We start from the raw sequence: 144,179 nt of genomic DNA, 5'->3' as shown, positions 1-144,179 counted from the left end.
ATTGGCTGCTATCAAAAAAATTGACCCTAGTGTGTGTCTGTGTGTGTGAGTGTGTGTCTATATTAGGGAATTTAGACTGTAAGCTCCAATGGGGAAGGGACTGATGTCAATGGGTTCTCTGTACAGCGCTGTGGAATCAGTGGCGCTATATAAATAAATGGTGATGATGATGATTAAGCCCCCATAGTGCAACGCCACTTATCGTATTTGGGGCAGGACTATGGTATCGCAATGGCATCACTAGGCCTCCTGACCTCCCTGCAGCTAAAGTTGGCAAGTATGTCTTAAAGATTCAACAAATAAATGTTGTTAATATTACACAAAAAAGGTACAGTAAAAGTAGTCAAAAAAATCTGTTGTGACCTCCTCTGTCATGCTTGCTTCCTAAATTTGGGAACTGGTATTAACCAGTGAAGTAGTTGGGATAATAACAGTTGTAACAAGTGACAATGAGACTTCTCAGTTGGCTAATTGTAAAATGATGCTGATGGAAGATTTAATTTTCAATATTCCTGCCAGTAAAATATTTACTGATTTTGCTATTATTTACTTTAACACAAACTCGAGCAGAAAGCTCTAAAAAAAAAAAGGATAAAATTAGTTTTAGATAGTTAGACTCAAAACTGTCAAAAATGACAATTGGAACAAATCATTTACTTATGTATAAAACTGCACAAACATATTGCAGACTCCCTCACTGAGAGGTGATCAAGCTTAATCCAAAAGGAGGAAGAAATAAAGATGGGTTTAATACCTATTATGCCTTAAAGCTCTATTAACGGACCACATACATGAGCAGGTTTTATTATTATTACCATTTATTTATATAGCGCAACTAATTCCGCAGCACTGTACAGAGAACTCACTCACATCAGTCCCTGCCCTATTGGGGCTTACAGTCTAAATTCCCTAACACATATACACACACACACAGACTAGGGTCAATTTGTTAGCAGCCAAATAACCTACCAGTATGTTTTTGGAGTGTGGGAGGAAACCAGAGCACCCAGAGGAAACCCACGCAGACACAGGGAGAACATACAAACTCCTCACAGATAAGGCCATGGTTGGGAATTGAACTCATAACCCCAGTGCTGTAAGGCAGAAGTGCTAATCACTTAGCCACTGTGCTCCAGGTTATATGTGGAAACTAATGAAGGGCAGTTGTTGAGTGTTTGCTCACTGGAATTGGAAACCCGGACAGATTCTGTTAAAAAAAAAAAAATTAAAGTTAAAAAAGAAAAATAATATACAACCCCCCTCCTCCCCAATACAATGCTTTATTTTAATAACAACATATTTTTCCTTGTAGGCACCCCCAGCTAACGTCATCCTGAGATGGCATTACCAATCGGAGGCCAACGCCGGTACTTGTTGTACCTTGGTAAACAGGGTACCGCCAACAGGTATTGAAGTTTAGGGTGATCCACTGGGGCTCATAACAGAACAGTGAAGGTTAAAGGGATGAATTGAGGTTTGGAAGGATTATGGCTGAATTAGAGCTGAGAGGTTTATTGAAAATTGGGGAAAGAGCTGGGGCTGTAAGGATGGTTGGGAAAAAAATTACAGCTGAAAAGGGTTAATGACGTTTGGAGAAAAACTGGTAGGTGAGTGACAGTAAGATTATGGTGCAGTTATTAGTAGAGATGGGCGGGTCCGGTTCTCCGAGAACCGAACCCACCCGAACTTTGGGTATCCGAGTACCGAGCTGAGCAGCTCGGTACTCTCCCGCCCATTCCGAATCCAAATCGAGGCCGAACGTCATTGTGACGTCGTCGGATCTCGGGACTCGGTTCTCGCGATACTTCAACTTTATAAATACACGCCTCCACAGCAATCCATCGCCATTTGACAGAGGGAGAGAGCAGGGTGTAGTCATAGGCTAATTAGAGCAGGGACAGAGAATACCATATTGTTCTTGCAATTGCTCTAACCAAAATCGCTAGTGCAGAGAGGAGGATAGAGGTTTATTATTTTTTCTTCATATTTGGCACTCCCCAGCGCTTTTGGGGTGTCCCCCATAATTGTGCATTAATATTTCTGGCTGTCAAAAGTCATATCTGTCAGCAGTATCTACTCAATAATTTGTAGCACACCTCAGTGTTTTTGGGGTGTCCCCCATAATTGTGCATTAATATTTCTGGCTGTCAAAAGTCATATCTGTCAGCAGTATCTACTCAATAATTTTTAGCACTCCTCAGTGTTTTTGGGGTGTCCTCCCTAATTGTGCATTAATATTTCTGGCTGTCAAAAGTCATATCTGTCAGCAGTATCTACTCAATAATTTGTAGCACACCTCAGTGTTTTTGGGGTGTCCCCCATAATTGTGCATTAATATTTCTGGCTGTCAAAAGTCATATCTGTCAGCACAGTATCTACTCAATAATTTGTAGCACTCCTCAGTGTTTTTGGGGTGTCCTCCCTAATTGTGCATTAATATTTCTGGCTGTCAAAAGTCATATCTGTCAGCAGTATCTACTCAATAATTTGTAGCACACCTCAGTGTTTTTGGGGTGTCCCCCATAATTGTGCATTAATATTTCTGGCTGTCAAAAGTCATATCTGTCAGCAGTATCTACTCAATAATTTGTAGCACTCCTCAGTGTTTTTGGGGTGTCCTCCCTAATTGTGCATTAATATTTCTGGCTGTCAAAAGTCATATCTGTCAGCAGTATCTACTCAATAATTTGTAGCACACCTCAGTGTTTTTGGGGTGTCCCCCATAATTGTGCATTAATATTTCTGGCTGTCAAAAGTCATATCTGTCAGCAGTATCTACTCAATAATTTGTAGCACACCTCAGTGTTTTTGGGGTGTCCCCCATAATTGTGCATTAATATTTCTGGCTGTCAAAAGTCATATCTGTCAGCAGTATCTACTCAATAATTTTTAGCACTCCTCAGTGTTTTTGGGGTGTCCTCCCTAATTGTGCATTAATATTTCTGGCTGTCAAAAGTCATATCTGTCAGCAGTATCTACTCAATAATTTGTAGCACACCTCAGTGTTTTTGGGGTGTCCCCCATAATTGTGCATTAATATTTCTGGCTGTCAAAAGTCATATCTGTCAGCAGTATCTACTCAATAATTTGTAGCACTCCTCAGTGTTTTTGGGGTGTCCTCCCTAATTGTGCATTAATATCATACTTACCTACTTTCTTCAGCTCCCTTCCGGGAGCCAGCCAGTGGAGGGGGGCGTGAAGGGGCGGGGTGGCCGAAATCGCGTCATTTCGGCCCCGCCCCCTGTGACGTCATGACGCAAATTGCGTCATTTGACAGCGGGGGCGGGGCCAAACGCCGCGATTCACCGGGAATCGCGGCGTTTGGGATCTAATTCTGCCCACTTCACTAGGAAGTGGGGCACTTCCTAGTGAAGTGGGCAGAATTCGGGAGATTGCCACACTCGCCCGGGAGTCCGGGAGACTCTCACAAAATGCGGGAGTCTCCCGGACATTCCGGGAGAGTTGGCAAGTATGATTAATATTTCTGGCTGTCAAAAGTCATATCTGTCAGCAGTATCTACTCAATAATTTGTAGCACACCTCAGTGTTTTTGGGGTGTCCCCCATAATTGTGCATTAATATTTCTGGCTGTCAAAAGTCATATCTGTCAGCAGTATCTACTCAATAATTTGTAGCACACCTCAGTGTTTTTGGGGTGTCCCCCATAATTGTGCATTAATATTTCTGGCTGTCAAAAGTCATATCTGTCAGCAGTATCTACTCAATAATTTTTAGCACTCCTCAGTGTTTTTGGGGTGTCCTCCCTAATTGTGCATTAATATTTCTGGCTGTCAAAAGTCATATCTGTCAGCAGTATCTACTCAATAATTTTTAGCACTCCCCAGTGGTTTGCGCTCAGAATGGATTCAAAGCAGTCCACATATGATCTAAATGAGCAACCAGGTTCTGTCACCAGTCCTGATGTTAGTGTTCCCAGTACGTCATCTGGCCAAGGCGATGTCAAACAACAGAGTGTTTTCAAATTAGTGCAAAAAACAAAAACCCAAAAAAATTTTACTGTATTGAAGCGAAAAAGAAGTGTAACTGAGCAAAAGTTAAGTGACGATAAAAAAAAAATTGCAAGCATGCCATTCTACACACGCAGTGGCAAAGAGAGAATGAGGCCTTCACCTTTGGCTATTAGTGGCAGATCCCAAAAAGTTACCCAGCCTACAATTGGTGCACAACTACTGTTACGCGTCAAAGCCGAGCTGCAAGATAACAGTGAGGCATTACAGGAGAATATTTGCTCTGATTCACAAATGACAACAATCCCTGTGGAGAGTCCATCCAACAGTGGGATGTCTAATCGTGACCATTCTGTTAGTCTACCCATAAAGAAGGGCCCTTTCAGCAGTTCTGCTGATGTGTGCCTGAACAGCCCGAGTGTAGCCGGTGATACACCAAGTGAGGATGACACTTTGTCTTTAGAAGAGGATGTGGGGGAGATTTGGGTATCCGACGATGAGGATGCGGTTGATTGTGTAAGTCCTGCAGCAGTGTGGCACCAGTGGGAGCAGTTCTGGCATGTGAGGTTCTGGCACCAATATGCACTTTCCAAACACAAGCAGGGATGACGCAGGGGGCAGACCACAACAGTTTGACATCTGGGCTGGTTTGAAGGATTTGTCAAAAAAATGTGTGACCTTGACCATAATTCCAACCAATCCTACTATTAACATGCAAAGGATGGTGGAGGGCCTATCAGGGATTAAACTGTATTTTTCATAATTTTCACTAATAATGTTTGGGTGTAATATACACCCAAAGACGAGTGCTCAATTGCTAAGAGTCATTGATGGAGAGGAAGACAAGCAGGCTTGTCTGTAGAATTTGCAGGCAAATTGTGCTGCGTTATATAGGTAACACCCAAAGAGAAGAGCTCCATTGCTCCATTGCTAATTGTAATTGCTGAAATAGAAATAATAGGGCTGACAGTCTTGGTCTAAATCTGCAGTTACATTTTATTGTACCATAGCTCATTGCGAAACTGGAGAGGTGGCAGGGTTTAGTGATAATCTTCCTCCAACAATACTAATTCATCCCAATATCCCAATATCATAGAAGTCTGTGTAGTATGATGTAATTGCTGATAATGGCCTTCCAAAGGGAATGACTAGTTGATTTTAGGGCAGAGCTGTCACGGTTTTTGGGCAATTCTTTTACAGCACAGCAAATATCAAAATGTTTAGCGGACTCATCTGCATCATCACTGGGTGTCTTGGGAAAGCAATTTCTTTTATTACAAGCAGTTGCCAGAGAAACTGATGGAGAAGACGTCCCAACAAGATGTTGATAAGTCTGGGATCCTTGCAAAGAAAATTAAGTATTTCATCTACAATTAAAATATAGTTAGCACATTTACTTTGTTTTATTGCACACTATAATTTTATGTAGCACCTTTTCAAAATCTATTATTAAGGCAATCACTTGACTCAAGCTAACTGTGTCTGCACTTTCTTCACAGGTAACTACTTCGCTGGACTAAAGTATATTCCCCTCAAATGCTAGTCTTCTTGCAGCTGCTGTATTCTCCTACATGCTGTTGCAGAAACCACAAATTGACCCTAAATGTTTATGGACACAAACAGCATCTCCTGCATGTCATTTTTCAAAAGTTCTGTAACACCAAGTTGATAGTGTGTGCAAAACAGGAAATGTGATGGAATTCAGCCCCGCTGTAATGCTGGACCAATATTGGGGTCGTAATCAGAAATGACATATCCTCAGGAGACTCCAAGCAGGATTAGCCATCTTTCAATGACATCCCTTAGTTTTTGGAACAGTTTGTCAGCTGTATGCCTCTTAGTGAAGCTGCTGATACACAGAGTAGCCTACTTCTCAAAAATGTGATGCACCTGGGTACATGCTGCTGCTGTCCATGCTGGGGAAGGCGAAAGACCAACCCAGTGGGCTTTCACAGTCATATAATCTTTTGTTTGCCCAGTTCCGCTTGTACACATATCTGTGGTTAAGTGTACAGTGGGTAGAATACCATTTTGTCACCCAATAATGACATTTTTAGGAACTTTCCGGTACAGGAGAGAATAAACTTTTCTAGTAAAATGGTATAGTGATGACATTTGCTAACAGGGACATAACACCTCAATTAAATGTCTTAAACCAACTGTATTAATAGTGGACATTGGACACAGATCTAACGCTAGCATAGTACCCAGGGCGTCTGTGATCCGCTTTGCGACTGGGTGACAGGTTTCATTCTTGCTTCCTCTTGCAGAGGATTGTTTACTTGCCAATTGTTGGGGGGGAAGATTGCAGGTGCTGGGATGTAGATGAGAGAAGGGAGGTAGATTATGCTGGAATGCTTGTTGTTAATTTTTTTTTAACCAAAGTTTCTGATTTTCCCAACAGTTTGCCAATAACTCGCTGAAAAATGACGAAACATGGATGAGGATCCCAGATGGTTAAGGTCCCTACCTCTACTGAGTGTGGCTTTCAAAATGTTACAAATGGATCGACAACTCTTGCCAGGATTCGTGTAAAAATAATTCCACACTTAAGAGGTGGATTTTTGGTCTTATGCCCAGGCATGACAATGGCCTTTTTGTTATCACTGGCAAGAACTGCAGCAATTTTTCTTTTCAAGTGTATGAAAATCATATTGTGACATAGGAGGTGTTCAAAATTGAATAAAAAATGACTGGAAATTAGTGTTACTGAGGTTAATAATAATGTAGCTACAAAATAATACCTAAATTATGTTATTTTAGCACCAATAAATGTAATTTTTATAACAAATTGCAAAACAAAACCAAACAAAACCAAAACCAAAACCAAAACACGCAATGGCGGTTTTGCAAAACCAAAACCAAAACCAAAACACGACGGTAATCCAGATCCAAAACCGAATCCAAAACCAAAACACGGGGGTCAGTGACCATCTCTAGTTATTAGTAAAGTGACTACATGTTGCTAGGTTAGATAACTACAGAGGTTCCTTCATCATAAAATCGTGGGTTGTTCCAGAGAACTTGTAGTGGTAAACCAGATGATATAATGCTCCTCCTCTACACAGCATATATAACATTTTATGACCTTATCTGTGTGGAGTTTGTATGTTCTCCCTGTGTTTGCGTGGGTTTCCTCCAGGTGCTCCGGTTTCCTCCCACACACCAAAAACATACTGGTAGGTTAATTGGCTGCTATCAAAATTGACCCTAGTGTCTGTGTGTGTGTATGTTAGGGAATTTAGACTGTAAGCTCCAATGGGGCAGGGACTGATGTAAGTGAGATCTCTGTATAGCGCTGCGGAATCATTGGCGCTATATAAATAAATGGTGATGATGATGATGATACAACTAGGCTGGCTTCAGGCGCTGATCCACCAATTTAATGAAAAATTGGGAAGGAGATGAATCAAGTGTAACAACCACACACACATTCACCTCGCCCAATCCCATTTACAACAAAAATCTTTATGGGAGAAACGTTTTTCCTAAGAAATTTCATTCTCTTATCTTTATCTTGCAATAGTGCAAGAGCTGATTGTACTGGAACACACACAGACACACAGATACACACTAGGGGTGTGCACCGGCCACTTTTCGTGTTTTGGGTTTTGGGTTCTGATTACCTTGAGGTTTTGGGTTCGAATGGGTTTTGCCAAAACACCCCACTTAAGGTTTTGGTTCTGATTCTGGGTTTTGGGTTCTGATTTTTTTTAAAAAAAGCATAAAAAGTGCTAAAATCCAGTTTTTGGGATTTTTTTTTCACTCCTACGCTATTATTAACCTCAGTAACATTCATTTCCACTAATTTCCAGTCTATTCTGAACACCTCACAATATTGTTTTTAGGCAAAAAGGTTGCACCGAGGTAGCTGGATGACTAAGCTAAGCGACACAAGTGGGCGGCACAAATACGTGGCCCATCTAGGAGTGGCACTGCAGTGGCAGACAGGATGGCAGTTTGAAAAACTAGGCCCCAAAGAGCACATAATGCCAAAAAAAGAGGTGCAAGATGGAATTGTCCTTGGGCCCTCCCACCCACCCTTATGTTGGTGAAATAGGACTTGCGCACTTTAACAAACCAATCATTTCAGCGACAGGGCCTACAAAACTGTGGCTGAAATGATTGGTTCGTTTGGACCCCCACAAAACGAGCTGCCAAAGAAAAAAAAGAGGTGCAAGATGGAATTGTCTTTGGGCCCTCCCACCCACCCTTATGTTGCGGAAAAAGGACATGCACACTTTAACAAACCAATCATTTCAGCGACAGGGCCTACCAAACTACTTTGGCTGAAATGATTGGTTTGTTTGGGCCCTCACACAAAAAAATCTATTCATCTCTCCCTGTACAAAGTAAACTGGCTCTACTGAGGCAAGATGTCGTCCTCGTCCTCATCCTCTGATTCCTCGCCCCCTTCAGTGTGTACTTACTCCTCCTCACACATTATCAATTCGTCCCCGCTGGACTCCACAATCACCGGTCCCTCTGTAGTCTCTGTAGGCCATTGCTGGTCTTGATTGAAGAATTGATAATTCATTTTTATGAACATCATCTTCTCAACATTTTGCGGAAGCAACCTCCTTCGCTGCTCACTGACCAGGTTCCTCGCTGCACTAAAAACTCTTTCGGAGTATACACTGGAGGGGGGACAACTCAGGTAAAATAGAGCCAGTTTGTACAGGGGCTTCCAAACTGCCTTTTTTTCCTGCCAGTAAAAGTAAGGACTGTCTGACATGTCTACTTGGATGGTGTCAGCAAAGTAATCCTCCACCAATTTTTCAATGGTGACAGCATCCAATGCAGCAACAGTAGACATGTCTGCAATGGTTGGCAGGTCCTTCAGTCCGGACCAGATGTTCTCTGCATCCCCACCAGCGGGTCGTTTATGAAATCTCAGCTGTTTCCTCGCAGCCACATGTGTGGAAGAAAATGAAGGAGGAGCTGTTGGCATGTCACGGTCCTCTTCAGATGACAATCTCCTGACCAGTAGCTCTTTGCACCGCTGTAGACTTGTGTCCGCCGGAAACAGAGACACAACATACGCTTTAAACCGAGGATCGAGCACGGTGGCCAGAATGTATTTCTCTGACTTTAAAAGAGTGACCACCCTCGGATCCTGGCAAAGCGTACGAAGGGCTTCATCCACAAGAGCTACATGCTTTGTGGAATCGCAATGGTTTACCAGCTCCTCCCTCACTTTCTCCAGCTGCTTCTGCAACAGCCTGATCAGGGGAATCACCTGACTCAAGCTGGCAGTGTCGGAACTGACTTCTCGTGTGGAAAGTTTAAACGGCTGGAGAACCTTGCACAACACGGAAATCAGTCTCCACTGCGCTTGACTCAGGCGCATCCCCACTCCTTTGTCTATGTCGTAGGTGGCTGTGTAGGCTTGAATGGCCTTTTGCTGCTCCTCCATCCTCTGCAGCATATAGAGGGTGGAGTTCCAGCGCGTCACAACCTCTTGTTTGAGGTGATGGCAGGGCAGGTTCAGGCTTTTCTGATGTTGCTCGAGTCTGCGGTAGGCAGTGGCAGAATGCCGAAAGTGACCAGCAATTTTGCGGGCCACCGCAAGCATATCCTGCACACCCCTGTCACTTTTCAGGTAATGCTGCACCACCAAATTAATTGTGTGGGCAAAACATGGCACGTGCTGGAAATTGCCTATATGTAATGCCCGCACAATGTTACTGGCGTTGTCCGACACCACAAATCCCCAGGAGAGTGTAAGTGGGGTAAGCCAATGCGAAATGATTTCCCTCAGTTTCTCTAAGAGGTTGTCAGCGTTGTGCCTCTTACTGTAATCGGTGATAAACAAAGTTGCCTGCCTTGGAACGAGCAGGCGTTTCGGAGATGCTGCTGCTGTTGCTGCGGAAGGCGATGCATCTAACCAGTGGGCTGTCACAGTCATATAGTCCTTAGTTTGCCCTGAACCACTTGTCCACATGTCAGTGGTTAAGTGGACAGTGGGTACAACCGCATTTTTCAGAGCACTGAGGATACTTTTTCGTACTTCTCTGTACATCCCGGGTATCGCCTGCCTAGTGAAGTGGAATCTCGACGGGATTTGGTACCGGGGACACAATACCTCCATCAACCGTCTAAATCCCACTCCACTGATGGCGGACACCGGACGCACGTCTAACACCAACATAGCTGTTAAGGACGCAGTTATCCGCTTTGCCAAAGGATGACTACTGTCGTACTTCATGCTCATGGCAAACGACTGTTGTACGGTCAATTGTTTAGTGAAAGACGTAGCGGTCTTACGACTTCCCCTCTGGGAAGATGACCAACAGCAACAGCAGCAGCGGCAGTAGTAGGCGTAGCGCTGCAGGATCCTCCGGAAGAATCCCAGATTTAAGAGGACTCAGTCATGCCGGTGACATGGCCTGCAGGACTATCTCCAATCGAGATCGAGGAGGAAATTGACGAGGAGGGTGTTGCTGGTGTGGATACAACAGGACCAAGGGATTTAGGTGTCCCTGGACTGCTGACGGTCCTAGCCACAGTTCCTGAACTAAACACTGAATTATGAAGGTTCTTCAGGTGACGTATAAGGGACGATGTCCCTAGGTGGCCAAGATCCTTACCCCTGCTCATTTGAGCTTTACATAAGGTACATATGGCAATACATTTGTTGTCCGGATTGGGATAGAAATAATTCCAGACCAAAGAGGTGGATTTCTTGGTCTTCTGGCCACACATGACGATGTGCTTTTTCATCCCATGGACAACAACTCTTTCCCCCCCCTGGTGCCTCATTTAAGATAACCACATCAGCATCCTTCTCGTCAAGTTCCTCCTCAGCGCCAGCTACATCAATATCCTCCTCCTGGTGTACAACATAGACACCTTCATTATCCAAATCTGTAACTGCACTGTGGGTGATCCTTCCAGCATATGCAGAAGGCGTGCTGCAAATGGTGGAAGGAGCCACCTATTCCCGTACAGTGATAGGAAGGTCAGGCTTCGCAACCACCAACACCCTTGGACTCGCCTTGGGGATTTGTGATGCCATCTCTTTAGAAGGCAGAGTTGTTTGCTGTGTTGTTGATGACAGCTTAACTCTTAAATTTTTTAGAGGGGGGGGGGAGGAGGAGGGCTTAGATCCTTGGGTGAAGCTGAACCATTAGTCATGAACACGGGCCAGGGCCTAAGCCGTTCCTTGCCACTCCGTGTTGTAAATGGCATATTGACAAGTTTACGTTTCTCCTCAGATGATTTTAATTTTCTTTTTTTGCTAATTTTAGTGAACTTTGGCTTTTTGGATTTCACATGCCCTCTACTAGGAGATTGGGCATCGGCCTTGGCAGACGTCGTTGATGGCATTTCATCATCTATGTCATGACTAGTGGCAGCAGCTTCAGCATTAGGAGGAAGTGGTTCTTGATCTTTCCCTACTTTATCCTCCAAATTGTTGTACTCCATTATATGCAGCACAAGAGAGCATACCCCTAAACCACACACACACCCGCCAAAGGCTTTAAAAATTATATGCGGCACAGGACAGTACCACTGGACTGGAGTTATACAGCAGTACCAATGGACTTATATACTGCAGGAACAGTGAACGTAGTTATATTGCAGTACCACTGGACTTATATACTGCAGGAACAGTGAACGTAGTTATATTGCAGTACCACTGGACTTATATACTGCAGGAACAGTGAACGTAGTTATATTGCAGTACCAATGGACTTATATACTGCAGGAACAGTGAACGTAGTTATATTGCAGTACCAATGGACTTATATACTGCAGGAACAGTGAACGTAGTTATATTGCAGTACCACTGGACTTATATACTGCAGGAACAGTGAACGTAGTTATATTGCAGTACCACTGGACTTATATACTGCAGGAACAGTGAACGTAGTTATATTGCAGTACCAATGGACTTATATACTGCAGGAACAGTGAACGTAGTTATATTGCAGTACCAATGGACTTATATACTGCAGGAACAGTGAACGTAGTTATATTGCAGTACCAATGGACTTATATACTGCAGGAACAGTGAACGTAGTTAAATTGCAGTACCAATGGACTTATATACTGCAGGAACAGTGAACGTAGTTATATTGCAGTACCAACGGACTTATATACTGCAGGAACAGTGAACGTAGTTATATTGCAGTATCACTGGACTTAGCAGGACAGAGCACAGGACACAGCACCAATGGACTGAGCAGGACAGAGCATAGGACACAGCACCACTGGACTCAGCAGGACAGAGCACTGGACACAGCACCACTGGACTCAGCAGGACAGAGCACAGGACACAGCACCACTGGACTCAGCAGGACAGAGCACAGGACACAGCACCACTGAACTCAGCAGGACAGAGCACAGGACACAGCACCACTGGACTAAGCAGGACACAGCACAGCACAGCACCACGAGAAAGAGCAGGACAGAGGACACCTAACACACCCTCCCTCTTCCCTGATCAATGCCCGAGTGAAGATGGCGGCGGCAAGCGGGGAATATAAAGAATCCGGATCTCGCAAGATCCGACGGCGCGATCCTGACGTTAAGCCTCGTTTTCAGTTCTAAGATCGGCGGGAATACCCGAACAGTGCTCGGATCGGGCTCGTATCCGCACTGTTCGGGGGGTTCGAAATGCGAGAATCCGAGCCCGCTCATCCCTAATACACACACATACACAGATACACAGACACACACAGATACACACACATACACAGATACACAGATACACACACAGACACACACACACTTCCCCCTGAACAATACAGAAAATCCATCAGATCCAAGGGAAATGATGGGAACAATTTTCAACCTGTTACTACTTAAGCAATGGAAGGGTAATTGAAACCAGTTGGAGGATAGCCTAATAGATTCTCGTCTTGAATAATTTTCCACCTACTGATGCTAGTGATCAGAGAGAGGTTTTTTCTGCTCTTGTTTTTTTGAACACTCTTTTAAGTGTAGTCAACACATGGACTAGAGCGGATAAAGAAAAGAATGAAGTTGCTGCAGAATTTTGGATGTATTGCATTTTGCGGAGGAACAGACCATTTGACAGTGGTGTGAAGTTCTGACAATACAATCTCTGAGTTCTGCTTTTGCTTTTCATTCCAATGTATTCCAATCCGCACTGTACTTTAAAATTCCCCATTTCCCGGATGGACAGTGATGACAAGTGCAATGCTGGTTAACATGCTTAATGCAGATATAATAATAGACTATAGGTATTATTACATTTTTATATATTTTATTTTAGTATTGTTTCACTCATTTTTCTCATGCTGTTTACATTATTGTATTATATGTTCCTTCTAATCACGCTCATCCAATTTATGTGACACTGCTTTTTAATTATCTGATATAGCTTTTTCTTCTATAGTCCAAAAAGCCTATATCCTATTGTTTATCTATAGTCCTTGGAAAAGTTTTCGCTCAACTCTGCGTGGAACATATAGTACCACATACCTCCACCAGTCAACGTGAAGAATTTGTAGGAGAATACAAAAAGGCAGAAATATAGTAGAAATTTGGAGAGATCAAGATTTTTCCAGGCCCAGGGAGAGTTTCTAATATCTGTTCATCGCCATGTAGTACTGTGTGTGTTGTTCTGAAGTCTTGTAACTGGATTGCAGTTTTGATATGCGTTACGCGCCGGACCCTACATCTCACATACCAGGGTCTGGCTGCACTCCTTTTTGCAGACAGTGCATGGAATCTTTTTACCTTCGGCGGCAGTGGCACTGATATTATGATTCTGGCAGGTGCCATCATGGATTTCTTGGGCATTGGCAGTAGTAAACATATATATAATATTGGGACCTGTCACGTCGGATGCTGTCTCCCTGTCACCTATTGCCTCCATAATATTTCATGACTTTTTGACTCCTGGCTCCCTCCAGTGCTTCCCTGGATACTCTATCTCTGTGTGTGTGTTCCTGGTCATTCCACTCTCACCAGTGTATTTACCATTTTTTCCATCCACACCAGTGTGTTCCTGGTGATTCCCTCCATGCCAGTATGTTCCTGGTCTTTGCCCCCATGCCAGTAAGTTCTGGACTAGTCGCTGTCTTGTGTATTCCACATCATTAACGATTGATTCCTTCCATGGTACATCAGTTACTTGTTTGGAGGGCAACGACAATACCCTACGACATGTGGGGTGAATACCTACCCCTCGTTAGACTCTGCTCCTCTGCTGCAGGTATTGTCAAACGGGTCTTGCTGTTTGAATTCAGAGTGTTCCTGTGTGATCCTTGACAATGTAGAGCTGCTGCTAGGGGTTGCTCTAGGGCGAGCTGAAATGAAGATAAGGCGAATCAATATGACAGGGAGGGCTGAGAAAAGATATTAAAATGAAGTGCAGTGCAGATAACATTTATGGGTTGGTGAAATTCAAGAAAAGGTCATGGAAAGCAAAGGCTAGAGTCAGGATTAAAATAGAGTAGAGAGTAAGGTGCAAGGTGTGGAGGACCAATGAGAGAAAGGATAGATGGTTGGGGAAGTAGAAAAGCAGAATGGGAGGAAAAACAGGGTTACTATAGGTGGAAAAATAGCCAGGATGTGATGATGATAATAGACCATAGAACATAGAGATCAGGGCTGGAAAAAGGATGGTGATAGTATAGCAATGAGAGGAGTAAATAAGTGTAGGATGAGCAAATCTGGGTCAGATACAGGGCCGGATTAAGGGAATGGAGGCCCCTGGGCTAAGGGGGCCTCCATTCCCCCGTGAGGGCCCCCCACCCATGATCCGAGCCACCCCCAAGGCACTTACCTCCTTCTCCTGGCATTGCAGTCCTTCCCCGGCGCGCTATATGCTCTTTACTGAGGAGATTTCGTGAGAGTGAGACTCACGAGATCTCCTCAGTAAGGAGACTGCAGTGAGAGTGCTCAGCAGCATTGATCGGGCCGGGGGCGCACCCGCCCCCGACCGATCAATAATGCTGTTGAGCACTTTCAAGGGCCCCCTGGATGCCCGAGGCCCCTGGGCTGTAGCCCAGTTAGCCCTAGGGTTAATCCGGCCCTGGTCAGATATAGGATGGATAACATTAATGATTTACTAAAATATACTTCTAGGACCAGGGACGGTGCTAGGGTCCTCGGCGCCCTAGGCACAATGTAAAAATGTGCCCCCCCCCACCCCCCACAATGTAACAAAACCCCCCCCCCCCCCGGGAACAATGTAAAAAAAACCTGCCCCCCCAGCACAATGTAAATGACTCCCCCTCCCCCCCCCCACACAATGTAAAAAACTCCCCCCCCCCCCGTCTTTACTTACCTTGGCGCTGGTCCTCTCTTCCGGGTGCCGTCCCTCAGTCAGTGAGTGGGGGGGAGGAGACAGAGCGCCCCATCAGCTGTTGGAGGGGAGGGCGGTGGTGGTGATCCATAGCCCATCCCCCTCCCCATGGAACGATCTTAAGCTGTGCGACGGCCGTTTAAGTTATGCTCAGCGGTCACCGCACAGTTTTAAACTAGAATAGCCATTGTTTTTAGGCGCCCTGCAGAGCCCGGCGCCCTAGGCAATTGCCTAACCTTGCCTAATGGGAGCTCCGGGCCTGTCTAGGACAGTGAATAACCAGAGAATAGGGTATAGTATGGATATGAATTATAGGGCAGATAAAGTGTAATTAGTGAATAGAAAAGTGAGCAGATGGTGGAATGGGAAGGAATAAGAGTTGCAGAAAGAAGTGTGGGATAACCGTATGGTGGAATAAGCTTAAAGAGGTGTTTGGTGGAAATCTAGTATTATTATAATTAATATAGCACCAATATTATGCAGTGCTGTAGAGAGAATATGTAATCAATGACATCAGTCCCTGCCCTATAAGAGCTTACATTCTAAATTTCCTACCACACACATACTAAGGTCCTTTTTGGCAGAAGCCAATTAACCTACTAGTAGGATGAATATTGGTGGATAGCGTAGTCAATGGACAAGGTAATGATGGAGAATAGTTTGAGGGATAAAAGGAGAATTACAGTCCATAGGAGAATAATGAAATATAGAGAACAGATACAGATAAGGTATCTATTTGAGCACAGTTAAAATTAAATAATTAATATAAAGTAAGATTCAAAAATAATATAAAATTATAAAATGCTGAAAATAAATATGTAGTAGGCAGAAAAAAATACAAACGGCAATAATTCTAAATGAATAAATAAATAACTATACAAGAACAATGAGTAAATAAGTGGTGATAAGTATGATAGCTCAATCTTGTTTCTGAGTCTTCTGTATGTAGTGAGCGTTCAAACCCATTTTGCCACCAGACTGTGACTTCTCAGCGGCTTCTCTTTCAGGAATCAAGGAGGGTGTAGACCATACTTGCCAACTTTTGGCAAGCTAATTCCGGGAGATCCCAGGCAGGGGGACGTGGTTGGAGGGCGGGAGGGGTGGGGCGCGGTAATGTGCATCATTTTGCCTCCGCTCCCCACGACAAAATGCCGTTTTTTCGTGGGGGGGGGGGGCAAAAATGACGCGATTCATTGCAAATCACGTCATTTGGAGGAGCATGTTGCCATATGCGAGATATTTGCCTGCTCTCCCAGGAGCCCGGGAGACCTACCCGAATTTCAGGAGTCTCCCGGACGGAATGTAGAGTTGGCAAGTATGGTTTAGACGTCTGTAGTCCAGCAAGTTTTTGTTCCCTGCAGGTGTTTCACCAGAGGACTGTTGCTTTATGACTGGGGTTCAGATATTTCCATAGAGTTGCATGCAGTTGATTTTCTCCCAAACTACAGCCCACAGCGCAATACATCTGATATAGACACTATTAACAGTTGTATGGTTTTGTTTAATGGTTATATTGTCCAACCAGCCAACAGTGCAAGGGAATCACCACCACCACTATTTATATATATAGCGCCACTGATTCCGCAGCGCTGTACAGAGAACTCATTCACATCAGTCCCTGCCCCATTGGAGCTCACAGTCTAAATTCCCTAACACACACACACACAGACAGAGACTAGGGTCAATTTTGATAACAGCCAATTAACTTACATGGGGAGAACATAAAAACTCCACACAGATACGGCCATGGTCGGGAATTGAACTCATGACCCCAGCGCTGTGAGGCAGAAGTGCTAACCACTAGGCCGCCATGCTGCCCAATACACAAAAGAATATTACAGCTAGTCAAAATATCCTATATCAATACATACAGTATAGAGAAAAACATAATGTCTAAGATTGACAAACATACCAAACCAGAGAGGAAAAAAAATCTTGAAGTGCGGGAGGGCTCCCTAAATATAGTGCAAAATCTTTATCATTGTCCTTTACTTTAATGTACAGAACACAGTGCAATTATCTTGTTACAGACATTATTAATAGTTACACAGTGATGAAAGTTGGCATTCGTAGGACACAGAAATAGATGTGAATCCCACACAGAGCACTGTAGCTGGGATATATATTCCTGGCAGTCAGACATGAGTGAGTAACAGATCAATAAAGCCACACCTAGCTGTCACCAATCCAATTTTTAGATATACAGAAGTGGTCCCTGCCTTAGTAATACCCCAACAACTAGGTATATAGCTGTTCTGGCAGCCACTCCGTGCAGTAAATAGTTCTCAGCTGTGGTTGCATGTAACCCCTTCAGTGCTGCAGAGAGCTCTGCACTGATGAGAGGGGTCTGTGTGTGGCACTGACAGGCGTCCAATATCTACAACCATAATTGGTAATTTCCTCACTTCCTATTCTGGAGCTGGAAGAGATAGATATAATTATAATGCTGCTTTTGGAAAAAACATAAATAAATATGGATGTTGCAACAGTGTGGAATATTTAAGCTGGAAATGCTACTGGGTTGAGATAATAACAAGCTTTCTTCTTAGTGTGCTTGTTAGAATATAATATAATCCTGAAATTTCATGTATACTATGCATGTATACTGGCTGCCTGCATGTTCTATCCGTGGTATTCTAGACACGCCAAGGTTCCATACTGCTTGCAGACATGGACTGGGCCTTACACGTATAGAGGTCACATTCAAAATGTGGATTTTTTTTTTTGGGCATAGCACATTAATGTTGTTAGAAATCATATATAAATTATTCTCCTAAGCATGTTTGCTGCTACGAACAGGCGACATGATTTAATAATAATTAACAAATGCTAATACTTAAAACCAGTCTGCTTACTTGTATATTATACAAAGACAAAGAGCAGGTAGTCTAAAAGTGCTCAGGTTTCTTTAGCATTGAAACCTTTCTTTTCCTGACACAAAGCAGTATGACCTCTGACACTCAGGTCAGAAATGCATTTATTCTGATTTTTAAACCATAGGCCTGTTCAGTCTCCTCCTCCTACTGCTGCTATCTCTGCCAATCTTTCTCCTTCCTTTTACACCCAGAGCCAACAGGAGAGGGCCTCTAAATGTGAGCGAGCCAAGGAAGGAGAATTCCTTTCTTCCTGGGTTATTATCAATGGACCCTATTCTTTTCCCTCTTTCTTTGCAGCAATGATAGATCCTGACAAATAAAGACTATGACTGTGCAAACAGAGGGAGCTACGGGGGGAGGGGAGTGAAAGGAGAATTTGCTTCCTATCTGCTAGCGTTCATCTGAGGTTTCAGAAACAAAAAAAAGTGTTTGTGGGGGGGTTTGGATTTTCGGGAAGAGGTTGTTAGCTCAGAAGCTGGCACTTCCACACTCAGACAGGCCTGCTGAGGCTGCAGGATGGCACAGCCACAGAACAAAGACCTTATTGAGCGGCCTTTCTGTAGCAGAGAGGGAAGGGAGCACTAGGCCTGCTCCGGCAGGGTGAGACTGCAAGGCAGCAGGATCCATGTGGGACACATATTCACTGACCCCAGCGATTCGGCAGATGGGCCCCACATTTCAGGATAATTCAACCTCCAGCACACAAGGAACCCATTACTTTTCTAAGCGAGTATGTTAACCCCCACAGTGCTTGGGGGTCTGGCGCAGAATTACACTGTTTCCAGATGAGTAGTAACTGCTGGATTTTAAGACATACAATTAGCAGAGGAGCAGTAAAAACAACCCTTACCCAAGATAACATATACAAAAGTCTGTATATCTTAAACATTCGTACAGAGGAATTATTTTGGGGGAATGCTGCCTATAAGGAAAAAAATATCAGCCCACACTCACAGGATAAACTCTGAAATGAGTCGATTCTATCGAATGTCACAGAATTTCTCGCGTGTATAAATAATAGACCCACAACTTTTATTGTATCTAGAAATGTTAAAGGTCAGTGGCTATAACAAAAAGCCATTTAAAATGACACAATTCTCTGAAAGGTTTTTCTCCTCTTTTGATCACTATCTATTTAGAGTTTAATAGACAACAAACCTCATTCACCATCATATAAATTGGTGGTGTGCTGAGTCTTCAAAGGCACACTATCAGGGAAAGAACAAACCAGACCTGGGGACACAGTGGATCACAGATAGTTACAAGACCCTGGTCAATCTGAAGTCTTCCTCCTGAATCAGGAGTCGGCTCACATGACAAATAATGGCTCTAGGCTATTGTGAGTGATGACACAAAATGTACCATAAATTCATAGGTTCCGTCCATATGGGGGCATTTTCCACCTTGTGTGCATTATTATGTCTCTGGAATTAATTGCTGTCAGCTATTTAACATTTCTCCAAATTTTAGTCAACCTCACAGTTCGGGTAAAGATGTCCAGATGAGCTCAGTACATAATGGTACAGAGTTCTTAAGTCCCCCTGATCAATATCCGCCATTCTTAGGGATTTATAGACTTCCACCTTCCAAACTATATTTCCTGGCATGCGCACTAGAAATAAAAGCCTCCATTTGAGCTTCTAGATCCAGAATCACTAAAAAAAAAAAAATTACATTTAAAAAGAATTAGAAAGAAAAAAACCTTAATTAAAAAAAGAGAAATTGCTTTATTTTAACAGTAAATCTTTTTTTTGACAATAAAATAAGCAATTGCCATCCTGTGATAGCGGAAGCAAGCGGAGGACAGTATCAGTCCTAGGTAAATAGGCTTCCCCATGCATCACCGGAGGCTATAGCCAGTGACAGATATCACTGGGCGGGGTCTTTGGTAAATACAGAGGAGCCCTGAATCTGTCAAAAACTCCCATTTGCGCCAGATTTAAGGCTTTTCGCCCATCTGTCTGTGTGCGTATTAGGGAATTTAGACTGTAAGCTCCAATGGGGCAGGGACTGATGTGAGTGAGTTCTCTGTACAGCGCTGCGGAATTATTGGCGCTATATAAATAAATGATGATGATTGATAAAAAGACCCCCTTGTTTTGTTCCTAGTTCAAAATAATCAACATCAGTTTGATAATCCAGCACAGGTACTGTAATTGAAATATACTGGGAGAAAAAGGGTTGAAACGGTTCATATTACAGATATGTTTTATAAAACGTGTTTAAAGGTAGGAGGTCACAAAGAGTTGCATTTCATACATGTGTCACTAGAAGCGTGAGGTTCATTCATTACCTCCCCTGTTCATGCTGGTGGTTTCATACAACCCCCATTGTTTGTTCCTATATGCATTCATGGAATTCTTTGTAAGCAAATTATCTGTACCCATTGACTCTCATGGGATCCATATGTGCTTCATTAATCTAACACAAGCATTCACACAGCTTGTTAGCATTTGAAACCTTAATGTGTTTACATTTTTGTAAGCTTTTTCGTTATTCTGAATCGTGTGTTACAAACTGACAGTGAGAATAATAATACATTATTTAAGTATTCATATATGAAATATAAAGATTTATAAAATGTCAAATACTGGAATGGTAAACTATAAATCCTTTGGTTATGATCATATCTTTCACAATATACCTAAATTAATCCATTTTAGAATGAAACACTTTTCACATGAATTATTTCCGACAAGTTCACTGTGATAGGAAAATAAACAGGAAGAATGGAAACAGAACATTGTGTAACAGGTGTCATGGGTCTGGTGGAAAAGTGAATAGTATGATGAGATTACTTTTGGACATGGCAGTGCAAGGGTTATCACTGCAGAATTCACAGCCCTTTGTAATTAGCCTTCTTATTTAATGACATTCTACTACAAATGTAACTCATTTCCTCTTCCTTAAACTTGACACCAGGCTCTAGCAGAGCTATTCAGGAACACTGGGCCATTGTAAACAGCTAGATTTAGATTCCAAGAGAGAAGTGGGCTCTACATTCTACTTTAGTTCGTTTAATTGAGCATTTTGTCATTCCACATGGTAAGTGTAACATATTATGATGTTACTGCAGAATCTGTAGTAAACATACTTTTTCATTGAATGTAAATGTCTATATATTTCATAACCTACATACATGTTTATCCCCCAGATGGTAACAGACTATCCTTTTGTTACCAAATAGGCCATATGGAGCCTGCAGCTAATTCTAGAGTTTCTTCTGGAAATGAATCTGAACTTTTCTATAGAGCTACTAGGCTGTACCATCCCCCCTTCTAGCTTACTCTGCATTTTTTCTGATGAATTTAATGTGTGATATATTGCAACGTTTCTCAAATTTCAACTATTGAGCCAACCGTGGCAACATGCTACCCTATCTTGTGAGAGCTGGGAGAGTCACAAGAGCCCAGATGCAGCTGCATAACTTGTAGTCTGATTGTTACACTTTGTGGTGTATAGATGCACTATTTTGCATACTAGTCTCCTCCAGCCTAGAGGTTGCAGTGGACTGAGAGGTAAGGATCCACTTGAATGGACATACAAATGTATGTCCCTGCGCTGAGGTCATACCTGTGAACACTAGTTGTCCCATCTGTACTTGGTGACACTATGTGAAGAGGATTCCTGGAACAATGAAGCTACAGAAGGTTTAAGATTCTGATGTGTTTAAGGTTGTTTCCAAACATTCCATTTGGCTTGTTGCAAAACGTAACTTGTTAATTATAGTTAGAAGAGTCCCACAGCACTCAAAATACGGAACTTGGCCTACCCTTCAATGTGCATGCCACCATAGAGATCGCCTCCAAAGCTTCTAGTAGAAAATCCAAAAGGAATAGCATCAACACCAAAGGGATATTAGTAAATTGTGGTCTATTCGCCTACTTGCAAACAGTTTGTTGATTATAGTTGTTATGCAGAGCAAGTTCTGTTTGAAATTGTAAAACATTGCTGTCAATTAAATTTGGACCTCCGCTTGAGAAGAGCACCAAGGATTTCTGAAATTGTTTTTTAAGCATGTACCTCTTTCCCCCTGTTGTTAAGCCATATTGAAAGATCTTGCCTACCCTGGATTGCAGGGGGTAGGAACTGAAATATGTCAGGGGTATTTGTAACTAAACTACCCTCTGAGAAATGTCAAGAAGAGCCTACTTACCTACATTGTAGTAAGAGAAGGATTATAGCAACTGTATAAATTACAATGACACGTCAGGGTGTCACTTCCTTCAAACAAATCTCCTGAATTTGCCATTAACCAGTCAACTAGTTTTCCTCTTTACAGCTGTATGCAGTGGTCGATGTGGGAATATATAAATGGCGGTATGGAAAATGTAAGTGAATGGGATTTTCTAATCTTACAATGGAGGCAGTAGGAGAAGTGGCGGTATGGCATATCCCTGTATACCAGCCCACTGAGACGACTGGCTGAATGGGAATAGCCATTGACAATAAAAATGTACAATCTTATGGATTGCTCACTAAAGCAATCTGCAGCACCTATAACTCTGGTGACAGGTTAAAAAAATGTGTTCAGTTAAGTTCTGTGGCTTTTGCTGTTCTTGGTTTTAATATGCATAGGAAATGGCAGTAGAGTGGAAGATTGAACAGTGGTGGTGCTGATGAGGAGCATTGACAAAGGAATTAAGAGGAATGTTTGGTATCCACTCTGATTATCCTGGCTGAAATGTTGAAGAAATGAGACGTATTACACTTGCTGTCTATTTTTTATTTTGGTTTCTGCCACACAAAGGAACTGTATTCCATTTCCTAGTACTGCTAAGAGGGGCCATCTACACTGAGCACCTCCAAATTGTAATGCACTTTCAGCTACTAGAGCTTCACAAATCACAGGGAACTGTGTTGATATCCCAGGCATTTTATGCCTATAAAAGCTCTTTTTACCTTATGAAAACAGGTGGAATATTTCCTTGGAAAGTAATAAAAAAGGTAGGAGCACAAATATAGTAATTCAGGTCAGAACCATTTGGTCAGGTAAGGTACAGCTGGTACAAATGTAGAGAGTGGTTAAAAATAAGCCTTTTGTCATAGGCATGCAGTGCTCAGCCATACAACCAGAAAAGTGGCCTTGGGGAGCAATAAATGTAAATTTGGGTCTGATCATTAACAATGTCGCTGAAGGTGGACATACATTAAAACATCCAACAGACATGACCAGATTTTCATAACAAGAGTCTTCTATTTATAGCCCTGTCTAAAATCATCTTGCATGGTCCTTAAGGTCTAGTTTAGTACAGATCTCCAGTGATCAATATAAGGACGTAATTCAACATTTTGTTTCTAAGAAAAAAAAATGAAGTCCCATCCATTGAAATGGAGGGCCAAATAAACCCTCAGGCCAAAGGTGCCAATATATATCCCCTCACAGCCATTCGAGTTCAGGCAGAGGATAAATGTTACCCATAAGGAGCAGTTCGCTATGTCTGTCATACAACCTTTATTTGCAAACCAGAAAATACAATATGTGCAGGTGATAAACCTTTGAGAATAGTTGTGGCTAGGTAAACAGATTGTTAGCACACCAATAGTAACTGGAATATATAATTTGTGCCAACATACCAAAGTAAGTCATCAGAGATAAATATATAATCAGTAAGAACTTGCCTCAGGGTCCCAGGTGCTCTTTTTAAAATCCACAGCAAAGAAAGAAAATCCAAGGGCACTTAATCAATATATTGTCTTATTAATACAGTGTTTAAAGCACATGATTGTAAATGATGAAGATGCAGGGCTTAAACTAGGGCGGAGCGCCATGCGCCCCTGTCCATGATGTATAGCTCTGAGATGGCTGACTCAGATGTGAGTGAGGATTGAGAATGACAGTCAGAGCAGCTTTGAGGCACTACTCACTCAGATGATCAAGGTTCTCCAAGTGCCAAAATACAAGGGGAGCCATTAGGCAGCCATTTGAGTCATTCTTTTCACTCTTTTTATTTTCATAGCCATTGCTGTGCTTCTGATGGCTGTCCCCTCCCCCAGGACCAGCCACCTCATGGTATGTGTTGCAGATTAATTTCTCTCCCACTTTCTCTCTCCTCCCCTACCCCCCCTACCTCTTTCGTTTCCCCTACCCTTCCCTCTCTCGTCTCAGTTTCCCTCTCCCTTTTTCTCCTTTTCTCTCCTTCCCTCCCACTTTAGAGACCCAAGTGAGCTGGTGGGCAAATGGCTTGTGCTTGAATAGATGTACCCTCCAAACTGGAGAGTAGGTAAGTGGTTTTTTTTTTGGGGGGGGGGTATTAATGTTTTGTGGATTCTGCTGAAGGGTATTAATGTTATATGGGGACTGGTGAGGGTATTATAATAGGGGCTTATGTGGGCAGTGGGGTTACTAATATTATGCAGAGGCTGGTGGTGGGTATTAATATAATGTGGAGATTACTAATGTAATGTGTGGTTGGTTCGGGATTAACATAATATAGGGACTATTAATGCAATGTGGATTCTCTTACATGTGGAGGCTAATAAGTTCATGTCAGGGCTCATTGGTGGATATTTGGATGTCATTAAATTAATCTTTGGGCTGGTTAGGGGAAAAAGGTCTATTTATGAAAAGGAAATGCTATTAAATTAATATTGGGTCGGTTGGGGCCAACTAGGTGTATGTATTGCATGTGAATGCTATCAATTTAATATTTAGGTTGGTTGGTGGTAAGGAGGTATTTTTATTATTAATACAAACTATTAATTTACTATCAGGGAAAGTGATAGCTGACACAAAGAACAATAAGAAGCAATAACTGAAAAAATGGATGGGGTTTGGGGAGGAAAGGGGTTGAAGGGCAAGTCACAAGCCGGAAAACGATCCAATGGTCATGGTCAGTAGAAATCAATAATCAATCAATGGCAATGGATTCTAGAGTGCAAAGATAGTTTAACACACCTGTGAAATATCTCAGTAGCAACACGTAACATTTCTTATAACTCTCACCCATTCTGAAATCACTCAAGGTGATGCAGGACCCCAGGAGTCAAGAAGAGGGGCACGAGAACTATAGTTCAATCGAGTGGCAGAGACAGAAGGGAGGTAAGGTGAAATCCAAAGTCAGGTGGCAGCACAGAAGCAGAATGATCAGGCAGAGAGGTCAGGGAAATCGGCAAAATAATGCAGTCCAAGTCAGTACCAAGGCTAAACCAGCAATCCCATGAAAAAAATGAGGTGTATTTTTTAATACAAATCACTGTGTCAGGCTATAAGAAGAATGTTGGTATTTCCCATTTTCCCTTGGTTTGTTTCTTCAGGCTGATATTAATGATGTATAACTCCGCAGAGGGTCATGGGCTACCATGGCAACCAAAGTCACATGGCACATGATGTGGTGAGCAGAAAGTCTTTGGAATGCCCCTCTATGCTCTGTCTGTTCTGTGTAGTCTAAAATCATACCACACCTGCTCCTCCCTCTGCCTTCACATGTCATGCTGAGATCAGTGAGCCTATGTCTACAGAGCAGACTGATTATGCCTGTGTCTGGCAGACATATTTTGTAACCTCCAGAGAGATTTTAAAAGAAAATAATGATTTATTGAGGGACAGCTAATAAAAATGAGATCAGATGCATGTTTAACAGGTGCCTAATTTGCTATTTAAAGTAAAGAAATCTTTTATGTGGGATTTGCTTTAATAACCAGGAAATCCAAACACTGGAAAGCAGTTCAAGGAGCCAGGACCAAGGAGTAAAAATGTTCAATCAACTTGTACAGTTTAGAAATGTGATTGACTTTGGCTATTTCGAAGGTGTCAAACTCTTTTTTCAGTGTAATATAAAATGTTGCCTGCTTGATCTTAAATGTTTACATTTTATAGTATTAGTAATCATTTTTTAATTTGATCAGCAAACATTACTGTGTTCATGTTCAAAATTTGCATGGAATAAAACAAACAATACAATTAATATACAATTTAGTCATATAATTCAAACAAGCTTAAGTATAATTTAACCAGCTTAACCATGCTTGGACCTGTTTTCCTGTCTCAAATTTGTAGTCTAATCTAAACTTTGAGAACTTTTTACGAAATTATGAACTTTGGAATCGGTTTGACGACAATTTGGACGCTTTTTAAACTGGGACAGAACACACCAGGGAAGAGATAACTGATCGCCAAGCACAGATGAACTGAACTGCATGAAGGGACTGAATCACGATAGGTGCCCTGAGCATTAGTTGGTGCACTGGATACGCGCGCCCTTCTGTATGCAGGCAAGGGTGCGAAAGATCAAATGCGCATCAAACTGGGTGCACACACACATTGGGAGATGGAGCAATCTTGATAAATAGACAGAGATAGCTGAGCCAATGCCGAATAGTCACATTATAGCACGGTATAACTCTCAGGCAAGGAATAAAAGAAAAAGGTCAGAATAAATAAGCAAGGCATGTGACCTCAATGAGACAAGGCCAAACACACCTCACATAAAGGTACCCAAATAGATATGCTATAAAGTACAACTAGAGAGATGTGGACATGACTAGGAGGTATAGTAGCATTGAAGTCTGTAACACCCTTCCCTCCAGTCCCTACTCATTTCTGTTTGCTCTTTAAATTAGAAAATGAAGAGATACAAATACCTTTAATAAATATTAACTTGGACATAATTAGAAGTGACCCCCTCCCCTCACCCCTAGAGGACTCAGGTTTCACCTCAGATATTACAAAGGGGTTCCTTTCTATGGAGTGGGACAATGACGCCAATCTACAATTTTATAGGATTTGGAATTATTTGTTTGCGCTTTTAAAATGTGACCATAATATTTTAGTGGATGCAGCAGATAAAATGCAGTTAATGAGATTCAACTACCTAAATCAGTGATGGCACTTGCACTAGTTCAGTATCAATGAGAAATATATGTTGGAGTTTAGAGATTTACAGATCTCCACCTTCCTCAGGAGGGGACCTAGACTTTTCTTTTTTTGGGGGGGGGGCAATGATTTTGCATAGCCACGCCCTCTCGCTCTGATTGGTTGGCCATGCCCCCTCCTTCCCAAAGATCGGACCTCTTTCCTGCAACTTAATGGTATGAAGGTTGTTGCTGGAGTGGGGAGGATATCGCTTCCCCACCCCCACCGGATCCACCAGCGACTCTCTTCTGGGTGTAGTACGCATCCTTGGTTCATAAAAGTCCCAGTTAAAACTACAAGAATTCAGACCTGCTGCCAACAAGCTGGACAATTATTAAGGACCCTTAACTCATTTACATTACATATGTACTTTTATTATGGGCAACACTTAAATAAGATTACTAGTCAAGATTGGTCAAAAGGTAACATATGAGTCTGAAATGTCCTTTTCTGACAAATACAATATGGCCCAGTAAATGTACTCCAGCTTGCTATGCTGAGCTACTCCACTAAATTAATATAATAAAAAATCTATTAGATTTCCCCTCATTGCTTCCATTAATTATTTAACCCATCCTATCAAGCCCCTATCTAATCTGGATCTAAAAATAGTTGTTATAAAGTTGTTTCTCCAGTTCTGTCCTCTCCCATCCTACCCTACCCTAACCTATTTTTCAGACCTAGCCATTGTCTCTTGACCCACAACCCTTTCTGATATCTGCTACATATGCCAAGCTAGAACACCTGTGCACAGGCCAATGGAGGGCTGACATATATGGCTAAAACAATGCTTGGGTAGAAACCCCTTGTATAATGTTATGCAACTAATCTATTTTTACTAATAATTTTCACTTAAATGAGCCTACCTGTATAGGATATATCAAAATTGAATGAAGCATCAAATAAGGACAATGGTCAACTATTGTTTCTCAATAACTGGAACCACTGTGTCCCAGCATCAGAATTCCACATTCCAGTTCTCTTATTCGAGTTCAATAATATTTCAAAACATATAAATGAAGAGAATAAAGGAAATAAAATGTAGTTCTGCATTCCATCGTTGTACAACTTGTTGTCTTTTGAATCTACTTTACTACACACTTATATAATTCATTTTCAATTATCAACAATATTAGCAACATCATGAACATAGTTTATTTGGTCTCACCTAGCCTCTTTCCTTTTTTGTTTTACAGTCTCCAAGGAGCTGCCAATTTTGTTTCACTATTTATCACAATTAATTTCCATGTATCTTTCTTTATCCAGTCCTAACTCTACTTACCATGAGATTAAAGGGAATATTGGGACACAGCGGCAGAACTACCATTGGTGCAGCAGGTGCAGTGCCCCAGGGCCCATGGAGATAATGGGGCCCACTGCATGGCAGATGCATAGGGTCGGGAGCCCCGGTACCCTCCTCCCCGCCTCCCTGCACCAGGGCCCACAGCTCGCTAGTTCTGCTTCTGTTGGGACAGCCTTTATTTTGTGTGTGTCATTTGTACATGTTAACTTTTGTCTGTTTACAGATAAGTTTTCCCGTAAATTACACCTGCATGGGGCAAAAGGTGATCACACCCCCTGAGGCAACATGAAATAATCAAGTCATCTATCTCAAAAGTCTTTCACATACACAGCAGAATAAGTAACCCCTTCAGAATTATTATTTTTTTTAACTTTTTCCACCCATTGAAATTCAGTAGAAGATGTCACCTCGTCAACAAGATCTCATTTTTTGCGTTTGGCCAAAGAATCAGTTCAATACATACTGGTCAGGGGCAGGCTGAGCTGGGGGGCAGGGGGGCATCTACCCCCTCCGGGCCAGTTCCATAGTGGGCTATCTTAGGCTGGGTCACTGGGCCGCCTGCATTTTTTTTTATTTTTTTTTTGCCCTCCAGTCTAAAATTTGCCAGCCCTCCCTTGATACTGGTAATTGGCTTCTGACAAAAATTGACCTTACGTGTGTGTTATGGAACATGTATTGTGATCTCCAATGGAGCAGGACTGATGTAAATGATAAAGCTCTGTGTAATATGATTGATGCTATATAAACATAATAATAATTCACCAATATCTCAATGCACCCAGTTCCTACAAGGAGGAGAGCCAACACTTTGATTTTGCTTCCTCTCAGCTGCTGCCACCTTGACACACCCACTCAGTTGTGCAGAAATAGGCAAATGGTATTACAGTAACAGTAAGACACAGTCTTTGAACTATAAGTTCATATTTACCCTTATTGACAAAGGAAAGCACATGGTGCAACCAAAGCAGGAATTATTTTATACATCATATTTTATAGTAGCATTTGCATCATTGTTTTCAATATATTAGCTCAGTGGTATATGGATGCTGGAGAGAGCATGAACATACAATTATTAAGTTCGGGCATAGTCAATTAGAAGTTCATTACAGTTACATATAACCTATGGCAAACCTCTAGATCAGGGCCTGTCCAACCTGCAGCCCTCCAGGTGTTGTGAAACTACAAGCCCCAGCATGCTTTGCAGTAGACAACCAGTTGATAGCTGGAAGGGCATGCTGGGACTTGTAGTTTCACAACACCTGGAGGGCCGCAGGTTGGACAGGCCTGCTCTAGATTGTAAGCTCTCATATGCAGGGCCATTTCTAAGCTTGCATCTGCACCTTCTTCGTCAACCTTGTATGTATTGTTCTCTTTTAATGTATGACTTGGTTTAAGATATGAATTTTTTTTTTTTTTAGGTATGATATTTGTTTTTATGTTTTACTTGTTTTTATGAATTGTTTGACTTGTTTTTAGGTATGATTTGTTTTTATGTTTGACTTGTTTTTAGGTTTGATTTGTTATACCGACAGTCCAGCGCTGCTGAGATTTGTAGCGCCTTTCACATAAACGATGATGATGATGATAAAAAAACATTTCAGGATGACAAAGGCCATTCCTCCCCATGCCTGCTGTATCATTTAGTAAGTTAAATGTTTATCCATAGATGGTAAATCTAAAGTGGCCGTTTTTCAACTACACTAATTATAATAATTATATAAGGTTTATCAGGTATCTGCTTTTTTAACCCAGAACCCATTATCCAGAAAGATCAGAAAACCAGAAAGTAATAGTAAATAGATGCTGCAATTCTTTAATGATATACATATGCCGACATGCATAGTTGAGCCTATAACAAGGCAATCGGAGGCAGCTGTCTCAGGCAGCAGTCTTTGTGGGGCAGCAATATGAAGGGAATGAAATATATAAAAAATGCTTTCTTTATGCAAAGTTTTCTTTATGCAAATGTACAAAAATAATGAGATTTACCTTAGTGGTTCACCTAATAATGTTTAAAATTACAATGTTTGTGCACGCAATGCATATACTAATGTTTATGGTATTTTGCATAAGGGATGACAAGAGTATATTTAATTGCCGCATCAGGCAACAAAATAACCAGACACATACCTTAGTGCCTCCTCCTACAACCACTGTGAGGAGCGCTGCTAAACAATTATATGAGAAGGGGAATTTCAGCAGTATAGTGGGCAGAAACAAGGGTCATCTTTCAATGTAATTTAGTTTATTTTAGGCACAGTGTTGCAAATGAAAACAAAATCCCTTAAACTGAATATCCTAATGGAATACTGTTTCCATGTATCAGCATGTCTATTAGAAAATATGAAAGTTTCATTTTCAGTATGGAGTAGGGTTGTCAAGCCATCCATTTAATACTGCATATGAATTATGCTTGCTGAATGGCTACAATTGTTACAATAGGCCATAAAGCAACATTTGAATTAATTTCAGCACAGTCATGCATCATGTGTATTTCATATGTGTCTGACTTTCAACAAAATAGTTGATAATCCTAATATGACATAAATACAGAGTGATAGTTCAATCTAGAAGTTCAAAGTGACTAAACGCTCAGCTCCAGGGTCCTCTTGCTTTTAGTTTACATATAGGTGTCTGCTGAGTTCTGAATGCCACACTGGGTTTTATATAAGACATAAGAATGGTGGAGGTGCAGAGAGACGGTGTGTGCCCCATTTCCTCAGGTGCCCTCTGATTTCCACCAAAGTGCACAGGCTTGCAGAGCCAGACAGAAGCGTTTGTAGAGAGGTAACAGTATGTAGTGGACATTGGAAGGAAGTAGCAAGCTCCTTCCTTGCTAAGTACAAAGTAGGTGTACCGATGCACTGCAAATGCAAGTTATCATTTGGCAAATTAAGATTACTGATATAAGATAAAGGGGTGGAGAGCGCTTATTTTTAGGGGTGTTCCGTGCTTTCGTAAAAGAAAGCAGAGCCACTTCTACTCCACAAAACTTTTAACTTCAATTTTGCACAAGTTCAGAACGAGCAGATATTGGGTCTTATGCTTTTAATGGAATGTATTTTCCACTTTCCAGCTATTGCTCTTCCAATAAGCTTCCAAAGCATAAAATTGCCACATGTAATTAAGACCCAATGTTCTCTCACTCTCATGATCCATTTTAGTCATACATGAGCGTATTATTTGGATTTCATACAAAACTCATTCTTGATTATGAAAATGTATGTTGTATTTTGCCAATTACAGATATGCACTTTGGACCTTCATTAAGGAGAACCAAGAATAAAAAAACGAGTAACTATGCACCTGGGCAAAATGTTGCACTGGAGGGAGAGGTAAATTTAAAATGTGGGGACAGATTTATAGGTAGGATAAGGCATGTCCTAGATCAACTTTAAATGTCATTGTAAAAGTAAAGCTATCAAGTATTTGAGTGCTAGTTGAAAAAACAGCCAGTACGTAACTTAATGAGTAAAATAATAAACTAATTTGCACCCCTTGCATTGTAACATGGTTTGTCCCGGAGAACATTTACTCCTTTTTTTGCCTTACTTTCCTTTATGTCTCAGGCCCTTTAAGTTTCTGCCTTTTATAGGATGAGTAGATTAGGATAGTTAGCATCCTATCATCATACTTAAAACATTCCAATGTCTGTAAATCCCCATAGCAATCTGACCTTGTTTATAACTTATAAATAAATATATACAAACATACAAACCCCATTTTCTTACCTAACTGCTTTGTTTCCAAGAGTGTGAAGGCCCCGGAGGTTAACAACTACCATGACCTGCTCCACAACGCTCAGGTTTTATGCTAGGACGGTCAGTAATACCACCACCATCCTTCCCTTGGGATCACTTAGGCATACTGTATTCCATACCACCAAGAAGGGATGACCCACCACGAAGATACTCTGACACCCCTCGCTGTGCAGCAAGTAGATTTGATGCCCTCAAATATGTGCAGTACACTGAACTCTGTCTGCCTTCTTTACACCATCTTTACTTTCTGAGTACTACATATTTAATATGATCTCTGTTAGAGGCACCTCTTTGGCATTAAAAAGGCATGTATCCCCTATTTCCAATTGTATATACTCACTACCATGCCCTATTACAGACATTACATTTCCCAAACAGCTGGTTGATCTTAACTGTGGCGTGGCTTATACTCTTGAAAGATCTGATGTGCTGTCAGCATGTTCTTGCCACCAATTCTAACCTTACTACTATGGCATTGGGAAACTTGACCCATACCCTATTCAAATCCTTCTTCATCTTATTAATTACTGCCCTCATTGCCTTTAAATTATCAAAGGACACTGACCTCCACGCAGGGCCGGATTAACCCTAGGGCTAACTGGGCTATAGCCCAGGGGCCTCGGGCATCCAGGGGGCCCTTCAAAGTCCTCCGCAGCATTATTGATCGGTCCGGGGGCGGGGGCGCCCCCATCCCGATCAATGCTGCTGAGCACTGTCAGTGCAGTCATCTGTCCCCGGCACCGCTGAGTAATCTGCTTACTACTGTGGAGATCTCGCGAGATCTCAGTAAGGAGCTTACAGCGCGCCGCAAAATAAGGACTGCACTGACAGGTAAGTGCTTGGGGGGGGGCCTCATGGGGGGCGGCGGGCGGCTCACATTGGGGGCCTCACGGGGGAATGGAGGCCCCCTTAGCCCAGGGGCCTCCATTGCCTTAATCCGGCCCTGCCTCCACATATCACTTGGGTCTCCCAAATACCAGAGCAATTGTCACGTTCAGAGAAGAATTATTAGCTGGTATTGACGCAGCTGAACAAGGAGACGAACCCCTGGTATTCACCAGGGACCCCAGCAAGGGAATTTGGGCTTCACTGCAAGAGGCTGCGCAGGTTGCGGTTCTCCAAGACAGCCATCAGCATAGTAACGGAGTGGACAAAGCATAGTCGATCAATCCGGGTCGGAATCAAACTGGCCGCAAGGTACAAGGGATGATCCAAAGAATAGTCGGAGGCAGGCCAGAAATCAGGAAATCGGGAAACCAAGCTAGCAGCAAGGTACAAAGCAATATCCACAGAAAGGTCAAAGAGATAGCCGGGAACAGGATCAGGAACAAACATACTATTGGTGCCAGAGACTCCTATTTATCCGAGCCGAGCAGAAGCCGCAAGATGTCCCGAGACCGCACATGCCGGAAGTGTGAGAAGCGTCCCATTGCTAGGCGACGATCGGCAAAGTACAGGACAAAGCTGTGCCTATCAGAATGGCGGGACAGAGCCTTCAGATCTGGATTGCCAAAATTAGGATGATTTGGAGGTATGGTGTCAGGACCTACTTTCCACCAAGTTACATGGTAAGTCTGAGGTGCACTCCACACGAGCCTAAGATAGCTGCTGCAGTCGCTTGCTCGTCACAGAGTTCTACCTCCTCTCATCTGTCCGACCTATATCCTCTAATGGCTCCTCCCAGTCAGGGCCGGATTAAGGGAATGGAGGCCCCTGGGCTAAGGGGGCCTCCATTCCCCCGTAAGGGCCCCCCCGTGATCCGAGCCATACTACCCCCATGATCCGAGCCGCCCCCTAGGCACTTACCTCCTTGTCCTGGCATTGCAGTCCTTCCCGGCGCGCTGTACGCTCTTTACTGAGGAGATCTCGTGAGAGTGAGACTCGCGAGATCTCCTCAGTAAGGAGACTACAGCGCGCCGGGGAAGCACCGCAGTGAAAGTGCTCGGCAGCATTGATGAGGCCGGGGACGTCCCCGCCCCTGACCGATCAATAATGCTGTTGAGCACTTTCAAGGGCCCCCTGGATGCCCGAGGCCCCTGGGCTGTAGCCCAGTTAGCCCTATGGTTAATCCGGCCCTGCTCCCAGCTTTGTTGCTCCTCTGATTCTCACAGCATGTTCCTCTTTTCATTACATTGGGTCACAGCTGCTGGATTCCTCCTGGATAGCTTCCCTGCCAGAACCAGGCTCCACGTTCTGTGAAAGGACCACAGTGAAGTTGTAGGGCTCATTCCTGTGGCCTTGACCTTTGGAGCATGTAATGGGACACCTTATGGTGCACTGCATCCACTTACTGACTAAAGTGTTGGCCCACAATTTTGCCAGAGCCTCCTAAGTCTCTAACATATTAATGTATTTTAGCAAAACACCATACCACTACTCCTTACCATGTGTAGGTGTTTTTTACTCTGCTAACTACAGTACCTTCCAGGATCAATCCTACCATAACCCCTGTATATCCTATTGCAGGGTAACAAACACTTCTAACCAATCAACTTTCTTTATCTTATTTGATTGACATTTCCATGCTATCACTGTTAAACTGATTCCTAACCCATTATAGAATTTAGGGTACCCAAAGTAATGTGACCAGAATTGGAATAATTCTTCAAGTACGAATTTCATTTTGTGGCCTGGGATGTTAAAATGAACTGGAAGAAGTACAGATTCTATATAGTTGTAGGTGTTCTTGATGTTACAGGACTCCATGTGAGCAAATCCCTTTACATTCACTATTCTCAATAGGATCCCATTTCTCTATTAACACTATAAAGTCTACACAAGTAAACCAATATATTTTAAATAGAAAATGAGGACACTTAAAATAATGGCAGCCCTGATGTCCCCTTACTTTTCTAATGCCTGCATTTTATGATGACCTCTTTGTCCATTGAAAATGTTATGAGTTACTGTTTGTGTGCCAGATCACGCTTGCTTTGCCGTTATAAGTGCATTGTGTGTTTCAGCACATGTGCACAATTGCTTTTCTGCATGTTCCTCATTTCTTAACCAGTTCTCTAAATTTGACCAGCTTACTAAATAAATTACAGTGTAAATGACAGTATAAAGGGGATTCCCTCTGTCTTATAGTGCTGTCATCAAGCTACAGAACTACATTCTGATGAACTTGAGCTTAGAAAAAAATCTTTTGTATTTTGTGAGTACTTACAGCAGTTTATTTTATTTTATGTACATATGTATGTAAACTATGTACAGTATGTATGTATTAATTTGTTTTTAAGGGAGGAAGACCCTGGGGTTATTGGAAGAACATGAAAATTTCACCCTACTGTCAGGGCTAACCATGCTTTTGTAATAGCTTTACAGCATGGACTTTTTCACAGTTAATTTCCCTAGTAACGTATCTGGAATGTATTTTTTCACACTTAATCTGTCCAGTAGCATTTCTTTAACATGCAATTTGAGCTACTTCAACTGATGTGTATAGTATAACAGGGTAGTATGAGTTGTTCAGGCTGCATATGGTATCAGAATACAGTATATTGAACCCAAGGCAAAATGCGGTGTCTTAATACAGTGCAGAAAGGGCGATGACACCCTATGGCTACATCTATCAAATAAGAAAGACATTGATATTGTCATTAGATTGCTTTAAGGGGCTGTACATCTATGCGGCCACCCGCCGGATTTGACAGCTTTTGGCCAGCAGTGCTTTGATGGAAGTGTTCAATTCCATATGAGTTGAGTTAAATTGGGGAGTTGCTTTTGACATTTTGACTTCTAGGAAATAATTTATTCAAGAGGTTTTTGCACTACAAAATGTTTTTTTAGAAAGAGGCTGAATGCAGAGCCTTACTTTCTTCAGACTGCATGATTACTGTTGCATTTTTGGAGTGCTTTTAAATAATGTAGCATTTCCTTCTTTCACGCAGCAAAAATAAGTCTTACAAATATACATTAAAACGTAAAAGCAAAGGACTGTACTCCACTAACTTGTAAATAAAGACTATTTACTGTCATGAGAAGTGGCTTTGTCACCCCAAAGTTTAAAGTCTATAAAATATTTCATGTAATAAGATTCTGTTTAGCAATACTAGAAGCTCAGTAAGTACTCCATTACAAAAATGTATCCTTTAAATCATCACCTCATCCCTTAACCCTCAGAATGACTTTTAAAATCTTATGACTATCTTACAAAGCCATTCACTGGAAACCGCCATATTGGGTAATGGGTTGCCAGCCCCCACAAAGACTGTATTGCTCCAGCCTTGGGATCCCCAGCATTGCAGTGCAACCCACAATAAAAAAGGCCCAACAACTCCAGCACCCAATGTTTTGCAGCCGTGAAGTCTGTATTGTGTACAAACCTGCTAATCAGCTTGCAGCCTTTGGAGCACGAGATTCTGCTTGGACCCACCACAATGCAGCATAAAGATCAACTGGCCACTTTTGCCTTGGGTAACAATTCTGGCAACCTCTACTATCCTGGTCTCATCCCCAACAAAAGACCAACCTAGCAGCAGCAGGGTCAAATTGGAAGCTTCGTCAGAGGCTGGGACTACTGGTAACAGCCACGGATGGAAAAGAAAACTAGTTCCGCATTTTCAGATTGCGGGCCCGAAGAAGGACTCGCCTCAACTCGATAGAAAGGTTTGTTGATTTGCCGCCAATTCAAGGACAAGGCGTACTCAGGCATCCTATTGTTGTCTGGTGAGTTTGTCTTCCGGAGAGATCAAACACATGGGTACTCCCCCTTTAATTATTAAAACCTGCATACACTCCAGAAAAAGTATAGAGAAATTGTTCTATTTTACATCTGGGGATCCCTTATTTGTAATGCAAGACTCTCTCCCAGGCCATGTGGTTGTAGTTAGTACACTTCATGATGAGGGGAAGGTACTTCAATGCACCCAGATATGTGAAAATACCTCAAAATATCGGGTTAATCAATTAACAGTAAATCAGCAACTAACCCTGTCAGCCTATGCACTTATGATGACTCCCTTGAAACCAATGCTTCTAAGGGGGACAAGGTAGAGCTAAGCAAGATCCTCCAACACATTAAATCATTACCAATTAAATAAAATGTTCAATCTCTGAAAAAAGTTTACAGGATACAATGAGTTATCCAGTCTCTAATCTTCAGTCAGACATGTCTCGCATAGCTAAGAGCCTCTCTGGCGGAAGAGGACTTTGTTACAAAGCTTCAGTAACATGTTTATTGCTAGGCATCCAAAATGATAGAGACCAATGTAGATGACCTATTAAAGGCATTCCAGAGGATATCCCACCCCACAGAATTATGGATGTCCTCACTAAAATCTTCAATTAAATATTAAAGCAGGTCCCCAATTATCAAATTATTTATGATAGGATCCATAGAACTATACACCCAAGAGTGAAAGCCCTGGGATATAATATGCAGGTTACACTACCACTCGTAAAAGGAGGACATTTTGAGGAAAGTGAGACAGCATTGATTTTGATGGCAATAAGATACATGTGTTCTAAGATCTGGCACACACTACAACAATGTAGACTCTTCTCACAGAGGAGCTGTGGAAAAAAACCATCAACTACTTTTGGGGTTTAACTCATGAAGGTCGCTATGGCAAACAAGCTCTCCTAAAAGATCTTCTGGCACTTGAATAGGCCTGTACGTGTGTATATATATATATATATATATATATATATATATATATATATATATAGGAATATCATAAGCTTGCCTGAAGAGGTGCGTTTTCAAAGAACGCTTGAAGGTTTGAAGACTAGAGGAAAGTCTTACTCTGCAAGGGAGGGAATTCCACAAAGTGGGTGCAGCCCAAAAAAAGTTGTGTAACCTTGATTGAGAGGATGTGATGAGAGTGGTAGAGAGACGCAGATCTTGTGCACAACGGAGGTGTCGAGTTGGGAGATATTTTGAAACAAGTGAGGAGATGTATGTCGGTGCAATTTTGTTGATGGCCCTGTATGTTAGTAGAAGAATTTTATATTGGATTTGTTAAAATACAGACAACCAATGTAGAGACTGACAGAGTGGCTCAGCAGAGGAAGAACAGCTTGCAAGGAAAATCAATCTAGCCCTGCAAAATAGATTGTAGGGGTTCAAGTCTGACTTTGGGAAGACCAGTAAGGAGGGATTTGCAATAGTCGATGCGGGAGATGATGAATGCATGAATTAAAGTTTTTGCAGAGTCTTGTGTGAGATATGTGCGTATTCTGGAAATGTTCTTTAGATGTATGTAACATGATTTAAATATAGAGTTGATGTGGGGAATAAATGAGTCAAGGATTATACCTAGGCAGTGAGCTTGCGGGGTGGAATTTATGGTCATGTTATCAACAGAAATAGAAATGTCAGGTAGGAAGCTTCTGTTTTTGGTGGGAATATTATTAATTCAGTTTTTCAAAGATTGAGTTTGAGTTGGCGATAAAACATCCAAGATGAAATGGCAGAAAGACAGTCAGTAACGCGAGACAACACAGATGGTGAAAGATCAAGAGAGGATAAATAGATTTGTGTATCATCCGCATATTATTATTATTATTATTATTATTATTATTATTATTATTATTATTATTAATAATAATAATAATAATAATAATAATATCATTTATTTGTTGGGCGCCGCAGGGTTTTCGCAGCGCCTTACAAAGTACGAACAGTAGACCATACAGGGTAATACATTACAGAACAATAAACACTAAGTACCAATGCTTCAGAAACTCCGGGCAGACAAATGGAGAGAGGGCGGAGCAGAAGAGTCGGTATGGAGACAGGAGGGGAGAGGGGTCCTGCTCATACGAGCTTACATCCTAAGGGATGATACTGAATAGAAATGATACTGAAATCCAAAGGAGCTTATTGAATTGGTGTAGATAGAGAGTAGCAGAGGACATAGGACTGAGCCTTGTGGTACTCCAACTGAAAAAGGAAACGGAGCAGAGGTGGATCCAGAGAAATTAATACTGAAAGAGCGATTAGATAGGTAGGATGAGAACCAGGATAGGACAGTGCCTTCAAGACCTAGGGATTGTAGCGTTTGTATGAGGAGAGAGTGGTCAACAGTGTCAAATGCAGCAGAGAGATCCATGAGAATTAGAAGAGAGTAATGGCTTTTACTTTTTTCTGTGATCAAATCATTGACAACTTTGGTCAGCGCAATCTCTGTGGAGTGTTGAGAGCGAAAGCCTGATTGAAAAGGATCCAATAGGTTGTTTGCTGTAAGAAAGTGTTTGAGGCGAGTGTAGGCAATTCTCTTGAGAAGCTTGGAGGAGCATGGGAGCTGAGAGATGGGGTGGTAATTTTGGAGACAGTTTTGGTCAGAATTTTGTTTTTTTAAAATGGGAGTAATCACTGCATGCTTGAATAGTGATGAAAAATACCAGTAGAAAGAGATAGATTACAGATTTTAGTTAGAGGGGGATGAGCACAGGAGACAGGGACCTACTAATTTGTGAGGGAATGGGATCAATAGGACAGGAGGTAGAGTAGAACGATGAGAAGAGAGTAGAAACTTCCTCTTCATTTGTGGGATCAAATGAAGAGAGAGTGTCAGAGGGTGCTACAAATGAATTGAGCTGATTGCTTGTTGAGGGAGATGATACCATTTCAAGCCTGATCTTCTCAATTTTGTCCTTGAAATAGGAAGCAAGATCCTGGGCACTGATGGTAGTCAGAGGATTTCGGGTGGGAGGATTGAGAAGAGATTTAAATGTGTTTAAAAGGCATTTGGGGTTAGAAGCCTGACCATAGATGAGAGATTGGAAGTAGGTTTGTTTTGCAGTGTCCAGAGAATTTCTATAGGAGTGGTAGATACCAGTATATGTGATGAAATCATTATAGGTACAAGATTTACACTAGTGACGTTTTGCTTTACGAGAAAGTTTTTGTAGAGTTTGTGTTACTTTAGTGTACCACGGTTGGCAACGAGGTCTACGCAGAGTATGTAGTGTTGCTGGAGCCACTTGATCAAGGGCACTTGTTAGGGTTTGATGAAAATGGGGTACTGCCCAAACAGCGGAGGAGAATGTAGAATTTGGAGAGAGAAGGTGTTGGAGAGAGGTGGAAAACTGTTTAACATCAATAGAGTTGATATTCCTCCGGTTGTAAGGAGGCTTGGAAGAGTTTGACACTGGGAAGGATAAAGAACTGGGGATGAGCGCGTAGCTAATAAGGTGATGATCCGAGAGGGGGAAAGAAATGTTAAGGAAATCAGAACCTAAGCATAGTCTAGAGAAAACAAGGTCAAGACAGTGGCCACCCTGATGAGTAGCGGATTCAATCCACTGGGAGAGGTCAAGTAAGGAGGTTAAAGAGAGTAGTTTGGAAGCAGCATTGGAACGTGGATTAGAAATAGGGTTGTTGAAATCACCCATGATGATGGTGGGGATGTCAGAGGATAAGAAGTGAGGGAGCCATGCAGAGAAGTGTTCACTTGTTGGTGTGGTCCAGGGGGGCGATAGATGACAGATGGATAAGTATGGGCAAGTAAGGCAGAGCAGAGTGGGCAGGAGTTTCTATGATGAGGTTCCCGTCACATAGCTATTACACCTACTGTATTAACTTCAACAAGGCCCTCTCTTGAAACCTATCAGACCAATTTAAAGACATTGATCTCCTCCTCCTCTTCTTTTCCATCCCGACCCTCACTCTCCCTCTCCATTTTTTTCTATGTTGAATGATTCTTTTTTTTAAATATATATCATTTGTAATTTTCACTGCTATATGCCTCTAAAGAAAGGATTCCCCATGCAAAGTCAGCAATAGGGCTTATCACCCATTGTTAAAGCAGTCCCATTATATTAAATGTGTTGCTAGGGGGTAGATTTATCAAACAGTCTAAAAAGGAGAAATGGAGGTATTGCCCATAGCAACCAGTAAGATTCTACCTATCATTTATCTAGCAATTATTCTAGAAAATGATAGCTGGAATCTAATTAGCTGCTATGAACATCCCCTCCACTTTTCCTTTTTAGAAAGTTTGATAAATCTATCTAGAGATAACTTTGATTTTGGTGTTATATACATGTAGCAGAAAAGCAGGACCACTCAAAACAAAGATGTTTAGATTTTAGAAAGGCTGACCGTGAAATGAAATGAAAGATAATTTATGTGAATCTCTGACAGGGTGAAAACTGATGGGTGGAGAGCAGGAACAGTGGAATAACCTTAAAAGCATTGTTGAATGCAAAAGAAATGTGTGCAAGCAGGGCCAGTGGAACACAGTAAGCCCTACTAGATTATAACTATTTAGAGTCACATGATTTACAAGATTAAAGGCAACATGGGTTTCCTGATGGTGACTCATGTTAAACTAATCTAGTGGATTTTTTTGACTCAGTAGTTAAAGTGATAGATCAGGGTGGATCAGTGGATAAAGCTTATTCAAATTTCAACAAGGCATTTGCATGCCACAATATGCTAATTCATGAAGTGGACAAAGTTTTGGCTAAAGGACAATTGTGTGGGCTCATAGGAACACTGGCGGATCCAGGGGGGGGGGCAATCGGGGCATTTTTTGTCTTTCCCTAATGGAGCTGCACATAGTGTGCAGCTGCAGGCAGCCTCACCTGTCAAAAAGGGGGCAGAGACTAAATTGCTCCCTCCCAAAACAAGAGTTGAAGAGTTGACATTCTAGAATGGGGTAAAAACAGGGAAATTGCTCTAATGCCCCTACTACATGGAAAGCAGAGCAGAGGATGCGGAAGGTGGAACAGGACCTGCCGTGCCGTCCACGCTGGAAAAAAATATTCTTTTAGAGCAGACGGGCTGGCAGGGAGCTTTGAAGCATGGCGCCTTCCTGCTGTACCCAAGGCCGCCATCAGAGGGGTACGGGGGTACAGTTGTGAGGGGCCCATAGTGACTGGAGGGCCCACCGGCTGCGACATGTGGAGCAGACAGCCAGTATCCTTTCCTTTTCTTTTTTTGCGCTTTTTATTTTGAGAACTTGAAAATGGTTTCTGTCACCAGGGGGCAGGGTGGCAATAGAGCCGGCAGTGTTCTTGTGTGTTTTCGGCTTGTGTTTCTTTACATTTGTCTCAGATCCTTCTAATGCAGAGTTCGCACGATGACGTCAGCATCATCTCCTGGGACTGCCTGTAAGAACAGTGTGCTGACAGCTGATGTTCCTGTCTCGCATGGCGCGCTGAGTAGGAGGTGAGCACATATGAGGTGTCATTTTATTATGGACTCCTGCACTATGCACATATGCAAATGTAACAGAAATGTATTTATTGATTAACCTGTGGCATAATATTAATTGTGGGCACAACTCTGTGGCATAATATGAACTAAGGGTACTATGTGTGGCATAATATGAACTGGCGGTACTATATGTGGCATAATATGAACTAGGGGTACTATATGTGGCATAATATGAACTAAGGGTACTATGTGTGGCATAATATGAACAAGGGGTACTATGTGTGGCATAATATGAACTGGGGGTACTATATGTGGCATAATATGAACTGGCGGTACTATATGTGGCATAATATGAACTAGGGGTACTATATGTGGCATAATATGAACTAAGGGTGCTATGTGTGGCATAATATGAACAAGGGGTACTATGTGTGGCATAATATGAACCGGGGTTACTATGTGTGGCTTTATATGGGGTCAATGTGGTATACCCTGTGCTATACATCAAGAAAGGGGGGGGGGCTGCCTCTTTCATTTGTTCTGGGCCCCACAATTTCTGATGGCAGCCCTGGATGTACAAACCAGTCTTACCACATTAAGCCAGGCCTGGGTAAAATTAAAGTGTAGTGACTTACAAAGGATACATGAAAAAATTAAAATGTGCAATTTTAAATTTAATATAACAAATAAAAAAATAATGCATACGGGACACGAAAAATCCGAAAGCAGATTACAAAACGAATGGTGATGTAATGTCAGTAATAGGGGAAAGGGACTTTAGTATTATAGTTTAATATTGTATTAGGATAAGAAAGCTGTGCAGTCAAGCAGTAGGAAAAGCCAGTAGAATACTTGGTTGCATAAGAATAGTATTTAGTTTCAGAAAGAGGAAGGTTATATTGCAACTTTCTAGGTCACTAGTAAGTAGAGATGCTCACTGACCCCCGTGTTTTGGTTTTGGTTTTGCCAAACCACCCTTGCGTGTTTTGGTTTTGGTTTTGTTTGGTTTAGTTTTGCAATTTTGTTTAAAAATCAATGTTTTTGGGCATAAAATAACCTAATTTAGTGCTCCACCTGTTTCTTGGATAAGTAAGGTAATTCTAAAGATAATAAATTAGGAAGAAAACCGTTTAATCCCTGGTAGGCCGTCCTTAATTCTGCAAACAAACCTGGTTGTCTTCCTCTTCATCTTAGCCTATTGGCAATGCAGCCATCGTCTTTGGGTGTATATTACACCCTCCACTTGTAGTTGAATAGAAAAAAAGCAGCCTGCATAGACTGTAGAATTAGAATATATAAAGAAATTGACAAAGGCAGTTTGGTATCTGTCTGCATCAGATCCCCTCTCCACTAGGAGTAAAATAGAAAACCATTCAGCCGTTATATAATCTAGAATATAAATAGAAATTGAGAAAGGCAATTTGGTATCTGTCTGCATCATAATCATCAACATCATCATTAGCGCCCTCGTCGCTTACACAAATCTCCCCCTCTTCTAATTCCAAAGTGGCATCCTCAATTTGTGTATCACCGGCTACACTCGGGCTGTTCAGGCACACATCAGCAGAACTGCTGAAAGGGACCCTCTTTATGGGTACACTAACAGAATGCTGACGATTAGACATCCCACTGTGTGTAGAATGGCATGTTGACAATTTTATTTTTATTGGCACTTAACTTTTCCTCAGTTACACTTCTTTTTCGCTTCAACACAGTAAATTTTTTTTGGGTGTGTGTTTTTTTGACTGATTTCAAAAGACTGTGTAGTTTGACATCGCCTTTCCCAGATGATATACTGGGAACACTACCATCAGGACTGGTGACAGAACCTGGTTGCTGATTCTGCTCATATGTGGACTGCTTTGAATCCATTATGAGCCCAAAGCACTTGTAGTGCTAAATATTATTTTTTGAGACTGCTGACAAACATGACTTTTGACAGCCAGAAATATTAATGAAAAAGAATGGGGACACCCCAAAAGTACTTGGGAGTGCTAAATATTATTTTTTAGACTGCTTAAAAACAGGACTTTTGACAGCCAGAAATATTAATGCAAAAGAATGGGGGACAGCCCAAAGAACTTGTAGTGCCAAATATTGGAAGGAAAAAAAAGACTCCTCTATCCTCCTCTCTTCTCTATCAATTGTTATCAGAATTTAAATCAGAATTGTTATCAGAATTGTTATCAGAATTGGATGAAGAATAAGGTATATTCTCTGTCCCTGCTCTAATCAGCCTGTGACTACACCCTGCTCTGTCCCTCTGTCAAATGGCGATGGATTGCTGTGGAGGCGGGTATTTATGGATTTCAATTATTGCGAGAACCGAGCCCCGAGATCCGATGACGTCACGATGACGTTCGGCCTCGATTTGGAATCCGAGTGGGCGGGAGAGTACCACGCCGAGCAGGTAGGCAAAGTTCGGGTGGGTTCGGTTCTCGGGGAACCGAGCCCGCCCATCTCTACTAGTAAGGCCTTGTCTCGAGAACTGTGTCGAGTTCTGGAGGTTCTATCTCTAATAGACATTAATAAAATAGGTAAACCTCAGAGAGACAATTTACTAAGCTGCCAATGTTGGCTTACCAGGAATAGGGCAGCATAGTGGCTCAGTGGTTAGCATTTCCGCCTCACAGCGCTGGAGTCATGAATTTGATTCCCTATCTGTGCCTTATCGGTGTTTGTATGTTCTCCCTGTGTTTGCGTGGGTTTTCTCTGAGTGCTCCAGTTTTCCTCCCTCTCTCCAAAAACATAATAATAATAATAATAATTGGCTGCTTATAAAATTAACCATAGACTAGATGGACCCATAGATCTTTTGCCATCACATTCTACACTTAAATGAATAAAAAATAATATTTCTTCTGATCATTTTTTTATTCATTATGTGTAAAAAATGAAGTTGAGCTTAAAACTAACTTCAATTTTGACAGACTAGACTCCCACAATTATGTTTATGCCATATATGTGTAATGTTTCTGACCATCACAGCCCCTTAAACATAATAGTGCGTCATTTATATGCAAAATAGATACAAAAAATGTCAATATAATGCAATAAAAATAAAAAAACAATATAAAATAACCCAATCCCATCTGTAAGTATTCAAAAGATGGGTGATTGGAGGGGTATTCTATGGACCACTTACTACCACCTACCCTTGGAGGATCTACTTGTACAGTTTGGGATGTGGAACCAACTTAACCCTACTATTTGTTACATGCTTTAAGGACAATTTATCCCTGTTTTTCCGACAATATATAAAACATTTCTATTGTGATAACTTATTGGAACACTGACAGCTGGTGCTGCATAGATGAAAATAATAAAACCATATATGCCATATCCTCAACATAAAATTTCCCTGCTGTTCTAGCAAATGGGGAAGTTCTCCTAGTCAGTGCTGTTCTGACACTACACGCTGTGACTTATCTGTACATGATTTCCCCGCTACTAATGATTCCTCTTTTTCCAAGCCACAATCAGGCTGTCTGCTTCCTTGCACGACAGGCTTCCCCTTTCTAATCTATGACAGGGGTTCTAAGGGTATCTTGATTCTGTTCTCTTGTTCAGCGGCGTATCTTATATAAAAAAAAAGTACAAAGCTAGAAAAGATAGACTTAATTAAAATTCAAACAATAGGTTAAAAGAAACACAAACTAAATAAAAGAAATAATAATACCATACACATTTTTGCCCGGATATTCAATTTGAAAGAGACACATTATCAGCTAGGTAAAAAGGACAAAATGATGTAGAATTTAGGTGCCTGGTCATACAACCATCAAGAGCAAACAATTGCTTGACAGTTTTATGGAGATTAAAGGATAAAGTACTCTTGATAAAGACTTTTCAATATGCTAACAGGAAGCAATTAAGCACATGAAAAATGTTTCACCTATGACTCACAGTCTTCTCCTAAATTACTTGATTTCTGATACATTCTTAAAAGCTTGGAGTTCTTTCATAACAACATATATATTTTATATTTCTCATTCATATGTAACTATTCACTTATTGGTCTAGTCTGTTCTGACAAAGTGATGCTTCATTTACAATGTAAACCACATTACCAGTATACTTTTATTTTAACTATATGGGGCCATTCACTTCCTCCCGAAGTATTGCAGCGTTAAATCTATTACCATTATTATGGTAAATTTAACCTGGCTTTCTGCAGCTCCCTGAGCCGGCATTGAAACTACCGCAATAACGGTATTTAAGCGCACTATTACCGTAATAATGGTAATAGTGCGCAGGCCTCGTTACTTTTTACAGTAACGCAGTCAATTGAATTCCCCCCTCAGTGTCGTGTTGCTCATATAAATTGAAATTTTGCAATATTGTTTCTTTTCCCCATGAAAATAGATGTCCTACTGCAGCAGTTCCGGGCACACGTTTTAAATAATGCAACTTCATTATTTTATACTCCTGCAGAGTAGACAATGTTATTCTAAAGATAATAATTTTAAAAAGTAAGATCTTTTGCATAGTCACAGAGCTTGTGCTATGCTAGATTAGTTCATCTCCTGTAAAGTTAGATGTTTCTCGGAGGTTTGCTGTTTGTTAATTTAGCTGAGCGCTTTAAACATAAAACTACAAATACAAAAATAACTTCATGTCATATTGAGAGCAGAACCTACCAAAGCTTTGCTGCTACTGACCAGTTCCAACTGGACTGAGATTTATATCATTTCCACTAAAACAATCCCAGCCTTAAAGTTTGTTCCAGAAATAGTATGTAGTTGTTTAAATGCATGTGGTTGTAGGCTTGGGTGTTTATAAAGCCAAACAGATGGGACCCTTGCTTTGAAATGTCCTCGGAAAGTGGACAGTGCATGTTACCCAAACGGAAAGCAATGTGTGTCCCTCTAACCAAGAGCCACACAAGAAGGGTACACACATGGCTTGTACATAATGATCTCAATTCTTTCAAAAGAAACTTTACTTTGAAGGCAACTATAATAAAATCTACATTTTTGGTTTTTTTTGGGGACATTTTAGTGAACAATGCCAGTTCTAATTATAAAAGTATATTACATGGATGCAAGAACAAAATATAGCCTTAATAAAATGTGTTGTGCACCTGGTACGATATCAGTTTTTGTTTCATCATTGATCCATCACCTACATACAATGGGGGCAGCTATTTTGTTTGTTGAACTGATATTCAGATTATTTAGGTATATTATGTCTCATAGGCTGTTTTCATGTGAATAATGGTTCAGCTCGCAAATGGCTGCCTCTTTAATATTGGTCAACTTTAATATAAGAGGAGAGCATACACATAATGGGAGATATTTATGGTGCTCAGGATAATGTGAAAAAAAGCATTGCATCCCTTAGCAAACAATTAGATTCTAGCCTGATTATACTACCTGATTATATTACCGATTATAGTCCAGTGCTGCTAGATTCAACCTTGACCTGTATACAGTGACGGATACAGGGGGGAGGCGATCGCCCTAGCAGGGGCTTGCTGCCGGCGGCTGCACACTATGTGCAGGTCCGTTCGGCAGAGACAAGCAGGGAGAGTGTGCTGCCCAGCTGCTTTAGCTGTCAAAAAGGGGGCGAGGACTAAATCACCCTCCCCCCCTAAATCGCCCCCCATAAAATAAAATTCTAGATCCGCCCCTGTCTGTATATTGGCTTTGGCTCCTGCCTTGTGTTTTCCGCACAATTAGGGTCATTTCACCAGTGCCGTAACTAGACATTTTGGTGCCCTGGGCGAGACAGGGCACCGGCGCCCCCCCCATCTAAGTGGGAGTGGCATTTGACAAGTGGGTGTGGCCAACCTAATGTGGGTGTGCCTAGCACTTTACTGAAAGAATTTGTATATGTATGTGTAATATATATATATATATATATATATATATATATATATATATACACATACATACAAACACACAGTGGTGGGATTCCAATAAATTAACAACCGGCTCTCTGGACTATTTAAAGTATGCAAAAAATATATAGTGATAGGAATTGTAATATTTTATGCACTTAATACTCAAATAAGAATTGTGATACTAAATTGTGTGTTTTATTTGCATAATCGGTCGATGTAGGTTTAAGTGACTTTAATATATTGTGAAAAAAAATTGTGATGCCTTATCCTTGTCTGTGAAACGAGAGAGAGAGAGAGAGAGAGAGAGAGAGATCCTCCAACCGTTTATCTAAAACCTCTGCTCCACAAAAGGAAATCTTCTTCTGCAAAACTAGATTTACCCTTGGCAAAGCATGCCCTGACTCCACCCAACTTCTCCCCTGAGCCTGTGTCGCTTTCTGATACTCCGCAAAAGCCACCATTTGCAGTGCAAATTTAGGCACTTTTGCAAATCAAGGCACCCGATAGAACCAAAGCTGGTTCTGCAGGGGTCATTGGGTGTTTTGTGTTTCTCAGATGTCCTCCAGAGTGTATTTACCATTCACAGTGATAGTTCTTCTATATTGCTAATTTATTGGAAGTGAATATTTCCAGGAATACATTTTCAGTATATTCCAGGCCAGACTCCTCATCACTCTGCTTGGACTATGTTCCTTATTTACATCGATTTTACTCTGAACACCAAATTTTAGCATACTTTTAATTCTGTGAGTAGACACTTTTGTTTGATCAGACCAACATTTACATACCCTCTTCCATAGCTTTATTGAACCAATGCAAAGCTGCTATGTGCAGTATCTGACTCAGAACATCCTTTACATTGCATGCTGTGCTATTAGATTACGAACACAGCAGCATTCGAGGTGCTAGGATTGAATTCTAGCGACACCCATATCTCAGCACATTGTATATCATTTCCTGAGAGAGAGAGAATGAAAATGAAAATGAGATTATTTACCCTACAAATGAGGACCTGCATAGATGGGAGGGGACAAACAGCAGACCTGGAGGAGAGCGCAGACACGAAGCAGCGGTGCATCACTCAAGATGTGCCTATGACTTCCGCAGTGGAACGCATGTGCGTTCCACAGACAGGAAGTTTGGTATTTGGAACGCAAATTCCGAACTTCCTGTCTGTGGAACGCACATGCGTTCCACTGCGGAAGTCATAGGCTTTTTTTTTATCACTGCCAACAGAGCTAGGTAGCGGGCGGCTGCTGCGCCCTCTTTGGGCTTGCGCTCGGGGCGATGGCACCGCCCGCACCACCCTAGTTACGGCTCTGCATTTCACCTTTTTGTTATCCAACTTCATCTCTTTTTTTGTTTGTGTGTCCCATGTTTTGAAATGGCTCGGAACAGAATAACCTAAAGCCAGTCAAATCATCGGAATAGACAAGGCTGCATGTAACAGAAGCAATGTCATGATGGGAGAAGCGGGACCAAGAAGTAAGACACAGACTATAAAGGTAATTTACAAATAGCAAAATAACAGAGAACCCATACAGTGGAACCAGTAAAATTGACACATCGAAGCCCTACCAACTTCCACTTTAGGATCACCTTCCGCTTCATTAATTTAAACTCCTTCTAATGCTCCACAGTTTAGCCTCATTGATGTCTTACGTTCATCATGGATGTGAGTGGCTGTTAGGGCTGTCTTTATTACATTTGGCACTTTTGTGTGAATGTTTTTATTACTTTGGTTAAAGTGTGCTTAGAAATGCACAAAAGTGGTAACGGAAAGTACAAATTCTATTGAAAATGTAAGGGCAAGGTTGGGTTTCCATCATCTCTGACTAGATGGGGAAATCAAGCCCTTCCAGAGAAGAACAAGGCTCTACACCTACCTGTTCACTGCAGGTAACCAACAGGTCGTAGCCACCAGAGCTAGCCTCACAAACAGATCATTTTATAATAAAGTCAGATAAATGTTCAGGCAGACTGCATTGGGTCATAACCAGTATAACACGCTGGGTCCAGAGTCACTACAAAACTAGGCAGGTTAGTAACATTAAGTCAGTCAGGATAATGCACAAGCACAAATAAATGCCAACACAACCTGTCAGTACACATTAAACTGAGCGGGTTTGAATAGAGGAATGACTGACGTTATAGGCACATGCCGATTGAATACTCACATGTCATAACGAGAACCTAAACAGGAGTGTTTATATTCTAAGTGCTGGCCTGCGTTTATGTATTCGGGCAGGGTTAGCATACCATTATCCCTAACCACATCATGCACAGCACAGATACATTTTTACTCAAAATAAATATAAATACACCCGTGAATGCGCCATGCAAAATGTATTATCAAACAGGTATGATTCATAGCATTCTACATACAATACTTAGAGCATTCTAGGGACCTAAATGTAAGAAGGGCTGCCGTTAGGCTCCGCCCCCTGATGACACGAGTGGTCGCGTCTTCGAAGAGGGTGGCCAACGGCTGAAGGGGCATGGCCAACTGGATAAGCGCCAAGAGAGGGGAGCCATCTTTTAGCCAGGACCCGTGAGGGAGGAGGTGGTCCTGGGTCCCTGGAAAGTGTAAAGGTAAAAGTGGCAAGCACCCCTGTAAGCAAACTTGCCAGCCAAGTAAGGGCAGTTATGAACACGGGGAATGGAGCCCAGCAAGGTCAGCAACAGACCCACATTACCCTGTGAGGGGTGGTGAGCAAGGGGGTATTATTATTCATTATGCAAGAGAGCCCTATAGTAAAGAATAGAGCTGCAGAGGGGATCCCCACCTTCAGGGGTACCCCAGAAGGGGCACCCATGCAGAATGAGAGAGAGCATGGAGAGGTGCAGACTGGTATGACAGTGGACAATTTTCAAAACAGGACGCCAACTTTCCAGAAGCCAGCGAGAGGATGACAAAGGTGCAAGAGAGAAGAGCAAGAACAGGTAAGAGACAATGGCACAATCTGTCTAAATTTGAATGCTGGAGAATACACCTGAACATTCATATTCAGGATTGTTCCTATACACCTATATATTTGGAGGAGGGGGGGGGGGGGGGGGCGCTGCGGCCGTATTAGCCTAGGGCAGGCCAGAACCCTTAATCAGGCCCTGCTGATTTGTGTGTCCTAAGCAGGAGGGAAAGTGTCATGTGTAACAGTATGGTTGGACCCTGCAGTCAGCAAGCCAGTGTGTGACTATGATGAGGTGATGCAGAAATCCCTGACAACTGGGACGTGCAACAACTATAAAATATTCTGAAAGTGTTCCCCCAAATAGTTAAATGCAGCTTCAGCAGAGAGATGAGGGGAGGTCCCTGGATAATGGGGAGTTACTCTGTACAGCAGCAGTAGGAGCCCCCTTGGATGCACCCCCATACTTGAGGGGGGGGGGCACTGCATGAAGGCAGTGTGGCTACAAGTTGAAAAGGAGGGTCCCCGACATAGGGTATGGTGCACACAAGCGTAGTGTGAGAACCTCTGGACCATGCCTACCGTCTGCCTGTGTATATGATTGGCTCTACTGATGCTGTGTAATGACTATTCCTGCAACATCGGGTGCATGAACTGTCAGAAATATTTTACTGCTGCAAAGTGTGTGCTGGAGGAGTTAAAGTGGTCATATAACCTTTACCTGCAACCATTATGCTCTTTTGTACTGGAGTAGAAAAGGGGTTCAATAAAGTTGTATTCTGTTTTGAACTGAGATGGCCTGGAGCCCAATATTTCATTGCATTGCACCACACCACTGCACTAGAGTCTGCCCACATGCGACTGTGTTAAACACCCGTGTATTCAGGGGGGGTCCTCTGGAATTGGTTGCCCATACCCACCAGCTAGCTGGGGCAGAACGTACTGACTGTAATTTACAATATGGCCTACAGAACAATCCTTCACATATATACAAAACAGAGAACATACCAGTGACTGATATACAAAACAGAGAGCATCCAAGTGACCAACATACAATACTGAGCGCATCCTAGTGACCTCCATACAATATAAAAAGCATCCTAGTGTTCTCCATACAATAGAGGGAGCATTCTTGTGACCACCATATAATACAGAGAGCATTCTAGTGGCCTATATACAATACTTAGAGCATCCAAGTGACAATACACTTTACATATACACCAGGTAAATGACTAATATGTTGGTATATTTCTATAGCAACGCCTCTCGGCCTTTTGGCTAAGATCAAGTGTAGTATCTGTTCTTATCAGGCCAAACACCCAGGAGCCCTAATGCTGATTGTGGAAGGCTCCAGCCCATGATCTAACACTGTTTTTTTTCTTTTTTGCGTGGGAACAGTGCTTTCATGCCCTAAGTGCAAGACAAAGGGGCAAAACCAAAAAAGGTGCACAAAGGGTGCAGAAATGGCCCTTCTCTAAAGAGGAAAGGCTCTATCCCTGAACCCGGAACCAAAAGGTTCCTTAAAGGGCAAGGGTTTTCAGACCCCCTTCGCTGCACAGCTACGGTGGTCCCTTTAGCCACTGGAATCCGCCGAAGCTTCACCCAGGGCTTGAAAATGGGCCCAACCCCCAGAGTGGAGGGCAAATGATGGGTTCAGGGGGGCTGGAACCTCCTGGCCACACAGCCCCCCCTAGATCTTCAGTGAAATTCTGAAGGTATTGTGTTAAGACTGTACTGCATCTTGCTACCTATGCTGCCAATTGCCCTTATCAGGACTTAGCAAATTGCTATAAACATCTGGCTGAGAAAGCAAGAAAACGTTGAGGAATATCGACTTCGGGAAATTAAGCTCTGCTAGATTCAACCAGCGGGAAAAGTGGAACTTTGGGATCAACCCCAGCAGAAGAACCCCTCTTCACTGCGTAAGATCCTTCCCTTCTCTGCCCAGTTTGAAAAAATCTGCATAGCTCCACCCCCTTGAAGAAAATCCTCTTCCAGACCAGCTTTTCCAGCCCTTCTGCTCCAGGAAGAAGAGCCAGCAAGATAACTTCAGCTGCTGCAGCTCCTGCCTCCACCCCTGCTCCAGTCCCTAGGAAAAAGGGATGAAAGCCCCTTGCTCCAAAGCCTCTCCCTAGAGGTTGGAACCTTCACCGGCCCAGCTGCAATAGAACAAGGAAAGCCCAGCAAGGAACCCCCCAGAGAACTCCCTCCCTGGAACCCTGGATGAGGCAGACTGTCATACTGAAGCTCAAGGAGGTGGATGGAAGAGTTCCAGATATGATGGCTGAGACTTTTGGAAAGAAGATGATCCTCGATCAGGGATTCTCCAAGGCTGAGACACTTAGCGTGCAGAACTACCTGCAGGGGATCTTCTACATCACATTCGCATTCAATAGCAAGCTGCAAGAGATACTGAGAGTCAGTGAAGTTTGATGACCCGAGTGCTGTAAGGTAGAAGTGCTAACCACTTAGCCACCGCTCTGACCATTGACACAGATGCTGCCGATTCATTCCTGTCAGGTATTACTAATACTATTGATCCTGCAGGTAAAGAGGCCATGGACGCCCCCTAGCATTGGGGGAACTGCTCTTTGCTGCTAAATCTTTAAGGCTGGGTCGGACGTCGGGCAGCGATGGGCTCCCAGCGGAGCACTATGTAGCACTTTGGGACCTCATTGGTTAGTTCCTGCTAGAGCAATGCGAGTAGATGGTGGTGGAGGGCAGAATGCCTCCTATTCTGAGGGAGGGACTGATCATGATCCTGTATAAGTGCAAGGGGGAAAGAGATGACCTTAAAAATTGTCGTCCTCTCTCCTGAACGTGGGCTACAAGATCCTCACCAAGATACTAGCCAACAGGCTAAAGGTTGTCATTGGGCAGATTGTTCACCCAGATCAGACTTGCGGCATTCCTGGTCGCAGGATTGCAGATAGCCTTGCGCTGCTGCAGGACACAGTACAGTACATCAAAGATCACCATGCACATGGGCCATTGTCTGTATTGATCAGGAGAAGGCCTTTGATTGTGTTCCTCTGGAGTTTATGCATAGATTTGGCTTGGGGGAAATGTTTTGCTCATATGTTAACCTGATGTACCGTGATATTTACAGCTTGGTGTTGGTGAACAACTGGAAGACTGATCCCTTTTTCAGTCATGTCTGGGGTCAGACAAGGTTGCCCTCTTTCACCTGTTCTTTTTGTTTGTGTATAGAGTTCTTTGCGATGTGCATCAGGCAGAATCCAGAGATAAGAGGCATCACCGCACTGGGTCCAGACAAAGCCAAGTGCTTGCTCTACATGGATGAAATCACTGTTTTCTGAGCTAACTGGCGTTTGGTGACAGCACTCATCCAGACCTATGAGATCTTCAGCCGAGCATGAGGGGAAAAGGTCAACTGCGAGAAATCAGAGGCGATGCTCTTCAGGCAGTGGCATCTGTCATCCTCCGCTGCATTCCCCTTCACAATCAAGTCAGACTTCATCTAGATTCTTGGAGTTTGGTTTGGTGGAGTGGAGGCAGTCACCTCTTGCTGCTGTCTGCAAGACCATCATAAGGACAATCTTCCACTTCATCTGAGACTCCAAAATGAACAGAGTGAAGTGGTCAGTTATGTACAAGGAGACCCACAAAGGTGGGAAAGGGATTCCCGATATCCCCATCGTGCTGCGAGCCTTCTTTGTTTGTAACTGTATCCACAGGCCTGGGATTGAAAAGAACATTTGCTCTGCTGGGAAGTTGTTGTTCCTCCCTCTTCTCCTTTTCCCCTATATGTCTGTTTTTTTTAATAAAGCCTTGGTCTTGTGACTCCCCCTCCCTTACCCCTCCAAACCATTCCCCTATTACTGCTGGAAGTTTTGTTGAAATGTCTTGCCTTAAATTATGCATTTTCCCCTATATTTGTGTCTGCCTCTCTAATAAAGCTTTGGCCCTGTGATGTCCCCCCACCTACCCCTCTCACCTACCTTCCCCCCACAACCATTACTTGTTTGAAATTGTTGTGTTGTTTAAGTGATGTATGGTAAGTGCAGTACTTGATGTATAGTGTAGAATGCTATTTCTCATACTGTATGTCTTGTAATGTACTAAAAATTCTGCATGATTATGTTTCACGGTGTATTGTGCTTTCAGCTGAGCTGCGACGCAATTCATTTGAATGTAATGTATTGTTTTTACTTTTATACAAAATAAAGATACTTTTTCAATAAAAAATGTTTTTATTATTCCTTTACAAACGGAGCAGGGTCTCTGTCATTTAAATGTCACCTGCAAACTTTAAGACAAAGTTAAAATTTGTTCTTTCGACTGTGTGATCCCTATTGACAGTTTCATTAGCCTAAATAATTAACAAATTAACAAATTATTTTAGTGAGTTGAGATTGAGATTTTTATAATTATTGGTCAAGCTCACAAAATGACTGCCCCCACAGTGTATAGGTGAATGGTCACTTTAACTTACATAGTGAGAGTAATTTGGGACAAAATGTATCAGCCACAGGAGAACTGGATTTGATAGTGTTTTTGCTCTCCAAACTGTAATCCATTAGTATGATCAGACATTTAATACAAGTGCAGCCTTCATCACCAACACATTGGAGGAGGTCCAGGTTGGCCCATGCGCTCAGAAGTGATTTATTCACTTCTTGTTGAGTGAGTTTCCCGCAAGCAGTCCCATAATCACTCTGCAGAGGGAGAGCCCAAATCTACAGCAGAGACCAGCAATGATCTTGGCAGTATTGTGTCTATGGTGTGATTTCCTGAAAGCTGCTCATTTATTTCAGAGGAAATGGAGATTTATAAAGGTTTCCCAAAACGTAAAAGTGATTATCCCTTTTGGGATGAAAGTAAGAAGGGTACATTTTGGTGTTTAAACTGATCACACAGTTCCAGCTACATGCACAATTTAACACAGAACTGATAAATCTGAAAGCCAAAATACATTTATAACCACAATAAATTCTAGTGACCCTAGAGAGAAAGAGTTTTGTACTGTGTTTTTTTTTTATGTTCATGCTAATCTCAGCAGCATGTTTTCCTGATGGCTGCCAGAAGGTCTACCAACAGACTGGTAAATTTTGTAGGAAAAATAGACTTTCTATAGGTTCTCTGCTCAAAATGTTAATGATAATTTATACCACCATTTCTAAATTTTCACTTCAACCACTGTGTGTGGATACATAATAAAGTCCTTTTTAGGGTTTCGGTAACTGATTTCATTTTAAAGTCACCATAGCCCTTTAACAGGAGAACTGTATTATGCAAATAACCCTTCCCCCACTAATATAGCTGTAAATGCCCCATGTATGAGACCAACACAGTTCAGGAGATTTTGACATGGTCATTGGTTCCTAACTTACATCCAAGAGGCATTCGGTAGTTATTGTTGCTGCTGGGTGATTGTCAGCTTACAAGCAGGGTCTTCCTACCTCTGTCTGTCTGTATTACCCAGTATTGTTTTATTATTCTGCTCAGTGGCGGAAATACCAATGGTGAAGCAGGTGCGGTGCTCCGGGGACCATGGAGATAATGGGGCCCGCTGTACGGGGAACTAGCGAGATGTGGGCTCCGGTTCCTTCCTCCCCGCTTCCCTGCAGTGGGGCCCACAGCTCACTACTTCCAATTGTAAAGCGCTACGGATTTTGTTGGCGCTATATAAATAAATGTTGATGATGATGATGGATGGAAAGTTGCAGTATAATATCTGCTCTCAAATGATGTTTTGTTACACTAAACTGAATGAGCCATACTAAAACAAGTCAATCATTATCAGAATTATGCTATTGCCTCTGGTCCTAGTAAGTGTGTAAAAAAAAAAGATTATTTTGATGTTGCTACTTAATATTACAGATTGTTATTTAAAAATGTAGTTTAGCTATGAGCCTGGTTGTCTATGACTGAAAGCATATAACTACAGACCTTCAGCATGGCCACACAAATGGCAGTACCTTTGCTAAACTTATATTTTTTTTCCAAACATTATGTAACAATCATCCCGGATGTAGACCTGCCATGCCGCTTGCTGAGATCAGGGTGTGGAAAATCCGTTTATAAATATATTATGGCATAACCGCGAAGAGCTCATTTGTATTGGGAGTTCTTAAAGGAACTTGTCTTGCATTTTAATTTATGTTTTTTTACTGAGAGTGAGATAATAATAAGGGGGAATGTGGGATGTGTAGGGTAGTTTCTATTTTTATCAGATCATTTTTTTCAAAGTGTGTGTATTATTTATATTTTTCTCTGGTGCACAGGTCCCAGTGGGGCACTAAGTGCCCTCTAGGAAATCCACCCCTATGTTGACTAGCTAGAGCTGGTTGTGACTATAGCAGGAGGACCCCATGCTGTGGGTTCCTCTGCTTTAGTGAAACCAGCCAGGGCTGGTAAAGCCTAGTGCTGCTATTGGCAATTTTGGGGGGGCCCCATGCTTTTTGTCCCCCTGATTTTACCAATACCAGCCTAGGCTAGCAGCTTTAGGGCTAGTTTGGATTTGGGGGGCAGGGCCCACTCATTTTTTACAATTTATTCATTTACATTTTTCACACAATCATCATTAGTACAGATCTTGTACTGGGGAGAAGCAACCGCAACAGATCAGAGCTAGTTTAAGGCTCTGAGGGGCTCAGGGTACTTAAGACAGGGGTGCCCCTATGATGTAATATGGTTATTATTTTTGACAAATACACAGGCAATACTGTGTGCTCTGCCTTCACGAGCAGTACAGTGTGAAGCAGGACATACCTCCCAACTGTCCTTCCAGTCAGACCAAATCCTGACTAATTGGGACAGTCACAAAAATTCGGGACTGTCTGACCAGATTCAGGACAGTTGGCAGACTGTCCTGCACTCTCCTACCTGTTCTTGTCACTTTCGCCACCTGCGGTTGCTGCTTGTCTGGATCCTGGAATGTTGGGTGCCCTATTTGGAAAAACAATGGGTACATGAAATTTCGAAAATGACAACCAGCCCCAGCATTAAATCAATAGCACCCATGTTTTACAATTAGACCTCCCTCCAGCCCCAACATCAAAATAAGAGTATATACATTTGATATATAGATCTATTTCCCTCCAACCAGCTCCAACATTAAACTAATAATATTCCCATTTAATAAATAAACCAATTTCCCTCTCTCCAAACAGCCCCAGCAATAAATTAATAGCATTTACATTTAAGAAATATAACCATCCAAACAGCTATCGGTATTAAATAATTCAGATTCACAAAAATATACTTATTTCCCGCAACCATCACTGCTATTAAATAATTCCTATTCACATATAATAATTAGACCTAATTATCCTCAAACAACCCCACATTCAATTTTAGCCACCAAACCACCCCATTAAATTAAAGGTCCGACTACCTCATCTTAAATTAATGGAACCCACCATTAAATTAATTAGCCCCCACCAATAAATTAAATTGCCCCACCATCAACCCACCAATAAAATTGCACCCATTAAATAATTAGCCCCCACCTTCACTCCACCATTAAATTAATACCCTACCTCCTACCAACATTATATTAAACCCCCCCTACCGCTAACTTCCATCCCACATTATATTAGTCCCCCCACCCAGCTAACTTCCATCACACATTATATTAAGACAGTCCCCCTTAATCCGGCTCTGGCTCAGACATGATGTAATGCGTATGCTCAGTAGGTGAAAGCGCATTTTGCTCCTCTGTGTCAGACTTATGTCTGACTATACAAGACCCCCTGGGTGTTTTGATTTCTCGCTGCTGTTAAGAATGCTCAGAGGTTCTAATTGTCTACAAAACATGTGACCTTTCATGGTAATCCTTTTTGTTGTAGCACTTTTGTTACTTTCAGAAGTCCAGAGAATGAGCTGATCACACTATGCTAATTCCATATTGGCAGGTGACTGTGGCCTCTAGAGAGTAAAAAAGGTTCTGCTACATAAACCAGTCACTGAAGTCCACATCAGTGTAAAGGGTTATGTATGAATACGCAATAGAGAAAGTGAGGTTGACAGATCCCGTTGCAGACAGAGATGAAGTCTTTCTATGACAAGTGCTAAGTTATACACTTCTGTAAGAACTGTATGGCTGTGGTTTGAAACAGACAACTTTTAAAGAAGTAATCTGGAGCACAGAGCCTGCCCCTCTGATTTCTAACTACAGTTTGAACCCATTACCATTATTATTTATTTTTTAAAGTACCCTAAACATTCCAGAGTAAAAAATGGCAGCTTGAGCCTTGCTCCTGAAACACATTATCAAAATTACTTATAAAACAAACACATTTTAAAGGAGATTCAAACAATACATTTTCCATATTTAAATCACTTCAGCATCTGTTACTAATGATCTCCCTCATCAATGTCCATGTGGTTCCAATTGTAGCCTATGGAGTAGATTATATTGCAAAAATATCTTAAAGCTTTAGTCCAAATTTTTCCATAATGAAAACCCAGTAAACCTCTTCTTGTACATTGGAACGTAGGTCACTGTAGACTTATGGAAGTTTAGAATCTGTGCATCCATGTGTTTGGTCCTAGCTGCACACATGCTTGTGGGCAATAATCAAATATACACAGCAGAGCAAAGGGAGAAACACAATTGTGTCATTGACCGCAGCCACATGTTGCATGCAACGCAGAACTTGCAGTCTTTCCAATTTGCGGAGAATACAATACATTGCACAAGGAAGGACCCAGACATGTATAAAAGCATAGCATTGATACCACAGTCATATACTTTTTGCTCCAAGTACTTGTTTTATAGTTAAATCAAGATGGTAATACAGGCAGAGAAACTAATGTTACACACAGCTGCATTGAATAAAAAACAATCAAGATAAAACTGCCCACACCCCTTGTTAGTTTGCATAGATAAAAATTGTACCCTTAGCTGGGGAAAGGCTGGCAAATTTTAGACCAGGGGGCAAGACTCGACTCCGCAGTCTCATCTGCCCTCTGCCCCCTGCCCCTGGCTGTTAAATATAATTAGCATGTAGTCAGGGCCGTTTTGAGACGTTTGTGTCCAGTATAATGGTACCCATTCCTATCTGCAGGACATTTGCAGCTGTATTTCAAAAATAAGGTGTATCAATTTTGCTCAAGAGAGCTATGCAAGTCAAAACCAACATTAATAGACCAATATTTACAAATTACACTGTGAGGGGGTTCTAACAGTATTAGAATTTGGGGAGAAAAAAATTCTGTTTGGACATACTAGTAAAAAATCCCTGAATAATTTATTGTTTATATCAGTCATTCCAAGGAGCAAAAGTTGGGACTATCCACCAATATCTTAAAAAAAGCTGTTATTATCTAATTTCCCTCCTATCAATTATATCAGCTGGCAGTGAGCAAGTGTATAATGTAATATTAATTCCTGTGACTATTCTGCTGGATATAACATTTAATTGTCTAAGGTAAGCTTATATTATACATTAAAAAGTGGTATGTGTCTACAAACTAACTTAATATATGAAAACAATACAATTGAGTTAAGATTAAAATCACATATGCAGACTTGGTTCTAAAAAAAATTCCCCTTTGACCCATTGTTCTGTCTCTCCCTGTGTGACATGTAACATTGCTATCAGCCCTGTTTAATCAATCCCGATTACTAATGTACAAAAACATAACCCAGTCCTGGAGACTGATGGGAATATCAGAACCCTGGAAGGCCACTGGCTAGTATAGAAAGTAGAACCCAGCCCTACTAGCTAGTGTAGAATCAGACCTCAGTCCTGGTGGCTACTGGCTAATGTAGAATCAGACCTCAGTCCTGGTGGCTACTGGCTAGTGTAGAATCGGACCTCAGTCCTGGTGGCTACTGGATAGTGTAGAATCAGACCTCAATCCTGGTGGCTACTGGGCAGTGTAGAATCACACCTCAGTCCTGGTGGCTACTGGGTAGTGTAGAATCAGACCTCAGTCCTGGTGGCTACTGGCTCATGTAAAATCAGACCTCAGTCCTGGTAGCTACTGGGTAGTGAAGAATCAGACCTCAGTCCTGGTGGCTACTGGACAGTGTAGAATCAGACCTCAGTCCTGGTGGCTACTGGGCAGTGTAAGTCAGACCTCATTCCTACTGGGTAGTTGTCAGGGTGGACATGAAGGATGAGTGGGATCCTGCTGTCTCAGTCGGTATTTGCTAGACTCACCCAGAGGCGTGGAGTATAACAGAGCGGAAGGTATTAACCAGGGATCACCGCAAGGAGATTTGGGCTGAGTGGCTTCCACCCTGCAGGTCACGGCCCCCTAGGGAAGATCCCAGTGGGACAGAACAGAGAGGTGACTTAGAGAGGCAACTTGACACTGAAAAGTAAACCCAATGAAGGGCGGGTACATGAGTCTCTAGTAGAACACTGGAGAGGAGGAGATGATGACCCCGGGCAGGGCAATCCACGGTGAGGTAGCTAGGCAGAGGTCAGCAGTATACAGAATATACAGCAGACGATGAACCGCTGCTATTACCAGTTGGCAATGGAATGGATCAGCGGAGGTCAGCGGTGCATGAAGAGTAAGTAGCGGGCGTTGATCACACTTATTACCACTAATGAGTGGAGTAAGTCGACAGAGATCAGCGGTACATAGTATATTCAGCAGACAATGAACCAAAGCTATTACCACTTGGAGGTGTAATGGATCAGCGGAGGTCAGCGGTGCATGTGGAATAGGTAGCGGACGTTGATCACAGCGATTACCACTAACGAGTGGAACAGGTAAGCAGAGATCAGCGGTATACAGGATTTGTAGCAGATGGAGGACCACAGCTATTACCACTTGGAGGTGGAACGAATCAGCGGAGGTCAGCGGTGCATGTGGAATAGGTAGCGGGCATTGATCACAGCGATTACCACTAACGAGTGGAACAGGTGAGCAGAGATCAGCGGTATACAGGATATGCAGCAGATGGTGAACCACTATGGCTATTACCACTTAGAGGTGGAACAGATCAGCAGAGGTCAGCGATGCATGCGGAATAGGTAGCAGAGGTAGATCACAACGGAGAGAAGGGAGTTGCTTCAGGCCAGGTGAAGACTCGAAGAACCAGCACTGAAAGGTCAGGGGAGGAGCCTTATAAAGGAGTACTGACCAATGGCCAGATAGGCCAGGTAACACAGGTGAAACATAGCACAGGTGCAGACTGCTGCTGACAGCATGCACAATGGGGAGAATTAAGATGAGGGCAGGTGTGCCGATCCTCGAGTGGAGATACCCGTAGAGCGGTGTGTGACAGTAGTGTAGAATCAGACCTCAGTCCTGGTGGCTATTGTATGAACAGACCAAACTCTTGGTTAGTGCAGGGCGTAGACCCCAGTCCTGATAGTGATAAAAGCAGAACATAGTCTAAGAGGTTATTATAAAATAGTAATAGCTAGTGTAGAGCAGATCCCAATCCTCGTCCCTAGTGTAAACATCAGGCCAATGTAATGTAAAGTGCCTTCAATCAGATCCATAACTTACTTGCCTCACTGTTCCACTCTAATTTTGCCAACCCCCCTGCAGGAACTCTATCACAGCCATTTTTTTTGGTGATAGAGTTCCTTTTGATTACTGTCGCAGTGAACGCACTCTGGCTGCCAAGTTCAAAAATGATAGTGCCAGTTGTCCAAGTGACAACACAGAGAAACTGTTCTGAGAACAATGGCTCTGTGATGTCAGTATCAGGGACAGATTTTAATTTACGAACCATACACACACATACAAGAAGCAATGCAAGTCAAGAAGTAGTGCTTTCTTCCTTTACATTTCCATTGATACAATCTACACTGTAAGGGTCATTTATGAAAGTGCAAAATGAACTTCCCACATTGCAAATGCACATTGCTCCTGCTTTGGAGCAAATCAGCCCTATTTTGTATTTTCACATGGATTTTACATGCAAGAATGGCATCATCTGTAGGGGTGCAAAATGTTGTGTCATCTAATGGTAGGAGCTGGGTGGATCAGAGTGTTCACTGCTGGATGTCAGTAGAGTGCAAGAATTTAGCTGTTTATGAACCCACCTGCAAACACAAGATTATTTTTTTATGTGATTATTTAAAAACAGCCCCCTTGAGCTAAAACACTGAACGGTGGAGAACCACATACCAGTGTAACTGTGCCAATACAATAATCACCAAACAAAAACTATGCAAAGAACATTGCAGCACAACCACCAAACATGGCTTAATAGAACCATTTGGATTAACTATATAAATCAGCCCACTTGATTTAACAAAATATCTGCTGATAAAACACAAAAACCTTCATAGTGTAGTATAAGAATACCGCAAGAGCACAAATACTTTATTAGAATACTAACGGGCCACACTTGTAGCACTACAAGTGACAAAATGCAATGCTGCCTATGTGCAGGTTTACTGGGGGGGCGGGCACTTATAGGTGCCATGTCTATGTTTATTTGGGCCACCCCTTAGAGGACTGGGCTCAATGTTGAGTGGCATTGATATGGTAAAACCAAATGTTTTACATCATCCGCTTTTACCAGGCGGTTTGTTATACCACATATATTTTGTGCTAAACAACATGCGATTTAGGCACTATAAAACCACCACACATCACTGTCGATTTAGGATTTTTTTCACCCATCAAAACGCAGGATAGTAGATCTTTTGGAGGTGAAAACCACTGGCAATGTAAAACCACTTAGAGGGGCCTCGCTATTATTGCTCACATTTTTGCATCAGTCAGTGAGTTTGATATGACAATATATTGTGATAAAAAATGTGAGTAGCATAGTGTCTGCATATCAACAAATGCAGTGGTTGAAACAGGGCCCGATTATCCAACAGCCTGAATTGGCTGCAGCCTAGGGTGTAAAGCATTTGGAAGGGGGGGGGGGATTGGTGGGGGTCAGGGTCGCACTGGGACTAAAAATCAGCCCTGGCATTTAAAGTACACAGGCCCACCTCAGTTCTTGCAGGAAAGAAACTTTGCGCCGCCACACAGCAGCGGCACCGAAAAAGGCGTGACCACATTGTGTTGTGGGTGTGGCCAACATGGGGCAATGATACATACATTAAAATAAAACATTACATTTATCACGCCATCCCCCGAGGCACATTAAGACACCCCCACCCCACTGTAATTATCTATGCTTCTGGTGCTGCTGACATCCATCAGGGTGGGAACTTCCTGTAGAGTGAGCAGGGAAGCTCTTAGTCTCACGAGATTACCAAATCTTGTGAGAGTTAGAGCCCCTCGGCTTGCTCTGCAGGCTGTGCCCTGTCCAGAGACTTAGAGCAGCTATCCGCTCCCTCCTGCTAACCAGAGCTGGATTAACGCTTGGGGGGCCTGGGGTATTTAAGACAGGGCGCCCCTATTATGTAATATGGCTATCATTTTAGACAAATACACAGGCAATAATGTGTGCAATACTGTTAGTTGCACGCAGCTCTGCCTTCACAAGCAGTACAGTGTGAAGAGGGAAATACCTCCCAACTGTCCTTGTAGTCCGACCAAATCTCACTAAAGTGACAGTCAACAAAATTCGGGACTTCCCCACCAGATTCAGGACAGTTGGCAGACTGTCCTGGTATCTCCTACCTGTCTTGTTACTTTCACCAGCTCTAGCTGCTGGTGTCTATAGTTCAGTTGCTGCTTGTCTGGATACTGGAATGTTGGAGGCCCTATTTGGAAAAAAAATGGGTACATGTAATTTAGAAAACTCTAACCAGCCCTGGTGTTTAATCAATACAACCTATGTTTTATAATTAGGCCTCCCTCCAGCCCCAACATTAAAATACTAGTATAGCTGATGCTGCTGCTGATGATGATAAATAAACCTATTTCCCTCACTCCAAACAACCCCAGCAATAAATAGCATTTACATTTAATAAATATACCTATTTCCCGCAACCATCACTGCCATTAAATAATTCATATTCACATTTTTTTCCCAAACAGCTCCACTTTCAATTAATAGCCCCCAAACCACCCCAGCATTAAATTAAAGGTCCAATCACCCCCATCTTAAATTGCTAGGCCCTACTAATAAATTAACCCACATCACCCCACAAATAAAATAGCACAAATTAAATAATTAGCCCCCACCTAAACTCCACCATTAAATTAATAGCCTACCTCCCACTTTATATTAACATTCTCCTCCTTCCCTCATGCCTGAGTACATGATCACAATTGATATTATGCCAAACAGTAGTGCCCTAAAATCATATTTTACCACACAGTAGTGCCCAAAAATCATATTATACCACACAGCAGTGCCTCAAAATCATATTCTACCACACAGTAGTGCCCCAAGTTGATAGTAAGCCACAATAGTGCCCCAGTTGATATTATGCCACAATAGTGTCCCCAGTTGATATTATTCCACAATAGTGTTCCCAGTTGATATTATGCCACAACAGTGTACCCAGTTGATATTATGCCACAATAGTGTCCCCAGTTGATATTATTCCACAATAGTGTCCCCAGTTGATATTATTCCACAATAGTGTAACCCAGTTGATATTATGCCACAATAGTGTCGCCAGTTGATATTATTCCACAATAGTGCCCCCAGTTGATATTATGCCACACAGTAGTGGCCCAAATCATATTATCCCCTGTTTTCTGTGTGGCACCCTTTCTCTTCTCCTCCTTTTTCCGTGTGGCACCTTTTCTCTTCTCCGTTTTCTGTGTTGCACCTTTCACCCAATTTTCTGTGTGGCACCTTTTCTCTTCTCCTCTGTTTTCTGTGTGGCACCTTTCCCCCTCCCCGTTTTCTGTGTGGCACCTTTCCCCCCATTTACCTGTGTGGCACCTTTTCTCTCCCCCCCCCTTCCTTTTATGTGTGGCACCTTTTCTCTTCTCCTCCGTTTTCTGTGTGGCACCTTTTCTCTTCTCCCCCCCTTCCTTCCCCGGTTTGTGTACTTACCTTCTCAGCTTCTTCTCTGGTTCTGTCTTCTTCGTCAGCTGCCTTACAGGACCTGTATTGATCACATGTGCCGCGTGCAGACCGGGAAGTGTCGGTGCATTGACGGGTCAGTAAACTGACTGCTCGAACCGGTCCATCTGACCATCGGCTCTTCTGGCATTTGTCAGAAGTGCCAGATGGCCAGTCCGGCCCTGGTGGGGGTACAATATTTGTGACAGGGAGAGGGCGAAACTGAAACTCATTTTATAATATGAGAAAATAGTTGTTCTCCAAAGTAAAAAGAAAACATGAAAGTAAACTGTAGTAAGGTTTTAATGTTACGTATTCCCATGGTAAAGGATGAGTGAGCACTTGAGGATAAGCGAGTAGGAAAGAAATAGGAGGTGACAGGCTTAATCTCTTCAGCTCTCTCCCCCTTCACATCTTCAACCTCAGTAGCGCTCATTCATGCTTCCGTTCTACTATACAGTGGAGCTGAGTTTTCAAAACACTGGAACATAAACATTGGTGGTGGGGTGAAAGAAGCCAGATTTTAAATTAAGGATAACTTAATTTTAACCTACCACATATTAGCTTGGTGTAGAAGAGCCTATGAGTGTCACGGCAATAGGGTTTCTGGGATCCGTCTCGGGACCCTTGGGACTAGCTGTGACAGGAATGTAGTGGGAACTGGAAGGCCGAGTGAATGTCTTGCTCATAGAGCTTGCTCTTATCCTCTATAATGGATGTTAGGAGGAGGAATTCTGGATTGGACTCCGTACTGAAAATAGATGACTAGAATCTGGACCTGATGGATTGGAACCTGGACGTGGGAACAGGGAGGACCTGAACCCATGACCAGAGACTCAGTACCTCCAAGAACTCAGAGACTCAGACAAATATAGTACCACAACTGTAACTGGGAAGACTCCGAACTCAGGCAGAGGATATACAGGATTCATTCTGTTCAGGAGGTGGCAACTTCCTGAACAGAATAAATTTGGAACCAGCCCTGGACAACTCAGAACTTGGGTTAGACCTGGAACTGGAAGCCGGTACCCTGAGACACAGAGATGGCTCCAGAAAGTGGATGATAAAGAACAACAACCTACTACTCCAGATAGTCAGTAGGAGAGACAGGAATAGATTGGTGAGAGGAGGATCCACACAGAAGGTAACAGCTGGTATCTGTACACGAGCATATAGACATATATAACAGCAACAGTTTGAATCAGAATTCACTCAGAGGGTAAATGGTTGAAATGTGTATACAGCAGGTGGAGTGAAACAACAAACAGGATGAAGCTGAATTCACACGAAGAGTGGATGGTCGAGATCTGTATACAGCAAGCAGAGTGAAATTGCAAACAAACAGCAACTGTGGTAATCTGGAACCAGGAACTCGCTAAGTGTTGCACTGGCAATTAGTTGAGTGTAGGAGGAGACTCTTATAGTCTGCAGAGGAAGCTAATTGGTGAATGAGTTCAGACTCAGCAGGATGTTAGCAAATGTCTCATCCAAGACGGCAGCCTTCAGTACTGCAGACAGAAGTCACCTTTGTCCCAGGATAGAATGCTGCATTCGACCAGGAGAGAGATGTACGGTGATATGGTACCGCCGAGTGGTGTAAACAGGACTAAGACCCTGATTCATGACACTGAGCTTATGAGCCTAGGGCGGCCTGAAACCTTAATCAGGCCCTATTTTGAAACCACAACATCCAGCTATGTAGCAAAAGCAATGCGTCCATGGGTGTTGTCTGGGCTACTGATAGTCACATATAGAATCCCCAGATGATTCCTCCAAGTACAATTCAGGACGAATAAGTGTCTGAAGTCAGCTAAGCTCATTTTATAACGCTATAGACGTGTGATATTTGTTGATGCTTGCTGATTGGCTTTTTCAAATTCTGTACATTGTGATTGGCCTAATTTGCCAGCAGAAGTTAATAATTTGTCACATTTCTGATGAATAGTAAACAATGTGTGAATTAATTTGCATGTAGCAAATATGTGAAATTTGGCGAAATTTATTAATCAACCTTCTAACCATAAAAGGACTTCACTGTAGACACACATAAGCAGACAACTTGGCTGGAGTGTTTGTTTTCCATAGCAGCTTATACCTATAACTGGGTTCCTAGCTAAGAACTTTCTAAATAAGTTGACTGTTTTACAATATGAAGCATTTAACAATATCATATTGCTCATACGAGAAAAAACAATATTTTCGTGAACCTGTGCGTCTGAAATTAGAATTAATATTTTTGAATTAAATGTCATAGCAGTGAATTCATTTGCTTTTTCTATAGAGTAAAAAGGAGATTGTGCAATAGTGTGATATTGTATACATCCACAGTGATTATTGTGCTTACATTATATGAATAATCAGTCAGCTTAACTGTTAGAGCTGTCACTGTGGTAACTTATTACTTCCAGCAACCAGGCCTAGACATAATCAGAGTGCCACCTCATAGCGCAATATTTAATGGAATTTTAGTGTTCATGTTAAAATAAATATTGCACTATGCACTCTCTCTCTAGGTCGGGTTCCTGGAACAATTAATTGGCTACCATTGAAGACATAGTAACAGCTCTAACAGATAAGCAGATTATTCACATAGAGCCTGATTCATTAAGGATCTTAACTTAAGAAACTTCTTATTTAAGTCTCCTGGACAAAACCATGTTAAAATGCAAGGGGTGCAAATTAGTATTCTGTTTTGCACATAAGTTAAATACTGACTGTTTTTCATGTAGCACACAAATACTTGATAGCTTATTTCTACACTGAAATTTAAAGTTGATATTTGTGTGCTACGTGAAAAAACAGTCAGTATTTAACTTATGTGCAAAACAGAATACTAATTTGCACCCCTTGCATTGTAACATGGTTTTGTCCAGGAGACTTAAATAAGAAGTTTCTTAATTTAAGATCCTTAATGAATCAGGCCCATAATGTAAGTATAATAATCACAATGGATGCTACTAGATATATGAAATATCACACTATCGTGCTCTCTCCCTTTTTACCCTAATAGATGAATCCTTTGCAGTGGTTCAGACTTGGAAAGAGCCACAGAGTTACTACCGAAGTAAAATTCTTCTATTTATTTGTTTATATTGACATCTAAATTTATATTGATTAGATATGCAGGTTTTGCTGCTGAATCTCTGACATTTTTATGCTTTATTTTACTTTTGTAAATATGAATATTTTAGCAGTTGTCAGACATTGTGAAACATACAATATGTCAAACCTGTCAACTTTTAGGATCTCCCCTCAGAGAGATCCCAAAGGGGAGATTCTGGGGCAGAGCTTGGGGGGTGTGGCCATGCGTAATGGCCCCAGAGGCTCAAATGCTATGATTTGTGGGATAATACAGGCTGGAGCCGTGCTAGGACATACTTACCAACTTTAAAATGTTGGTTTCCGGGAGCCTGCGGGGGAGGTGAGCGCGATAGGGGGCGGGGCTCCAAAATGCGCGTCATTTTGGACCAACCACCCCGTGATGTAATGACGCAAACACGTCATTTGACAGCGGGGGCGGGGCCGCGATTCACCGGGAATCGCAGCGTTTGGGACCTAATTCTGCCCACTTCACTAGGAAGTGGGGCACTTCCTAGTGAAGTGGGCAGATCCGGGAGATTGCCACACTCTCCCGGGAGTCTGTGAGACTCTCGCAAAATGCGGGAGTCTCCCGGACATTCCAGAAGAGTTGGCAAGTATGAGCTAGGATGATGCGATTCGCTGTGAATTGTGTCATTAGGCCGCCACCAACTTCACAAGAGAAGTAGGCAGCTGCGGGAGGTAAAACTACTCTCTCGGGAGTCCCGGAGACCTCCTACAAATTCAGGAGTCTCCCGGAAATTTCAGGAGAGTAGACTACTATGCAATATGTTATATTAAAGTAAATGAAAAACATGGAGTCAGGCACCATGACTCGAGTGATCTAGAGATTTTGGTTTTGAGATTTTGGTTTCTCTTAAAATAGTGCTCGGAGCCTCATTATTATTATTATTATTATTATTTATGATTTGTAAGGCACACAGTGCACAGCACTGGACAGTTAGGAAACAGGGTATACATACAACAGGGACATACAAGGTAGACAAAAATAAATGCAGTTGTGAAAACAGAGCCTAGGGAGGCCTTGTTAGCTAGACTACTTACAATCTAGTGGGAAAAGCCACAGCTGAGACGAGAGGAACGAGTGTGGCTCAGAGTGTCTTAACTAACTCTGAAGGGCATATTCAATTGTCCGTGTTACTCGCAAAAGTAACGCGACTTGCACACTATTATCGTTATTACGGTATCTGTAACGCCGGCTCCCTGAGCTGCGAGCTGAAATCCGGCTTAGAATTACCGTAATAACGGTAATACTTTTAACGCCGTGTTACTTTTGCGAGTAACACGGACAATTGAATATGCCCTTGAGAGTAAGTGGACATTGGTTCTTATTTCATGTGGGTTTCCTCTCACACTCCAAAAACATTCTAGCAGGTTAATTGGCTGATGACAAAATTAACCCTAGTCTGTGTGTGTCGTCTGTGTGTGTTGATGTGAATCTTTCTCTGTACTGCGCTGTGGAATTGGTGGTGCAGTATAAATGATAATGATGATGATGATGTGTGACATACGTACACTTTAACATTTTTATGAAATTGCTGTTTTTTCTCTTATTTTCCCTGTACAAACTGTGCCTGGATCATTCAAAAGAGTCCCATAGAAAGCATAGGCTGACATCTGATGTCATCACCTGTAATCATGTGTAAAAATCACATTCACTACACATTAGCTGGGAATGTCCCCCCCAATGGTAATCTGCACCAGCTGAAGCTCATATAAATAACTCATCCTGCAACATGACACAACATTTTCTTTTTGCATGTGGGAGAAATACAAGGTGCATGACTGCACCTAGCTCACATTCAGCACGGAACATCAACTTCTATGAAGAAGCTACATTTTTCACCCCAGCAGTTATAGCCATCTTGACATGGAAATTATGGGCAGCACAGTGGCTTAGAGGTTAGCACTTCTGCCTTACAGCACTGGGGTCATGAGTTCAATTCCCAACCATGGCTTTATCTGTGTGGAGTTTGTATGTTCTGCCCCTGTTTGCGTGGGTTTCCTCCGGGTGCTCCGGTTTCCTCCCACATTCCAAAATCATACTAGTAGGTTAATTGGCTGCTATTAAATTGACCTTAGTCTCTCTTGGTCTGTGTGTGTATAATGTTAGGAAAATTAGACTGTAATCTTCAATGGGGCAGAGACTGATGTGAGTGAGTTCTCTGTACAGCGCTGCGGACTTAGTAACTCTATATAAATAGATGATGATGAAACTCATACACTTACCCATAAACGTGCTCAACTGTGCAAAACTAGATGCACAACAGCATTTGCACTGCAGGCCTTTTTCAGGCTTTGCAAATTAACCTTTTTGTCTTTTGTAAAATATACATTATACTAGTAAATGGTTTACGTTGATTTGTCATTTCTGTAGCTGTCTCAATCAGAACAATGGGTAAACACAGGGTCTCCTAGGGCAATAGGGATACCCCCTTACCAAAGTTTTTTCAAAATATGGAATCTACTAGCAGTATTTGTCTAATTAACAAAGTGATCTTTCACAATGGAACAATTTGTATTTTCTTCCACTTGATTAAAGCATTCAGTAGACTTTAAATGAGATCCGTCTTTGAAATTGTCAGTATTATTCTACCCAGCGGTGCAGACACATCTATTGAACAAGTGCAGATTAGAAAGGGTTATGCTGCAGGACATTCCGCCTCCTCCAGTGCTTTCATTGGAAACCAGTGCTCTGTAATTCCTCCCACTCTAGCATTGCAAAACAGGAATCCAGACACTTCCCATTCTCATCTTTCACACAAGCTTTCTCCATTGCCTGCACATTAATCTCTGCACTCAGTCATCCTTGTATGCTGAAATTTCCACACTCAGACCTACAAATCTAATTCAGCTTAACACTGAGCACACTTCTTTTATTGCTTTATTTACAATTGGCTGACAGTGTAAGGAAGTGATACAACCCAGATTACCAGACAACATTGGTATTATGTAGATATGTAGTCATGTGTAAAAAAAATGAATACGGTCACCTGGCTGAATTTTTGAGAGCACAATCATTGTAACAGTACATGTGCAATAGTGTGATTGCTGCATGTGGTACACAAGCGCTTTACAACATTCAGATCAGAGGTCAGCCAGAGAGGAACGATTGGTGTGTAAACTAAGGGGTCTGATTACGACCTTTCACATTTTGTTTCCGTTATGTATCATTTTGTATTGCAGTGATAAGAAACTATATAACATATCTCATACTTGCCGACTTTTTGATGTTCCTGGATGGGGTTCCTGGAGGGGAGGTGGGGTGCGTGGCCGGAGGGGGGCGTGGCAAGGGAATGGCATCATTTTTCCCTGAGAATTGCGTCATGGTGGCTCTAATCCTGCCCACTTCACAAGGAAGAGGGCAGATGTGAGTAGATGCCCTACTCTCCTGGGAGTCCGGGAGTCCTGCCGGAATTCGGAAGTCTCCCGGACATTCTAGGAGAGTTGGCAAGTATGACATATATATTTATTAAAATTCTTCACCGGGACAGCAGCTCTGTTAGAAGCCAATCCTAGCTAATAGTTTATAGTAAAGTGATGACAATCGCAATCACTTTATTTAAAGGTTCTAAGGGTCTGTGCAGAATTTGCGATGGGGAGGAGTATGAAGCTTGCTGGGAAGAAATCAGAACATCCTTCTGCAATGCTCTCCCCATAGGATAGAACATCTTCAGATGGCAATAGCTATCACATACCTGACAACTTTGGCAAGTTGACCTCCGGGAGATCAGGGGTGAGGTGGGCATCAATGTGGCCCCACTCCCTACATAGACATCACACTTTCTAGCAGGGGGCAGGGCCTTGATGATGCGTGAATCACGTCCTAAGCCCACCCTCCGCCACTTAACTAATGAAGTGGCCCGGAACTGGGAGGTTGCTGTGCTCTCTCCCAGAAATCCGGGAGAGTAGGCAACTATGGGGGTCAAGGTCCATACTTCGGAGCTTGATAAATAGGGTATTTCGCTGGGATCCTCTATTAAGAGATAGCCTCTCTGCTTTAAAATGCTTATTTCCCGTGATAAGATTTCTGTAAATGTATCACACAATTGAAATAGGTATTAACAATCATCACACTCTTCATTGCTTCCATACATAACTCAGGGGAGGCAGCGCTTGATTTTATTTCTACTTTAGACATGAAAAGTCCTTACTAATAGTTGTCAGGGCCTATTTTTTTATTATTCTTTTGTATTGGTAAAACACATATACTTATACAGATATCATTATACAATACAAGATAAAGTTGTTTTTTCTTCAATACAAAATATCATTGGCATAGCCTACATATTGTGTTAAAAAAAAAATAATTATGTACTTTTGTAATCATTACCTTGCACTACCCATTGTCGTATGTACTCACAAATTTTCAAAATGAAAGGGATTGAGTTTTACTGAAAATATCCCCTTTAAGAGGAGAGACTGAACCTAATATTTAAGGTACCGATGAAATTCTATAGTAATGGGAGTAGGGAGAAGAAAAAGAGAATAGAAGGGGGAGGCAGGGGGTGTTTGTCGGGCCTATTTCTGAATTCTTGCATTTATTATTACTTTTCGCAGTAATAAGAGATGCATTTTCATAGCAATTTCCCATCAAAGTAATGCCGAGACAGTGCCTCTGATAGGTGTTAGGTTTTGCCACTTGCTGATTGCAGTGGAAAAAGACTGCTCTACCCGGCAGAATAATTGTGCAAGTGCGCCCCCCTAATTTCACATATGCACCAAAATGCTCTCCCGCCTTCCTCTGCGGGCTGCTGCTGTCAAGCTAACTTTTCCTATACAGTATTTCGTTTTCCTTGTACACTTAAATTTGGTCTTTATTCCACCTCTCAATCAATTCAATAGCCAACATAACCTCCTTCAACAGTTCTTTGTGTAGGGGAAAAAGTATAATTTTACATACCGCATCTATAGATATCTGGTGTGAAATTTCCAGTTTATTTAGCTATGCTAGTCAGAAAATGAGGTAAAATAAGTTTATTGCAAGACATTGGCTTATGGATTTGTATTGCTTTCAACACAAGGAAAATTAAACTGATGCTGAATGCTCATTAATTTTGGTTTACTGAGCTGCTCTATGCTAGTTCAGATTTCCATCTGCCCCAGTATCAGCGTCCCTCATCATCAGGGCCGGATTAAGGGAATGGAGGCCCCTGGGCTAAGGGGCCCTCCATTCCCCGCGAGGCCCCCAATGTGAGCCGTCCGCCGCCCCCCACCCCCCGCGAGGACCCCCCCAAGCACTTACCTGTCAGTGCAGTCCTCCGTCCCGGCGCGCTGTAAGCTCCTTACTGAGGAGATCTCGCGAGAGTTCATGAACTCCCGTGAGATATCCTCAGTAAGCAGACTACAGCGCGCCGGGACTGAGGACTGCACTGACAGTACTCAGCAGCATCGATCGGGCCGGGGGCGCCCCCGCCCCTGACCGATCAATAATGCTGCTGAGGAGTTTGAAGGGCCCCCTGGATGCCCGAGGCCCCTGGGCTATAGCCCAGTTAGACCTCGGGTTAATCCGGCCCTGCTCATCATATATTAAATTCCTAGCCAAGCATTAGAGTGCCCCTAATTTCAAAATATTCTATATTTGAAGCAGCAATATTACCTAGGAAAATGTTTCCCTAATGTGCCTCTTCCTTCTAGCTGGAGCCTCGGAGGCTGCAGAATGCAAACATTATCATTTCTGTCATACAGAGCCAGCAAATAAATGTTGTGAACCAACATGTGATGTGAGTGACATGTGGAGGGTATGTTTTAAGGTTCGAGTGACATGCTCAAGTCTGAGTGGAATGAGAGGGGCACGTGTTGAGGTCTGAGTGGCATGTTGGGAGGTCGGAGTGACATGTAGCAGAGGTTTGGAGTACATGTGCGATCTTAGGGATTGCAGGGCTCTGAAGGCACGTGGTGGTTTTCATCACAAATGGGGTTTGAGTGTACTGTATGCGGTGGAATTTTGTGGCAAGTGTGGGTCGGAGGGCATGTGGGAGAATTTTGGAGAAAGTGGGACTTTTGACTGAGTGGCAAGTGAGGGGCATATCAGGTCAGTTTGTGATGAGTGAATAGAGGTTACAAGGCAGTTTCGGGGCTATTATTTACACTCTTAAAATTGAGTCTAATGTGTGGCCCTTTTGAAGTTTGGAGGGCTGCCCATGTGGTCCTTGAAGTGTATCAGGTTGCCAATCAGTGCCTTTAAGAGTATACCCTTACCCATACATGCCAACTTTTAAAAATTTTCCCCCATAACAGGAGGTAGGAGGGGGCTTGGTGACTTTGTCGCATCACCATAGCCCTGCCCCCATTATAAAATGCCGAAACTCAGAGCATTGAAAAGGGGCATTTCCATTAAATGCCGTGAATGCGGGAGCTTTGCCTACTCTTCCGGGAGTCCGCGAGGACTTCCCTGAAATTCGGGAGCCTCCCGGGAATTCCGGGAGAGTAGGCAAGTATGCCCTTACCCAAATCTCCTGGGATGTCCTGTAGACTCTGCCCCTCTCTAGGTCATATTGGCTTGGAGCCATAGGCCCTCCAGTTCCATCCTCCCATATTATAATTCACCACTGCTCTTGCTGTAACAACAGTTGTGGCCTTTGTTTTCAGCTGTAATAATAAAAAGAGAGCAGTGTTTTAAAATTATGATGGGTTGTGTCAAACATGATCAGAATGTGAACCACAAATTATGTAAAAAAGTAAACCGTGGAAATATGCCTGAGCATGCAGAATTTAAGGAAAAATATTTTTGAGTAAATAAGATGTTGAATTCCTGTACATACATTTTGCTATTCAAATCCACACTATTTCTTAACACAGGTGTACTTCACTATGGCTCTTATTTAGGAAATCCCGGTGATCAATCAGACATTGGTTTTCATTGAGTAACTTGTACTAGATCAATCAAAGCTATTTTATTGACCAGTTGCTACGGGTTACTGCACATTTTTCCCTTTGTTAATAATTAACTGCCAATAATAGCAAATGCCGTTAATACATACTAAACAGTAGAAAACACACACAAGCACATATTATTTCTGCAGGTCAGTTTTGTGGTCAACAAATATTTTGGCTAATGAAAAAGTAAAGTAATGTGTTTTAATGTAATTACAGTCAGAAAATCTGCTGTATGTAGGAAAATATCCTTCCTCACAATCACAAATTTATCTTAAATACTTTCAGTTCTGATAAGCTCTTGAAATGTTACATATCCATTTGTGAACGTTACTGCTAACTCTTTTGTCTAAGCCAACTTGTATATTAGGTTTATAAAGATCCTCCCCGGTCCCTTTTCCTCCCCTAAAAACAACCCTTTAATGCCAGGTGCATCTACCGCTGGTAGGCCATACTTGCCAACTCTCTCGGAATGTCCGGGAGACTCCCGAAATCCAGGTCGGTCTCCTGGACTCCCGGGAGAGCAAGCAAGTCTCCCACATCACGCAATTCCCTGGCCAAAATAACGTGATTTGCGCCAAAATGATGCAATTGATCATGACCCGGCCCTCCCGCCCTCTGGTCACGCCCCTCTCCCAGGCTGCACTGCCTGAAAGTAGGCAAGTATGTGGTACGCACGGCTTTGAAGGGGTATCGTTCAGTGGGCCATATCTCCCATCTGGCCCCAAAATCAGGATGACAGTACAGTCCCCTCAAAACAGTACTCTCCGGCCTAAATTGGGGCAATTGGGAGGTATGTGTCAATTTATTACAAACATGGCCACAAAAAAAGGGTCTCTTTGTTTCTGATACTTTTCTTCTTTTAAAAACAATAAACAATGTGTTTAATACAATTTACTTGATTGTGTAAACTACTAATTACATCATCTCAGCTCTGCCCCCTCTAGGCCTGATGTAGAGTCGGACGCAATTTACACTTAACTTGTAAGTGTATCTTGCATCCCGTAATTTACACAGTATCACAAGTCAAACGAATTTTTAGATCTGTGCAAGTGCAACTCAGAATACTATGTAAATTGCACAAACACATCTCGTTATCTCCCTATGGGCCAGTGCGCATAATACACTTAAGTGTATCAGTCCCAGCAGTCCTGTAAAGCAGATTACTGAATAAATAAATGAATGTAAAAAACAAAACTGTACTTCCTCCCCCAAACAGCATAAAGGTTGGTTATGCTATTTGGGAGGGGGTGCACAACTTTTTTTTTTATTTAATTATTTTTTAAATACTGCAGGGTCTGTTGCACCAGCAGAAAGCACCAGCAAAAGATACGTCTCCTAGAGACCTATCTGCGGCTGCTTTCAGCTCAGCATAGCACGTAGAAAGTGTGAACATGCATTTACATTGCTAGGCTCGCCCACTACCTTCCCTGTTACAACCCTATAAGCGCAGAGAGAGAGGTGCAAGAGGAAGATCCGTCTCAGTGTGAATGTAAACTGAGACGGATCCTTGGCTTTTTGCACTGTTCAGTTTGACATGTGTTCGACTCTGCATCAGGCCCTTGGTGTTTACTGAGGTGGATGGAGCTTTATGAAGTGATGTGCGTCAAGTGGGCAGGGCAAAGGCCATGATAACAATGATTGCATCATCACGGCCTTGCTCACTCAGTGGGGCAGATTCAAATCAGTTCATGATACTATTGAACATCACCTCAATGTCTCTAAATCTCGATTCGTTTTTCTGCGCATCTCTATGGGACGTGAAGGAAAATGACCAGAGATTCTGTAAAAACTGTGATGTGATGTATCACCGTGGACTGTTCCGGAGACACATAACACCACTTTGCACTGAATTGAATCTGCCCCAGTGTCTACCTTGCAGGCAGGTAAGCTCCCTTCTGGAATAATAATCAGCTTTATTAGGAGTCCAGGAGGACTTGCCCTAATTCAGGAGTCTCCTGTACACCTTGGGACAGTAGGCAACTATGGCAATAATATATATTTTTATGGCCCAGATCACATACGGTTCAGACTACCCACACTGACAGTGGTCACCTGCCAATCAGATTAGTGGGCATGTCCAAAAATTATCGGTTTGATTTCCTTTTCATCGGTCTAGTCATGCCCATATCAGGCCAATTTGAAGATATTGGTGTATATGTGCCTAGTTTAAGTGGCACTTGAGAGAGGATTGCCAAGCTATTGGCCTAGCTGGCTTTTCCCAAGAAATAGCTTTAGCTTAATCTAAGAGGGAGATATGATTATTGTGCACAAATACATTAAGGGTCAATACAGAGAACAGTCATGGGAACTTTTTACCCCAAGGACTGAACACAGGACATGCGATCACCCCCTAAGGTTAGAGGAGATGAAATTTCACAGTCGACAAAGGAAGAAGTTCTTCACAGTAAGGGCAGTCAAGAATTGAAATTCACTGCCAGGGAAAGTTGTGATGGCAGATTCAATTCATATGTTTAAGAAAGGGTTAGACAATTTTTAAGCAGATAAGAGTATTCAGGGTTACGACTATTACTTAAAATTAAGGATAGTAGTGGATCCAGGCAAAAACAGGACTGCAATATTGGGTCAGGAGGAATTTTTCGATTGAAACAGATTGGAGGTTGTTTCATCTGGATCAATTTAAAATGTTAAGCTGGGTACACACTACAGAAATTTCGACCAACTTTTTATGCCGAGCGATTTTACATGCGATCGATGGTCCGATCGCTCGGTCCATGGACTGCATACACACTAGCCTTGTTGAGGACGATAAAGGGAAGAGCGGACGTCCCTTTAGCGACTTTTTACAGCCATGTTGTCGTGAGCAATGACTGTAATTTCTTACTCACTGTTGTGGATCGGTCGGAAGTTTATACACACTACACAACAGAAGACATTGGAACGAAAATATTAAACGGTACGACCAACCAAATGAGGCGATAATCGTCCATTTGGGCAGACTTTCGACCATCGTGTCACTGCACACACTGACCCGACTTTTGAACGAGCGGTCTTATGTCGGCTGTTTGAGACGATTATTGGACGAAAACAGTGTAGTGTGTACCTAGCTTAAGAGAGTAATGGCTGGAAATCCAAAATAGATTGACCTTGATGGACTGGAGTTTTTTTATTTCAACCTCATCAACTATGTTAATGCTCGAGTATTATTTTACAAATTAGGAGTGGTTTTGAAGAATAAGTACTTCTGCAAGTTTAGGTTTTCAAATATGTGTTCTATAGACTGTATAAACAAACCATTTATTCCAGCTTGTTTATTCTTACACTTTATGTGTAAACATAATATTGTTCATGGGAGCCCCTTAGTCCAGCAGTCCCTATGTGCATGGTGATGTAGTGTACATGGTGTGTGTACTGTGTACAGCAGGAGCAGCCTCCCTTTTCCCACCCCAGTAGAAGGAGGAGAGTTGAGGAGGAGGTGGAGTGCACGCTCAGCGCAGGGAGGTGGGGGCTCCTTCTGGATGCGCACTCACTGGATGCTTGCTGCAGGATTGGCCCGGCTTTGAAACGGTTCCCCGCTGTGTGCCCGGGTGTGCTGACTTTGGGAGGGTGATCTCTTCGGCTAGTTCTTCGATCTCTATCCGGAACCTTGCTCCGATCACCATGCGGCTCTCCCGGGAGACTCCCAGCGCCCCGGCCGTGGGCAGGCAGCTCCGGATCGGTGCCCGGTGAGGGGGGAGGACAATGAGCGGCGACCAGGAGCCAGAGTAAGTACCACCTGTATTCTGTATGTACTCTGCCCTCACTATGTGTACTGGGCCCGCTATATATATATATATATATATATATATATATATATATATATATATATATATCCGTCTGTCTATTGCGTGCGTTTTCTAGGACCTGTGACTGTTCTGTACATTTATTTCACGTATGTACAGATAGGCTGTTCTATGCTCTTGTACTCTATACAAACTATTTGCCTTTGTACTGCGTCTGTTGCAATGTGTTTTAGCTGCTATTTTTTAGCTTTATAATATAGTAGCTATACATGTACATTGTGCTTTTACTTTACATATGTATAGCTTGTATTTTGCATTGTGCTTTTATGAACCACATACAAGGCTCACATTTTGTATGTGGTTAAGTGGTTCTATCTGGCATTCACACATGTGGGACAAAACTTGTCATCTCTTCCAAGGGATTGTGAATAGAGGTTTACTTGACATGACTGTGCATCAAAACAATTTGCAAAACAGGTCTGTGATTTGACTTGTATGTTTATGTATGTATAGGATTTTTATGGGAAATTGAGTTTTTTTTTTACTTATAGACTAAGTAGTACATTTAAGAACCACCTCTTGTGACATCAAGTGACTGACTTTGCTCCTGTTGCACTGGGTTCTGCGCTGCACAATGTGGATTTGCCTGGTTAGTTGGTATCTTTTGAAATTTTTTGTTCACTATTGGGGTGGGTAGGTTGCTAATTATGTGTAACAATACTTTTGAATTATGCACTGCTAAGACAAGATTTCAGTGTTTGTGCAATATATAAAAATAAGTTAGTTATAGACTGCGCAGAAACCATTGATTTGATACTTTCAGTGGGATGCCATTTGTAGGGGCATAGCACACAAGCGCAAGTAAACAAATATTTTTTGAAAATACAAAATCCATACTCTGATCCATTGAAATAAACCCAGCCCCAATGTCCTATTACATGGATGAAGATGAAATTGACAGCACATGTAAACAAAATCAGTTTCAGTTTTAATAAGGGGGAAGTAGACCAGATTTTGTACCTTTTGCATACCATGCATTTTGGAATTGTAGCACTCAAGGTGTAATGATTGTGCAAAAATATCAGATTAAACCAACATCTTAATTGCTTTTTGAGGTGTGAATGTAATATTGTGTTGTGCACAAAAGCATGTGCAACCATAGTGCGCCATAAGTTCATAGCTGACCCTCCCTATGTTTGCAAGTGTGTTTTGAAGCACATTGCCTGTTTTATAGGTATGTGATATAGCATGTGTACAGTACATTCTCAAACATGTATCTTTATTTACATTCATTGTGCATTGGGCATCCATATGTTTACCTTTCAAATGCCTTTATGCAGTTGTGATTTGTTTGCATCTTTCATTCAGGTTTATTTTGTTTATGTTTTATCGTGTATTATGTCTATATAGTTTTCTCATATAGAGAAGAAAAATTGTTTGTATTTACCTATGGTATTAAGCGTATTTGTATTTCCAGAATGCATGTAAAATATCAAGTATATTTACTGTACTTTTTTGTGTTTTAAACATATACGTGTAAACTTATTAAAAAAAAATCAATATGTTTTTAAATGTAGTGTATTTGTGTGTTTTGTTTCTCCATGCATGTGCAAATGTTCATACATGCATGTGGAGTATTCTCTGGCGTGTTGCTGGGTGCTGTGACTCATCCAGTTATGTTACATTGCTTCTCAAGTCAGTAATATGCAGAATAGTAATTTGTTCAAGCTGCCTTAAGGAATAGTTAATGTTAAGGGCCCATCTGCTTCATGTGTTTGTTTTTTTTTAGTGTATATTCACATGAACTTGAAATGTTGCAGTCATTTTCTTTTACAGATATATATCAAAGTTATTGTTTTTGTACATGTGATGTGTGAGTATAAGATTAGGTCTGTTTATGCATGTACATTTGCCACATGGTGTGTGCTTAGGAATTATTATATTATGTAATACGAGTGGTAGAATGTATGGGATACAGCCGGGATGTATGTGTGCGTGTAATAATCTGTAAGTGTTGATTTGTGCATTATACTCATTTTATTTGAAAACAGTATTTGGCCATTTAATGTTTGATGGTAGCCAATTTAATTGTATATTCTACTCAATATTGAGTGTTTGATGTGTTGTTATGATGGAAATAGCAGGTTCAGGGAATGGGATTTGATACAAAATGTCAGTAGTGACTTTCCTTCCTAAGCTCAGATTTAGACAGAAAACACAGGACATGATAACTTAGTATTTCTCTTCCCATGTGCCCTGTTCTATGGCTGCTTCCTTTTGGTCTTCATCTGTATATTTAAACCCTGGGTACCCTGTGCTAATTGTCAGGGCTTTGCTATAAGTGTGCTGCCTGTTGTACCCTGATGAATGTCAGCCCACTGTGTTGTCTGTGCTGTTTGTTCTCTACATCTTCAGCTCTTTCAGCGGCCATGTTGTGCTGCTGTTTTGTGAATTGCCCTCATTTGCATAGCAGGATCCCATTCATAAAATGTTCCCTCGCAGTATTACCTTTACATGCTCTGGCAGGGCGAAGATGGCAGGGAATTCTGAATAAATTTGGAGCGTGTAAATGGGGGGGATAGATCTGCAACGAGCAAGGGGAAGGAGGGGAAGTATTAGTAAGAATGAAAAGAGGTGGGATGGACTACTGTACTATACAGACTTGTTCACCATATCACACACAGTTGCTGTTCACAGTTCCATATTTTGTTAATGACACAAAATGTCTCATTGTTCTCCAAGCTAGAAAGTCATTTCCCTGTTTTATACCATTCTGTTTATTTAGGGATTTCAGTAACATAGTATTTTTTTTTTTTTATGTCGCTCTCTCCTTCCCTCTTTTTGCTCCTCTCTTTTACTGTCTCACCGTCTCCTTCCTTTTCTTGTCCTCTTCCCCCTCCTTCCCCTCCTTCCTGGCCTCTCCCTCCACCCTCCCCTCCCTTTCATGTTGACACAGCTATGTGGGAAATATCAGAGCAGGGAGGCACTGGTGTCACGTGACCCTTCTTCCATTCATAAAATACCTGTGTCCATTCACATTCAGTGCAGTCAGAATGTAAGCTAAGTGGCAGTATACAGGAACCTGCAGGGGGTTGTCTTGCACAGAGAGTGTCCTAAGAGCCATGGGGGGAGTGTAGGGGCTTCTTGATGAACATGAAGGGTTATATTTAGATACAGGAGGAGCCACTGAACGGCACATGGGTGCTCTCCACTTTTGTTAATGAGGACAGATGCCTCTCTGTGCACAGGCTGTGTATAGAGGTGTCATCTACAAGAAAACATCTGTTTCTTGTGAAGAGGCGTTATCCAAAGATAGAGAATTTTGCATACACTATCAAGGACTTAAAAACACAGGTGGGACGTGAGGTGCATTAAACTATACTAAACATTTTATAAGCTTCCTACATTTTCATATGTTTAGCATTTAGTAATCGTTCTCTACCTTGACTAAGGTGACCCGTCTTTTTAATGAAGTACTTCCAGCATACAGTCTGCCCCATCCCTTTAATGACAGCTCTTTTTAAAGGTTACTTAGAGCTGAGCTCTCTGTTTTGTGTGACTCCCAGGCATCCAAAAGTCAGAGTCTGAGTAACTGACTTGCAGCTTTCGAAGTCAGACCAGTCCAACTGGCAGCCCATAGACCGGATTTGTTGACTGTTGTTCCTGTCAATCTTTGTATACTTTATAGTTTGACATACATACATTTTTTTTAACTCAAAAAGGTTTTTATTAGATTTTCCAATGAAAACCAGAAAATAACACAAGTGAAATATGACAGAGTAAATATACCTATGCATGAACAATCAAAGGTCAAGTGGCATTTAAAAGCATCATGTGTTGTTAACACATACAAACATATATCAAACCAAAATGACAAAGACAGCGGTATAGTACAAACTAAAAGATACATACATACATTTTTATAGTATTCTACTGTTCATGGATATTACTGTCCTCATTAACAGAAATGTCTATAGGCCCAGAATTATGTCCATTGATATCACATCAAGTGTGAAGGTATATAATTGTCACTTAGCTCTTTGCTATTTTAGCATTTGTCCTTTATTGACAAATTCTTGACCATTGGCTAAAAACTGTGAGTGTGTTTGTTTCTGATTTTAGTGGAGGAGAGACGGAATACTTCATCATTACCTTACTGTACAAAAACTGTGCACCCAAATTATATAGACTGACTAGGCCAACATCAGCACGACTCAAAATATTCCTGGATAAATCGGATTTAGCAGAATGACCAAATTGCAACATGCGTGAACCTTGAATCTTTTATATTACTGCACTTTGCTGATACTGATAACCAGAAATAAATATACATGATCTAACCCCTGGTTTCCAGGACTAAGAAGAAGGCTTATTGTCTTTCTATATTTATAATATTTTGCTAAAATCATAAATACCATAAATGACCAAACTTGTTGTTTTTTTTTTCCTTATATGGCAAACTTTGCGTTTACATTTCATTCATATATAGTTTTGGTTGCACATAGCCATACAAATCTGCTTATAAACATACCAGGGAAATCTCATGGTCTGTGGGTTTGAAAAAGTGGAGATGTTGCCTATAGCAACCAATCAGATTCTAGTTACTTGGTACATACTACAAAATGACAGCTAGAATTTGATTGGTTGCTATAGGCAACATCTCCGCTATTTCAAACCCGCAGCTTGATAAATTTACCCCTTAGTCTTGGATAAAATGTTTTTATCACTTAGCTCAAAGTCCTCTTTTTGCTGTTACTATCACTTATTCTATGTTTTCCAGTTCCCTGAAGCTGTTAGATCATTCAATATGGTTATACTTACAATTTAAAAAGGAAATATCTATTTAATTCACAATTGCGGCTTTATGTATGTAAAAGCTTCATTACTATATAGGAGTGACTTGGTCCTTTTCCTCCCCAGAGTCCTGGGGATACTCAGTTCCCCTGAGCTTTAAGGTTCATCTCATGGCCTACATGAAAACCAGTGATACTGCAGGGTGGGGGTATGCGAGTAGGAGGACCAATCAGAATCATAGTCAGTCACAAATATTACGGTGGTCCTAGCGAATATAAATTATATGACCAGCCCAATTCTTAGGGCTGAATTCTGCAGTCTCTACTGGCTGTCAGATATCACAGTTGAAATGGCACAGTCAATTGGCTCTTACCAGGTAACAATGGAGGTCACAGTGAAAAGACCCCCACTGATCTGCTACACAATGGGCCAGGAACTAAAGAGTTGTTCAAATTCCAACCTATAACCTTAAATCTAAAATGACAAACTGGCCTGTATGTTTGTCAGACTGACTCCTAACTTACATAATTGTTTCCATCCTTTTTAAAAATGGCTGCTTGTAATCATGGTTCCTTGCTTCATTACAAGGCGAGGAAAGCCGAGATAGCTGTCTCAGGCTGTATCATTTGGAGGACAAGCAGAATATGATCTGCTTTAAAAATGCAGACTGTAGGAGAACCATTTTCAGTTGGTTATTTTCCCCCCTGCATGTTATGTTTTGATCAAACATTAATATAAAAACTCCAGGCAGGAAGTGTTTTGAGTATTGTTTTTTTGCTGTCTTTAGTGTAATTTCTTCTTTGTGCTTTATCTTTAGCATGCAATACCTCCTTCTTTTTGTGATGCTTATGTTTGCTACCAGACTGCTGTTAAGTAGACTGCTTAACTTAAGAAGGCCCAAGGGAAATGCTGTGTGCTATTTAGCTTTGTTTTGCAGGAAATGGTAACATTCTTTCTCACCATATTTGGAAATTCTTTGGGCTTTGATTAAGAGTTTTAAATGTCACAGCATTGAGGAGTCATCGATGAGCTCTTGGAGCAAAGACCATATGTGAGACTGGGCTTTGCATATTTATTGCACTGTGGAGTCATAGTGAAATATGTGTCCTCCGTCTACTCCTAGTGTCGGCAGCCATTTTGTAGTCTGAACCATATCCATGTCAATGCAAACTATAAACTGGCCAGAAATAGTGACATAGCCGGGAGGTGACGCTTCAGTCACTGTAGTTCTTAGAGAATTGATAAACCCAATATAAAAAATGTATACCTCCAGTTTGTTTAGGAGACAGATATACCTGAACTTCAGTCACTCATTTAAGATTTAAAGGCCCTGTTCACTAAATCCATATTTCTCTGGGTCAGTATTTGATTGCTAACACTTTAATTTTGTTGACAAATAATGAAGTATTTAGTTGAAGTTGTTATGACCTGCTCGATTTGTAAACTGTTCTGTGGATCTAGTTGAAAAGTGGGAGATTTAATTTCCTGTTTTCCTTTCCTGCGGTCTCGCTGGTTGCATGATTTCCCATGTTGGGAAGTGCTGAGGGCTGGCTGAATGATGGAGTCTTGGTGATGGCAGAGAGAGGAGGCAGTGAGTGTTTGCATTGAGTCAGTAGTCTTAGCCTGTGATACAGTTCCTGAAAACCTAGCAGCTGCTGTGGGGCTGAGCACAGCCTGGCTGCACATGTGTGGGTGGATGTTCTCCCCCATCTGATTACTTGCTCATATGTTTCTGGTTGCGGGTCAGTCTTTTGATTCATCTTTATTCGTTTAGTTAACTCTACTGTTCCCAGATTCTCAGTCTTTACTAAAACCTGTATAGCATTGCATTTGGGGCAGTAATAATGAACAGAATGATCTTATTTTCCTTACAGTAGACCCATGTTCTACCCACGTTGGAGATGACTATTTTATGGACTGAAAAAAAGTTCAGCCTTTATTCACTTGTAACTAGTGATCTCTCCTATAATGTATTCGCCTACACTGACAATATATTGGTATATCGTTTCTGGAATACTGGGAGCTGCAAGATGCCTTTTCAGACTTCCTAAATAGACACCTTTTGAGTAAAGCCTGTTTACTGTACTAATGTAACAAATCATTGTCTATAGATGTTTGTCATTTAAAATGATTCTTTCTAAACCAATTTTAAAAATCTGGTGCAGATAACATAATGTTCTGTAGTCCATAGCAATCAAACATACATTTATTTTCATTGGTCTAACTTGCAGTGGACTAGACTGAGTTAATATCTGGGGTTACTGCACTTTTCTGCTAAATGTACCATGTTAGAAAATAATCCTTCAACTGTCCTCCGTATAGATTATTACACATCTGGTATTTACATTGTTTTGTGTGTCCATGTAAGTAGAAATCTGGTCATTTTAATGTGGTGCCATTTCAAATTTATCACCCATTTCTGTGATTTCCATATATCCAACTGTGCTTCCCATATATGGCAGATGGAAGACCTGCACATTGCTTAGGTGTGTATGATGTAAAAGGGATCGTCATCATCACCATTTATTTATATAGCGCCACTGATTCCACAGCGCTGTACAGAGAACTCACTCACATCAGTCCCTGACCCATTGGAGCTTACATTCTAAATTCCCTGACAGACAGACTAGGGTCAATTTTGATAGCAGTCAATTAACCTACCAGTATGTTTTTGGAGTGTGGGAGGAAACCGCAGCATCCGGAGGAAACCCACGCAAACACGGGGTGAACATACAAACTCCACACAGATAAGGCCATGGTCGGGAATTGAACTCATGGCCCCTGCTGTGAGGCAGAAGTGCTAACCACTAAGCCACCGTGCTGCCCAAATCATACATTTTACACTGTGGACCTTGTGGTAAACCACATTCTTCATGAGCCTTTAAAGGACCACTTACCTTAAAGAAATTGGGCTGTTTAATATAGTATAACATTGAGAAAGGTGTTTATGTATGTACATCATTCCGCATTTAGCCTTAAATGTGCTGTTCCCTATCCCAACCACACCAAGCAACACAGTTAATTGACTGTTGACCCAAAAACAATGAAATCTGCTAAATGCAATTTTTACAAATACAGTGCGGAACGGGAAGATTGTGTGGGCGGAAATTTGCACCTCTGCAAAACACGCTGTTCTACCGCAAAACTTGATTTGTGTGAAATATTGCTCATCTCTATTAACTATATTCCCATCATTGAGTCATCAGCAAGCTCCTTTGTAAGCTGCCGATTCCCAACAGGAGAACATGGCCGCAGGACATCACTTTAGTGGCCGATTACATCAGTGATGTTTGTAGTTGCCATCTAAGAACTGTAAGTGACATGATGGCTGTCCCATACGTCCCTATTTGGTTTAGTATGTAATTACTGGAATAATGTTCCGGCAAGAGGCCTCTATATTAGCTTCAGCCTGCCCCTAAGTCATCCAGCTATGTAACATAGGAGTGTGCATTAATATCCTATTCAGAGTATATTATTGACCAGGTCCCAAGATAATCTTAATTTACATCTCCAACACAAATTACAGACATTATGGATATTTTATATATATTTTTTTGGCAACTATCATTAAAATAATTTTTTATCCTTTTTTTTTTTTTTTTTAAACTTAGACACTGCAATTTGGCCAGTGAAAAATATGTGCAACATTACACTGGCAGGGACCCCTTGTTTCGCTATGATAACTCTGTTGTATATGGGGCTGCATGGGAGCGTTGAGCCTACAACCACATAGTACTGATGGTTTCGCGTAAACATTATTGTCACAATTGACTGGTGGTGTCCTAATCATCTGTGTAATATTCCAGTATCATGACCCCACATCTTAAGGGTGCCTTTAAATTGGACCTGTCACTTTGGAACTAATAAGTTTATTACATAATGCATGGTGTACTGTTTAAGTGTAAAAAAAGCCTCACTTTTTTTCTATGCTCCTTCTGTTCAGGGGAAACATAGAAAATATTGCACTTTATATGTAAATGTGGTGACTTTAGATTCATTCTGCATGTTGCGTTATCCTCTTTCCCATACAGCTTCCTTCAGCTTCCCTGCCTTGCACTAAGATTTATTCTGCAAGAAGCCAGCTACTCAGGAGTAGAGCAATATTAGGGGGTGACACTCATACTGGTTGGATTAGCATGTAAGGGAGTACTGTCTTTCTGTGCACTGGTGTCTATTTTAGTTAAAAACTGTGCAAGCTCAAAAGTGCTATGTACTCTTTAAATATAAGTTATTTAAAGTTGCTCTATCTCCTAGTAAAATATTTCACTAACACCACCCCCTTCATCATTACATCCCCATCCAGATCTCAGCGAATACTACATGTAGCCATATGCAGCAACTCTGCAAAATTAATTTAACTGTTGTTATTGGTTCAGCACTGTCATTTTTATTTGAAATGCCTTCTTGCATTGTGTTTTATTGTTGTAACATACATTAATGTAGAGTTTGGTGTATATAGGTTAGCACAGGGGAAGAAGCAAGGCTGTAACTTTTTCTTGGTTGTTAGCACAGTTCTGCTTTCTGCCAAATTTGAGTACACAAATTGTAATTTATTTATTTTTCATAATTCTCTCACGTCATTGATTTTAAACTTGTGGTCTTTACCACATTTTCCATCAGTATTTTACAATGGTTATTGTTAAATATAGAACTGCCATGCCTGTGCTTGCTGTACTCTACAGTCCTGGTGCAGATGTTTGAGCATACAGACTTTCTGCACTTGAGCAGAATATTTAGTCAGATCACTTTGGTGTGGCTATGCTAATGCTAAATGAACAACTGGCTTCATTCAGATTCCAGGTTCACAGGATCCTCCCAATTACAGATACACGATTGTACATTATCCTAGTTGTACATATAATTTTCTTGCCAAATACAATAGACACAGCCCTGACTTAAAATGCTGAAACGACCAAATATCATGAACAGACCAAATAGCCATCAAGCTGCATGTAGGTTGAGTCCGACATTTACCATGTATAGTGATAGTGCGCTCTTCATAGTGATACATTGATTCCCCTGGCGAACAAAATGCAGAACTTAGGGCCTGATTCATTAAGGATCTTAACTTGAGAAACTTCTTATTTCAGTCTCCTGGACAAAACCATGTTACAATGCAAGGGGTGCAAATTAGTATTCTGTTTTGCACATAAGTTAAATTCTGACTGTTTTATCATGTAGCACACAAATATCAACTTTTAAATTTCAGTGTACAAATAAGCTATCAAGTATTTGTGTGTTACATGAAAAAACAGTCAGTATTTAACTTATGCGCAAAACCGAATACTAATTTGCACCCCTTGCATTGTAACATGGTTTTTGTCTAGGAGACTGAAATAAGAAGTTTCTCAAGTTAAGATCCTTAATGAATCAGGCCCTAAGTTTTAATGATTGAGGGTGCTCACAATAGACACAGTCCTGGTGATATAGCATAAGAGCAATTTTTAATGATTGGGGGTGCTCACCTTAGCTCACCCCACCCATACTACTGAAAAATGCCATGTGTACATTGTTAGTGGCAGTGGCAGCACAAATATTGGGGTGCTCCAGCAAGCACCCACATAGTAGGGAGTTTAGCTCAGATGTTCATGCACCAATGGGACAAGGAAAGCACGATTCCATATATGTATGGCAGCACGGTGGCTCAGTGGTTAGCACTTCTGCCTTACAGCACCTGGGGTCATGAGTTCAAGTCCCGACCATGGCCTTATCTGTGAGGAGTTTGTATGTTCTCCCCATGTTTGCGTGGGTTTCCTCCGGGTGCTCCGGTTTCCTCCCACACGCCAAAAACATAGTACCGTATATACTCGAGTATAAGCCGAGTTTTTCAGCACATTTTTTGTGCTGAGAAAGCCCCCCCTCGGCTTATACTCGAGTGAAGCTCCAGGACAATGAAAAATACCTGCTTGAGGTGGCCGGCGGCAGCAGAGTGAGGTGCCGTACTGAGCGCAATGCAGGCTGCAGCAGAGCGGGCAAGGTGGGTGGTGCATGTGGAGCCTGTGCAGAGTGACCTCTGACATCACGTCACACTGCGCAGAGCCACGTCGGGAACAGCTGAACTCAGACGCTCTCTGTACTACCTCCGTGGATTACCGTCTTCAGCGTGGAATTAGCGCTGTTGTTGGGGATCCCCTTTTCTGTCACCTAGGGTACATCTTAGGAGAACCGCTGGACTTCCCTACCTCTTTGTGGACTAAATTTATAAGGTTGGTTTAAGACTGTTCTTACGGGACCTACTACATAGACTTGTTATTAGCAGCTTTCCCGGGCTCAATCACGGAAGTACCCATTGGATACAATTTGCCATGCACTGGACATTGGTTTCTTTTATATATAAATTTTAACCTTGTGCCTTATTTATGTGGTAGCATTATCACAATTTTATCATAATTCAATTGCATGGCTCATCTTTTGATTGTATTTATCCTCTTATGTTAAATTAAATCTGGTCAATTTTTATACATTTGTTTTTGCTATTTCTCACCAGTATATTAAAAATTGAGCGCTATCATTATTAAGATTCAGATGCAGTCTAATCCCAAAATCCCCTTGATTTATATTATTATTATTTATTTATGAAATAGCAGCCATCTCCCTCTCTCCTTCATTAGTCTAGCAATCTCTCTTCTTTCAAGTAGCCCACATTACACTGTTACATTGTAGTGTGGGGAAGTGATATAGTGTGGGGAGGTAGCACAAGGATATAGGGCATGATTCAGACCTTATCGAGGGGCCAGCATTCAGTTAAGTTATCTATTTTTATTTTTGAAATTTACCAGTAGCTGCTGCATTTCCCACCCTAGGCTTATACTCGAGTCAATAAGTTTTCCCAGTTTTTTGTGGTAAAATTAGGTGCCTCGGCTTATATTCGGGTCGACTTATACTCGAGTATATACGGTAGGTTAATTGGCTGTTAACAAAATTGACCCGTGTGTGTGTTAGGGAATTTAGACTGTAAGCTCCAATGGGGCAGGGACTGATGTGAGTGAGTTCTCTGTACAGCGCTGCGGAATTAGTGGAGCTATATAAATAAATGATGATGATATGTACAGACCCCATAGTATCTGAAACACGGGCGTCTTCCCAGACCAACACTATCATTATACTTTATATTTCACCAACATATTCTCTTTTTCTTACAACTTTTCAGTATTTTGATTTCAGAATCTAACAATGTTACCATCTTCAGATTACAATCTATTACATTGTGAGCAAGGAGTTACACGCGGCCTGCTGGAGGGACAATGGGAAGGGTTTGCTAATGATCAAACAGTGTTTGGTGAACTTTCTAGTCCGGAGTACGGCTGCCCCCAGCAGCTCCGCTCACAGTCTGCTTCCTAACTTGGCAGGGCGTTTGCAAATTTTATCTGCTTGATAAACTTCTGCAACAAAGAATGAATGATTAACCATTGGACAGAAGGAGAGGCCTGGACAGGAAATGACTGATAAGCTGTTCATTGAGTGCTGCTGGTTAACTCCCTCACTGCCAGAAAAGGTGCCTTCTACTGCAGGGCCTTACCTTGTCCCCTACCAAGCTGTTTGTCTGGCTTTACAATTATGTTATAATTATTCTAAGTTAAATTTATTGAGCCGAAGTACCATGTGAATCTGGGTTATGTCTTATTTCCAAGATGTATTTTTTTTTTTTTTTGGTTTGCTTCTTTAAAGCTCATTATCTTTTAAAATGGAGTTACCAGATAACAAATTAGAATTTACAATGGTAAAATGCAATAAAATATGCATGAAAAATACATTGAGATAGAAAATAAAGTGTGTGGGTTGTGGCTTTTTTTTTTTTTTTTGCAGGCCCAATTCCCCTGAGGAAGTCAGCCCAGTGGTGACCAAGCTGGGGTGGTTCCCCTCTATTATAGGGGGAACCACACTTTGGGTCTTACAGCTATAGCTGGTATAGCTTGGTGTTGCTGCTTGTTAGGTGGGGCCTTGTGCTGTTTGTCCCCCACACCCTGTTTAAAAATAAATAAGTAAAAAATAACTAGTAAAAATAAGTGCAGATGGTCACCATAATCATCATCAGAATGTATCATTACACCAGGGCTTGAGTATCCACAAAATGATGTGCCTCTTAAGAGGCATATCTGGAGATGCATATCTGGACTTCCATCTTTAAATAATGCCCTTTTGTTCCTGTGTTCTCACTCTTCTTATATATCGGACTTATTATAATGGGCAACATATAGCTTGATCACACATTATAGCAGTGTTGGCTAACCTGTGACACTCCAGGGGGTAAATGTATTAACCTCCGGTTTCTTCAACTCCCGGAGGTTAATACATTTACCCCCAGGTGTTGTGAAACTACAAGTCCCAGCATACCCTTCCAGCAATAAGCTGCTATATATTGTCAAAGCATGCTGGGACTTGTAGTTTCACAACACCTGGAGTGTCACAGGTTAGCCAACACTGCATTATAGTGTGCTATACTATAAAGTACTGTCACAATATAGCACTTTATAATAAGCTATATATGTTGGGGCAGCTGGTACTCAGAAACTACATTATATTCTTTAAAGGGGATTTCCAACTTCTGATTGAATTAAGTTTATTGGCTTGTAGAGGCCATACCTGCAATTTCTGCAATTTTTAGCATGGTTTTTAAATAATCTGTCACCGTTGTTGTTCACTGTCCTCAGATGCAACACAGGTCTGCTGAGCTCCTTATAAGAGTAATCAAAATGGAAATGTACTTTCACAGTATAGCATTGCATAGTTCATGGACTAACTATTTAATGACTACACTCCCATGATGAAACAGTGGTCATATGTACAATACAACATGGCTACAAACATAGTTATGCTTAAGCCAGTCACGCACTGGTGTTTAAAATCATGCTCTCACTAGCGTCTCGCATGCATTTTTTAAACGCTAGTAAAAGTCTGTCAATTGGTATGGGGAGGGAACCTATTTGTTCCAATGTATACAGTCCCACTTGCGGCAGTGAGCAGTGACTTTTGGATGCTGCCTGCTCTATTTACTCATGTGCGCCTCAAAGGGGGCAACGGAGTTTCCTCTATTGACTCCCCTCTTACAGCCCCCCCCCCTCCCTTCCGACATCATGGTCAAGCTATAATATACCTTATAACATGCATACACTGGTGGGTAACCAGCCTTAAACAGTAAGAGGTGAAAAAACATTATGTAAGAACAGACACAAATAACACCTACATATGAATTATTTGACAAATGCTAATCCGTTTCGTCCTTCTAAACATGTGCTACCGCTTTGTGCTATTTCTATATATGAGAAATCTGCACTATAAGTCCTGCCTAACATATATATATATATATATATATATATATATATATATTGGTATAATTCACTATATTGTTTTTATTTGTAATAACTAATGTTATTAAATGTACTGATCAATCATTATCTCATTTTCACATGTTTGATAAGATGTAGAAAAGTTTTATAATGAATATTCTCTTTTTAAGGGCTTCGTTCCTCTTGTATACATTTTTGTTCAAAGAACATTGTTCTGTTAAGCATGTATATGTATCGTCATAATGTGGATTGTGGGGTGAAATTGTAGCATCTTTACTCGAGCCTGTCTGCCAGAAGAATAAAATAATGAATTATTTCATGCATATAGACTGGAGGTTTTTATTATCATTTTCAGTAACTCCTGTGTAAGAGAGACTGTCGTAATCACATAAGTAGTAGAACATATATTAACTTCAGTACCATTCATGTGTAAATTAAATTATGCTAGGTGTGAACACAATTTCTGAATGACTTTGCTGTTTCAATAATGGGTTAAGCACTATACAGTGTGTCAATGTAAAACTGTGTATTGTTCGAGGTTGTCAAAACTACACTTGTGCTTCCAGCTTTCCAGCAATAGACCTTCATATCTGAAAATAAAGATGTGACAATTCTGAAATGGAAAAATCCATTAATTATTCTATTAGTTCTGAGAGTCCATGGGGGGTACAGCAAGAGTTGGCTGGATTGGGACTTAGCAGGAGGCTAGAGATACACAGGCCAATCCAACAATGGGACTAGTCATTTAAACAGCAGCACATAAGGATTCAGGACTCGTAGAGTCATCAACAACTTATCCCTGACAAGTGACATTTGTGGAAGTTACAGCACTTGCAACATACTGCCAACCATTCATTCATAAAACTTTGACCTGTGCTTTTACTGCTTGTGAATGATCCCTGATAGTGCAAGGAAGCGATGGGTGTCTCATTTCCCTGTGGTTACTATTTAGAAAGAGTTCTGGGCAGCGGACTCCCTGCAGAATGACATTGTTGTCTCTCTGCTGAGGAATTGCAAAACTAATGTGGGAAAGAGTGAGCTGTAGTGGAAGGTGATTACAGTCATGTTTCGGAAAGAAATCTCAGTGTTTGTTCATCCCGGATGTGTCTCCCGCATGCTGCACACCACCTATTATTTATATCTAACATTCTTTTGCACGTTAAAGCTTTCCAATGGGTTTGATTCATCGGACTGTGTTGCTCACAAGCCTTTCTTTCCCTTCTCCCACTACTCATACTTTTGTCCTCACTCTCTCTCTCTCTCTCTCTTTCTCTCTCTCGCTCTCTTCTCCACCATCCTGCTTCTCCTCCTCCCCTTCCCAGCTTTTATGCTCCTTTGCCATGAAAGAAATCCCTGGTGTTGATAGAAAGGCGGTAGTAGGTGGGAGCTGGTTATGAAGAAATAGGTTAACCATTTGCCTGAGGGGTTTAAAAACAGACTGAAGAAAGTAAATGGGGGGGGGGGGGGAGAGACTTCCTGTTTGTTCTATGTAAAGGAAGAGCCATGTCCAACTTTGTTTAAGAACAAGAAGCCATGTTAACCTATTTGCTGCCATAAAGATAGACAATTTCCAGATGATCATTTGTTTTGCTATGTAAACGAATTACATTTATAGAACGTTAGACATTTTTGAGAACTTGCTATACAAAAATGTTAATGGTTGTTTTCTGCGGCTATCGTTGTCACTTACATTTTAGTTGATTTTGGAGAAGACTTTTGCCCTGTACTTTTAGTTTCAGAACTATCTTGTACCAATAAATGGTTTCACATTCTCAACTGGTATTTTAATCATGGTGAATGTTGGAGCAATGGATTCTCCAGCATATAGTGCTACTGTTTAGAAGTCAGACAGGTTCTCCCACTTGATCTACGCTGTAGGGAATTTTGTAAGGAGGAATTGTCAATGGATGGTCCTGCTACATGCATATGTCTGGAGATGACTGTATGGACTCTTTGATGATGGCAACTCATGATCAGCATGAAAGACATGTAGAAAGATTGATGTCCCTGGTTTGATTGTCGACTGACAGTCCATGGCGGTAGTGTGAGATGGACAATATGTATAGCTTTTTAAAGGAAAATGTATTATGCCAGCGGAGAGCAGATAAACAACCTGAATGAGGCATACAATAGTATATAGGTGTATGCAATACTTAAGGAAGGGAGGAGGAAGAAAGGTGTGGAGGGGAGGGGGTGATGAGACCAGACCTGGAGCCCCCGGTGACCTGGCGGCTAGCTAGACCAGTGAATCATCATTTTTATCCTACCTAATAATGATAAAAATAATAGAGTAGAATTAGGCCTACCCACTCCTATTTATTGTATAGAGTGTTTTAATCACTGAGTTTGATTTCCTCACCACTAAATAATTTGGAGACTGTAAACTTGAGTTTTCAAGCAATAATATGGTACTTTTTGATCTTATAGTCTGTCAATCCAAATGTGTCTTTTATGTTGAGTGACTGCCACTTAAGGCTTTGATAACATAAATTTGCATAATACATACATACTGTATTATAAAACTAAACTTCATCGGTGTGGATACTTATGTAAGCTAGTTTGAAAAATAAATTTGTCTTTAGTGATCTCAGCGGGTAGCATTGAAAACAATATCTTTCACTATGCTGTTCAATTAGGGCATCCCTTATGCATGTAGGAGAGTGACCAAGATAGTAATAGCTTTCATGGGTGTTCATACATTACGGAGTAGATTAATTAAATCTTTAAAAATGGAAAAGTGGAGATGTTGCCCAGAGCAACCAATCAGCTTCTAGCTATCTTTTATCTAGTACATTCTAGAAAATGTTAGCTGGGAATTGCTATGGGCTACCTCTCCACTTTTCCTTTTTAGAAAGATTGATAAATGTACCCCTATATGTCTTATCCCTTCACTATCCTTATACATGGCCCCACCCTAACCAAGCACAAGCAGCGTGTCACAAATGGCCAAGTTCCTACAGTAAAGCAGAGCTACTTGACAGCGTTTTTTTCTCATTAAATAATTATACGAAAAAAAGGAAAATCTATCAAACCAAACACAAATTAATAAAATAGATAAAATATTTATTTGTCTAATACAATTATTGCATCTCCTTCTTTGAAATATAAGGATATTAGACATCCCTTTGGATGTCTAATATCCTTATCTTCTGTATAAAAGCATAATTATATACACTTATCAGCTACAACATTAAACCACTGCCAAGTGAAGTGAATAACATTGATTATCTTGTTACAATGGCACCTGTCAAAGGGTGGAATATACTGTATTAGGCAGCAAGTGAACAGTCACTTCTTGAAGTTGATATGTCGGAAGCAGGAAAAATGCCTATTATAAGCGTAAGGATCTGAGCGACTTTGACAGTGGCCGAATTTTGATGGCTAGACGACTGGGTCAGAGCATCTACAAAACATCAGGTCTTTTGGGGTGTTCCTGGTATGTAGTGCTTAGTAATTACCAAAAGTGGTCCATAAAAGGACAACCAGTGAACCGGGGACAGGGTCATGGGCGCCCAAGGCTCATTGATGCGCATGGCGAGCGAAGGCTAGTCTGGTTCAATCCCAAAGAAGAACTGTTTAGATCAGTCAGAGTGCCCATGCCGATCCCTGTCCACCGATGAAAGCTCCCACAATGGGCACATGAACTCCAGAACTGGACTATGAAGCAATGATAGAAGGTGGCCTGGTCTGACGAATCATGTTTTCTTTTACATCATGTGATCGGCCAGGTTCACATGCGTCGTTTACCAGGGGAAGAGATGGCACCAGGATGCACTATGGGAAGATGGCAAACCGGCGGAGGTAGTGTGATGCTTTGGACAATGTTCTGAGGAACCTTGGGTCCCAGCATTCATGTGGTTGTTAATTTTACATGTATCACCTACCTAAACATTGTTGCAGACCAAGTACACCCCTTCAGGGCAACGTTATTCCCTGACGGCAGTGGCCTCTTTCACCAGGATAATATGACCTGCCACACTGAAAAAAATGTTCAGGAATGGTTTGAGGAACATGACAAAGTGTTAAGGGTGTTGACTAGGCCTCCAAATTTCCTGGATCTCAATATGATCGAGCATCTGCAGGATATGCTGGAAACACAAGTCTGAGCCATGGAGGCCCCACCTCGCAACTTACACGACCTAAAGGATCTGCTGCTAATGTCTTTGTGCCAGATACTACAGGTCAGAGCTATTTTGGCGATACAAGGGGGACCCCCACAATACTGGTCAGGTGGTTTTAATGTTGGGACTGATTGGTGTGACTTGTTATATTCTTGTATCTCACAGTAGTTTAACAGTTATCCCATATATTATAAATTATTGTTATAGGCAGAGACTACTGATGCTGAGTTATTACTAAATAGTAATTTCTGTATTCATTAGACACACTGATACAACTTTTACAAGGAATAAAGGCCAACTGTAGTCGATGATAAAATTATAAGTCATTTGGGGGCTTATTTAATAACATTGTGCAATGAGCAACGATGATGCTCATATTAACCAATGATATGATCTGTAGCAGTATGGTGTAGTAAGACTAGTGAAAGATAATGTGAGATTGTACCGTCTTATTAATTAAGTTTGGTGTTCTGTGCCCTCTGTAAATTGTACCTTGTGCTTTTTTGTTGTGAAATGATAAATGTAATAACCGTGTAGTAAGGCATGAAGTTACCCAGGTGTCCTCATTAGGTAGGAGTATGCCATGTAAGTTGTTTTGAGAACTGCTGTTCTTTAAAGAAAAAAAAAAATAGAAAAAAAAAAATAATTTAATAAAATCTCTATAAAGACACACACTACTCACTCCACAGCCATTGCTGTAAGCACGGTGTAGCGAGGTGTCGGTGGCCCTTTAACGATGCGTCTGACACAGTTATGTAAGCATTTCCAAGCCCCAGGCTGTGTATGAATGAGACACGGCTGCACAGAGCTTGCCTTTCACCAGTCCTGAGAGAGGTTCATGCAGTATAAATGAAGGACTAGAGGGTATCAAACACTGCCACCTTTCACAATGATGATGTAACCCTATGGGTAGACACAAGACGTAGGATATGAGACATCCCATCCGCTGTATACCAGCAAAGACTGAGTGTCATAATATCATCATCATCATCACCATTTATTTATATAGCGCCACTGATTCCGCAGTGCTGTACAGAGAACTCACTCACATCAGTCCCTGCCCCATTGGAGCTTACAGTCTAAATTCCCTAATATAGACACACACTCACACACAGACTCATACAGACAGACAGAGAGGGAGACAGACAGGTAGAGACTAGGGTCAATTTTGATAGCAGCCAATTAACCTACTAGTATGGTTTTTGGAGTGTGGGAGGAAACCGGAGCACCACGCAAACACAGGGAGAACATACAAACTCCACACAGATAAGGCCATGGTCGGGAATTGAACTCATGACCCCAGTGCTGTGAGGCAGAAGTGCTAACCACTTAGCCACCATGCTGCCCCAATATATAGTCTATACTGCAAAGCACTTTTTTTAAGATATAATATATAACTATATGTGTGAATTTAAATTGACATGCTTTACTCTAAGTACCGCTAGTAGACCTGGGGCTAGATTTACTAAGCTGCGGGTTTGAAAAAGTGGGGATGTTGCCTATAGCAACCAATCAGATTCTAGCTTTCATTTATTTAGTACTTTCTACAAAATGACAACTACAATCTGATTGGTTGCTATAAGCAACATCCCCACTTTTTCAAACCCGCAGCTTAGTAAATCTAGCCCCTAATGTTAGACATATTTCTTCTGAACTACACACCCATAGTGCATTTGTTGCTTCTATAACCCAGCATAAAGTATTCTTTTTTTTTTTTTTTGCAAATGTCTGACAGACCTTTTTAACGTAAGTTCTACTAAAAATAAAAAAAACATATCGTACTTGCGTGATCTGTCTGTATGTACTTGTGACTGGATCAATTATAAATAACTTATTGTATAAATATATTTAAATTATTAGCAAGTGCGCCAGTAGATATCTTGCAAATGTAGTGATTTTGATACTGTTATATTTGTATATTAGTGATGTACTGATTTCTGATGCAGTAGCCATGGTAGAGGAAATGTGTTGGTGTAAGAAAGGAGGAAAGGAAATCCTAAATTAAGTTAATTAATTATTTTTATCTGAGAAGTGACAAAAACCTGTTTTAGCCTGAAGGCCCAGCAGGAGGTTGTTTCCTGTGTCTTGTTAGAGAGACCGAAAAACCTAACAATGTAGACAGCAAATTTGAGGAAATCAGGTTGATGTGAATGTTAAATTGTGTTAGATAGAAGATTAGATTGTGTCCTGATGTTAAATTAGCTAATGTGATATCAGACGTTGCGGGGCCTGGTCGGATCAGGGGGCCGGGCTACCCCTTGATGACATGCATAAAAGGAGGACTGTTTGACCATGTAATGTATCATTTTCATCTGACTTCTGGATGATCACCAGTACCACAAACTGGTGTGTAAAAGTCCTTATCAGGTGAGCAATAAACCATCACTGCTTGAAGATTCAGCCTGCGACTATCACCCACAGTATCCTGTGAGCAGCAGATAAGCGCTTACACTGTAATCCTGTCCTGTGTTGAATCCAGTGTCTGTGTCAACACTCTGCCCGCTACCCAGCAGTCCTAGACCATAGTAAGCGGTCAGGAGGTACCAGCCAGCCCACAGCAAAAAGCCATTACAGCAACTATACCAGCTACCCCAAAAGTATGTTCTGGATGCCGCAAAGGAGCCCAGTGGTGGCAGTCGAATTATCCTTCAACTATTGCGCAATTGGCATTCGCAGTTGGCGAGTGTCTTGTGGCAAAGAGACACCAGTAGGAGAGGTCAGTAACAGTTGGCTACTGACGGTGAGAAGGAAACCAACATAAACTGTGCAGAAAGGACATTCGAAACCCCTACAGACCAGGTGACAAAGTAAGCCTATCTGGTCACAGTACTCAATAACCAGGCCACTCCCACTTAGTAATAGAAATAGTCTGTTTGATGTATGGAACATCTCATTTAAATGTTGTGCATTTATCCTGTTTTTCTTGTTTGTTTTTTACATTTGTTTGCACTATATAAACTAGCAGTTGTTTTCATTCAGTATGTCAGGAGATTTTGTGTGTCACAGTACTAGGCTGGAGGTGTTGGAAAATAAGTCATACAGAAATTGTTTAAATAAAAAGTGGAGATATGTAAACTATAATTTAACTTTAAATGATTTCACTAGGCCAGGCTTGGCTAACCTGTGGCTCGCCGGGTGCTGCAAAACTACTAGTATGCTTTGCCAGCTATCACCTGGCTTTCTGCTGGCAAAGCATGCTGGGGTATGTAGTTTCACAACACTTGGAGACACATGGGTTGGTCAGACCTGAACTAGGCATTACCTAGATTTTTAATGATTTTAGTTTCATTTACTTTGATTTTTGTTTTTTTTCTGTTCTCAAAAAAATGTCTGACATTTGCGAAACCCCAGAAATTCTGTTTGTTGGGATTCAGCCAGATTTACGCTCATAGTTCACTAGTTGAGTCAAGTCTCTGATCTCTAAACAGCTATAACGGTAGGCATCCTTGGCTTGTTAAAACTATAACGGATCACAGGGCGTTGCACACCAGCAGCAGACTGGTGACTCTATTGGGGGGTGTCAAAAAGCAATACCGCTCCATCAATGTGCCATCCAGTGGTCCCAGTATAGTTGACAGGGGCCCATAAGACACAAAAAGATTTTTGATATGAAAGTTATTTGAACAAAAGACTCCACAAATTCTTGTTTACAACTGCATTATAGATAAAAAAAAAAATCTTTCTTGATTCAACATAGTACAAATGGGGAAAAACAACAGAAACCGGCTGGTACTAAATGATTTAAATCACGGGATCCTGATTTAAATCATGTCATATACTGCAAAATCAGGAAGTTGTCCAATATTACACTGTGTTGGCATAAAAACATTATGGTTTCGCTACGCGTGGCCTGCATGGAATGGCTCATAACTGAGAACTCTTATGCATGGAAAATGTAAATCTATTTATTATATATATATATATATATATATATATATTACACATATATATATATATTACACATATATATATATATATTACACATATATATATATATATATTACACATATACAGGGTGATTCAAAAGTCGTAGTACACCCTTTTATTTCAAAAACTCTACAGGAATTGGGCCGATTTCAAGATGGCGGCCATGCTTGGTACATACCGTAAAAGATAGACCACGTCACCCATACCTTACTGGAGTATTCAGGTTTCCCAATTTCCTGTAGAGTTTTTGAAATAATAGGGTGTACTGCGACCTTTAAATCACCCTGTGTGTGTGTGTGTGTGTGTGTATATGTATATGTATATGTGTATATATATATAATGTTATAAGATCCCTTTTTGGTTTGGTGCCTTTCCTGCTCTGTAAAGTCGACGCTCATATCTACCTTTACTCCCCTGAACTCTCTCTTCCTCTTTTATCCAGTGTGATAATCAACTGCCTCTCTTTCATCTTCACTTTGATGTCTCAACACTACCTCAAGCCCAAAACTGAGGTCCTCATCATTCTCCCTCCTAGCGTCTCTAGCACTCTCCCTCCTCATACTTCCCCGTTCCCCACACTTGCAGCCTTGGTGTCATCATTGCCTCCCCATATCCAGTCCCTTACACAATCTTGTTGCAGCCTCCTTCGTAACATTGCCAGAATATGCCCCTTTCTCACTCAGGATGTTAAAAAACCCTTGTCTGTTTTGTCGTTATCTCCCGCCTTGATTACTGCAATTTCCTATTATCTTCCCCACTCCCATCCTTCTCTTCTTCAAACTGTCTAGAAAGCAGTTGTGAGACTGATCTTCCTCTACCACCGCTCCTCATCTACAGCACCACTCTGCAAATCCCTACACTGGCTTTTCATCACCTCCAGATTTCTCTGGCTCCCCTACTTAAATTTCTGATCTGGTTATGAGAACACTCCTGCTTGACCTTTCTGCTCTGCTTCTGACCTACACCTCTCCGTCCATCTGATAACTACCTCTCACTCACGCTTCCAAGACTTCTCTCGTGCGGCTCCCCACCTATGGAACTCCCTGCCCCACCTGACCAGGCCCCAACTTCCAATCTTTCAGGTGCTATTGCAAAACCCATCTCTCAGCTATAGCCTATCCTGCCACCACCTGATACTACTCCCTCTGTACACTCTTCCTGCCACTTAAACTCTTGTTTCATTAGCTCATATTAGCTCTACTTAGACTGTAAGTTCTCACAAGCAGAGCCCTCTCTGCCCTCTGTCTCATATCTGCGCCTCCTTTGTCTGCCCTGTATGTACGTGTTTTATGTTTCATTTTCACCCTTCTCGCTCCTCTTCAGTCTATAATCAATGCTGCAGCGAGACTAATCTTCCTCTCTTGCCAGTTGACATCTGCCTCCCCTCTCTGTCAAGCACTCAACTGACTCCCTTTCTGCTACAGAATCCTCTTCAAATTCCTCACCCTCACCTACATAAACCTCTAATTCCACTGCTCCTTACGTCCTCAACCTGCTCTCCATTCATACTCCCGCTCTACCATCAGCCAACGACCACCGACTCACTTCCCATCTGGTAACCCTGTCTCACTCTTGCACTCAAGATTTATCCTGTGTTGCCTCCTTCCTCTGGAACAATCTCCCTTGTTCTATCAGGCTGTCCCCTAGCCTGCAAAACTTCAGACGGTCACTTAAAACCCACCTGTTCAGGAAAGCCTACCAGTCCACTGTCCTGCCCCTTTCCTCTTCATCCTGCCTTTCATGCTCCTTCACAATCTGGGAAGTATTCCTCACGTTCATTCATCCTCCGCTACTCTCATAACCCACTTGTGCTTATCTCTCTCTTCAGATTTCTAGTTCCCTTACTCTGACTTACCACTATGTGATTCAGGCTGGTCTACCCTATCCCTTTGGATTGTAAGCACTGTGAGCAGGGCCCTCTAACTTCATGTTCTCCTCCTCCTCCTGTGCCTTTGGCACACTAGCTTTATTTTGCACCTCGTCACTAGGCTCCTGTCCTTGATCTCCTCATTTATTATTATTAATATTATTATTATCTTTGACTTATAAGGCGCCACAAAGGGTCCGCAGCGCCGTACATTACATATACAGAAAACAGAACCAAGACACAACATGATACACAAATATATACAAACACAGGTGCATGGGTAAAGCAAATCAGATTATATCTGACAGATAGTGAAAGGGATGGTAGAAATCAGCAGGAAGAAGGCCGAAGCTTAATAAAACAGGTAAAACAGGGCTAGCAAAGCAGGCCAAGAGGTACAGAGGGTGAAGGAACAGTAGAAGGAGCACACAAGGAAAGAGGGCCCTGCTCATGAGAGCTAACAACCTAAAGGGAAGGGGGAAGACCCAAAAAAGGGTGGTACTAACTAGGGGAGAGAGCCAGGACAAGAGAGTTAGGAGGACTGATAGACTTGAATAAAGAAATGAGTCTTAAGGGCACGCTTGAAGCCCTTGAGAGTATATGCTAACCTGATGGAACGTGGAAGATCGTTCCACAGCAGGGGAGCAGCCCGGGCAAAGTCCTGAAGACGAGAGTGAGAGGAGGTGATCAGTGAAGTAGTGAGGCGGCGGTCAGAGGCAGAGCGGAGGGGGCGGGTAGGAGTGTAGGTAGAGATGAGATTGGAGATGTAGGGAGGGGAAGATTGACTAAGAGCTTTAAAGGTGAGGGTGAGGAGTTTAAATTTAATTCTGTAGGGTATGGGGAGCCAATGTAGTGACTGTTGGAGGGAGACCGCAGAGATAGAGCGGCGGGAGAGAAAAATGAGGCGGGCAGCAGCATTGAGGATAGACTTAAGAGGATCAAGGCGAGAATCAGGTAGGCCAGAGAGAAGAAGGTTACAATAGTCAAGGCGAGAGATAAGTGAGTGAACAAGGGTTTTTGTGGCTTCCGTGGTGAGAAAGGGACGTATCTTAGAAATATTCCGAAGGTGGAAGTAACAAGATTTAGAGAGGGACAGAATGTGAGGTATAAATGAGAGGGAGGAATCAAGGATGACCCCAAGGCATCGGACTTGGGGGACAGAAACGAGGGTAGTGTTATTAACAGAAATAGAGAGGGGGGGAGGGGGGAGAGTCCTGGCAGGGGGGAAGACTATAAGCTCGGTCTTGGAAATATTGAGTTTAAGGAAGCGTTGGGACATCCAAGATGAGATGGCCGAGCCTTTGCATCTCTATCACTGGCTCTGATCCTGTTGCGCCCACACTCCTGGGCACAGGTTCAGCTTGCTTTACTTCATTCCCCCACCTCTCCTCCTTCTCTTTTCTGGTTCCTAAGTGTTCTAGAATTCACTCATACTTATTTATCCTGTGTGTCTGTTCTTAGCTGAGTTGATATTTTAACTTCACAGTGTTTATTATATGCTATGTTCTGTTTTCGTCCTATATTTTCTGTACAGTGCGGCAGACCCTTTGTGGCGCCCTATAAATAAAGAATAATAATAATATTTTGTATGACTTTTAATGCTGAATTTCTGCTATAGATGGCTTATAGTCACCTGTAATTGTACAGCTGCCTGTGGTGGTTTGCCTGCACTGTGCTCACCAATGGTGAATACAGCCATGGATAGTACTCAAAATAGTCAATAGATCACTGGAAGGACCCACTGTCTTGCAGCACTAAATTCAAACTCTGGATAGAACCTAGATGCAGCAGGTTGCACTTATGGAAAGTTCAGCATTTGAAAATTTATACCATGAGTATAGATAGTGCAGTCGCTATTTTGGAGAACATGCATACTGTACTGTCTTTACCTTCCAGCAAATGTAGCCCAAGGCATCATATCACTTATGGTCGTGAGTACATTCCCTAAAATAAGATTTCTGAAGTCTGCTGTGCCTTAAGCTGTGTACACACTATAGGGTTTTAGTCCAATAATCGGCTCAACCAGCCGACATACGACCGCTCGTTCGAAAGTCGGGTCAGTGTGTGCAGTGACACAATGGTCGAAAGTCTGCCCAAATGGAATATTGTTGCCTCATTTGGTTGGTCGTACCGTTCAATGTTGTCGTTCCAATCTCGTTTCCGTTGTGTAGTGTGTATAAAGGTCAGACTGATCCACGACAATCCTCCAATACTTCCTCGACCTGGGGCTCTGTTGGGGGCGTGTGTATGTAAATTTGTGATGCCTGTACCAGTCCCACATGGTGCGTTAACCACATATCACTGACTTGTGTTTTGTATGGATGTATATTGCACCTGTCTGGTTGCAGACCATTATATTTGTGTAAAGGCATGTGTGTTATGTATCTATTCATATTTACCCTTTATAAACTTATACCCTTATAAACTATTAAACTTATAATGTCATATTAACCTTTTATTAACTAATATTTGTAAAATACCCAGAATAAACCACAAAGTGTTCATGCAACAGTTAATTTGCAGGAAAAAGTACTAACATTTTTATTGCAGAATTTGACAAGTGAAACAAATAGTATTACACTTTAAAGGTGCTAGTAGAAAACAGGCGCCATTTTGGTTATTATAACGGTACAGGTATGTACCCAAAGCATTTAGTTGTCTATACATGTTCACTGAAATACCTTTGTGTATAACTTCTTTCATATGTTGGTATTCAACTTCAATTTTTTTTTTAGTTTGATAACAGGTGTTACATTAGTGGCATCTAAACAGGCCTTCTCACCGTTAATTCTTTGTTCTGTCCAAAAAAAAATCTGTTACAAATCAGACGTTTGCATTGCTTTGTGTGAAACTAGAATGAAATACATAGGGGCATATTCAATTGTTGTTTTTCCACGCCGCGGAAAAACTATTACCGTTAATACGGTAATAGCTGGATTTCAGCTCGCGGCTCAAGGAGCTGCGAGCTGACATCCAGCGAGTAAATTACCGTATTAACGTTTTTTCCCGCGCACGATTACCGGAATAACGGTAATCATGCGCGGACCGCGAGATTTTCGGCGTTTCCACCGAGAATTGAATATGCCCCAAAAAGTCCTTCAAACAGGTACACTACATGTGCTACTCACTTTTTTTTTAATGTCGTCGTCATACTGGTCCAGTACTTTTACCATCATCTCCACCTCTTTTGGGCTCATTGGCTTTGCTCTTTGCTTTTCTTGAGCATTTCCATCCCCCACCTTAACTTTTTCAACATTTTTTGGCCCTTCCAGCACCATTTCTGACTTTGTCTCCGTCTCCTCACCCGCAACCCCCACTGACACCTTCTCCTCACCCGCAACCCCCACTGACAACTTCTCCTCACCCGCAACCCCCACTGACACCTTCTGCTCACCCGCCATCTTCTCACGTTCCTCGGCGCCAGACAGGCTCCTCTGTCATTTTATACACTCAGACATGGGCGTTCGTTTCTGCTTTGGACCAATCAGCGATGATGCCTGCAGAGAATGGAGCATTGTGGGTGATGCCTATTCATGTATAATAACCTCGTGTATGGAGATTTTGGGCTATAACTTTAACCCGTACAGGACCATTACATACAAAGGGATTTTATTATTAGGGAATAATTATTGCATTGCACTTTGCAAGTTAAATGGTTTTTTTTCTAAATTTTATGTATGGTAATAAACTTCTATTTTATAGAAATGAATGAAGAGACAGTATTGTCTTTTTTTTATGCGGTTTTGGGTGTTAACTATAGTGAAAGCTCTTCCCCTTTATGCTAATGTCATTGGTATATTGTTACATGCCCTGCAAGTGTTGCTTCAGTGTGTACGAAATTAAAATCACTGCTCACGACAACATGGCTGTAAAAAGTCGCTACCGGGACAGCCGCACTTCCCTTTATCGTCTGAAACAAGGCTAGTGTGTATGCAGTCCATGGACTGAGTGATTGGACCATAGATCGGATGTAAAATCGATCGGCATAAAAAGTTGGTGAAAAATTCTGTAGTGTGTACCGAGCTTTAGAAATGGTTACCCCTCCTGAATTGTTTACATATATTCTTGTAAATGTCATTACATGTTTTATGTAACTGCAATAATGACACTTGAAGTGTCACAGATTGCAAACAGTATCTGTAAACAGCATCGTTAGGCTGAACTATCTTTCATATCAAGTACAGTGTCAGCAGAAAGTTCCTTGTTTTATGGGGAGGTGATTTCATTTGGTTGGTTGATGTCTTAGAATTCTGGGAAACATTATCAGTGACTAGAATTTAGTGTTAATTTGTTTTGGAAAGTAGTCTTAGTGGAATGTTATTTTGTTCTGTTAGAACATCATTTTTGTTATCATGACAGGTTACTATGCCTTAAATGGGTATAATTTGTTCTTGCTCTGCATATTTATATACGTACATCTATGGTAGCTGATAAACTGGGTGTAAATATGACTCATAGGGGAAGATTCAGTTCGGAGCGACGTGCCTCTGGAACATTCCGCAGAGAAGTTCTTTGTTCATTTTTCCTCACACCCAATAGTGGTGCGTAGGAAAATGAGCAGAGATTCCTTACCGTAATAGGCGGTAATGTGACCAGCCGGACATCGCGTTGGTATCTGGCAGCGCATTGCTCCGCATTGAGCGGTATAAGTTAGTTAACTTGCATTTCAGCTTCAAACATATCGCCAGTTAAACGGTCCACTGCTGTTACCTTTATATTTTATCATTAAGTAAGAGTTTATTTAGTGTTTTTGTAGAAGTTGCTCAAAACTCATTTCAAATGGAAACAAGGGGGATAGACTGATCTGAAAATCATGCAGACATTGGACCAAGAAATCCAGCTGCCAGCAGAATTCTGCTGTATGGGTTGCTCCGTACGTTAAAGTATGGCCCAAGCAGCATGTACAACACCAGTCATCTGAACAAGGCCTTGAGCCTTTTTTTCAGTCCGTCACAATAGTGAGAATCTGATGCAATGGTTGGTGGTGAATTTGAAAGAGACTGTACCTTAAAAATAATTGGTTTGTTATGTGCTATACTTTTAAACATAATGCTCTATCTCTTATTAATTTTATAACAATAAAACATGAAGATTACTTTATCCTCTGTAGAAAACGGTTTTCGTGCTGCAAAACAGAACGATCCAACCACTGTGTGTTCCCTGATCACGTGAGATCTGTTAGTGCCGGTATTATAACTGCATGCTGGCCGCATTTCCAAGCATATGTTTTGGGAGTATGGTATTTTTGGGAGTCTCACTATGATTATTGTACCACTACACTATAATCTTCTATATATTTTTATTAAACAAAAATGTAAAGATGAACTCAGAAATAACATTTTAGTGTAAAACCTTGTTAACCAAACCTATTAGAACCAATTAATGAGTTACTTATCCATTGGCGATAATAAGTCAGTTTTGCCGTAGAAGTTTGAAATAATCACTTCACCTCATAAACTGGCAGTTCCCAGTAGCGCCCTTACAGTAAAATGGTATTGGCGCTGTTATAGTAAAATGGTATTGGCGCTGTTACAGTAAAATGGTATTGGCGCTGTTACAGTAAAATGGTATTGGCGCTGTTACAGTAAAATGGTATTGGCGCTGTTACAGTAAAATGGTATTTCTGACTGAAGCACTTTCTCGAAATTATACAATTTTGATGATGTCCCTTTTCTGCTAACGTTTGACTCTCTTAAATAGGAATAATATTTTCTGCCAATGTTTCTGTGCCTGGACAAAATATAGATATTCCAGTTTTGAAAGAAATGAACTACCTGAACTGATTATGCAGGAAATATATACTTATGTGACCATGGATGATTGCTAAATATGTGTTTAACAAGGGACATGTATATTATCTGCTACACCGTTTAGGATAGACTTACATACGATGCACAGTGGATGACCCTACGGTGTCTCATACCTCCCTGAGTGATATGTGTTCTGTATTGATAAACGCTCATCCGCTGAAATCAGCACTGGAAACACCTTGCAGTGTACTCATGTGATATAACTTGGCAGTGTACGTAATGTACATAAATGATTCTTCATCCTAGGTTCACCTTTCAGACCGGCTTCCAGCTTTGATAACTTACTGTATATTTGTCCGTCTCTTGCAGTGACAGTTATGCACGCGTGCGAGCTGTGGTGATGACGCGGGATGACTCGAGTGGCGGGTGGCTGCCACTTGCAGGAGGGGGACTCAGCTGTGTCACCGTGTACAAGACTCTCCACCCTGAGGATAATAGCAGCGCAGACTTTCTTGTCCATGGAGAGAGGCTCAGAGATAAAACGGTGAGACAGGCAGTGTAGAGTACCGCGCCATGTGCTGTGACAGTCGTGGCCATGCGCCTTCACATGCTTACCTTTACACTGGTTACTTGTGCCCCTGTGCCTAACCACCTCCCTGCCCTGTTGCTTGTTGATCACCTTACTCTGTTGGTCTCACTTCCTCTATCCTAGCATCAGCCTCTGTCTGACGTTTACCTGTTTTACGTCTAACCTATACTGTGTTTGCTCATTACGCCTTTATATTTGCCTTTTGCAACTCTCCTCTGGTTTCTCAAGTCTATCTGTTTCTGTGTTAACATGGCCGACTTCATATGTACATCTGTCATGTTATCCTGTGGGTGGGAAAGGAATGCACAGAATTCTGTTGGTAATAATTGTTATTCACTGTTTGCAATTCTTATCACACTGCTTAGTAAATACAAACTGTAGAATTGTTCATGGTGCAGCAGAGAGGTGTTGAGCATTACTGGATGACACAGGCAGTCTGGAAAGGCTAATGTAAATATATATAAGGGATGGTTTTTTTGTATTGTAGTCTTTGATTTGGATTTAAGCTCATGTTAAAGTTAGTATACCTGTATCAGCGAGTTCACTCTTTTATGTTTTCTGGATCACTGGGTTGTAAATATATCAATACAAGGCGAATGCTGGAAATAAGAATACATATTTGACTCTTCGCTTAGTGTTTAAAGCATTGTTTGATTTTACCTGTTAAAACAATATTGTTTTAGGCTTGTAGTAATTGGCTGTACACAGTCTATCTAGTCCTTTCCTATATACAGTATATATCTGTCTCTTTTCCCCCCCAAGTAGATTATATGGCTGTCAGCGTCATGCTTCTCACTTCATATCCAAAAACATGTGCCCGTGGTCCTTGCTCACCATGCTTGTTGCCGAGTGCTTGTGTCCATGGTGACAGAGCACAGTATAATAAGTCTGGAGGAGACAGACTGTTAGTGCAGGATAACTACAGGATCCTGCATGAATCAGCTGGCTCCTGGCATGTCAGAGCCTGTGGGGTGTGAAATCCGGGCACAGAGCCAACGATCTTCATAGGTCGGGTTTAGGATATGGAGCCAGGCGTTACAGGGCTGGAGAGTCCCACAACATGGGTTCTGAGGGTAGATGATATAGTGATCACGTCATAGGTCTGTTTAGAATATAGCATTACTGATATCCATTCTTCAGATTCACAGTTCTCATTATGGTATATAGGGAAAAAGAAAGTGTTATCATCTGAAATGTTAAAAAGAATGAAACCCAGAAAATGGAAACATTTATTTTAAAACTCATTGTAATCTTTTGGTATATGCAAGATTGATAAATTACTAATTTATACTTCATCAGTTTTATAGTTGATGCGTTTGCTTACAGCAGGGGCGGATCCAGAAGTTGATTGTACCGGGGGCGATTTAGGGGGGGTGAATTTAGCCCCGCCCCCTTTTTGACACTTAAGGCTGCTGACGGCTACACACTATGTGCAGATCCGTTCAGCAGAGAGAGTTAGGGAGAGAGTCCTGCCCGGCTGCTCTGATTGTGTCAATCAGAGCAGTTGGGCAGGACTCTCTCCCTAACTCTCTCTGCTGAACGGATCTGCACATAGTGTGCAGCCGCCGGCAGCAAGCCCCTGCTAGGGGGGGCGTTCGCCCCCCCCCCCTGGATCCGCCACTGGCTTACAGTATATCAGAGAAACTTCTATAGTAGCGGAAATCATTTCTTCTGATTTTTATTTTTATTTACAAAAAAAAAAGTGTAAATTTCATTGTATATTTTACTAGGATTGACGAATAACATGGGACTTGTGCTCCATTTACCATATGTAGCATAGTTCTGGTCTTTGCTGATATATAGGGCATATTGATTATCAGCACTGCCTTTTCCAGAGCATTTATAAGCCTGGCTGGAGTGGCAGCTTTTGCCAACTGGAAGCAGGTGTGTATTTTACATCAGTAAATGCAGTGATCTGGTTAATGTAAGAAGCAGATTTCACTTACTACAGCCATGTCTAGTAGTTCCATCCCCCACACTCTCCTCAGACTGCACGAGGGCCGACTAAATCCACAAATTCGTCAATCTTCCTGTAACTCCTTCCCGTCAGGTGAACAAGTAATGCATTACATTTTTGCTGTAATTATTGATTGTTGGAAGTACTTGTAACACACACCGGGTGCAGAGAAGTTGAAAAAAGGCCATATTGAAAACCAATTTGTGGTCCGTGCTGACTGCATTATAAATGTCTCTCAAGTTAACATTATCAGAATAGTGCTTCACTCCTAAATAAAGCAAAGAAACGTTCCACAGCAATCATCCTAAGAGGAGGGTAACTGTAGGAGAGAGACACATTTACCCTCTGGAGTTACAAGAGCTTGGCTAAGTTCATAGTCACATCTCATCTCATCTGATCATTTCCATTTAAAAAATAATACTGCACAAAATGTGATAAAAGTAGCTGATAAAATAAATGTCATTGTGAATTTATGTACGTAGCAACTTTTCCCATAAAGTTTTTATGTATTGACTCTTTTTTTTTTTTAGTTGCAGTTAAGGTTGTGTACCCTGTATTGCTTTGTATTTTACATTGGTGTGAGTGCAATATAACATATCTAACCTATCTTAGTTTGAGTCTTGGCTGGTTTATTTGGCTGTCCATGTGTTGGGGCATATGGCATAGATTCAGTCTTTGAAGTAAAGTTAATAACGTGAGGTCATCATTTGACTGCCAATGGCTGATTGCTCATTCTGACCAGATTACTTTTTAGGGCCACAAAATAGTTTTAGGTGTTGAGATATTTTGGCTTAATTTGGTCTAAAATTAATTAATAGTTGGACAAAATTGCTACATGTTTTACCAGTGTAAATAAATGTGTACCATTTTCATTCACATTCCCTCAGTCCATTTACACTCTCATCTCCTCAAGGGTAATTTATTGCCTCACTGGGCCTCATCTACAAAGTGCAAAAGGTCTTTGTTTTGTAAATGGTTCACCCAGCCAACACCCAGGTGTACCCTTACTTTCTGCTTTCAAGAGACGCCTCTGCAAATTAGAAATGTGCCTAGGTTTGAGGAGAGGCTGAAAAAATCTGAAGGGGCGCAATATGAAACCATGTAAATGTCACATCAACAGTTTAACCTCCAACCATGTTATAACCTTTTATTACATTAAACAGTTTTTCTCCTAAAATGCTGCTTGTTTTAGCCTAATTTTTGGCTTAAATGAATCGTGAGTGAGGAGACATTAGTAATGACTTTATGAAAATGTTCTAGGTTTGAAGATTTGTTTTACATTGGGAAAAGTGTGTCTAATAATGCACTTCTCTGCCAAAGCGCATCTGGAAGACACAAAGGAGTAACTTTGCACCTTGGCAAAACCATGTTGCATTGGAGGTGAAGGTAAATTAAATTGTCAGGACAGATTTATAGTTGGGGTAGGGCACGTCCTATATCAACTTTAAATTTCAGTGTAAACTAAAGCTATCAACTATTATTGTGCTACATGAAAATATTGCCAGTATTTCCTTATGTGCAAAATAATAAACTAATTTGCACTCCTTGTAACATTGTTTGTCCAGGACCAAAGTTGCTCCTTTTTTTTGCCTTACTTTCCTTAATGACTCAGGCCCAAAATGTGTTTCATCAAAAGTATAAGACGAGACCTGATTGCATATAATCAATTAATTTTGTGGCGTGGAAGTGGTTTTCTGCCCCTATGCTCAGCAAAGAACTCTACTAAACGTGTGCATTCTACACCCGTTTATCTCATTTCAATAATCTCGCTCCATATAACAAATTGCTCTGCTCTGAAAATCTTTGCGCACTCTTTCTCGCGAGGAACACCTTCCGTTCGCCCAACTCCTCATCGGCCAGTGAACAGCTCTGCTCCTCTGCAAGCAGCGCCATCTTGCTTATTAAACCCATACATTTTGACAGAAATTGTGGTGCACGGTACCAGCAAATGTGATATTGCACCTCAGCCATTTTGCTCTTTGTAAATGAGCCATGTTTTCCTGGACCATATAGAAATCGCCCTGTAATGTGACTGTAATCTCAGTCTGCCAAATGTGTAGTTTCAACCATTATGTTATATAAAATAAAAAGTTATTTCTAGATCATTTTACGAGTTATTATAATCATACTGTTGGCAGGACATTCACTAGAATGAGATCAAATAAGAAAATACATTTATTGGATAGAGTAATGCTGGAAGAATTAACTAAATCAATGTGGGGAGACATTAACCCCTAGAAAGAGCGGGAAGTAACATTAGTGTATTTCCTGATTTTACTCCCCTTCCCTTCACTGGTAATAATACATAAGTGTTAAGGAGAGGAATGTGACCTCCAGAGGCAGCAGGGGTATTGATTTTTTTTTTTTAGAGCCAAAGTAAAGAGGCCTCCTCCTGGGACCAGGTTCAGCATCTATGCGGAGGCCAGTCAGTGTCAGGTCAGACCTCATGTTGCTTCCACACATCCTGCATTATTACTGTCACCTTCCTGCTCTGGGCTCCAGCCAGTCTGCAGGAAGCCATAGCAATGCCTCCGTCTGATGTCTTTATCACCTAGGAATAAATCCACATTGCATCCTGCTGGTGCAGTCCTGAGTTTTCAGAAAGGATGTGTCTTTCTTACTAGCTGGAATTCTCTGTGTGTCTGCTAAAATAATTCTGTTGCAGTGTGTTACTGTGTAATTCTGTGCTCCACAGTCTATTTTCATCTGACTTATTCAGATTTATTGGGGATATATAGTGTATGTGAAAACAGTTTGTTTTTTCCATGTCCTTTGTAAAAAGAAAAAAAATGTAAATATTAAGAGGACTTGTCAGCTACACACTGGTGGCAGCCATTTTGTAATCTGAAAGAATATTCATAACAATTCTGCTCTTTCGATTCACTAGGAAATATTTTAATCACTGAGGCATGATACACAAAGTCCTCATTGATTTACTTAGTTCCTAGTGAATTGATAAGGTGACTTATGGTTATACATTTAATTCATAGGCTCACTTGTGGGTATAAATTCTGTACATTTTATTTTCAATAGTAGAATACTGTGGTATGTGAAGAGGCTGTATCTTATCTTTCTTCATGACCAGAGGTAGTTTGCTCTAGAATAACCAAAGCAATTTTTGTGTTTTTGTGCTGATAGCTTTGCTGGAAATAACTTTTATTTGTAGATCTAAGTAAGCAAATTTCATATTTTATTTTTTTTTACCTTTTTATCTAGTTGAGATAGGACTCTGATATGGTAGCCTATTGGATTAAATATCAGAGTAGCCCCTAAAAATTACACCAAGATGCTACCGCCTAGTTCCTACAAGTATGGTACTAAATAAAAAAAAATAAAAAATGATAGTACAGTTTACACATTGGACGGATCAACTTCTGGACCAAAGTGTGCAGGGTCAATATAAATGCTTGGTTTTTGATTCACATATGTCTATAATCATGAGAGATGGGACATGGGGAGGACTTTATTTAATATGCCACTTTTGTGTGTTGGAAGATTTAGATTATCAGGGGCAAACGCAGGATTTGTTGAGGGGGGTTTCCACACCACACCACCAGTGGGCGTGACCAGCATGCATGGGGCGTTGCTATAATATTAGACAGTGCTTGGCTGCTCTCCAACTCTTCCTATCCCTATAATATACATGGGCAATGCTGCGTGCACTCCCTTTTCAAGCAGAGCTGTGTGAAACGGGGGCAGGGTCCAGCTACCTCAATTATACAGTGCCCTAGGCTTGGGGGGGGGGTTCCGGGCACTAGGAAACCCCCCTCGGTTTGCCTATGATTATGTAGGCCAAAGTGCGCTTAGAAATGCGCTTCTCTGCAGAAGTGCAACATGCAAAATGTATTCCTTTAAAAATGTAAGGGAAAATGAGTTATTGGGGGGAGAAAAGGCTGGTGCCCCCTTCCCAATCCAGGAACTGCCCCTGTAAATGCACTCTCTATGACGATCCTTCATCTCATTTAAATAATCTAGTCTAGAAAAAGGAAATCTTTTATTTGTGTGTTTAATGAAAAGGAGGTGCATAATCTGTACTCGGCCAGGAATGTCACTCGCCATTGGCTGGTGCAAACCTTTCCTCAGCCACCAACTGGACCCGCAAATCCATTATCTTCCCTATAAAATCGGATGAATTTGCTGAAAATTGGGAACATGACATAAATGAGCATTTGTGCTGCAAGATAGCACATTTTCACTTTATTTACTGAGCCTTAGGGGTATATTTACTAAACTGCGGGTTTGAAAAAGTGGAGATGTTGCCTATAGCAACCAATCAGATTCTCGTTATCATTTTATCATTTATTTAGTACATTCTACAGAATGACAGGTAGAATCTGATTGGTTGCTATAGGCAACATCTCCACTTTTTCAAACCTGCAGTTTAGTAAATATACCCTTTAATATCATGGCAGGTATAGGATTTATTTTCAGCATTTGGCTGCATACAAGCACTTTCTGTGAGGTTCTGACCGAACTACATCCAAGTTTACTGCAACCTTAGTTCACAGATCACAAAGTTAGCTTTTCCAGAGGTAAAAAATTGCAGTGAGCCAATCTTGGTTTTACGTAATTTAGTTTAAGTATTCAACATAAAGGCCTCAGATTTTGGAACAATCCCAATTTATGTATTTGATGCATCCCCAATCTGGGGATTGTTTTGACAGACTAACCGGGACAGACATTTGTCCTGAACTTTGCTCAGGCCGCATGAGTACAGTAGATGTTGGGGAATACTGGAACACGTTGGGCCACACTGAAGGCAAGTCATGTTGGTAATGAAATGACTGGTCTGATTTTGAAATGAAAATCATCATTACTCTTTTAATGCCAGGTTCAAAAAAACCAAAACTTTATTGTTGTGTTCTCTGTGAATTGAGTATTTCCATCATCACTTGAGTCCTCTTTGTAAAAGAGATTATTCTCCTAGTCAATAACACTCTTCTGATTTCCTAGCTTTGACAGTTATAATATCCTAGACCTCATGAGAAGCGATTAAATAGCAATGCCGGGAAATTACAGTAGATTCTTACTCTTCATATATGGTCACCCACAAAAAGGGACAGGGGGAAACCTGTCGAGGGCCTGTGCTATTATTGCAGAACTTGCATTATGAAGGAACGTTTTAGAAATGGGGCTACATCCTACAATTGTTTGAGTTACCCATCCCAAAGCATAATATTATTGCTCTAAACTTAATTTTATTAATGACTGAGATATAACATTTTTCTTCTCTAACAAGAAGAGGTGGATCCGGGATCAAAAAGTATCAGGGGCCTATAATTCTTATAGCGGTCTAAACTACATAGTGGCTTAAAATCACTTGTGCAGCACAGCGGGTTACAAAACAAGCAATTACTGATTCTCTTAACAGTGTGCCACTAAAACTCATTGATGTAGCCTAGCCCCTGCTCATGCTAGGCCATTTGTAGCATTAATTTAGCAAATGTGATATTAGGGCAAGCCTAAAAATGGAGACTTGTAACACATTAGCGTAAAACAAGGAATTAAAAGCCGTATGATCAGGTGTTCACAAAAAGTACATGTGCACTGCAAACTTTACATTTACGCCCACCCAGAATATATATTGTACCTGTCAAAAATATTACAATCTTGTGCTATAGTTCACACAGATATTCATGTGCTCAAGTAATACAACCTGTGTCACAGCTTTGTTTGTGGTGGGATGTAAAAACATGATTAATTATCTACCACTTTTTAAAAGACAGGAAAAACTTCTACCTCATATTTGTTATATATTATATATATTATGTGTGATACATTTGTAGGCACATTTTGTGTTCGATTCATGTATTTTTAGAATTCATGACCCACAGCAGTTTGGGACAAGTGGAATTCCTGGACCAGGTAGTATATTTATAGGATCAAAGCCTACACACTAAAGCCTGTAGATTGCAACAGCTATATCCTGGCCAATTGTTATCATCATGAAAATTGGAGTAGAAGCATTCCAGGGGGACAGTTTAAGTGTCTCCGAAGGAATTACGCAAAGAGAAATCTTTATGAAGCAGGCCTAGGATTTGAAATCTAAATTTCTGGAGAGAGACTATGGTGAAGATAAGGTCCAAGATGATCTGGAGGTAGAAATGATGGAACATAGAGAACTTCTAACTTATAAAGCAAAATCTCAACAGCAACATGAAGTGATTCTCTTCATTTTCCAGTTCAATAAGCAAGATCTAGATCTAGCTAGGGATCTTGAAAGGTTTGTGTAAAAATATTGGTCCATCCTTCTGAAGGATACAAAATTGTGAACTATTTTACCCTATTTTGTTTCATTTTATTTTTCCAGAGAGGTCCCCTATATAAAAGATTAACTAGTATCAAGATCCACACTCATAACCAAGTGCACAGCCAATAATACTTGGTTGGGAGAAAAGAAAATTGTCTTTTACAACTATAAAAATGGTAACGCAAGGAGACCAAAATGTCTAGTTCTAGTTTGAACAGAATTCAAGTCAAAGGCATTTCCTGTAGAATAAAAGACAGTACAACATGTGATGGTATCTGCTTCAGTGCCCATGCAGACTCCATTATGTAGGCTGGACAATAAGAGGGTTAAGGACGAGAATCTCCGAACATATAAGGAGGAATATTGGAAAACAAATGCAAACTCCAAAGTGTTTCAGGGCAGTTTAGACAGGTACATAACCACAATCCATCCCTATTAACTTATATGGGTATAAAAAAGTCCCTATGCCCTGGGAAAGGGGGGTGAGGTAGACTACATACATATCTCAGGAAGAGACTAAATGGATATAGCAGCTGGGCACCATTGCCCTTAAGAGCCTCAATTTAGACTTGTTCTGAGGAGCTTCTTAAAAGAATAATATATCTGAGATACAGACTGACTGGGATTATGGTTTATTTCTGGATTTCTACTGACAAAAAGGAGACATGAAACTATATGAAAAAGGAGTAAGTGTCCTCAAGGAACTAATTTCCTTTAAAATAAATTTATAGTTTATGATCAAAATCATTTGAGGATCCATTGAAATTTTTCCCCTGTGTTCAGTATTCCAGCATTGGAACCCTCAATTAAGATGAACGTGGCTACCCTCCACACAGCATGTGACTCAACCACCACCTGTAACATTGAATGTTCCTGTGTACATAAGTGTGAATTTGAGCGTTTTTGTTATACCTTTTATAAAATGTATACTAAAGTGTAACTATGGTTTCATTAAGAATACTAAAGAGAGAGAACAGAATGGGGCTTGCTCAATTTGAATGTGACTCTACTGTGTCTATAAAAATCGGATTTTGCACTGAAAACTTACAGTATTTTCCCGGAAGAAGTCTTAATTTCTATCAGACAAAAAAAGTAGGATCCCCTGACTACACCATCATTAACCCGGTGTGATCTGATAAGACCTTCGGAACAGATTTACAGTTTCCAAACATTGAAGCTCATGCCACCAAAAGGAAGTACTCTTAACCAGTTAGAATCACCCATACACATTGCCAAAGCAATGGAGGAGCTGCAGGATTATGGAACAGCCGCACTTCACTGATCACATACAGACACCCGGAGAGACCAGAAAGCTAAAGGACAGGCTTTGAGCATTATGCAGCCCTATCCATATACTGACGAAGAACTTATACAGAAGCTGGCTCCGCAGCGTTAAGAATAGAGCAGTTACGCTCTAAAACCAGAGGATTGCCCGGTCTAAGGAAGGAAACAATCAAAACACTGTCTCCAATTAAAAAACATTAATTTATTAAATTGAGACTATGGGGTATATTTACTAAACGGCGGGTTTGAAAAAGTGGAGATGTTGCTATAGCAACCAATCAGATTCTAGCTGTCATTTATTTAGTGCATTCTACAAAATGAAAGCTAGAATCTGATTGGTTGCTATAGGCAACATCTCCACTTCTTCAAACCCGCAGTTTAGTAAATCTAGCCCTATGTCCCTTTTGTTTTGATCCAATGGTAAATGGAAAGATTTGAACAAGACAATGAACACACTAGATTTTAAAAACAATCAATATTTCTTTTATGAAGATATGATTAGGTGTTTTATGGAAGTTATTTTACTTTGAATAATAGACGGCATCTAAGTTACAGAAACTTTACAGAAAATAACGTTGGATATTGTTATTAATCTTGCATGAATAAGCTATCAAAGAATATTTTAGTATGATATTATTATGGCATGATTGTAGGCATTATTCATGTAACACACTTTATTTGCACAACCCATTTTTATTTTTTTTTTATTTTTTTTTATTGCATTTACTGTAGATGCTGAATTGTCTCCTTTTCTTTCTTGCTTCCGGCACTTTGACCATCGAAACACCAGTTGTACCACTTCTCCCTTTGCTTTAAAAAATTAAAAAAAAAGGAACTACTTCATGAAAAACTTGTAGTTTTGGAAACATAACTAAAACCTGTTTTAATCTTGTCTGTCTAGGTATATCTAAACTATATAACTAATTGGGAAAGGAAACTTCACACTTAAAAAAAAATGTACATCCTCAAAATGTTACTGCTTTTCAACTGATTATCTGCTATCTTTTGGTGAAAATAAGGAAAGTATAAGTTTCTAACATATCTACTTGTGAGCTTGAGATTTCAGCCAACTCGTATCAAGTGATTGTGAAATTGCAGTAGTCAGAGCTTATGCATTGCTTCCCTATTCACTACAATATAATTTGGCAGGCTGCCGCCAGTGCAGTTAGCAGAAGGAGTGTAACAGAGAACACTACTGCCTACCTATGTTTTAAGTACAGTTTACCACGGATTTTTTTCATAATCTCTCACACCACCATGGCAAAGTGTTTGAGCCCTAAGGCAGTATTAAAATGAATAATCATGATTACTACTCTTCTCAATATGCAGATAAGCCACTCCTGTTTAGGAGAATAGACTTTAGGGTAATTCCATCTACATGGCTGTGCCTGAGTTGAATTTTTACTCACTGGGTATTTGGGGCATGACATGGGCTTGTGACGTATTCACCTACACACAACCTGTCTGTTTTTATTAGAAACAGAAACAGACTTTTGTGGTCAGTTGGATAGGCTTATTTCCTTAACTCATCAAACTCTACTTTGCTTGATTTGTGGTCAGCAAAAAGGAGTTATTTAGGTTGTATGTAGTCCCAGTCATCTTCTCCGTCATCTACTGAGAAATAAACTATCTACAGACTTTCTTGCTCAGGACTTAATCATTGGGAGTTTGTGCTGATAACATCTCTTTCCCAAAGACAGGAATATTTCATTACAGACTGACAAGCTCCATGGATCTAATTCAAAGTGAAATGTATTTATGAGTAACACTCTAGGAGTCAGTATAAGAGCCTGTTTCTTTAGAAAAGCTGGCTATCTTAATAGACTTCCTTTTCAGTTCCCAACAGCTTATGCTATCTGGTACTTTTCCAGAAAACTTCCCACAGGACCTGTAATCATTAAAAAATGAGGGTTATAGTTAAACTGCTCTATGGGGGGAATTCAGATGTGCACAAAGTGACTCTGCGACCATTCAGGAGACACTTCACCCATATTTTTTCAGAGAAATCTCCACTGAGTAATGAGCATAGATTTTTTATTTTTTTTTACTGTATTGATGGTAAAAATGCGCTGCTAATTGAATCTCCCCTTGTAAGTCTACAAATATTAATGTTAAGCTATGTTTGCAGATTTTGATTGGGGGGGGGCTCTTTAATTGTGGGATAATGTAAACTACATAATAATTAGATATAATTGCTTCCACTCTTTGTACAGGGTGATTCAAAATTCGCAGTACACCCTTTTTTTTCAAAAACTCTACAGGAAATTGGGAAACCTGAATACTCCAGTAAGGTATGGGTGACGTGGTCTATCTTTTACGGTATGTACCAAACATGGGCACCATCTTGAAATCAGCCAATCGGCCCAATTCCTGTAGAGTTTTTGAAATAAAAGGGTGTACTGCGACTTTTGAATCACCCTGTACTGTGCAGCTCACATATTGGGCCTGATTCATTAAGGATCTTAAATGAAGAGGTATCTTATTTCAGTCTCCTGGACAAAACCATGTTACAATGCAAGGGGTGCAAACTAGTTTTCTGTTTTGCACATAAGTTAAATACTGACTTTTTTCATGTATCACACAAATACTTGATAGCTTATTTGTACACTGAAATTTAAAGTTGATATTTGTGTCCTACATGAAAAAACAGTATTTAACTTATGTGCAAAACAGAAAACTAGTTTGTACCCCTTGCATTGTAACATGGTTTTGTCCAGGAGACTGAAATAAGATATCTTTTCATTTAAGATCCTTAATGAATCAGGCTCATTGTTTGGCTGGGTGATAGATGACTCAGGTTGGGCCATGGGAGTCCTCCGTCATGGAAGAACATGCGTAGGTGGAGGTGCACACAGAGGCCCACATTTACAGTTGGGAGTAAATCCAGTAAGTAGGTGCAGTATTGTGCTGCAGGGAGTGGGGGCAACTTTAAAATGTGTGGACAGACTTAGAGTTGAGGGAAAGGCGCATCATGGCTCAAGTCTAAACCACAGTGTAAAATTAAAGCTGCCCAGTATTCGTGTACTGCATGCAAAAGGAGCCCGTTTGTCCAGGTGCAAATTTGCCCTCTCTAGCTGGATTTGTTCCCATCTTTAACTGAGACTAGTTTAGTGCACATGATGTTATGGATTAGTTCTGGACACAACAAAGTCTATTCAAAGGCAGAATTTTATTTCATAATGTGCACGGACGGGCACATTGGGATGGGCCTTACAGTTTCAAAACAATGCAAAGCTGAATACTAGTAACTTAAAGACAGGTTTTATAGACATCTACACATCCTAACAGATTCAAGCAGAAAACAGATGTTCCGTAACCAATCAAGAGCCAATTTATTATCTTAAGGGCGGGGCTTAACTATATTTGCTTGTAAAGCGTTTTCTAACAATAACATTAACAATAACCGTTTCATATTGTCAAGGCTGGAAGGAAGCTATAAATCTAATTTAGGAGATAAAATGTAACACACGTTAAAACAAAAATCACATATTTCAGCATATTAAAATGTCAAGGTCTTATTCAGACTAAAAGCACAATTTTAAGCAATGCATGTTAACTCTTTCTATCCCTAAACAAGTCGGCTTTTATTCAACTTCCAGCATGTACTTTATTGCTTATCCATATGAATGCTCTCTGTTGCTTACCAGTAACATACTACATATGGTAGACCCTAAAATTTAGCTGTTGCCTCAGGTGTCAGATATAATTTCTGTATCATATGGATAATCAATGCTATGCAATATAGTCAATAATAATCAGTTATAATCAATGACAAGTCTGTGTTTGATTAGTTCCAACTTTATCATTCATCATCATCATCATTTACATAGTGCCACTAATTCTGCAGACCTGTACAGAGAATATTTGCCACTCACATCAGTCCTTGCCCCATTGGGGCATACGGTCTAAATTCCCTAACATACACACACACACAGACATGGGTCAATTTGATAGTAGCCAATTAACATACTAGTATGTTTTTGAAGTGTGGGAGGAAACCTGAGCCCCCGGAGGAAACCCACTCAAACACAGGGAAAATATACTCCACACAGATAAGGCTATGGTTGGGAATCAAACTTGTGACCCCAGTGCTGTGAGGCAGAAGTGCTAACCACTAAGGCACAGATTGGTCAGTCCATGAGATATCTGTGCCAATGCTAGTAAGAGTGCTCTGGGGGCGACAGGCTTACCTTCAGAGCTGCGCCACATGCCTTGCTCATCTTGTGAGCATCCTACATCTTCCCACTCGGTTCTGTCCTATGAATCACAAACCTTTTGCATTTCTATTAATGATTATACATCAAGCAAACAAACATTTTGTATTCTACAGTCTTTAAAATTTATTTCTGTACAGCTGCTTTTGCTGCTGTGTCTGTTACCTCAAATCAGTGTATATATTGCCACACTCTTTCTCTGCTAATTGGCATGCCTTTGTTAATGGTTTTTAATTCAGCAAATTGTGCAGAATGTGGTGGGGGCAATGTGAGGAGTATGCAGCCTGAATGGCATCAAACACTGCATAACCTGACTGAGTTACACATGTTTCTGCTTCTGGCAGCTGCCAGTAACATAATAAGTCAAATCAGGATTTTGAAGTGATATTTCACTTAAATCAAGTCTTGGCAATGTCTGTTCATCAACATATAATAAACACCTATGTGAAATTTTAGGGCAGTTCGTACCCCACACACTCCACTCTCTGAAACTTATGAATTTCATCAATGGGCATAAGTAATGCAGGAGTTAAAACATTGCATTGAACTGGCTGTCTGTGTTGTGTAAAAATTAGTGCAAGTTCCCATTTTGTGATAAATGCTGTGGTGACGTGTCTTGTTTTCTCACAAAATGGGCGCTTCAACTGCATGTGGGACATAAATTGTGAATTTACAACCCAAACCAATGTCAGCAGATTGTTCAACAATGTGCGTGGCTGCTATAGCTTTTAAACAAACTGTTAAACCTTTTTGCAAGTGTGTCTAATTGTACACTACAGTATGCTATAGGCTTCTGATTGCTACCATGTATGATGACAAAATAAGGAGAACGGCATATCATAGTTAGGATTGCCTAATGCAGGTACACGGAGTTGTTCATTTTGCAATGTCTTGAAAGATAATTTCGTCTCTAGTGTGTACAAGAGGTTCTGGGACTGTAGCTTTGGTTAAATCATACAGTGGTACTGCTAATGGGAAATAAAGTGTATCCACTGTCTGCACTGAGGCGTCTGTGGCCTGGTGAGAGGCAGTAAGTGACCTTTTGTGCATAACTGTAGTTTGTATTTAGAGACCTTGGGCCTGATTCATTAAGGATCTTAACTTGAGAAACGTCTTATTTCAGTCTCCTGGACAAAACCATGTCCAGGAGGTGCAAGGGGTGCAAATTAGTATTCTGTTTTGCACATAAGTTAAATACTGACTGTTTTTTCATGTAGCACACAAATATCAACTTTTTGAATTTCAGTGTACAAATAAGCTATCAAGTAATTGTGTGCTACATGAAAAAATAGTCAGTATTTAACTTATGTGCAAAACAGAATACTAGTTTTCACCCCTTGCATTGTAACATGGTTTTGTCCAGGAGACTGAAATAAGAAGTTTCTCAAGTTAAGATCCTTAATGAATCAGGCCCCTTGTGACTATTATGTGCAAGGTGAGTGGACAGTTCTTGAGTATCTGAAAGAGGAATTTAAAAATCACAAAGGTCGTACATATACTGAATCAGGATTGAAACCAGTCTTTGGAGAAAAGGAAGCAAGGTTATTAAGTAGCTTTTGACTAAAATAAATGATTGAACTATTAATCAATCCTTGGAAGAAGTCATGTCCAGGTATACCGCAACCCATGTTATGTTAAATAAATCTCCGCTCTCCGTATGTATGTGAATAGGGAAAAATGTAGTACATAAATTAACAGATAGATATGCACCATCAGGTGTATGATATAGTGGCTAGATTTGGTACTACAGTATATCTTGACTGGTCAACAGAAGTAATCTTTTTCTTATAAAAACAGCATACTCACATCGTGTCTCACAAACAAAAGTTGAACATTCACACACAGCTGCAATAGAGCATCCTAGCTGGTACCCCACCACTCTATCACAGGTCAAATTACTAACAAAAATACCTTTAGATTGATATTCAGAAAGTTATTAAATTATTCTTACAGAAATTTAGAAGGCAAACAATTACACCTGTCTGTCTATACATATTTAAAAGCAGAAGACTAGTAACCACTGTGAGGTAAAAAACTAAAAACTCGCAAACTCAACAGGAAAAGGAAAAAATGGACTCTCTTCCCACAGCCTACATTTGTGGTATAACAAGTACCAGCATGTTTAAAAATTAAATTGCATACTAATCAGATTCAGTGTGGTGTTAGAACTCCGGACACATTTTAATTACTATTGAATTATTGAAGTATGCTTGCAACAAGATTTTTGTATTCTATTTTTTCTCTCAATCATACATGCATTTTTCACACATTATTCCACGTAACACAGCAGTTTGAACTTGCAAAACACTTTTTCTTTACATTTTCTTTCACACAGTACAATATTTGAGAGGGATTCTGCAGGATCAGTCCCCCACACAGCCACCCTCTCCGTCTTTTTAACATACGGAAGAACACAGACAGAGAGAAGTACATTCTCTCCCAGAGCGTCTCTCCGAAGTCAAATATCTGAATCAACAGTTCCCATAAGAGGAAAAAGTTAATTTGTGTTGTGGATTTCATCTTTTAAGAAACCCCATAGCCGTCATGTGATCTATCAAATCTCCAGTCCACTTCCATAAGTATAGTTTTTGTTTTTCTCTCTCTCTCTCTCTCTCTCTCTCTCTCTCTCTCTCTCTCTTCCCCTCCCCCCCCCCCCCCCCCCCCCCCCCCTAGCAGGGAAATTAAACTCGTGTCCGGGCCCTCTATGTTTAATGGAATTTATTTTTTTCAATCTATGCAGGTGGCAGCAATTGTGCAGGATTTTCAAATCCTAAACTGTATGCTTTCATCACCTCCTCTCTATTTCTACATAAATACATTTGTTTATCAAATGTTTCTTCTAACAGTATACCTGGCTACATTGTATTTCATGAATGTCATACTAAATTCACCACATCTCACCTACATCACAGTTGCTGGACTCATTCCAGTTAATTTATCCCAACAGAGAATTGGTTTGACCCATCCCGTTTCCTCAAAACCTTATATTTATAGTCTAGCAATCACCACACAATGGTAATAGAGCCGCTACCCTATTAAAAGCAATATGGTTTCCTCTGGGTGCTCCGGTTTCCTCCGACACTCCAAAAACATACTAGTAGGTTAATTGGCTGCTATCAAAATTGACCCTCGTCTCTCTGTCTGTCTGTGTCTGTGTGTATCTATGTTAGGGAATTTAGACTGTAAGCTCCAATGGGGCAGGGACTGATGTGAATGAGTTCTCTGTACAGCGCTGCGGAGTCAGTGGCGCTATATAAATAAATGGTGATGATGATGATTACTTCTCCGCTTGTGCAGATCTTTGTAATCCACGTCTGATTTGGAACATTTCAACTTTAGGGGAGTGTCCCAGACACTATGTGATCAGGATACAGTTAATCATAGCTTTCTCTAGTTGTCAGCCCTTATGGCACCAGTAAGGCTCTCACAAAACACTTCACCAATTCACTCAGTATCTTGCAGAAGTGGCATACAAAAAATGAACATCAACAACTTATAATTACATTAACTTATTTTTAAGGTTCCATACTTACGGACTATTATAGACTTTGAAAGAATTTGTGGAGGATCAGATCAGTAATAACTCCACAAAATGAATCAGTCGAGAAACTGAGTACTTGGAGCAGAGTAAGAAAACAAGTTCTTACTTGTGGCCACTTTTGATGCCTGTACCCAAAATCCAAATTGCCCAACAACTTTCAGATCAATGTCACAGCTGATCTCCGTTGGGATCTCCATAAAATGTTATGGATTAGTTCTGGATACAAGTATTTTCAAAGGCAGAGTTTTAGTTCATAATGTGGTGGAGCTTGCAGTTTCAAAGCACTGCAAAACCGAATACTAGTATAATAATGTCAGTTTTTATAGACATCTACACATCCTAACAGATTTATGCAGAAAAAGATATGTTCAGGAACCAATCTAGAACCAGTTTCTTATCTGATGGGTGGAGCTTAGCCATATTTTCCTGTAAAAGCATTTTCTAACAAAGACATGAAGAATAACAGTTTCATATTGTCAAGGCTAGAAGGAAACTATAAATATAATTTTGGAGATAAAATATAACACACATTAAAACATAGCATACTCAGCATATTTAAATGTAAAGGTCTTATTCAGACTATAAGTACAATTTTAAGCAATGCATGTTAACTCTTTCTATCCATAAACAAGTCTGCTTTTATTTAACTTCCACTATGTACTTTATTGCTTATCCATATTAATGAGTGACGTGTAATAAAAAAGCCTTCAACTGACAGACCAGGCATATTCATTACACAGCCCCTATCCACATACTCCACTGTATTGTTCTGCAGGTATTCCAGGCTTGCATTTGCAATTCCAAGATTGTGTACGTTTATGCACTTTGGAGGTGTCTGCACATGTAGTCGTACAAGCAAGAGCGAAAATTCATAAAGATGCTTGCATAGGACATGTTTACTCATAAAGGATCCCCTTTTGTGTTTTATGCTACCATTTAGTGTTATTGGTGAGCCTTTAAATTGTATGGTTTTGGCAAATAGATTTCTGCAAGCATGGGGCACACTATGAATGAAAGTTCTTTTGACTTTGCATGACAGATTATTCTGGTTTTATGTGTATATTGGCACAAGGGTTGTTTTTGTGGTGTTGCAGTTAATTCTGTGTTTATTAGCCTTTTTATAGTCTTGTTACTTGTCTGCTTTCCCCAGGTGGTCCTGGAGTGTGTACTAAAGAGGGAACTTGTCTATAATAAAGTCACCCCTACGTTCCACCACTGGAGGATTGGAGACAAGAAGTTTGGCCTCACATTCCAGAGTCCAGCAGATGCTCGCGCATTTGATAGGGGAATACGACGTGCCATTGAAGACCTCACTCAAGGTATCACCATGTAACCATTCATTGCTACAAATAATTTTAGTTAGAATTCTAAATGGCACACAGATGAACAGAGACAAACTTCAACATTACAATAAACTTTCATGCCTTTTTAGACTTCTACGCAGTTTACACTGGAAAATCATTTTCTTCCCTTTTGCAAACAGGAGAGCCTCCATGTCTAACATGCTGATCATGCTAATAGACCCGGCCAGCATGCTAGGCATGGCCATTGCTGCCCACCCTGTTCCACATTGGCGATCCACACAAGTGAGAAGCGTTGGTGTGAAGCAGGGAGGTAGTGATTGAGCTGCTTAGTATGCAGTTATACTGTGCGCTCTGAGCACTCATTCTATCTCTCCCTTTAAAAGCCATGAGCCATGGGGAATCGAAGGGATTTGTTTTATTTGCTACTGACATTAAATAACCTGGCAAATTACTTAAACTGCCAAATCTTTTGAGCCAGCAATTTTCTAGCATTGACCAAAAAACTGCTGGAGGAAAGGTACCTACACTCAATAGGTGTACGTATACAAAATGCCTCACTATGATTGCCATATGCCCCCGTCCCCTAAAGTGCCAACCATGTGCCGCATACTACAAGCAGACATGTACACCCGCAGTATGTGATATAACACAATGTCCCCCACGCCATTGAAGAAGCTGAGGATGAATTTGAACAGGCTTCCTATGGATACCATTTTAATGCCATATGCCAACCATGTGCCACCATACCATAAAATACCAGCCACATGGCCCCATACCCATAAACAGCTAGCCACGTGTATGGGCTTTTAAACATTGTTCCCCACCAACACTGCAGTAACTAAAGATGAATTAGCACTGGCATGTAACTTCTATGCATGTTATTTTCTAATGCTGTTCCTTGACGGCAGCAGGAGCCGCACTTCTATACAGAAATCCTGGTAATGATGTAACAAGGGTTTCAGTAAATAGAGAGGTGTAAATACCGGTAAACAGTACTGATGGTAACTGGCTCATGTACTGGAAAAGTCATGGACAGGTCACTTCAAGTGTAGGGATGTGGAATCGGGAGGCAGGGCAGAGTATACAAGGCAGGACATGCACAAAATGTATATTTCACAATATTGTGATATCATTTCCTGGGGCATGTTCATGCTGTGCATCTCACCATGTTGTTCATGGATCCTGTCTTGGCAGACTTTGGTACACTATAATTTCCATTATGTTTTTTATAATATATGCTTTTGCAAAATATGCATCTCCAATGAAATTTATAAAGTCCATATAATAAGATAGTGGTAATGACATTTAATATATATATGTATAATATATTGTGCTGTTTAGTTGGTCAATATTAAGAAATAGGGATAGGACAAACATAATCATGTACTATCCCTGCAATCTAGGGGCAATTACTAACTATGTGAATGATCTACTGACGATTCTCTCTGGTGTCTACAGGCTTTCCCACATCACATGGTGAATCGGAGGTCTTGGATGATGGGTTACAGGTATGTACTGAATCTTATTTTGTTGCATCCAGAAACAACACACACACAAAAGGAAATCCAATTAGCCTATTTGGTCCAAATGACAGCTGGGCAATAATATCTCAGTCTTTGCTTAAAGTTTGGGCATAGCACTGTCTGGAATCTGTAAGAGTAACTGGGTAGAAATAAAAGCAATGGGACAGTGGGTGTCTGTTTTAAAAAAAACAAATTTGTATTTTTTTGCTATATCATTTGTGATCTGGACTAATATTTGGTGCCCGAGAGACGACATGTCACTTGTTTTGGAGTCATTAAAGCTTCTGACAAAAACTAAGTGAATGCAGTTCCGAGTTTCCTCTCTGCCCCCTTATTTGAATACAGCCCAATGTAGAGATGGGGGTCTACTCTGGCTTTTCAAGAAAAAAAGCTAAGCTGTCTCCCCACATTTTTGTCTATAACCGGCCACACGTTTTAAGAGAAGTGTCTGTAAAATGAGTATTATTCAGAGATACGGTAGAGCATGAACATGAGAAATTGTAAAAGTGTTGAATTTGGTGAAGTCATGTGATGAGGGGCATTCATCAAACCAGTGCTCCAAAACTGGAAACAGCAAATTTTACACAGCTCCTTGAAAATAATGTGCAGTTTCTTATAAATATATAACATGTGTAAGTCATAATATTTATATTACGTAAGCATGACAAATGGCAAATAGTGCTACATTTTATTCTGGCTTTCAGTACACTACATTGATGCTGTGCACTTTTTCCACTTGGCAGGTGCTGGTGGTATTTTTTTTTTACATCTTTAATAGCAGGCAAAATAAACCACATTACAACACTATCACCATGCACATTTATGATATAACTAATGTAAATGTTCTCTTGTGCAAAGCACCAAATTAGTGAGGAAATTTAATCAGATACTACTACTTGTATTATTTCTGCCAGGTTTTCACAAGGTGATATTTGTTTTTATATTATACTCAGTTTATTGTTGTTTAATGTTCACTGAATTCTACTACTGGCACTATGTAGTCATTGATAACTCATTCAGCTGACATAGGGCAGCACAGTGGCGTAGTGGTTAGCACTTCTGCCACCCAGCACTGGGGTCATGAGTTCAATTCCCGACCATGGCCTTATCTGTGTGGAGTTTGTATGTTCTCCCTGTGTTTGCGTGGGTTTCCTCCGGGTCCTCCGGTTTCCTCCCACACTCCAAAAAAACATACTGGTAGGTTAATTGGCTGCTATCAAAATTGACCCTAGTTTCTCCCTCTTTGTCTGTGTGTGAGTGTGTCTATATTAGGGAATTTAGACTGTAAGCTCCAATGGGGCAGGGAATGATGTGAATGAGTTCTCTGTACAACGCTGCGTAATTAGTGGTGGTATATAAATAAATGATGATGATGACATAGGATTTTATTTAATTATTCATATTTTATCAGTATTTCCACAAAGCATCTGTATTTTTTTCTGTCATTGTGACTGAATTTTGTGTGCAAAATAATCGGTCCCCAGGTTAAAAAAGTCTCAACTGTGGGATACTTTACTGCCACTATCCACTTACCCATGCTTTTGGGAGTTTATAATAACCACAGGTGGGCACAAGATAAGTAGTTGGATGGGTGAACATTTTGTTTAATATTGAGATATGTTTGACACTATTTTTCCAGCCTCAGTTGGACAGGAGCCTCACATTCTTACTTACTCCCTCCCATAATTTCGGCACATCTCCTGATATATGTGCTTTTGTGAACATTCCAATTATCTGATTGGCTGCAGGTTGTTCTATTTCAGCCCACTTGAAAACTGTGTACACACAGACAAGCAGGAGATGAAAAATCATAACAGAAATGTGCTCTGACCTAGTCATATGCACCATGTGCACACAGGCGTTAATAATATCTGTCTGTCCTACATTGCGTTGAATAGAGGATAGACCAAATCCCAAATAGATTATTGTTCTTTGTGGAGAGATGACTATGCAGTCCACATGACCGTCGTTGCAAGGCAGATGTTAGATCCGGGATGAGGAAAAGTAGAAAATGTTCAACTTTCCCCTATCCCTGCTCATTCATCCACATGCACTGCACCCAGGTTTTTCTCCATAGAAATCAGTTAGCTTTATGTAGGATTCAGTCTCTCCTCTGTCCAGCTGTCAAAAACTCAATGGAGGAGAGATGGAAATTCTTAAGACCCATGTGCACAGGCCCTAAAAAAACAGTACATTCCGAAACAGTCAGGGTTAAAATAAGTAATCAAAACAGAAGTGGAAGTTGCTCAGTCAATTTATAGGTTCATATAGGTGCTTTAAAAGGCGGGGTTGTCCTGAAAGGAACAAACACAGATAAAAAATCCCCCAGCACACAGAAATAGCAGCTCCTTTGCTGGTTATAGTAATTTGTACATAAAAATGCAAAAAAATCTCAGTTGCACACATTTGCAAATGTATGGTAAGCCACCCACTCCGTCAAGGCGCTTATGCTAATAGTGCGGTCTTAACTCTAAACAATGAGTACCTATTTTTGGCCCATACATATCTGTTTTTAAATTGAGAGCTAACTTACCAAGAGGTACCCCAAACTCCTCCATGTGGCACTACAGCAACAGCACTCCCCATCAGTTACTGATGCTAAACGTGTCTTTCAGATGAGCAAAACAGAAGTGGAAGTTGCTCAATCAATTTATAGGTTCATAGCAGGTGCTTGAAAGGGAGGAGTTATCCTGAAAGGAACAAACGCTGAGAGAAATCCCCTAGCACACTGCTATAACCAGCAAATGAGCTGCTATTTCTATTTGTACATAAAAATGCAGAAATCTCAGTTGCACACATTTGCAAATGCATGGAAAGCCACCCACCCTGTTAAGGCACTTCTGCTAATAGGGTGGTCGTAACTTTAATGTAAATATTAAAGCTGCGTACTAGCTGTGGTTGGATCGCTTAGAAATCTATTTTAATTAGTGGTTTAGGTGCCAATTTATATATTTGCAAATGTACTGATTATTTGATACTATGTTATATTTCTGTATTAGAAATATACTGGTTTCTAATGTATTATGTCAGGTTAGAAGAAATGCTAAGTAAGTATTTTCATCTCAAAAATTACAAACACATGCTTTACCCTGAATACCCAGCAGGAGGTCGTTACCTATCATCCTGTCTTGTTTGTTAAAAAGATAGACATTCTACATAACTAATGCAACCAGCAATTCATTTAGGAAATTGATGTAAATTTTGTTAAAAGCTTAAAATTTAGTTAACTTCAAGTCTAGAGAAATATCACATCCTGATGTTAAAATATCTGATGTAATATCTCAGACATTTTGGTGCCTATTAGAATCAGTGGGCTGGGCCACCCCCTGCCAACATGTGTCAGAATCTGTATAAATAAAGCACTGTTTTTCCGTGTGATCTATCATTCCATCTGTAACTTCTGGAAAGATTGCTAGTACCACAAACTGGCGTGTAACTATTCTTATGCGAGCTACTTGAGCTAATAAAAAATCACTACTTCAAGATCACGCTTTGCCGCCTACTTACCTGTGGAAATTCTTATGACCTACAGATTAGATCAGTCTTTATCAGTTATCCAGCTGTTCTGAGGTTGGGCCCCAGTATCCAGTGCCAATGCTCTGCCTGCTACCCCGAAGCTCTGGCCAGTATGATAGACCAGGGGGAACCATCCACAGCAACTCTAAAGGAAGAGGTCAGGTGTTCCAGCCCAGGTGCTCAGCAAGGGGGTACACCCGCAACGAGATTTACCCAGAAGGAATCAGTTCTAGTTGATGGTGAAGGAGCCTAGTGGTGGTAGCAGCAAGCCCCTTTAGAAGGGCACAATTTGGGATAAAGAAAGGCGACGGTGGCAAGGCCAACCAAGATGGTCCCTTAGCATCATGGACAGGGTGGCATAAGAGGTCCATCCTGTCACACTAGCCGTTTCTCTATTTATTCTTTTGAGCTAATGTCCTTCCTGAAATTTATATTTTACATTCTGTAAATTAGGTGTTTGTCCTAACTTTTCTATGTGGATGTCATTCCTGTGATAATTCACTCTGTACTTAGCACTGTACATTGAGGGGATCACAATTCAAACAAATATCATATAATGACATGAAACAGAAGGTACAGATGACCTAGGCAGTTGGTGAATACAGGTACTGTGCTAGTTCCTGGTTCCGGGCCATTGATAACCACAGGCAAAGTTCTAGTTCCCAACAGTTGGTAATGACATGTACAGTGCTAGTTCCTGGCTCTAGGCAATTGGCAAACACAGGCGCTGCACTAGTTCCTGACTCTGGGCACTTGGTAATGACATGTACAGTGCTAGTTCCTGGCTCCAGGCAGTTGGTAACTGCAGATACAGCTCTAGTGTCTGGATCTGGGCAGCTGGTACTTTACCCATTAAGCCCCTCCTCCCTAAATGTAATATGCAAATTAGGCAGAGTCTATTCAGCATTCAGATGACTATTTTGCATTATTTATTTATTATCTGACTGAAATATGTTATTGTGAATCCCAAATTTCTTATTTTCCTTCATGTCAGAGTCATGTCAGAGTCGATCTTTCTTGTTATTTTTTTTATTTTTCTTTCTGGCATTTTTATTGTGTGTAACATCAATAGATATATTTCCACAAATATTTCTTTCTGTATGTATTCATTTCCTATTTTCTTCTTCGTTCCAGTTCCCCCTGGAATTTTCCATTTCCCTTCCTTACAGTCTTTCTTTTTCCTGACATTTTTCCTTTTTCTTCCTGTTAGCAGATGTCCTTCCTGTTATTTTGCTGTGTCCTTTTGTTGCTGTTTGGTTATAAGAGATTAGATTTTAATGGACAGACTTAAAACCTTGGTGTTATGTTATAATCTCTCCAATCTCCCACTTCCTGCTGGCCCATGCACACAGTCATAGTAAATTTAGCTTTCTGGCTGTCTGTAGGATGCTCACGGATGACAGGAGAAAAGTTGTGTGTGCTGTGAGTGGGCGGAGGGGGGAGGGAATGCTTTGCTATCCTTCCCTCTCCCCCCCTCCATCTTTTCTCGCTCATCTGGCTGCCATTTCTGCAGATGGAGACACTTTTATAGCTTTTCCCCAGACTTGCCTGCCCCTGCACAGAACTGTGTCTTCAGAAGGGGGTTGGGGAGAAATCAAACACATCTCATAGCAACCACAGTACCATAATTGTTCTACCAGCAGCTGGAAGAAAGCAGATTTCCGAAGTGCATTAAAAGCTGGCAGCGAGCAAGGTGCAGATGATGCCAGACTCCCCTCCAACCTAACACTATTCCAGACTTTGGTTACAGGTCCTACGGCTGTGGGAGAGAGGAGAGTATAAGTGTTCAAGCTGGCTGAACAAAGTAACCTCCTGAGTGAGTGTGACTGTGCTCATTTGCACTTCTCAAACACTTCATTACAAACTATAGTGATCATCTAGTTATACAGTATTTTCAGTAAATATATTCATTGCTGCATTGCTTCTCATGGTGGTTAGAGAAGTTATGAGCAATGTTATATTGTACATGGGTCTTATATGTACCCTTTGATGACATTGCACATTAAGCTGGCCATACACCCTGAGATAGCATCAGCAATTGGCCCAATCTGTAGGCCCCCTAAATAAGCCTTGTGGCTAATAATAATCTTCTCAACCTGAATAGTGGAACCTGTCCAATTTGGCCAATTACCTCTGTGGCCAAATTGTACATAGATCTCTGTGCTTGGACTGAACAACAGTATTGGTCTTACTTTTACAGACGCTGCATCAGATAACCAGCATGAAGTGCTCATGTATCCTAAGCAGTAGGTTAAGCTTTGATTGGCTTGTCAAGTTTGTGGGGGGGGGACATCACCAGCCAATCATAGAGCTACATACTGTATTGTATGTGTGAAGCACTGTCCTCTTGTATCAGAGTCACTGAGAAAAGGGACAAAGAGGGGAAATTACTGTGGTCAGAAAGGCCACATGTGACCCATTGGCTTGTGTTGTGTGGTTATTCATGGTTCACAAATGGTAATGTTAATCATTACTATGTACCTGCTGCACCGCTATCTCCCCTTTTCCCTGTGATGAAATCCTGCGTCATTTCTGGGCCAGCTCTGTTTTGTTATATGTGGTACTAAAATATTTCATATGGCGCTGCTCTGTATCAAGCACAGAGCACTCCGGCTCCAGGAATACAATATGTACAATTTATGTGCTTGAATCAGGGGCGGATCTAGAAAACTACTGTACCCGGGGCGATTTAGGGGGGGGCGATTTAGGCCCCGCCCCTTTCTAACAGTTTAGGTTGCTGACGGCTGCACAGTATGTGCAGGTTCGTCCAGCCGTGACAGGCAGGGACAGTGTGCTGCCCGGCTGCTCTGGATCCGCCACTGGCTTGAATAAAGGGTAATAGTAAATAGAGGCAGGTAAGAAAGTGTTGGCTAATTTTGTAACGAGTGCCACTTACTTTCTTTACGGGGAATGTTTGCGGAAATCCTTTGTACTGAACTAATATCACGGAATTGACCATATGTTTTGCTCCTGTGGGAAAAATTAATATGTGGGATTTGTAAAGTTTCTGCCTATGTGCTGGAGAATTCATTGAGGACTATGATCAGTCAGTACATCATGGTGAAGAAACAGAGCCTTCAGAAGGCCAGATCCTACATATTAATCCCGTTTTACTGACATATATTGTGATTACATTTATATTTTAAAATGTAAAATATTCCTTAGTTATGTTTCAGACTTTTTTTTGTTTAAAATATTCAATCATTTTTCCCCCCTTTTAACTAGAACATTTAGCATGTTCTAATGTTTAGCAGTTGCTGCTCTTCTTCGAAACATAACACATACCAGACACATTAATTGTCAGATGGGCTTATTTAAGGCGAAAGCCTGGCGTTACAGCTTATTCACCCTGAGTCTGCTGTCACCATAGCAACCAATGATGCATTTACATTTATTGCCTCGCTAGCTTTAGACTTGGCAAAACTAACATCTGATAGGTTGCCCTGTGTGAAGCTGGCCATTTGCAAAATGTCACCTCCCGCCACGCAAAGAACTCTTGCAGGTGTTTTTGCATAAGTCCGCCCAATTTGACGCAGTGCACGTGGATTTTACATGTGAAGACTGCTGCATCTGCGGAGTAGGCACCTGAATGGCACCTAGTATAAGCACCCACATGCAAAAAGAAGAGCTTGTTTTTGTGTAGTTTAAATTATATTCAAGGGGTGAAAAATGCACAATTGGCACTATGGAAAAACACACTTTTGCAACAAGCATAATAAATAGTCAAACGCAAAAAGTGACAGAAGTAATAAAGGCCGATACCATGTTTCTTTACTCTCATGAACATTTAAGACATAAGTGAGGCCAAAATAAGCAGTCATTTTGAAGATTTTTTTTTTTTTTTTAAAGAAATCTTTTTACCATACATATTTCAAGCTAGGCTGCGCAGAACTCTTTTATGGTGACATTTCCAAAACCGGAATGAAGGTATCCTGTAGGCACGTGCTTTGCTGTCGATAAGGAGGGCAATTAGGCACATTTTACACAAATAGAAATTTATTTTGTGCTTGCGTAGTTTGCAGTTTCTAAATTACTTTTATTGTGAGAGCCAATTTTGGTCATATGCAATATTAAACATTTAGACCAATCAGGCTGTCTCAGCTTCTGTGTGATCCTCTGGACAGAGCTGGTTGTTTAGCAACATGGCCATCTTTACAACACGTGTACCATTGTTTTTATCAATGGACTGCATCTGAAAAGGCATGTTTGAATAGCCTATGCACAACTTCATACTGATGAATGATACCTGTACTGGCAACTTTTTTTAATTGCCCCATGCTTGATCCAGAGGGCATAATGCATTTGGTGGATTCTAGTGCTTGGAGTATAATGAGTAAATGAGCCTCATACTGTATAGTGTATGAAAATTGGCCACCACCCAGTTCTCTGTACACCTGTAGCTCCATTGCAATCACTATGCAGGCTCCCGAGCATAGCTTCCTGTCATTTTCAGATAATTTTTCTTTTTGCCTGGAATTAGGGTTTACAAGGCTAATTTAGCCCCTAATCTTAACCAGCCACCCCAATCCCTTCGAAATTGTTAAAAACAAACAAAAACATTTATTTAAAAAGCTAAACTAAATTACACAAAGCAAAACAAAGACTACACAACCCTTTATTGACTGTAACCCCAAATTTAGGGCGAAACCTTAACACTTGTACTAGTGAAGTGAGCCAGGGGTGTGTAAATGTGACAGAACTTCATTGGATTGGGTGTGGCACAACCCTTTTAACAGTCCTGTTTTATTACCCCACCGTAATACGACTTATAGCACCAGTGAATTCACACAGCGTTTATTTAAAGCTCTACACACAAAATGTATAGATGTTGTGTACCCCATAATGGCAACAGATAGTAACACAGTCTTACAAGGACAAAACAGTTTTTGTTCTCCGGGAAATCAGTACTTATATTCATCCCCTTTGCTTCCATGCGTGTTCTGTGAGATAGACCGCGCCACAGAATAATGCCCTTTGTCTATGCGTGACTCCAGTTTTGGAATAAAAACCTTATAAGTGTGATTTAGTTCTAAGTAGGCTGCTCAACACTGGATTATATCACAGGCCCGTAACAGAGAAGCTGATTCTCGGGTCACATTTTCGTCCATTTCCAGAGTTTAGTATTATATGTTGGAAAATAGAGACGGGCGTCTGGGTAAGGTAGAGCTCTCTCTTTAATTGAAGTAAAGCAGTTACTGCAGTGGCAGGTGGCAGCCAAGTAGAAGCCGTTGAGTATTACCCCCTCTCATTCCTTCTCCTGTATTTTTCTCTTTTTCTTGTCCTTTGCTGTGTCGCCGTGGAGTGTTTCCATGGTAATGTCGCCTTGTTTATAAAGTGGGTCTTCATTGGCATGCTGCTGCCCTCTCACTTGCAGCTCCATACTCTGCTTGCATCCACACAGAACTGTTACTTGCTCTCATTTCCAACGACTATCCGCTCTTTAAGGGGGGAATGAATGTATTACTTTCCAGGATCAATCATCAATTCTGTTGCATTCAGCAGCCTCTGATCTGTTTTTAGTAATCCCTGCACAAAAATCACAGGAAAACACAGTCTATAGTTTAGGAAACTGGCCTGCGGTCATAGCCAGGAAATAGGAACGCCCACCAGTTACTGGATATGCTTATCTTTCCTATGTCTAGCCTCCAACAACTGGTGTTGAAAACCAGTGAAGGGCAATGGCAAAAGATCTGGCTGTGGCGTGCAGTGTTATGCAATCTGGCAATAGATTTCTGGTTAGGGCAAATAAATTGTAGCATTAATTGCATTGCACAGAAATGTAACTGTAACAATCAGTGCAGCATTACATCTGTTGTTTTGTGTTGCAGTATGTGTGACAGTTACAGTCCATGATATTCAGTAAAGGTTATATCCTAGAGATGCAGTGATTGGCAGGAGGCAGCTTCTCATGAGCAATACAGATCTGACTGGCTTATATCCAGGACAGCCCGAAACAAACACATCTCTCATCCTGATGATGTGATTTCAGGACAGAGTTTGGAGATTAAATGCTCAGATTATGTTGCATTATTTTACTACTGTTTCATTTAGTCAGTCGCCATGTTTTAAAATACTATTCTGTAGAACATGAGTAGTATATAGACATTGGAGAGGCAGGAAAGCCTCTGTTTTGTTCATTACTATCCAATCAAAGACCTAAAAAGATGCCGACATAGTTGAAAAGTGCAGATAATTTATTTAGTAATACAATACTTTAGTAAGCATTAAAATGTGGTCCAGATTTATATTTTTGCGTCCTAAACCCATTGTTTCAAAGCCAACTCCTTCACCAACCCCCCCACTGCATCCTCTCTGTCTTAGATAAGTTCATGGAAATAGTTCATCCCAGAGTCCATGGTCAAAATGTAACATGTAAATAATTAAAGAGTAATAGACAAAATGAAAACCATAAAACTAGTGAGGTACAAAGTAAGCAGCTTGCTTCCCCTGCACTGCAGCCACGCCAGACCCAAGCCTGTTCTGCCTTTCCAGAAATTTGGGCCTCATTACATTGTATTGATATATTCAATGCTAAAAGCAGCAAGTGTTAGGTATAGGTTGCTAGCACCATATAAGCAGGCATTTTACCTGTGGTATTAAAGCAATAATTGAAAGTTTTTGTCTTGTTATCCCAGTTAAGAGGAGACCAGGGTTGGAAGTTATGCAAATAAAGCAAATTTACTCTCAGCGATGCACTATTTTATATTTTAGTCTTAAATCATCATATGTTAGATGTCTGTTAAGCACAATACAATTTTTTTACATATTACATGTCTCTGCAATAGTGAAAATATTACCAAAAATACATTTAGTAAAAATTAGATTTTCATTTAAATTGATGAACCTGTTTCATTTAGCGCAGTGACCACTTTGCGGCATTTATCTCTGCAGTCATGTACTTGCTAGAATATGCAGTGTGCATGCATTGCATAGGTAAGTATGATTGATGGTTGGTGTATGGAACGGCTCCGTCCAGGTGGTGTTTGTCTCCATGCATGGCATAGCAGTGCATGTAATATTATGAATTCTATATTATTAGTTTTTTTTATAGCATATTTTTTTTTACTGTTACTGCTTTTTCTTCTGGTATGTTTATAGTAAATGCATCTTGTTATTTTCAACTCGCCCATGAGGTGTATTGTAGATTTTCACAATAGTGTTTTTATGTCTGTCTTCTCTCTAGATGAACAAAGAAAATCATTGCAGCACACAAAACAATGACTCCATTTACCATCATGACTCCATTCCAACGGATGAGCTGTATCGCAGTTCTGCCATCAGACCTTCTCCGTTTGAGAACCTTAATCCCAGGAGAGCCTACATGCACACCCAGGTGAGGAGGGTAGAGGGGTAAATGTCTAAAAATGCCACTGGATGAGGAACAGCAAATAATGGTAATGAACTTCGTGCTCTAACGACTAACTGGGGATTTGAGGAGGGTTGTATAAAAAATAAAGCAAACACGGGTGCCATAGGATCCATAGAGATATACTTTATCGTCCACCTCTGTCAGGCAGTTTGGGGTGCAAAATATTTATAAATATTATCAGACCCTGCACTTGGTACAGCTTACGCTATGGCATTTGCCTTAAGTATCTCTATGTTGGGTCTAAATTGCAGTCCTGTAGACTTATCCGCTGGTTTTAAGTAACCTGTTATGGTGTCCAGGGTGCTCACTCAACGCAACGCATTTTACTAATATTCCTGTGAAACATTCTGAAATGGTTTTTCATGCTGTTCCTCTCACAATCTCTTTTGTCCTCTGCATATTAACTTCATATTAAACAATTTCCCAGCAGGCTGTTGCCTTGCCTTGAAGTTTGATTTACATCTCTTACTTTATCACCTGGTCAAACATATGGCTAAATGTTAAATATGCTGTATATATGTCTGTTAAGGAGACTGTCCTTAAGACTATATTTTTTGTGGTATAGTAATCCCTCCATGGTTCTTTAAGTATGACCCTTCTCAATCTCTGCAGTGCTTTGTGGGTACTATGCATCACATATGTGGTGTCATTGCCTTATTGGTTAAAGTATTCTAGAACCAGGTTTATGAACTTGCTTCAGCTATGCTCCACTGCCACTTGAACCTTCGGGAGACTCTCTTTGTGCCACCTCCTCCTTTACATTTTCACTCACGGAAAATGCAGTTCTTTAATAGCAGCAAGTCTGGAGGATTGGAGTGAATACTCATGTTAGCTGAAATACATAATCATGTTTACCAATCATCAGTAGTCTGATATTCCTGGGATAAGCATACTAGGATTCTATTTCCTGTAGTCATCCTGTAAAACCCCTATCTTCCTTTGTGTTTGAGGAGTGAACCACATTACATAAAGATTGATTGAACATAAAATAAACAAGTAATGATTGCATTGTATTGAATATTTGTGGCATAAAATGGTCAAACTATAACTAAATACAAAGCAGTGTGTCATTTCTGTCCACACCAAAAAGTAGCTCCTTATCTGACATTTTACCAGACTTTTAAAGTAATATTTCTAATGTGACCATCTCTGTGTATACCAATATCAAAAGTCTTAAACACCTGCCCTTTTCATATGGTTGACCATGTGTTTCATCCACTGCAGGTTCCTCTCAAACCCCTCCGACATGTCAGCTTCCAGGATGAAGACGAAATTGTGCGCATCAACCCACGTGACATCATTATTCGGCGCTACGCGGATTATCGGCATCCTGACATATGGAGGAATGACGCCGAACGCGAGGAACACGAGATCAGTGCTCCCTTCACAAAGGCAGACAGTAAAAAAAGCAACTATCTTTACTCCCCAGCTAATGGCAGAGACTCGCTCAAAGAGCAAAAAGCATCTGGAGTGTTTAAGACTCAGCCTACGTCCTCTTTAAAAAAGCGGAGGAAAGAGGATGGAGAGCGCTCCAGGTGTGTGTACTGCCAGGAGCGTTTTAACCATGAAGAGAACGGGAGGGGTAAATGCCAGGATGCTCCGGATCCCATCCGGCGATGCATCTACCAGGTCAGCTGCATGCTATGTGCGGAGAGCATGCTCTACCACTGCATGTCAGATTCAGAGGGAGACTTCTCCGACCCCTGCTCCTGTGACACCTCCGATGACAACTTGTGCCTGCGCTGGCTGGCTTTAGTCACATTATCCTTCATTGCCCCCTGTATGTGCTGCTACCTCCCTCTACGAGCCTGTCACCACTGTGGGGAGGTGTGTGGATGCTGTGGGGGGAAGCACAAGGCAGCTGGATGACACACTGACTTGGGAAACTCCAGGAAGAATTTCTTAACTTGCCAAGTGGCTGCTGGACTCGATGCAGGCAGTTGTGGGTGACGCTGTAAGTGGGTTCCATGAGGAGGACTGTAGCGGAGCTATCTACGTTCAGATAGGACCAGCGAGAATATGTAACAGTGCCAGTCTTGCATTAATAAATATATATATATATATATATATATATATATATATATATATATATATATATATATATATATATATATATATATATATATATTTTCCCTTTTTGTAATTAATTTTATTTTTTATTTGCCATTCCTGTTTGAATGCAAATTACTCAATCACCTTGTAACATATGAACTACAAGAAATCCCACAGGATAAGATTGTTCATTGAACGGATCTGATTTGAATGTTTATGGATAGCGAGAGGGTGAGAAGTTTTATAGAACAAAATATATATAAATATATATATGTATGTATACATTTACATGCCCCATTTTCTCTTCTCACACTTAAATAATACATCTGGTACTTCCAGAGATGACTAACATTGTGTAAAATATAGAAATTGAGAAATTGGACATCCTACAAATACACAATATCTAAATGAATTTTTAGTGGAACTAAATAATTTCTAGTTTTATTCAAGTGATTTTATGTATAAATAACAAATGTCTATATTTAACTAAATGTACGGTACAAGAAAATTTTATGACTTTTTAGGAGAAAGTTTCTTACAGTTCTCTCCTTACCCAGCTACCCCTGTTTTCCTGTGTTGAAAATTGGGACATTCCGATATAGGGCTGAGTCCTGCTGCTGTAGAAAGGTGACCATTGTGTCTCTGGCAGCTGAATGGTTAAAAAAATAAGCTGTTTATCAGTGTATTGTTTTTCTGATGGTTTACTGTTTATCCAGCTTTTATCTGTTTCTCCGATCTACCTGTGTTATGTCACATTATTTATACACTCTGGTACATAGAATATAACACAAGTGTCAAGATATATGTTTGTGTCTCTTTATTCATGCGTACCTGAAAAGATCAGACATCGCTCTTGTTGTCGGGCTGGTTCTTTTAACCTCAAACGATGTAGCTAAACTTTGCATCTGTTTTGTGATTGGGTTTGGGTTGCTGCAGCTGGTACTGAGTGTAGATTGTTAACGGCATCAAACACTTCTCCGTACGAGTCAACCACTCAATGGGGTGAAGCGCTCTCGCTCTCCCACCGGAGTCGGACTGACCAGACCTATGGTGACCTTAGCCCTGCCGCAGCATTTAGACGCACCCCATTCACACATTACATTCCCTTAAGCACCCGTTTTCCTTCCATTGCACTTAGAGAATTAAATTAAACTAATTTTCTGAATGTCTTGTTTTATGCCCCCAGGTGTAAGCATGACTTTTGGTAATACCAAAAGATAAACATAATTAATTTTATAGTCTGCCATCAACAGGAACATTACAGACTGATATTCTTTACGGGGGCTCTGAAATGTTTACACATGAATATCGCATTAGTGACATGTAATGTAGTATATAT

General features: G+C 41.1%; 1 protein-coding gene and 1 non-coding gene across 3 annotated transcripts; both read left to right on the top strand.

Moving 5' to 3' along the window:
* The first annotated feature begins 42,062 nt into the window (after positions 1 to 42,062).
* Positions 42,063 to 143,642, top strand: SPRED1 (sprouty related EVH1 domain containing 1). Of its 2 annotated transcripts, none has more exons than XM_075192742.1 (6): positions 42,063 to 42,166; positions 109,611 to 109,785; positions 128,227 to 128,395; positions 129,839 to 129,888; positions 140,603 to 140,752; positions 142,013 to 143,642. In XM_075192742.1, exons 1-6 carry the CDS (start codon positions 42,078 to 42,080, stop codon positions 142,655 to 142,657), a joined length of 1,278 nt encoding a protein of 425 aa, XP_075048843.1. In that variant the 5' UTR covers positions 42,063 to 42,077; the 3' UTR covers positions 142,658 to 143,642. The 2 variants fall into 2 exon arrangements, with proteins under 2 accessions (XP_075048843.1, XP_075048844.1); XM_075192743.1 differs by lacking the exon at positions 42,063 to 42,166 and adding an exon at positions 79,195 to 79,477.
* On the top strand, positions 52,167 to 52,348 carry LOC142109465 (U2 spliceosomal RNA). The gene has a single exon (XR_012680385.1). It is a non-coding gene; the product is annotated as a U2 spliceosomal RNA (small nuclear RNA).
* Positions 143,643 to 144,179: the final 537 nt, after the last annotated feature.

The sequence above is a fragment of the Mixophyes fleayi genome, chromosome 12 (genome assembly GCF_038048845.1).
Source record: "Mixophyes fleayi isolate aMixFle1 chromosome 12, aMixFle1.hap1, whole genome shotgun sequence".
Taxonomy (NCBI): Eukaryota; Metazoa; Chordata; class Amphibia; order Anura; family Limnodynastidae; genus Mixophyes; species Mixophyes fleayi.
The sequence above is the reverse complement of the archived record's forward strand: the minus strand, read 5'-3'. Positions and strand labels throughout refer to the sequence as shown.

Bases quoted from the DNA above. Each gene is read 5' to 3' on its own strand.
- SPRED1 (XM_075192742.1), top strand. From the start codon at position 42,078: ATGACGTCAGCATCATCTCCTGGGACTGCCTGTAAGAACAGTGTGCTG. The intron at 128,396-129,838 runs GTATCACCATGT...TGGTGTCTACAG, and splicing joins CATTGAAGACCTCACTCAAG to GCTTTCCCACATCACATGGT. The intron at 140,753-142,012 runs GTGAGGAGGGTA...CATCCACTGCAG, and splicing joins GAGCCTACATGCACACCCAG to GTTCCTCTCAAACCCCTCCG.